Source organism: Diceros bicornis, chromosome 1 (genome assembly GCF_020826845.1).
Source record: "Diceros bicornis minor isolate mBicDic1 chromosome 1, mDicBic1.mat.cur, whole genome shotgun sequence".
Taxonomy (NCBI): Eukaryota; Metazoa; Chordata; class Mammalia; order Perissodactyla; family Rhinocerotidae; genus Diceros; species Diceros bicornis.
In genome coordinates, this window is record NC_080740.1 from 22,016,170 (window position 1) to 22,160,348 (window position 144,179).

General features: G+C 39.4%; 1 protein-coding gene across 2 annotated transcripts; it reads right to left on the minus strand.

The window, feature by feature from the left end:
- Positions 1-33,991: 33,991 nt before the first annotated feature.
- Positions 33,992-78,212, minus strand: PCSK1 (proprotein convertase subtilisin/kexin type 1). Of its 2 annotated transcripts, XM_058533733.1 has the most exons (14): positions 77,828-78,212; positions 74,556-74,660; positions 70,499-70,609; positions 69,427-69,573; positions 68,032-68,108; positions 62,378-62,466; positions 59,423-59,595; positions 58,216-58,428; positions 55,612-55,712; positions 45,219-45,452; positions 42,609-42,766; positions 41,027-41,160; positions 38,738-38,899; positions 33,992-37,052 (listed from the first exon to the last, which is right to left on the minus strand). In XM_058533733.1, exons 1-14 carry the CDS (start codon positions 78,005-78,007, stop codon positions 36,675-36,677), a joined length of 2,262 nt encoding a protein of 753 aa, XP_058389716.1. In that variant the 5' UTR covers positions 78,008-78,212; the 3' UTR covers positions 33,992-36,674. The 2 variants fall into 2 exon arrangements, with proteins under 2 accessions (XP_058389716.1, XP_058389810.1); XM_058533827.1 differs by lacking the exon at positions 58,216-58,428.
- Between the last annotated feature and the right edge of the window lie 65,967 nt (positions 78,213-144,179).

The following is a 144,179-nucleotide window of genomic DNA, read 5'->3' on the forward strand; positions in this document are numbered from 1 at the left end:
ATTTACATACCATATCCTCAAACCACCTCTACTGTAACTTTCTTAACGTTTTTCTTTAAAACAGTACATCTTTCACTTAAATAAACTTTCTTTAAAGGGAACTTTTAGATAATGACTTCAAATGGAAAACCAGTATCGCCTGCCACAATAGAAGGTAACCATAAAAAGAAATAATGGTGAAAACAAGAAAATATTATTGAATTCCAGCTAGAAATTGGCGCCTGCCAAGGCACTAAGCCTGAGGCTTTCTCTCTTTTCGTTCCTCTGTTTTTTTTTAGTAAAGTGTTAAAGATGTGTTAAGACACTAAATGAAGACTTTCTCTAGACATAATGAGGAGGGTAGGGAAATGGAAAAGGGAAGAACTTCCTCACAATGTGATTTAGTGGTATTAATAACATCCCCAACCCCAAACCATTTTCACCGTAGAAAAAAATACCTCAGTAAAACCAACTCAAATCCCCCAGGTTTAACAATTGGGGGTAGTGTACAACTCTCCAAGTGAGACCAAACTGAGCCTATGGCTCTTATTCTCCATGATTCTTCTTCCTCTTGGGGATTCTCACTGACTGCTGCTGCTGCCACCACGATGGCCTCAAAGCGTGCCCTCCTGGACATTCTGGCTCAAGCATGACACAGGCTTCCTTCCTTCCTTCCTTCCTCTGAGGGCACCTGAGAGGAGACAGGAAGTTTAAATAAGACTTTATAAGCAAATGGGATAATAAAAAGGAAATAAACAGAATAACTCAATGTGCCTTTTTCTCTTTGGTTTGGAGTTCCCCTGAGGCAGTGGTTCTCAGCTTGAGCTTGCAGGGAGAGCACCTGGAGGGCTTGTGAAAACGCTGGGTGCTGGGGCCACTCCCAAATTTTCTGATTCAGCAAATCTGGATTGCGGCGTGAGAAACTATATTTTGAACAAGTGCCCAGGTAAGGCTGAGGCTGCTGGTCTGGGCATCACACTTGGAGAACCACCGTCCAGAGGAGACCTTTTGTAGCCTGGCATCTACTGCCTGCCTGCCTTTAAGCCGGGCTCATATTTGAGGTATGTGGAGACACTCCTTAAGGGACAGATCATAATTCTAAAATGGAAAGACAGCTAGTCTCATGAATAAGATTGAATTTAATTTTTTCTCTCAAGTTAGAGTAGATCATCAGTTCTTCCCTCATGGCTGCCCACATATCTCCTTCTCATTGAGGTCACTCAACCATATTTTCTCAATTCACGTTTCCCACATTTTTACATCTCTGAAATTGGCATATGTTTCAGTCATCGTTGGTCATGCTACAAATTTGGTCGTCGTTGTTCAAGTTATCACTGCTTCACAAGTTATGTGTATTTTTGGTCCTGCAGGAGAGGATTTCATTGCCATTAAAAATGTCTCTATTATGATACTGTGATTGAGCATTCAAACAAGAAGTTAGTGTGTATGAACAAAGGCGTGGGAATAGGGCAATGGGGCTTACATTTGGTATTGAAGCAAATATTTTGTCACCGGAAGAATGATCGCAATTCCATATTTTAAAAAGAGCTATGATATAACAGTTTTGTTTTAAAATAGCGACATTTATTACACACTCATATATAATCTGTAGTTATTTAAATATGGTGAAAAATGTTACTCTCACCTTAAAAATAAAGCATACATAGATTAAAAAAAAATTTTTTAGAGGGATATGAGAGTAAAAAAATTTGAAGATCTCAGCTCTAGATTGCAATTTCCCAAATGGCCCTCACAGTACTGGCACCTGGCCAGAATAAATTCTTTAACCATCTATGGCAAAATGAGAAAGGGAGGACAATTTATTGATTTTGTTGTAAATGAAACTAAATGTTTTTAGTTTTAAGTTGTGTCCTATGTTCTGAAATTAGGTTCTTTCTACAGTTTTGGAGAAGAGGGGGTTAAAAGATGATGTTAATATATAATGGTTCACCCCCCCAGCCCCACCCGGACATTTCCTTTCAAAGCAACAGCCGTGTACTTGACAGGGCCTGTGCAAAGAGGCTACCCATCAGATGAAGCTGAGTTTCATTTTGCTACTGAGATACACACAAAAGTATGGCCTATAACTTGCCAAGCATTGCAGCTGAAAGCAGAAGAAATTGCCAAATCCCTGAGAATATATTAAATAAATTTCAAAGCCACAGGATGATCATTCTAGGCATTGCAGCACAGTTTGAGTGGCATTGTTTTTCTTAGTGGTCCAGAAAACAGTGGTGTGATATGCAAATGATGATGCTTTAGATTTGATCAAACGTTCGTCCCAGCACCTGGATACACCTGTGCTCAGTGCATGTGTTTTGAATGAAGTGATGACTGCAGGACTTGGATTGAAGCTCCTGTGTGGATATCACTTTACATTTATCCCTGTGGCCTTGATAGAACTAACAGCCCTGCCTTGATCAGGGTGGTAACTTTAGGGCAGACCCACATTTTGGGTGGATCGGGAGACCAGCCAAGGGACAATATTAAAGGACAGTACAACAAGCCCTACAGCAAAAAAGAAGATCCACAGAGACAGTTTCTGTTGGTTAGGCAGTCGTATAGAAGGGAAGGGAGTGTTGGGACAAGGAGGGCCTGGAGGGTTATTCTCTTACAGCTTGGCATATAGTCAGTACTTAAATGTGTTGATGAATGCATGAGCAAATGCAACATTTGAAAATTCCTCCCAATATGAATTTTTTCTCACGAACTAATAGTTACCTTTCTTGAATATTAATCTCATTACTCCTCTCAGGCCAATCAAGATATCAAGAAAATGGTGTGAGAAGCAGATCATGTATGAACTTAACCATGAACACAAGCAGTGGCTCATTTGCCATGAAAAGAATTCAGATTAGAATGAACAAGAATCAGGTAGCAGGCAGAGTAAAGTCTGTAACAATTGGACTATGACTCAATGACAAATTAAACATACTCTACTTTTCCTTTATGTCCTCATTTATTTTTGTTTGGGTTTGTGGGGGTATGCTAGCTTAATTAGCTTCTGACGATTGTGTTCTTCCTGGGAGAAAAGGAACAAGTGACTAACATCTAGGAAGCGGATGGCCAATAGGCTGAGGTGAATGGAGGCAGAGCCGACACCCATTTTCTGTGCCAAGCATAATTTCCTCAGCTTGTACTGGTTCTTTCATCATTACTTACACAGAGTTGAAAAACCAAATCAAGTGGTTACTGTGTCAAGCACAATTTCCTCAGCTTGTGCTGGTTCTTTCATCATTGCTTACACAGAGTTGAAAAACCAAATCAAGTGGTTAAGCACAGAATCAAATGATTTAATGTCTTACAGACGCAAGGGGTCAGCATTTCAACGCAGATGACTGTTGACGGCTTCCCTTTCTTGTTCAGGGCTACTGCTCTTTGCCGGCTTGAAGTGCTTCTGTGTATGAGGATAGAAAGGGAAATGAAATTCGATTTGTATTTTGCAAATCACTTTCTCTTCTAGTTTAGAATTTTGACATCTCTCTTTTAGATTTAATCAATCTGCTGTTGCCATGGGAAATGATATCTATTAGTGAATCTTCCCAGTCTCACTGGCCCACCTGGTTTCAGTAAGCTTCAGTGACCTCCTGATTTACATTAGTTTTCCTTTTCCCAGAAGAGGTTCTTAACCCACAGAGTCCTTAATATATGCTTGCTTAATAAATGTATCAGATGATTTCCTGGACTGCACTATTTTATTGATGCCAATTTGCCAGGAAAAGGGGCTATAGGGCTAGTGAGATTGTATGTTGATTCTGGGCTTCTTTTGGGGCTTTTGACAAAGCATTGGGTTCCATGATCGTTGCTCTATCTTTGGTCTGCCCTTTCACTTGCCATTCCTAACTCAGTGCAGGTGCATGCCACAGTATCTCTTGGGACATGCTATATTTTCCCCATATTTAAAAAAAGTTACATACAGTAAAATTCACTCCTTTTGGTGAACAGTTCTATGAGTTTTGACAAATGAATAGAGTTGTGTAGAACCACCACAATGAGATAAAATTCTATCACCCCAAAATATTCCTTTTTGCTGTACCTTTGTAGTCAACCTCTGTCCATCCAACCCTTGGCAACCCCTGATCTGTTCACTGTCTCCATGGTTTTGCCTTTTCCAGAACATTATATATATGGAATTATATAGGATGTAAGCTTTGAGTCTAGATTCCTTCACTTAGCATAATGCATTTGAGATGCGTCCATGTTGCATGTATGGATAATTTGTTGTTTTAATTGCTGCCTAGTATTCCATCATGTGGATGCACCACAGTCTGTTTATCCATGGACCAGTTTAAGGACATTTAGGTTGTTTCTGGGTTTTGATGATTATGAATAAAGCTACTATAAACATTTACATACAGGATTTTCTGTGAGCGTAAGTTTTTCATGTCTCTTAGGTGGAGGGGTGAGTTAAAATATCCTTTAGTTTCAAAATTATGTTTTTGATACATAACAGGCTTTTTTTTTTTCTTCTCCACATTTCCTTTCAAAGCAACAACTGTGTACTTTATAGGACCAGCACAAAGAAGCTACCCATAAGTGGTTGAAGCTGAGTTTCGTTTTTGCTGCTGAGATACACACAAAAGTGTGAACTATAACGTGCTAAGCATTGCAGTTGAAAGCACCTAGGAGTGGAGTTGCTAGGTTAAGGGCACTCTATATTTGCAATTGCTTCATCATTCTCTTCAAAAGCCTCCCAACTCTCATGAAAATTGAATACATGTATGGAATCTAGATTCCTGCACTCAGAGAATATTCATGCATTTACAGAGTTTAGACTGAAATACTAATAACATTTTTAAGCCACAAAAGATCTTATATGACATTTAGACCTTATTTTATAAATGAGCAATGTGAGGCCAAGAGAAAAGACGGGGTTTGCTCAAGGCCATGTAGCTAACCAGCCACACCTAGATCTCTGGCATTGATTCCAGGACTTTCAAATCTAATTTTGTTAGAGTAATTATTTACCAAATGGTAATAGCCCAAAATATTTGGGCTAGTAATTATATTAGCACAAAAATAGAAGTAACAAGACTAATTGTTAATCAACAGTTTATGCTTTTATAATGCTTTTAATCTATTAAAAGTGTTTTTACATTTGTCATAACCTGTCCCTCCCTAGTCTTTTCCATCTCAGTTAACAGCACCACCTAGTTACTCCCGCCAGAAACTTCATTATTATCTTTGATGTTCAGAGCTTAGAAAATTCCTTATCACAGAGCAGGCATTCAATAAACATTTGTTGAGAGAAAGAATACTCGCACAGATATATGCACTTCAATGTCTAAATCTGGTATAATTCACACTGCTTTCATATCATAGGTTGAAAAGGCTTCCACAGGAACAATCAGTCTCAAACATTTGGCCTGTAAAGCATTGGATGACTTTTGGTGTGCTTCCTAATTTTTCAGGTGACTTGAAATAATTGACCATATTTTATAATGCAATATGAAAGATTGTATTTTTATCATTTCATATTATCCATTTCTTCCCTTTGTTTTTTTTTTTAGGAAGACTGGCCCTATGCTAACATCTATGGCCAATCTTCCTCTTTTTTTTTTCTCCCGAAAGCCCCAGTACATAGTTGTGTGTCATAGTTGTGGAGTTATAGCTCTTCTATGTGGGACGCCATCTCAGCATGGCTTGATGAGCAGTGAGTGGGTCCGCACCGAGGATCTGAACCGGCGAACCCCAGGCTGCCAAAGCCGAACGTGTGAACTTAACCACTACGCCACCGGGCTGGCCCCCCTATTTCTTTCCTTTCTTCGTGAACTATTTATAAAGTTCTTTTCATGTGCTAGACATCGTGCTAGCACTGGTGATAAAGATGTGAACAAGAAAGTTATCTTCTCTGTAGTCAGAGAGTTTATAATTTGGCAGGAAATTCAAATAATGACAAATGTCCCTTGTCATGCTAGTGTGATGTGTTATGGGAGTGTATAGCAGGTGGGCTCAACGTAATCTGGGATGGGATCAGAAAAGTCTACTGAGGGAGGTGACATCTGAGGGGGGATCTAAAAGAAGGGTAGCAATGAGCAGATGAAGAGTGAGGGGCTACACATTCCAGGCAGAGGGAACAGTGTGTGTGAGGTAGGAAGGAACATGGTGCATTAAAAACAAACAAACAACGCTAACCAACAACCTGGACGAAGGCCTGTGGTGTTGGATCAGGGTGAGTGAGGGAAAGAGTAATATGAAATGAGACTCAAAAAGCAGGCAGAGGCCAGATCATGGGGCTTCAAAGGCTGGAGTAAGGATTTTAGACTTAATTTCGATAGCAGTAGGAGGCAATTTAAGAATTTGTATAGGACAATGACACAATCATATTTTCACTTTTAAAATAAGACTCTGCCTTTTGTGAGGAGATTGATTGGAGAAGGTAAGAATGAATGCACAAGTGGAGATGAGTTAGGAAGCTGTACAGGTGTACCTTGGAGACGTTGCGGGTTCGGTTCCAGACCACTGCAATAAAGCAAGTATCGCAATAAAGTGAGTCACATGAATTTTTTGGTTTCCCAGTGCATATAAAAGTTATCTTTAGACTATATTGTAGACCATTAAGTATGCAATAGCATTATGTCTAAAAAAACAATGTATATACATTAATTAAAAAATACTTTATTGCTCAAAAATGCTAACCATCATCTGAGCCTTCAGCGAGTCTTAATCTTTTTGCTGGTGGAGGGTTTTATAAAAAATGCAATATCTGTGAGGCTCAATAAAGCAAAGTGCAGTAAAACGAGGTATGCCTGTATTCGGAATCTGTTACTGCATCACGGATTTCTCCAAAACTTAGCAGCTTACAACAAACATTTACTATCTCATAGTTTGCGTGGGTTGGGAGTCTGTGCACAGCTTGGCTGGGTGCCACTGGCTCAGGGCCTCACAAGGCAGCAATCAAGCTGTCAGCCAGGGCTGCTGTCACATCTAGAGCTCAACTGAGGCAGGAGACCCATCCGTGCTCATTCATGTGGCTATTGGCAGGATTCAGTTCCTCATGTACTGTTGGCCTGAGGACTTCAGTTCCTTGCTGGCTGTTGCTGAAGGCTTCCCTCAGTGAATTGTCTTATGGGTCTCTCCACAGGGCAGCTCACAACATGGCAGCTGGCTTCCCTTAGACCAAGCAGGAGAGAGACTGAGAGCAAGATGAAAGCCAGAGTCTTTTTGAAACCATCTTGGAAGTGATATCTCATCGTTTTTTCCTGTATTCTATTTATTAGAAGGAAAAAGGATAGAGGATTATACAATGGTGTGAATACCAGAAGGTGGGGATCATGTTTAGAGGCTGCCACCATGCAGGCTATTACAATGGTCTAGTTGAGAAATGATGCAGTGTGAACTTGGGTGGTGGCAGTAGGATTAGAGAGAAGTGCTAATATTCTTCCTCTTGGAAAAGAGGAGTGATATTTAGAAGAAGAACTGGCAAAACTTGTTAGTTGATTGGATGTGGTGGATAAAGGAATGAGAGAGTTTAAAGAAGACTCCAGATTTCAGGCCTGAGCTCCTGTGTAGATGGCAGTACTATTCATTTATAACAATAGACTGCAGGAAGGGAGAGATAGTAAGTGCAGTTTGGGACATATTGGGTTTCAGACACCTATGAGGTTCCTAATTTGAATATCAGATAGGTGGTTGTATATTCGGATTTGCAGCTAATCAGAAAGTTATGGGTCAGATGATAGATTTGGCATTTGTCACCATAGAGATGGTAATTAAAGCCTGTCTTAGGTCTAATTCTCCAGAAGCACAAATTTCCCAAGTGACAAACGAGTTGCTAGGAATGAGATGAGTGGATTCTTTCTAACTGCACACGTTGGCTTCCAGATTCATATATTCTACCTATTGGAAACAGAGCAACACATAATAACCATTGGTATAAGGCATATGCTACATCTGAAAGCAACACCCCAACCTCATAGAGTGTCATCTCCAAGCTGGCACCTTAGATATCTCTTCAAGAGGCTGTTTCATTCTCTATCAGGACAGTAATGTCTGGATTAAGCAGTATGTGGGAGACCGGCAGCTGTCTATTTTTAGTTTGCACCAACATACTAAGCTGACCCACCTATGAACCAGGCCTGGGTTTTCTCTTCTTCCATCATTGGGTGGGTTCTCAGGTGTTATATAACAGAACCATTCTAGCATGCCTACATCTCTGGACATTTAGATCTTTTCCTCAGAACTCTGCTGAGGCTGTTCTGACATCTCCACTTCATTTAACGTGAACCAGCATTTTTTTCCTTCAAGATCCTAGGAGCTATCCCAAAAGTGCATTAGGACCAGCTCTAAAACCCCAAGGAAAGTTGCCTGGGGGGCTATTGAAAGCAAAAGCAGACCAAAACTAGGGGAAAGGCCCACAGACTGGTAAAGTTAATTTGAGGGAACCTGCAGACCACCAACAGTGTCTCCTACAAAGCCATAGAAGTAGATGATGTGGAGAGAGTATGAAGTGAGAAAAGCAAGGACTTCAGACAGAGCCCTCCCTACAAGACCCCAATATTCAGTGGTTCCTAAGAAGGGATTGCCAACAAATGAGACAGTAAGAGTTGCAAAAGAGATGATGCTCAGTGTTTTAAGTAAAAGGGATTAGTCTATTGAATTGGCAGGTGTTGAGTCATTAAGTAAGCTGAGAACTCAAAACCATTCAGTGGATGTAGTATCAAGGAAGACAGTGATGACCTTGGCAAGAGCAATGTCAGCGGGACAGTGGGCCCAGGAGCCAGATTTAGAATGAAGAGTGGGAGGGAAGAAAATAAAGCCAAATTAAAAAATTAACAGTGAAAGGAAGGAAATAAGATGATGGATGGGAGGGCAATATAGTTAAGTAGAGTTTTATTCTGTTTTTGTTTTTGTTTTTAAGTTTAGAGAGAAATGAGCATGCCTAAATGCTCATGGGAAGGAGCTAGTAGAGAGAGAGAGATATTCCACAGTGCATGATTCCTGAGAAGAAGAATCTAAAAGAGAAGAATCTAAGCCTAGATGGAGGGACTGCTTTTGATGGTAAGAGACAATCTCCCCATTGAAACAGGAGGGAGGAGAAAGGAGTAGTATAAGGAAAAGGTGGTGGTAAGTTGAGGTTCTGTAGTTCCAATCTGATGGCTTATTTTCCCTGAGTAGGAGTTAAGGTTTGATAAGAGTTAATGGGTCGGAGAAAGTAGGAGGTTTGAGGCTGGTGGACAATGTCTGAAGAAAACTCAGCTAGTGTGTAGAAGGCGGGCAGATGACAACAGCGATGAGAGGGCTAGAGAGTGGTAAGGCTAGATAACATGAGGCTTGGCAGACCCAGGTTTTGCAGAGGTGGGGAGAATATTTGTCTGGAACATGGACCAACTTTCAACCTGAGGTACTTGGGAAACTAGGCAGTATGCAACTTCTATTAGAAAGGGCTATAAGGGAAGTGATGTTCCCAGAGGAAGTTAGGTTTAGTTATGAGCAGAAAGCAGAAGAAAGATAAGTTTGAGAACACAGAATTATTTATCATAGAGCTGAGGTTTCTGAGAGTAAAAACGAAGATTTGGGGAGCAAGGATTACAGCAGGGATTGGGTCAGGGAGGAGAAAACACAGAGCATTACAAAAACAAAAACACTCTGTTGTGATTTTTTTTTTCTGATCTCCTCTTTTTTTTTTTTTAAGCCAATAAAGACACCATTCTTCTCTATTCATCAGTATAAAGTGTTTCTTACCCAAGGCAAGTGAGTTGGGATGATTTGCGAAATTGAATTAAAATAAACTTAACTGGAATTGAAGTTTATTGATTGCTTAAGTCTAAACTGAGCTATTGCTTTTAAGGATACATTCATGTTTGGGCATTAATATAGTTCACCATTTTGCTGTGATTATAACTAATATGATCATCTCCTCTCTCTTTCTTTGACCTCACTCTGACATGATAGCATGTTTTGCTGTAATTTTTAAGTGATCTACTTTTTGTTTTTAAATGCAACATATGTAACTATTCATCAAGAATTGGCTACAGATATTTTTGTTTTTCATTTCTATCAGGAGGCCTATTATCATGAGTCTTTCAAAGACCACTTGGGTCAGAGAGACATATAAACTTATGAAGAAGAGTAGACATACCTATATCTTTCAAAAATAAGGGCATATTTGCAGCTGAAAAATTTTCGCTATTGTCAATTGCATGCTTCATTAAATCAGAACTGGTGCGTTGAAAAATATAGACTGAAAAGCAGGTTGGCTTCAAGGTGGTGAGAGAATAGTGTATTTAGGGACTGGTCTTCATTCTGCAAGTGATAAGACGCTAGTGAACTCCTTTCTGATGGTGATTATCACTATTAGAACTGGGCTTTAGTGAGATAACTCGCTCTGCCGCATGGCAGTGGGAGTGGAAAGGGAGAGATTGGAGGCAAAAGAAAAGTAGGAAGCTGACAATAGTCTAGGCGAGAAATATCAGGAGTCTAATCTCCACTAATGACCAGGAATACAAAGACGGTAAAAGAAAAAACTCTTCTATTTTTCTTCTTCTTTCAACACTTTTGACACCAAATGTGTGGGGGTTTTCCCACACCAACCCACGTCCTACAATTCAGTTACGACGCTAACTACCTGAAGTTAGCTCAGACCCACAGGTTAAGAGATCAGTCCCACAAACTGTGCCTTCCCAACCTCAGATGTCAACCACAAGTCCAAGTTGTCACCTGTGCTTCTGACTGACTATCTATAAACTGGATGTTTCCATGACACCCGTCCCCAAGATTTGATAATTTGCTAGAACAGCTCACAGAACTCAAGAAAACAATTTAGTCACTTAGATTACCAGTTTACTATAAAAGGATGCAAGTCAGAAATAGCCAGATGGAAGAGATGCACAGGGCAAGGTATGGGAGAAGGAGCACAGAGCTTCCATGCCCTCCCAGCACCTCCGTGTGTTTACCAACCCAGAAGCTCTCCAAACCCCTTTGGTTAAGATTTTTATGGAGGCTTCATTACATAGACATGATTGATTAAATCATTGGTCACTGGTGATTAATTCAACCTCCAGTTCCTCTCCCCTCCCCGGTAGTCAGGAGGTGGGGATGGAAGTTCCAACCCTTTAATCTCATGGTTGCTTTCTCTGACAACCAGCCCCCATCCTCCAAGAGCCACCTCATTAGCATAAACTCAGGTAAGATTGAAAGGGGCTTATTATGAATAACAAAAGATGCTCCCCTCACCCCTATCACTCAAGAAATTCTAAGGGCTGTAGGAGCTCTGTGCCAGGAACCAGGGAGAAGATCAAAATATATATTTCTTATTATCTCACAATAACACAGATAGGGATGGAGTAAACTGTGGACATACAACCCCTACTTGATTGGTAAATGACTAAACTGCCTGATTTATCATATTATACTGGAAAGGTCATGATTCCTGACCTTATGTTTTTTTCACTACTCCCGCTCCAACATCATCCTTCCCCATATGCCCCAAATATCTTCCTGAGCCATGTAGGATTTGTGTTAAAAGGAACAGCACGTTTTCTGACATCCGTAACATTAGGAAGGAGGGATGAAAAACAGTTACATAATTACCGTTGCACAATCACAATTGGAACTGATTCTTCCAGCCTGAAATTGGCTCTTAGTTTCCCCTGGTGACATTTTCAGACCTTCATTATAAGTGAAGAGCCTTAGTAACCATGTCACACATTTTCCTGTGGTCTGAAACACATTCATTTGATGAGATGATGACCTTTATTTATCTACAAAATGTGATACCATTAGCTGTTAACCAAACATACAGAGTGAGGTTGAGACACTGACTTGGGACTTTGAATCTCAGAATTTAGACGTTTTCCTAAACAACATCTGGGCAAAATGTACAGAAATTTCCTCTATTGCTATGGATTTTGATGTAAGAGCAGACGCATTATAACTCTGTCATTGGATGTATTTAATAGACTGTATAATGGTTTACTAATATTCAGTGCCCTACTTGCAAAAAAATTATGCTTATATGACACTTTGAAGTTAGGTTTGGTCATATAACTTGCTTTGGCCAAAGAAATGTAACTGCAGTGACGTGGATGTCCCTGCCAGGTGGGAGTTTAAGAACCAGTGCATTTTTGCAGTGCTGCCTTTACCCTCTGCTTTGGCAGCTGGTGGTGTAGTCAGTGGCTGCCTTCTCAGGCTGGGTCCCTGGGTGAGGACAAAGTGACGTGGAACAGAGCCCTCAGCTGGCATGTGAGGGAAACGTATTATGTTCAAGAAATAAAGCTTTGTTGTTTTAAGCCACTGAGGTTTGGAGTTGTTACCACAACATAATCAACCTATCTTGACTGATAAGGGGTGTAAATTTCTACTGCACATTGGTATTATATATCTAGAGTCATTTTTAAAAGAAAGAAACATTGAGGGGAAAGGTAGTGTGGGTGTAACAAGAAAAAATTGGTAGAAAATAGTCTTTAAATTGTCACTAGAAATTGGTGAAAATAACCCACTTGTTCTTTGATGTTTAACTATAAACTGCTATAAAAATGATCAAATATTTTGTTTTAAGTGCACAGGGATACAGAAGGAGGTGAAGGAATTGGAACTTCAAAATAATAAATGTACAAAGAAATGGAAAGTTCTCCAGATTTTCTAGAAGGAGCAGAGAAGAGTGAGCTACCAGAGATGCCTCTAACCACAGAAACCAAAACAACGGTTGGCCAAGTGTTCTCCTGACTCCTTGCCTAAGACCAGCCTTTGCGTGCTGCGCCTTCTGCCAATTGTATCTTACGGGATCATTCCACATTTGGAATATTGGAGGTGTCTGTCAGATCTGCCCATCACCCACGAGGTGGGCAATGTGTGATAGCCAATGACTGGTTAGAACTCAAGAAAGAAGGTCCCCAAAGAGCCTGTCTCTAAGCTGCTTAAGACTTTATCAGATTGATGTATATTTTCTTGTTTAGAAAGGAAGGATTTCCTTTGTGTTTCCTGGAGTCTTCTTCAAAGAGAAAGAGGTATCGTGGATTAAAAAGTCTGATGAGATACATTTATACATTGCAATATGATTACCATTGTAGCATTAGCTAACACCTCTCACGTCACATAATTATTTTTTTTGTAGTGAGAACAGATGAGATCTAGTCTCTTAGCAATTTTGAAGTTTATAATACAGTATTGTTGACTATAATCATATATATACATATCAAATCAACACGTTGTACACCTTAAATTTACACAGTGTTATATGTCAATTATATCTCAATTAAAGAAGAAAGTCCAATGAGAGGTTAAAATCAGGGCCTGACTTTAGCGTTACTTTGAAGAAAGTAAGCACGGGTTGCTTCATCTGACTCGAATGTATTTGTCTTTGATTGCTTTGGGGTGTAATCAGCAATGCCCATGATTATATGATTATATGATGCAACAAATGCTGCCAGTTACACTGTGACACACCATGGGTTGAAAGACCTATCCTGGTTAAGGAGGTATTGAAATGTGAAAAAACAATGTGTCAGAATTGAAGAAATATGGTACTTTCATTTCTTTGAATAACATGCTTTGTTGTTGTTAGTGACATCAAGTCTCCTAGTAACCCCACGTACCGCAGAGCAGAACCCTGCCTGGTCTTTTTGTGTCATCCTCTCACTTTCTGGTGCTGCATCAGACAATGCTCCACTGCCATTCATAGGGTTTTCATGACCAATTTTTTCGGAAGTGGGTAGCTAGGTCCTTCTCTAGTATGTCTTAGTCTGGAAGCTCCACTGAAACCTCTCCACCGTTGGTGACCTTGCTGGTATTTGAAATACCAGTGGCACAGCTGTCAGCATCACAGCAACACACAGCCACCACAATATGACAACTGACAGGTGGTGTGGTTCCTTGCCCAGGAAACAAACCCGGGTCATGGGCATGAGAGCGCCAAATCTTAACCACTGGACCACCAGGGCTGGCTGAATAACATGCTTGTATATAAATATATATTTGTGTGTATGTATATTTACATATATACCTATATTCTTGATTCTTGGGTTTAGGCATTAAGCATTGACTTCCCACTACGGAAGGTGAAGGTCTATTATGCTTTTATACCCTCTCACCCTCTGTCCCTCTCATTCACATATAATGTAATTGAATTATATTAATATCTAACATTTTCATAGTATGACTATATAAACATTTTCACAGTTGGACCATATAATATTCTATAATTATTTATCCTTCCCTTCCCTTTCCTTTCTGTTTTTCCCTGGAGTTACTATTGTCTTTAAAAAAAAAAAAAATTTGCTTAAATTTCTATACAAGCATGCACCACATAATGACATTTCGATCAGTGACGGACCGGATATAGGACAGTGGTCTCATAAGATTAGTGCCATAGAGCCAAGGTGTGTAGTAGTCTGCACCATCTAGCTTTGTGTAAGTACACTCTATGATGTTGGCACAATGAGGAAATCACCTAATGATGCATTTCTCAGAATGTATCCCCATCATGAAGCAACGCATGACTGTATAATTATTGTCAAATTCACTCCCCTATATATAAATCTCAGAAACATTTAGTTCTTCTTCTCAGAGCCTTCTGACCCACTCCAGTCAGGAGTAGCTGATCGCTAAGCCTGCTGCAGAGGTGTGAGCTTGGCATTTCTTTTTACCATCTCCCTGGGATTCTTGTTCTCTCTCTCAACAAGCTTCTGCTCCTTGAATCCTATATATTCTTTCTTGATTTGCTCCCTTGTATAGAATGTCTTTTGTATTACTTTTCTGAGAATGTTTCCAAGTAATGCTTTGAAACCTTACATGTCTAAAAATAATTTTATTCTACCCCTACATTTAATTGCCTGGGTATAAAATTTCAAGCTGGAAAGAAATTCTCCTAGTATTTAGAAAATATTGCTCCATTTTTTTCCCTAAAGTCCAGTATTGCTGTTATGTGAAACCTATTTTCTCCCCTTTTTGAAAGTGCTCATTTCTTTGTGGCCAGGGTTCCAAAACTTCACAACGATTTGTCGATAATTCCTTGAATTATTTAATTGATGATTTCATCCTCCCCACCCCCCACAATATTCTCTTCTCTCTCCTTTTAGACTTTTATTATTTGGATGTAGACCTTGTGGATTATTATCTTTTTTACCTATATGTTTTATATATTTTTTCCTATTTCTGATTTTTTATATCTTTGCTTACTTTTCTACATTTTTTACTTCTTTCCTGGAAGATTATCATGCAACCTTCTTACTGAGTTTTTTCCTTTTTTTTCCAGCATGTTTTTTATTTCTTTGAATTGTTATATTCTCCAACTTTGTTTTTAAACATATAAGTGTCTATTTCTTCTCCTCTCTCTGAAGACATCAAAATTTTTTGACATTTTCTTCTCCTTGTGAAGTCTTGGTTTCCTCTAAATTATTGTTTTTCCTTGTTGGCTTTGTCTCCCAGCCTTGAGATTAGAGGCTTTCCTTGGACATCTGTTGGTCCTGGATGCCTCTTCATATTTAAGTAATAGACACCAAAAAACTCTGTGGAAGCTGTGTGGCTGGGCTTCCCCGTAACAGCATCTGGCTGAGCAACTTTGTTAGTGAACACCCAACTTTAGTATCTTTAGATCTTTTCTCTTGGGATAATCATTTTCTTCAGAGAAGGATTTCCTATTAATCTCCTTTCTGATATCTAATCACCCCATTGCCAGAAATCTGGGAGCCAACTAAGGGAAGATGGATGAGAGTCTTAATATTCAGTAGGTAAATTTCACTCAATGCCCCTCTTTTCAGTATGGTGCCCCTGCCCTTCAGTCAGTCAGTCTGTCTCTTGATCCTGTTTTATTTTCCTTCTTAGTACTCTTCATTGCATGACCCATTATATTTTTATCTGTTAATTTGGTGTTATTGGGGATACTGCTGTATCCCCAATACCTGACAATAATACCTTGTACATGGAGGTGCTCAATAAAAATTTATGTAATGAGTTAGGTTAATCATATGAAATTTTTGCTATTCAAATGTTTTTGACCAGCAAAATGCAACTTCATATGGTTCAAACTAAAAGAGGATCCAAATGGATGGATTATCACCATTTTCATACTAGTACAGAAGTGCTCATAGGAGGTATTGAATATCTTTTATAGTTTATTATATAAAAGTAATCTAATAAATAGTAAGTGAGGAAACTCAAGCCCAGGGAAGTTAAATGACTGGCCCAAGATCAGACTATATTAGGCAGTAGTAGAACCAGGACCAGAATTTTGTATGTACTGGGCACTATTAGAGGCTCCAGGGATAAACCATTGACTAAAATAGACATAGTCTCTCCTGGGTATTTCTGGAAATGAGAGAAATAAAAATCAAGCAAACAAGTATAATAGGGCATTGAACGGAATTGTTCTTATTATCTTGCAATTCCAATTAAAGGCGCCAAACTTGGGACAATGGGCAATATGAACCCTCATAAACTAAAGAGAGTAACGTGGAGCCGTAGAGCTGTCCCCCTCTGGGGACAGACGAGTCCTTCAACTCTCACTCCTACAATTGCACCCAGCCTATATACGCAGAACACTGAAATTCATAGGGAAAGGGGCACTAGTTCACGGTAAAGGGTAGGCCTAGGAATCAAGAGTACTGTTGCTTTATCTACGCCATCTCCATACTCAGGTTGGGGATATGGTAAAGAGTTTGGATTGTAAGTGCCCAACCTGACAGCTTCTACTACACGGTGCAACTATTACTCCAGAGAGATTTAATGTGGTGAAGTTACAAGTGTACATAAATAACAAATCTTCAAGCAAAATGACAGGCACATATCATTCCTATTTCTCCCATAGAAGAACAATGAGAAAGTTTGAGGTGCTGAGTTATAGATTCACTGGATCATGATGTAAATCAAATTGGAGGGCTCTCCAACCATGTAGGCCTAAGAGAACCAAAGTTCATGTCCATAATACACCCACTTACACTTCCAATTCCTGGTATCTATCTTCATATTTAAGGGAAATGAAAACCATTCATTGAGCAGATGGCAGTCTACATAAGGGCCCATGAAATACACCTGTGTCTCACAGGCCGCAGTTACAATGGAAACAGCTGTTGACCTGGACTGGTGTGTGTTAGTTTTCCATTAGCTCACAGTCTTCACCAGACCATCTGTAGCTCAGAGCTAAGTAAATGGAGTCATTTTTCCATGATTGGCTCATTTCCATAGGTTGTTATGTAGAAAAGCCGATAAAGCATGATTGCTGCACAGGAGGGGGAAAAACACCCCTCAGAGATTCTGGCAAAGTTTCCAGGAAGGTCATCATTAACAACGCTGTTCAATAAGCTCCCTACCACCGGTAGATACTTTACTAGTCCTGTCGCAGCCTGTGGGGGAGGGTAGGTCTACTTGGATTGCTGTCAAATATCCATGAGGTATGGGGCAAAGGCTTAGCATATTCACATTTATTTTATTTTCCAATGACACACTGTCTCCTCTCTCTCCCTTCCTTTCTTCCTTCATTCTTTCAGAAACATTTTTTCCAGTGATGTGGTGATGAAGTATTTTATAAGGTGGCTGGACTCTCAAGGTGCAAAATAGCACTTCCCTTCAATTATCTTGCAGTAGGAGGCTCTGTGTCTCTTTCACCTGTTGAACTACACATTCCAGGAAGGAAGGAACCATTCTGAGCACTGGGTCCTCATTGCGTCTCATAGCATCTAGCACATAGTAGGTGCTTAATAAACACTCATTGACTGAAAGTATGGATAAATTATATACATACATTGGGAGGAATTTTGGTCATGAGCCTAGATGGACAATCTATATTAGTCTTTAAATAGCACACCAGATATATAGGCTGAAAATAGGATAAAAAAAGGGAGACAAGCAGAAAAAGAAACCTTAAACACAACAGGGTTTATAATCAATATAGAGGTAAATGACACTTTTTAATCTAATACTAAGGCACTATACCTGGCTGCCTTTGTTATCACTAATATAAATTCCTCCAGCTCACTTGCTGATTTTTTTCCAACAAATTGCCCTTGATTAAGTTTCTTTTTTAAAACTAACATTCATTAAGTATAGATATTGTGCAGAGATGCTTAACATTGTTTTCTGCCATAAATTACAGGAAGCAGAGATCATCACTATTTTGGAGATGGAAAAATTGGGGCACTGAGAGTTTAAGTAATTTTCCCACAGGTAGTAGATGGAATGGCTAGGATTTGAACTGGGTTCATTTGACTTCTTCAACACACTGTCTATTAAACATCAGATGGCTCCTTTAGTACTCCCTGGACATACCTCATCCTCTTGAATTCTATTTAGGATAGAATTTCCTGAGAGCTTTGTTCTTTAATTCTTTATTTTATTCTTTTGCCCATGAATTTGATGACACTTAAGTTGTACTCATGACCTTCAGAATTTGACTAGACCTTGGCCGGAGTTAGCTCTTATTGCCAGTGAGTACTGTGGTAGCCATCCTCAGAAGCCATGAGAACTACAGGAGGAGGGCTTGGGGAAGATGAACCCCACTTGCTCAAGGACACAGCTGAACACTCGCGGAGAGACTAGAATCACCGGAGAGTGCTGCATTGGCCACAAATGTAGATATCATGAACTTGGGCAGAAGGTGAACACATCTGATGCCAGGGAGAAGGGTAACCAGGAGATCCTGGCTGTTTCTAGATTTAAATGTTGTCCCTGTCTCTACAAAAGCAACAAACCCTGCTGGGGCTTTCCTCACAGCTTCCTGGCTGAACTCTGCCAGATTTCTGCCTTTCTTCAGGCTTCACCTTGGGAACCACTCTCTTATTTATCTTCTGCAACCCTCTTTCCTCACTTTTTGGATGCCCTCAGCGGGAGGCCTCATCAATGTACAGCAAAGAGAGCTCCTTCTTCATCATCGTCATAGAAGATTAGCTCCTGGATGTCTTTTTCACCAATTTATACTCAACCCGATGAAACAGCTTCACAGATCTCCTGACAATCTGTGTCTCTGGGCAGTTTTGGGGCAACAAGTGTGGAGCCTCTGCCTGATGCTTCTTGTAAGTTCATGGTTATTCTCAATGCCTCACATCACTGAAACCTCAATTTCAGCCCGTCCTTCTCTTTGTTCTTTGTGATCAGACTCCCAAGCTGAACCACAGCCGTTCTTTCCTCAGTGGCTTTGGCATTTGTTTTGAATTTATTTAGTGCCTTGTCCAGGCACAGCTAGGAAAAGAAGTTGTTTACTAATTAGGACATGCATCCCTCTCTCTTTTGATCTGATCCTCCGTTTTCTTTGCTTCTTGCTCATGAAAGAATCCTTAGCATCTGCTTGAATCCAGGCGTGCATATCTTTCTGCTGTGATATTTTCTTTCCATTTGACAGGCAAGATTATCTTACAAGGAAGAGCTGAGCACTCTGACAGCTGATTACGCTACATGCCTTTTAAAATTTTGCTCCTCAAAGAGCACTTGGTGACAGTGATGATGACCTACAAAAAGCAATTAAGCCTTCAGGATCATTTCTACTTGTGAGCTGGGAATGAGATGGCAGAGAGCACCAAGGGACTGTTTATAATGGATAATAGGCTCTTTGGGTAAGATGCATGGTAAGACATGAAATATCTCAGGTTCTGTAACAACGTGTTATTTTTCTCTGCCAAAAGAGGCGACAAATGCAATAGAACTCTCTAATGCTGATAGATCAACTGAGTCTCTGCTTTTCCCAAAAATATTCTGCAGAGAGTGTAGCCATTTGTCTTTTTCAGGAACCGCAAGTTTTCTTCTTTTACTAAGGTGTATGGCTTTCAGAAAATTGCTTAATATTCTAGAATATTTGCAGCCCTGTGAACATTTCCATAGGGAATAAAAGTGGCTAAGCCCTTTGAGGACATGCTTGTAAATAACTTCACATCCAGTAATGGAATTGTAACATTTAAAGGCATGACATGAGCCGTTTTGTCATCTGTGAAGCTGGTTGTACTGGATATGGAGCATGTGATTTCATTTTGGTGGAATCTGACTTGTTGGAGCGGTGAGAAATCTTCTCATTGTTTGAATCATGGAGGAAGGACCTGGGCAGATTATTTTCCTAACTGTTTGACTAGCGGGAAGAAGCCTAACTGAGAAATATAAATCTACCAGAATTCCAGAAAACATTGGCCTTATGTGCTATCTTCTTGAGCTGATTGTTTTTGCTGAAAAGAGTTTATATTTTGCCTATTCTGAGTGTGGGCAGTAGGATTTGCTGTTCCATTTAGCATATGACGTTGACATAAAACACGTGTGAAAACATTAAGATTGGGCACCTTATGTAGAGAACCTGTTCCTCACTACTCAAAATTGGATAATTGCCAGGTATTCAAATACGCTTGGTGGAGAAGAGATGAGTTTCCATGGCACCAAAGCAATGTCTGCCTGAACCATATGTTTTCCAATCCAAATACAGGTTTTTTTGGATTCAGAATGTTCTCCTCCTTTCTTTATCTTATTTTTGCTTAGGAAAAGTAAGAAAACAGCAGGAAATATTTAGGACCGTATAACACAGACCCATTTCCAGGAAACAAGCCAGTCTTCTAGAAAAGGACATCCCAGAAAGAAACCTTTGAATATTTCATCTTTTCTGGAACTTTTGACGTAGAGAAGGTGTAATGGAAAGCATTGTGGGGACTGAAATGATTTCTGATTTCCACTCTTCAGGCTCAAGGTTAGGGAGGCAGGAATGCTACACAGTGAGGACGCTGACTGAGCTTTTTTTGCGGCTCACTGTATTATCTACCGCAATCTGAATAATCCATGTGCCAATGGGTACGATAGGCACCTATGATTGCTCAACATTTTTTGAAAACACTCTCTTATGTCTTGATGGTTTCCATGTTTTGAGCCCTGCCTTGTCAAGATGTGATGCAAAAGACTGCATCAGAATCTCTTGCTGCTTAAGGTACAAAAGCACCTGACCTAGATTTCCCCATTTGGATGCACCAGATAAGATACGGATGAGGAAGGCAGCAATGCTAGGGTGTGGTCCCATACAGATCCATTTCTTGGCAAGTGTGGTGGCAGAGGGGTTCTGGTTCTTCTAGGTTTGTGGTGGTGACACATCTGGTGCCCAGTCCCAGGTATGCTCAGTGCCGAGCAGTGAGGGATGGTAGCGGTGGTGTTTGCACTAGGACATTTCCCCACAGGTGGATGAGCGTTGTTCCTGTGTGCTTTGTTAGCTACTTAGCATTTTCTTCTGGATCTCCTTGAGATTGTGATGAAGTTTCTAATATGTTTTAATAAATCTTATTTTGCTTAAATTAGTTAGAAATTATCCTGTGATTTGCAACTAAAGACTCTTGACCGGGACAGTGGAAACAAAACAAAACATGGTAACAGAGAAGTAGTTTCACTTCAGCTACAATAGATAAGAATAAAGGCATTGGGAATGAAAGATTGAAGTGTCCATAGACTGAAAGAATCTGGTAGATCAGGGGTCTTCAAATTTGGAATTTCTTTTCTTGATTAAACATGGGATTTTTTCCCTTAATTTTCCCCATAGCTGTACAAGGAAAGGCAGTAGGGAAAAAAAATCTTGAGTATTTTCAAGAGTTTGTAAAGTAGCAGGAAGAAATAGAAATTGTCCCAAATTATCATCTGAGATAACTTATTATTAGCTTTTTCCCCCTTACACAATATAACATTGTGTAAACTTAACATTGTGTGATTATTTGATGTACATGTGTATTGTGAAATGACTATCACAATAAGGTTAGTTAAAACATTCATCAACTCACATAGTTGTGTGTGTGTGTGTGTCTGTGTATGTGTGTGGTGAGAACTTTTAAGATCTTCTCTCTTAGCAATTTTCAAGTATACAAATACAGTATTGTTAACTATAGTCACCATGTTATACATTGGGTCCTCAGAACTTGTTCATCTTGTAACTGGAAATTTGTACCCTTTGACCACCACCCATGTCTCCCTGCCACTGCTGGCCTCATGTCTCTGTCTGACTTATTTCACTTAGCATAATGCCCTCAAAGTTCATCCATATTGTCACAAATGGCAGAATTTCCTTCTTTTTATGACTGAACAATACTCTGTTGTATATGTATGCCACCTTTTCTTTATCCATTCACCTGTCAGTCGACACTTAGCTTGTTTCCATGTCTTGGTTATTATAAATAATACTGCAGTGAGTGTGAGGGTGCAGAAATTTCTTCAAGATAGTGATTTCATTTCCTTTGGATATACCCAGAAGTGGAATTGCTGGATCATACAATAGTTCTAGTTTTAATTTTTTGAAGGATGTCCATACTGCTTTCTATAGTGGTTATATCAATTTACATGCCCGCCAACAGTGCATAAGGGTTCCCTTCCCTCCAAAGCCTCACCAGCACTTGTTATTATCTTTCTGATAATAGCCATTTTAACAGGAGTGAGGTGATAGCTCATAGTGGTTTTGATTTGCATCTCTCTGATGACTACATGTACCTGTTGGCCATTTGTATGTTTTCTTTGGAAAAATGTCTATTCAGTTCCTTTGCCTATTTTTTAATTGGATCACAGTTGTGCATCACTTAACGATGGGGACGTGTTCTGAAAAATGTGTTGTTAGGTGATTTCACCCTTGTGGGAACATAGTAGAGTGTACTTACACAAACCTAGATGGTATAGCCTGCTACACACCTAAGCTATATGGTACTAATCTTATGGGACCACTGTCATATATGTGTCTGCTGTTGACTAAAATGTCATTATGTGGTGCATGACTGTATGGTGTGGTTTTTTTGTTTTTTTTTGCTATTGAGTTGTATGAATTGCTTATTTATTTTGGATATTAACCCCTTACCAGATACATGATTTGCAAATATTTTTTCCCATTCCGTAGGTTGCCTTTTCATTTTGTTGATTTTGTTTCTTTTACTGTGCAGAAGCTTTTTAGTTTGATGAAGACCCACTTGTTGATTTTTACTTTTGTTGCTTATGCTTTTGGTGTCATATCCAAAAAATTATTGCCAAGACTAGTGTTAAGGTACTTTTTCCCTATGTTTTCTTCTAGGAATTTTATGATTTCAGGTCTTACATTTGTCTTTAATCTATTTCAAGTTAATGTTTGTGAGTGACATAAGACAGGAGTCCAGTTTCATTCTTTTGTATATGAATATCTAGTTTTTTCAACATTATTTATTAAGAGACTGTCTTTTCCCCATCAAGTATTCTTGGTGCTTTTGTCAAATATTAGTTGACTGTATATGTGTGGGCTTATTTCTGGACTCTTGATTCTGTTCTATTGGTCTATGTATCTGTTTTTATGCCAGTACCATACTGTTTGATTACTGTAGCTTTGTAGTGTAGATTGAAATCGGAAAGTGTGATGCCTCCAGCTTTGTTTCTGCTGGTATTTCAGCAAAATACTAGCAAACCAAATTCAACAGTACATTAAAAGGATCATGCACTATGATCAAGTGGGATTCATCCCTGCTATGCAAGGATAGTAAACATACACAAATCAATAAATATGATACGTCACATTAATAGACTGAAAAATCAAAAGATCAAAATTATATAATCTTCTCAATAGATGCAGAAAAAGCGTTTGACAAAATTCAACATCCTTTCATGATAAAAACTCTCAACAAATTGGCTATAGAAGGACTGTACCTCAATATAGTAAAGACCATATATGATAAGCCCACAGCTAGCATCGTACTGAACGGTAAAAGATTGAAAGCTTTTCCTCTAGGATCAGGAACAAGACAAGAGTGCCCACTCTCACCACTCCTATTCAACATAGTACTGCAAGTCCTAGGAGTCCTCTCAAAAGTATGAGAGTATGGGAGTCCCCAAATTCCTGATACCATTTAAACGTGTGTGCAAAGCCAAAAGTATTTTCATAATAACCCTGACATTATTTGCCTTTTTCACTTTGTTGGCATTTTTACTGATGGTACAAAAGCAACGATGGTGCCTTAGCAAAAATCAAGGCTGTGACCCCAAACCATACTAGTAGTCATTGTGTGCTTCACCATCATGCACTCATAGTTAAACAAACAGCACTCAAGAATACCCTTGGTGAAGCACTAAAAATTAAATATTGACCCTTGAATGTGTACCTTTTTAATAATTTAAGTGACAAAATGGGAAATATATATATAGCACTTTGCTATATACCAAATTATCATGGTCGTCTTGAGGAAAAGCATTTATGCAATTGTTTTAGTTGCGGGTTGAACTGGCTGGGTTTTTTTTTCATGATATACCATTTTTACTTGAAAAAATGACTGACAGACAAACTATGGTTATTCTGACTTGGATATTTGGCACAAATTTTCTTGAAAATGAATAAAGTGAACCTGTCACTTCAGGGAAAACAACTGACAGTATTTGTTGCCAATGATAAAATTTGAGCTTTCAGGTAAGTTAAATAATTTGGAAAACTTGTATCTACCATCACGAGCTTGACAACTTCTTAATACTTAAAGACTTTTATGAGATTGGTGGTACTTTTAAAAAATATTGTCTGATGAAACATGTCAGCATTTAGAATATCTGCATAACTCATTGAATCAATATTTTCCAAATTATAATGTTACAAAATTATGTGTGGGTAAAAGTTCTATTCAAAGTTCAAGATAGACCAATGGATGTTAGTTTCAGAGAGTGCAAAAAGTTTATTGATATGATTTCAGGGTCTACATTGCATCTACTTTTTAAGAAACCACTTGTTGAGTCTTGGTGTAGTAAGAATATCCACAAGTATACTCCTTCTTTTTCAGCTATATGTCTGTGAGGCTACATTTTCTTCATATACTTCAACCAAAACATCATTTTATAGCAGGTTGAATGCTGAAGTGAAGATAAAGATGACAGAATCCAGCTTTCTTCTATTAAGCCGTACTTTAAAGAGATTTGCAAAAATATAAAACAATGCCATTCTTGCAACTAACTTTTTGTTTTAGAAATACTTACTTTTCATAAAAATATTTGTGTTAATGTGCAATGAGTTTATTATTGTAATTTTGGAATTCATAGATAGATATTTTTTTCAATTTTAATTTTTAACAAAAGTTCCAATAGATATAACCCACACCAACTAAAGTTCTTTGGAGTCCTCAATAATATTAAGAGTGTAAAAGGGACTTGATTCCAGAAAATTTAAGAACTGCCACCCTAATAAATTATTCTTGGGAAATTTCGCATGTGAATATCGTGAGGCTATACCAAGCAAGTTAATATGGTCAGCAATAGATTAGGATGACCTCCTGATTTGAATGTAAAAATTGAGTGTAATGAGCAATAACAGTCACATAAAGAATTGATTAAGAGAAATCAACAAGAAAAACAAAGCTTTAAAAGGCTTCTTTAATACTTCGATCATGTGCGCCGAAATCTGCTGAACTCGGTTACTGACGGGTGGCGGTGAATGTGGCTCTTGGTCTCCTAGGGAAGCTGTTTGCTTTGCCATGTTGTACACATGCTTTTTTGATCTCAGATACTAGTCTTCTGTCTGGCTTCCTTGTGTTTAATACATCTGACATATGGCTTATTTCTTTGTCAACCTTTTATTATGTTTTTTCATCAGAGTACTTTGAAATCAGTATGAGGAATAATCAGCAGACTACAACTCAGTTTTAAGTGCATTTCCTTATCAAAATACATAGAATTATATGGCCTTCTTAGGATTCAGTGCTTCGACTGATGACATATAATTTAAAGTTGAATAAAACTATACAGCCTGACAGTTACGTCTATTATTATCTGATATAGAACATAAAAACAGAAGAGGGAAAAAGGTGTATGAGATCTTCACAGATAACTAAGTGGCTGGAGGAAAACAGAGGAAGAAAAGAAAGACATTTTCCCGCTGCTTTTCTGATATTGATATTTCCCAATATTTCTCTTTCTGAGCTTTGAATTTCTCTCCTCATTTCCTCTCTCCTCTGGATTCTCAGCTAGAGTTTGACATAACTTAAGGCTGCTGTCAGCATAGTGAAGTTACCTGTGTTCAAATGCGTCTTCACCACTTACTAGCTACGTGAACTTCATCAAGCAACTTGCGGCTGTTTGTGCTCTATTTCTCTTTCTGTAAAATGGGGATAATAATACAGGGATCTACATCATTGAATGCAGGTTAAGTGAGACCATCCACGTACCATGCTCAGCATTCTGCCTGCCACCTGGTGAGTCCTCTGTGAACATTGGCCATGAGTCTTCGTCTCTGCTTTTACTTTCATCTCAACTGTACATTAAATGGGTGAGAAAATAAAGAATTATATTAGATAATTCAACAAATACATATTAAACTATTATATACCAGGCTTTGTGCTAGGGCCGGGGATACAGAGATGAATAAAAACAGTGTCCATGAGGGGCCGGCCCGGTGGTGCAGTGGTTAAGTGCACGTGCTCTGCTGCGGCAGCCCAAGGGTTTGCAGGTTCAGATCCCAGGGGCGCACCGACGCACCGCTTGACAAGCCACGCTGTGGCAGGGTCCCATATAAAGTAGAGGAAGATGGGCACAGATGTTAGCTCAAAGCCAGTCTTCCTCAGCGAAAAAGAGAAGGATTGGCATCAGATGTTAGCTCAGGGCCGATCTTCCTCACACACACACACACACAAAAACAGTGTCACGAGAGGGGAGGCGTTGTCCATGTAGCACACTTCTCTATTTCTGGCCTCTATCAGAAGGCCTGACATATAGCAGATGTTTAACAAATATGGCCAGTAAGCAAACAAGCTTTCTTCTGAGGTAAATATAATTACTCTCACCATTTTACAGATGAAGAAACTGAAACTTAGAAAGGAAGAGTAATTTATCTAGTATCATAAATTACTGGAAGTCACAGTATCAGAATTGAAACCACCTGAGCTTGACTCAGCTTAGCGCCAGTACCTATACTGCATCTCTAGGAAGGAAATGCTAACAAACACTAGCTATCCGTGCTGCTTGAGAAGTGTGAATGGGGCCCCCCAATTTCTAATTTCCAAAGCGTATCATTGCCCTGCAGATAAACCAAATGCCCAACAAAACATTCCCTAAGTATTTATTGAGTATCCACCTTCTTGTACAAGACACTGTTCTAACCTTTGAGGATATAGCAATTAACATGAGAAATGTTAGTGGGACTTACATTCCATCCAGGGGAACAGACGCTAAACAATTAATTATATATATGATCACTCTTGTGATGAATGCTATGTGGGAGCATATGTCAGAGGTTCTTGCTTAATCTGGCACAGTGGGTCAGACAGGCTTCGCTAAGGAAGGGATTTTTAAATTGAGCTCTGAAGGGCAAGGAGAAAGGAATTAACTAGAAAAGAAATGGAGCAAGAGCATTTCTTGCAGAATAGTGTGTCCCCAAGACTAACTTGGGGCATTGCAATAAAAGAAAAAAGGCCAGTGAGCTACACTCAGAGAGTGAGTAAGGCAGTAAGATGATAAGAAGCTGCAGAGACAGGTTAGGGCCAAAATTTCCAGAGCTTCCAAACCATTTTGGTCTTATCCTATGTACAATGGGTTTTAAAGAAGAGCGTGATGTGATAAGATATACAATTTAGAAACATCACAGTATGAAAGGAGACCAGTGAGAACTCTGTTGAAAGATGGCAGTGTGGACCAAGATCGTGGTGTTAGACATGGAGACAAGTGGGTAGACGTGAAAGACAGAATTCATAGACTTGTTGACTCAGATCAAGAAGATAAGCAGGAGGCAGATCTAGGTTTTATGGGACCTAAAGCTTATGGAATTGGCGAGCTCTTCCAGAAACGAATTTACTGTATAAAGGAAGATCCCAAGATGGCTGGCAAAGTCCTAGATATTGCATACAGACACAAAGGTCTGGGTGAATAAGAGAAGGGGCTTCCTTCTCTGTCTCTGTTTTTATAAAGGGGCAATGCTTTTCCCAGAATCCTTCCCAGTAGTTCTCTCCAGGGTAGCACATTGGGTAGAAAAATAGTTAACCCCTTCCAATTCTGAGACTCTCTGATTGTAGTGGGAAGAAAACAATTTAGACAAGTGCATTATCATCTGCAAGCCAGGAAGGCAATCCATACCTATGCTCTAGTAACAGGATGTAACTATTGTCCAATAAGATACTTTTGAAATGATAACTTATGGTTGGACAGCAGAGATAAACTGAGCTGTCCTCAACAAATTAGGACAATGACCACTCTATCTATTATGACTTGAGTGACTGAGCAGTTTCCCTCTTTTTTCCCCACATCTCGGTCATCTTCCCTTGTGAAGGTGAATTTCAGATCTCCCTTGTATCACTGTTGGTGGGCTCTGACTTATCTCCTCATTGACAACAGTTGGCACCTGTTTTCTGTCAGCTGACTGGCGCTGCAGCATTTTGTACTGAGGCGAGGGGAAGACATGAACTGTAAGCTTGCAGAAATAATCAGGCGTGTGGTGATCATAAGCCTTACTTCTGATAGAACCCAGAATCAAGCTGGGAAATTATTACCTGGAGATAGTGAGCTGGAAGATATTGTCTCTCCAAGTGAGCTGAGAGAGCACTGGGCCTGGAAGATGGTCCAGGAAAAAAACATTCTGTCTGGAGAAATGCATCCCCATCTTGAAGCGTCACGATGCACACTAGTATATTAAAAGGATTTCTGAGAACTACAATGAAGAAATATGAAAAACTCAGTTTTTATTCAATGTTTCACAAAAGTACATGACCAGGGGATCCTTGTTAACACACACACACGCGCGCGAGCGCACACACACACACACTGATTAATATGCTAAAGAACACACTTTGGGAAATTTAAAAAAAAACACACACATTAACATCAAGACAGGAAGACCAAGGAATGAGGAGAGAAATAAAATGACCCAAGATAGTAGAAAACTCCTAGAGTTGGTGCCTGGACTGTAATGTCGTGATTTTCAATATGTTTTGGCAGCCCTGAGTCTGCACTACACGTAAATTCACATGGGCTTGATTCTTGATCCCAAGGATGCCTGAGCTATGGGCCTATCACTCCCTTAAGAGAAGAGCTTTGGTTCATTTCGAGATAAATCAAGGAGTGATGACTGACAAGGACAACTGCCTATCTCACTTTTAAATTTATTGGAGTTTCCAAAATTGGAAGTAAAGAAGCAGTATAAAAATCTATCTAGTTGTTCCTGGAAGCATGAGATTGTCTATTAAGGCATCAGTTTGAAAAATTTTGAGGTAATGCTAAAAAGTGAAACAGACTGGAATAGTGAAAAGACGGGGTCAGATAGACCAGTTTGAAATCCTGGCTTAGCTGTGTGACCTTGGGCAAGTGACTAACCTCTCTGAATCTCAGTTTCCATATCTGTAAAAATGCTTCACTTGCAGAACAATGCAAGCATTAGAAATAATATAGCTCATTCTCATGAATTATTATGTCATTATTGTGAAAATATAGACTATATGTGCTTAACATGTAGTAAATATTCAAATAAAAACTATTGCTATTGGGGCCGGCCCGGTGGCGCAAGCGGTTAAGTGCGCACGCTCCGCTGCGGCGGCCCGGGGTTCGCTGGTTCGGATCCCGGGCGCGCACCGAAGTACTGCTTGGTAAGCCATGCTGTGGCGGCGTCCCATATAAAGTGGAGGAAGATAGGCACCGATGTTAGCCCAGGGCCGTCTTCCTCAGCAAAAAAAAAAAAAGAGGAGGATTGGCGGACGTTAGCTCAGGGCTGATCTCCTCACAAAAAAAAAAAAAAAAAAAACTATTGCTATTATTTCAAATAGCAGAAAAGAATTGATAGTATAAGACACACAGTACTCATTTGATTCCCATACTATAAATATCCTCTAAAATGTTATGCCACCTTTTTGTCTTGCTAACCTAAGTCATAGCCTGGGTTCTGGAATAACCGCCAGGTTAAAATCCCAACACTTCTCTTGCTATCTGTGTGACCTCAAACAAACCACATAACCACGTTACCTCTCACTGCCTCACCTTTCTAGTCTACAAAATAGAGACAATACTATTATTTATCTCCTGTTTGTTATACAATTTTTGTAAGAATTCAATTAAACAATGCACTATGCGGTGGATATAGTTAAGAACTCATTATTGTTTTTCACTGTTGTTAATATCAACACTTTTCAATGCTTTATAAAATGTATGTATTTGAAAACTGGTACTCTTAACTCATTACACAAAAGATGATTGGACATACGACAATATTAAACAAATGATTTCCATTTTTTCATTATCTCCTTTCTCTTCACTTGTTGCCTCTGGGTTTCCTTGGCCTTGGGTAACTGCTCTTTGAGTCTCAGCTGTCACTTTGAGCTCCCTTCTCATTGGAGTCTGTCTACGTTGGCTACAATTAAATGGTTTCCAATGTGGCCTTAGGAGAAGAAGGGTCACATTGGAATGACAATTCCCAAGGCAGCACCATCTTGACCAGTGACAGTTTACAGTATTTCCATCTTCTTCATTGATTCTAATATTTTCTCCTTTATTGAATTTGTAGATAAGAGCTACAAATTCAAATCTATTTGGCTCCAAAGTCTATTTTCTTTTCACAACACCACAATAATAAGAGCATCAGTCTTGCTAATAATGAAAACTAACATTTATTGAATATTTACTAGGTACAGAAACCACACTAAATTATTTATCTGCATTGTCTTATGTAATCCTAACAGCAAACCGATAAGCAGTAGACTTCATTGTTCTAGATGAGGAAGTAAGGCCCGGAGGTGAAGTAACTTGCTCAAGGACACACAGCTCCCAGATGATAGAGCCAGGATTGAGATTCACTTGTGGCTGACTCAAGAGCCCACACCTCTAGCCACTTTGTGTGGCTGTTATACTTTCAGACTTTTTTTGCCCTTTAATGATTAGAACAATATAATTTACGGCAAATAATTGATAAACCTAAAGCTTGTGGCTTTTTGGTTTCTGTAAGTAAAAATAGCATCATAACAAAGTGGCAGCAGATTCAGGGCCATTCATTCATGTTGTGAAAGCTCAGTAAATGCTGGTCAAGTATGACCAGAGGAAAGGCGTGGGTGTTCAAATAAACAGAGTGGGCTTGATCCACCGATGAGCGCTCTGTTGGTGTGGATAAGGTCTCACAGGTGGCTTTCGTCACTCTGGTTCTCTCTGACAAGAGAACTTGAAACAGCCCATACATTTCTCTTTCATTACAAATCCCTCTTATCTTTAAAATTTTTGGTTCAAAGTTTACACTATCCAAAAAGCGTTTCCTCATCCAAAACAGACTGGCTTCATGCACACTACTGTGGAACACTCAAGGGACACTCATTTCTGTGAATGTGACTGTCAACTGAAAATTGTGCATGAAGTAGGGAGAGCTCTGGACCCTCCCCAAGAATGAGTTTTGGGCTGGGCCCTGGCAGTGTCTGGAAGAGGAGAAATGATGCTGTAAGAAGTAACTGTAAAGTATTTAAGGCTGAACCAGGCCTAGAGGCTACTCTTCTCACAGCAAAACATCATCTAGATTTATAAATCACCTGCTACTGGGGCTCCTAGGGACAGGGATAAAGGAACTGACAGAGGAAGGGAGCAATCAGGATAACTCTGCAGGAACAAATCAGAGAATGTTTTCCCTACCCTCTTCTATGAACAAGAACTCTTTTTGAGCTTGTAACTCCCTTCCCAGATAAATACTCAATAAAGACACATACAATATGAGGTTATGTGGCGGTGGAGGGTATGTGGGTTTGGAGGAGAGTGAAAGTGCTTTGTGGCATTCCAAGCAAATTGTCTGGAAGTAGCACCCATGGTAGAGGCCCAGTATAGAAACCAGGAAAGTGATTTCTGCCTCTCTCACACATGCCTTGAGAATGGCGGACACAAAATGTCCATAGTCATCTCTTTGTCCGTATATTGATGATAGAGCAATGCTTATATATGTAGCAATATACAGGCAATATGAATTGTACAAATGTACAAATTGCAAGCCAAAACCCAAGTGAGCAAAAATTACTTCATTTTCAATAACAGAACTTCATTTCTGTTGAGTTCCCTTTCTAAGAAGTGGTGTCAACTTGATCTCAGCCAATCAAGTTTTATTCCCTTAATCTAGGGTTGCATCAAACTTCTGAGAGAGGCTAATGGAAATATCAAAGCATGGATGGGGTGGGGATAAGAGAGTGAGGGGAGCATAGATGTCTGTTCTGAGTTATCTTCTTCCAATGCCAGTATCAGCTGAAACATCCATTCTAGCCTTTGGGAAGCCCTGTGCAGTTACTGATGGCCACTGATCTGTACTACTGATCAACGTTTCTCCATGCTACTCTCTGGTACGTGTAAGTCACTTCTGCTCTCTGCTATTACCTCCTAAATAAACTACCTATACTCAAGTCATTAATTATCTGAGGCTCTGCTTTCAGGAGGAACTAAGCTAAAACAGACCTTTAAAAATGAAAATTTCAAAGCTTGGGCAGGGTCTTTGTTTAGCTATGGGATCAGCATTAAGAGGTGTATGGTTAAATACCAGCTCTTTTTTTGTACTCTAGGCTCAAGAAGGCACAATTTGAAAGGGGTGGTATTGGTAGTAGAATGAACAAATGGAACTTTTATTTTATTAGTCAGTTTTGTTGACACAGTAAGGCTGTGTAACAAACTACCCCAAGACTCAGTGGCTTACAACAAGCATTTATTCTCATTCTCATGAGTTGCCAAGGTAAGACGTTCAGCTTATTTAGGCTACACTCATCTGAACGGTTCTGTTTCATGCTGTGAGTTGGCTGGGTTTGGTTCTAGAATGTGAATCTGTGCCATACACATTTGTTCTGGAAACAGGCTGAAGGAGCCGTAGCTCCCTGGGGCATACTCTTCGCGTAGCATGGGATCACTGAAAAGCAAGAGCCAAGCCAAACTGTGCAAGCACATTTAAGGCCTGGCTTGTATCATGTCCATTAATGTTCCATTGACCAAAGCAGATCACATGGTCAAGCTCAACCTCGACGGCCAGGAAATACACTCTGTTCACAGGAGTGGAGGGGGTGGAGTGAGTAATAATCACCATCACGTGTGCTAGTGCTGTAGCCTCACAAAATGATGAGGCAGTTAAGGAAACATTGCTCTTCCTCCTGATAGGTTTAATTTGTATTTCGGAATTAATGGTTGCCCGGGGGCTGGCCCTGTGGTGTCGTGGTGAAGTTTGCACACTCCACTTCAGCAGCCTGGGGGTTTGCGGGTTCGGATCCCGAACCCTATGTACTGCTCGTCAAGACATGCTGTTGCTGAGTCCCACATACAAAATAGTGGAGGATTGCCATGGATGTTAGCTCAGGGACAGTCTTCCTCAGGCAAAAAGAGAAAGATTGGCAACAGATGTTAGCTCAGGGCCAATCATCTTCATCAAAAAAAGAAAACAAAAAGAATTAACGGCTGTCCTTGGGACACGTGTGTGCACTTCCGTTTGTGCTTGCAGCCTGCACGTGGCTAAGCCAATAGTTACCAAATGGGCATTCAAAAGAGAACAGAGACATATCTTCAACCCTCCTGGTGGGAAGACTTTGAAGATGGCTGGACGTGGAGGACAAAAGCTGGGTAGAACAGTCCTTCTGAAATTCTTGAAAAATTATTTTAGTTTGATTGAATAATTATGATTTAGAAGAAATGAATGGAGTCTGGGGGAAACCAACCCCCCTGGGTAGGAGGTGGTCAGATTCTGAAATGGTGAGTGGAAATTCCAGGGGTGGAGGTTTGATGCAGGCAAGAAAAGTGGGCCTAAGGACAGGAGGCCAAAGTTGGGAACTGGGGGCTTCTGACAAGGGGGCCTCTGGGAAGGATTTAATGCTTAGTTGCTGTAATCTGACCTGTAAAGACAGTCATGTTGAGTGAACTGTTGTAAGTCATTTCTCTCACATGTAGGAAGTCCTTTTAGTTTTTTTTTCCTCAACACTTCAGTTAAGGCTCATACAACCTTGTGTTGTCAAGAAAGTGAAATAACGGACTATAAAGAAAAATGAAATATATCTATTCAAGTAGATTCTTAAATTGCCTCCTAAAAAGCCCATTTTTCTAAAAATGAATTAACTTACTGTAAACTTTCAGCTTTTCTTTTTTACAGTCCATTTGGGAAACACAAAAAGTAAGAGAAAGAGATCCTGTTTTCGTTGGAAACATGAGCTTTTTTTCTTTTTGACTTAGTGAGAAACAATTTATTCTAATTTATAAGCATATTTTACATATTCTGGTTAATACATCAAGTGTATAATATAGGAGTTCCCTTAAGAGTACTGAGACTACACACGTAAAACTCAGCTACACATTGTATTAAGCTATAGACAAATGTCACTTTTAATATCACAACACATACATATTACACTTTTTTTCACTGACAGAGGAACATGCCTTTCAAAAAATATTTTATTGAATGAAACTTTCTTATTCTCAGGAAAATTTTGGTCCTTTAATATAATTTATTATGCCTTTTAAAATTCTGTTTGATAAAAGCATTGGTACATTATAAATACCTGTAAAGAAAATATAGTTCAAAATTCCGAGGGAAATATTATATAAGTTTCTTCTTTTATATTTTCACAAAAATCCACACAGGCACTAAGAAAGACTGACAAAAATATTTTATGTCCAAACAATATTCTCCACGTTGGAAACATTCAACCATGACTTTATTTAAACTTTAAAGCTTCTCTAGAGTGAACCTTTGGCTATAATCCAATGAGTTGGTTGGGGTTTTAAGCAGGAAAAGATACTGTTAGAAGGATGAAAAAGAAGGTTTCCTACAACTGGCACTCAATTAGGAATGGGGAAAGGGTGAGTTTTCATTTATTACTTTTTATTGGCTTTAGCTTTGTTTTTTAGTTGAAAATGTTCCTAATAACTCTCTGGTCCTTTTCAGCTTTCAAATTTTTTGACGTGCTATCATATTCAAAATTCTATCCAACACCTTATATCAAACAACATGTGAAACTTCCAAGGACAGAGTGGTACTGTAATTCTTTTAGGAGAACATCCTCTAAGCATCATGAGTATGCTCTGGAAAGCCCTTGTTCTGCACAAATTTAAACGGTAGAATAGGGGGTGAAAGTTTGTCTTACCAACCACACTTCAAACCAAAGCAAATGACAGACTCTAGTGTTCTCTTCCTGGTCTAGTTCATTGCAGTTCTCTTCTTGGTCTGGTTCATGTGTGGTCTTAGGAAGTTCAAACTTCATGGAAGAATTGCACACAGCAAACTCAACGGGAGAATGCCAGCATTGCAGGGGACTAGAGCCCTTGTGAGCATAGAGAGAATGGGAAGCTAGTGGGCTGGCAGCTAATGAATTAGTGTCAATGAGCATCCAAGTGAGGGGAGGTTAAACGAATATGTCAGGCTAGATTTTACAGGTACTTTCGGGGGTCTAAAATACCTTTTTATTTTTGCCTATAAATTAATTAGGTCATTGCAAATTCTTGTAATTATTGGTTACCATACAGATCCTGCCTGAAAGAAGTCAAGGATATTTTTTTCCTAATGCATTTACATGTTGTACATGTTCGTTTAGTGCAGGAGTGGGCAAAATCAAATGCCTACCGAGTGCTCGCCGGTAAGGTGGCCACTTTAAGCAGCATGGAGCAGAGTGCCATGGGGACCTGGCACTCAAGTCTAGCTGGGCAGCTGCTACTCAGCTCCAGCCAACTGTTGCCATGAGGGAAGATGGGTCTGAGAATCAGAAATGTGAGATCTCATATTTTCAATAATCACTCACATTTTAAAAACATTTTACATGCCAAACAAAATCTACCTGAGGGACAAATTTGGCCTGTGGGCTGCCAGCTTGAGTCCTCTGAGTCGAAGCTTAGATGCTATCAGCTGTAAGACTAGGGAAGAGCCTTTAGTGTCAAGGAATGAACACTCAGTTTCAAAGATCCAGAAAAACCTGTTCTAATGAATACAACTTAAAAAACAAACAAAACCTCCCATTGGCTCTCCCTACTATGAATATTTTCTTATCGTTACATTGGTTCTCCATGTTATGAGTGGTTTTCTATTATTATTGTTAAAAAAAATTATGACTAGGAATTTGCTAAGTCCCAAGTATAAGTTTGTTCTAAGAAAGTAGTATAAATTAGTTCTCTCGGTACTTAGTTTGCAGCTGAGAAAGAAGACAGGTAAGGAGAACCTTCAGAAGGGGAAATAGAGGAAGAACAGAGCACGCAGCATGAGCCACAGTGGCCTTTAGCTCCACAGAGGACTCTCCATGGCACACAGAGCAAAGAAGAATGCTCTAAAATTGCTCAAATCAGATAATGCAGATTTCAAGGTCTGTTTCTGGATCTAAATAACCCATCTTTTACCTAAAATGACCAGATGGTCTCTCCCTGAATGAGTAGTACTTTGGAGTAAAGAAGCCTAGAGAATGGGTCGAATTGTGAACTCTTTATTAGAGACTTTCCAGATCCTCCTTTGGCACCAAAATTAGAAGAACCACATGGCAAAGACAGGGGACAAGCTATAGGGACAGTTTTCTTTCTCTCTCATTCTTTGCAGATTACTTCTTCAAATTAATCTATTGCCCAGGTTATGCCTCTTCATTTGAGAAATGAAATGGGAGGGCCCAAGGAGGCGTTCTAATGTGGTGTGTGAACTGTGGCTCCAGAAAGAACAAAACATTTGACTCGTGCAGGCAGGGAAGATGTGTCGTGAAAGAGCTACGATTAATTCAGGAAGTTGGATTTACTGCTTGAGCTCATCACTTTCAAATGTCCAGTTTGGAGAGAAAAAGAAAAAGTACCACAAAGGATATTATAAGCATAAGAATCCATGACAAAAACAACCACATCAGACACAGGCAAAATCTAAAGAGAAGGAAGAAGCATGAATATTTCCAACTCAGGGCCACACCCTTATTTTAATTTTCCTCCCTCAGAATGTCCACCAGCGCTTGTAGCAGCCGGTCGTCTCTGTGCTTGTAAGGTTTCGTGTTATAGAAAACATCCACATAGTCGGTATACAGACTGTCCTCAGAGTCTTTAAGCTGGGAAGGTTTGTTCAGCTTTTCCAGGGCTTCGTAGAAATTTTCATAAGGGATGTTGAGCTTTGCACTTGGCGACTTCTTTGGTGATTGCTGTGGGGGTGAGTTTTTGCTGAAAGCACTTTGTAAGAGTCGCAGCATGGCCTCGGAATGGGCTCCGTCTGCCAGCTGATCCCTTCTGCCCCCCATGCTGCCGCCGCTGGGGCTTTTTGATGCCAGGGGCTTCTTGATCAGATTCTCTTGTGTGGGATGCTCCTAAAACACAGAGTGTCACCAACAAAGGTAAGAAGCCTCATTATTTGGGGCCAGGCAAGCCAGCTATGGCACATGCCCACTGCCTGCCCCTTGAGAGGCAGTTTGGGGAGCAGAGACAGCACGAGCCTTGCAGTCACACTAACTCGGGTTTCACTCCTCATTTTTCCACTTACTGATGTACCCTTGGCACCTTTTAAATCTCCTTGAACTTCATCTGTAAAATGGAAATGAGAACACCTCCATTTCTGGTGGTTTTGAAGACTGAATGAGATGATATTTCTATGTGCTCATACCTTACTGGTCTCCTTCACTTAGCCTGCTATAGTAGAATTCAAGTTAGGGAATTTAATAATTTTGAATTCATTAATTTTAATTTCTAAATCCTGGATACAAGAATAAATTTAAAAAATAATAAGGCTTCATCCTACGGAAAATATACTCCTACTCCTACTCCCTGTTTATCACTCCTACTCCCTTTCCTCCCCATTCATGTTTTGGGAAGGAGCTGATACTAAAATATTTAATAGGTCGTACAGAAGGCCCCAACGGTGCTGTCATGTGGAAGCAGCTTCCTGGAGGCCTCTTGCTTTATCAGGAGCTACCCTTTCAGCCGCTGAGTTTTAAGAAGAGGTCTTGGGAGAGACTGGGGTGGTGGTCCGGGTACAGGGGAACTGGAGATATCAGAGAAGAAGCTCTTTGTCAACTGTTGTGGAACGTATTTTAACACTTTAACAACCAAAGGGTCTTATTAATTCCCCTTAAGGAATCTCGGAGGGAGAAATACCCACAAGGTCAACCTGCCTGTGGGACTGTGAGGAGAAGGCCCCTGGGGGGGTCCCAGGGGAAGCTGCAGAATGTAACTGGGGCCAGAGTCTGAGCTGAGGACTTCACACAACTAGTTTATAAGTTTCTTGAATAAATACTGTGTCTTTGTATCTTCCAAAACACCCATCACAGAGCCAGTCTTCAGGGAAGGTCATTCTAGAAATTCTGGTAACCTACCTGCTACATCTGAGGCACTGTGCTAGATGCTGGGGGCTACAGAGATAAAGAAAATGTGGTGTCTGCCCGCCGTCTGATAAGAGACAAGCCGGCAGCCTCAGCAGGCTGAGATGCAGGAAGGTGAATGACTGACTTGAGCTCTCCTCTGAAATTTTCTGAGAGAAATTGTGATTCTGTAGCTCCCCTCAGAGTTGCCAAGAAGTGTGGGTTAAGGAATTAGTAAAGGGAAGCCTACAGGATTTGGTCACTTGAGCCTTGGTTTTCTTTCTGCAAAATAAACATACTAATGTCTATCCTTTCTAGGTTACAGGGATTATTGGTTAAACGAGACAATGTGAAAAATGCTTAAAAAGTAAGTATAATACAAATGGTAGGTATATGTGATCATACATAAAAACAGCTCACTTTACAATTTGATATTTGTCATAAATGGAGAAAGTTCATGGTACTGAATTTTATAATTTCGAATTCATTAATTTTAATCTCTAAATTCTGGATAAAAGAATAAATTAAAAAATGATAGCCTTTCATCCTATGGAAAATAGTTCACCACCCCTACTCCCTTTCCTCCCCACCCATGTTTGAGGCACACCCTGCCTGAAAGCTAGGTGCAGCTTCCCTCACTGCACTGTCTACTACAGTTCAAAAAAAGAGCATGCCGAGAAGAACAGAGCCACACAGACCTCCCCGGAGTCCGCTGTCTTCTCCACCCCTCTTCTGTCATTCTGAACCGTGTTGTAGGACGTGTACACACGAGGCTGTTTCGTGTGTTCCGGCTGAGAAGAGGTCCCATGCAGAATGAGCTTCCAGTTCACAATTCTTCCTTCATTTTCCAGTCTTCCAGACTAACGAATAAGCATACATAATTTTACTGTGTGTTCTGAGTAATAGCAAACAAACTGCTTCAAAGTATCTAAAAAGAATTTCATAGCTAAAATCTAATTTAAAAATTCTCTGCCTGTAGAGCTGTATGTACAAAGAGGTAAGTCACTGAATTCACCCTTGCTATGAAAATTGACAGTTTACAGGTTCAAGAACTTAAACACTGCTTAATTTCCTCATTTAATTAAGAAAGCAGAACTCTCTATATGAACCTCCTTTTCTAAATTGGGTGTGGGCTTGAAAAGTTGACTGTACCTTCTATAAATAGAATTATATTTACCAATTATCAACTTGTAGAAACATTCCATTGGGAAAAAGTCAGCCTTTATGAAGTATCATAAATAGCCTTCAGCATTAATCAGTCCTTAAAAACTATATATTTATGGGAAGAGTAAATTTCCAGAGGCTTAACAATTATGTTAAAAATAACGTGCTGAAATCTAAAACATCTAAAAGTGTAGAGTCAGATTTTGCAGACTTGATATAAAATAGTCCCATTTTAGTAAATAGATTTTCTTAGTTTCCTGAAGGTGAAATTGAGTTAAAGAATGGAAGCCAAGTTCAAGAACGGGACCACTTAGTAAGAACATTTTCTCGTTCTCCCTATGAGAGCAGGAATTTTTACAACTTCCAATTCTAAATCACAATTTTAGCAGTCTTTAGGAGAAAGCTATTCTTGGAGGAAAAAAGTAACAATGATTATAGGATTTGTATTAACGTAATTGACACTTTCAGGAATTTAAAATAATTTTTTTTTTAAAGTTATCTAAACATTGAAATCTGGTGCTGCTGGCACTATGACACTTCTATCTCAGGAGAACTCCGACCCGAAACTCTATTCATTTATATGCTAACCTATAAGAAGATGCTGGTGAGGGCCGGCCCCGTGGCTTAGCGGTTAAGTGCGTGAGCTCCGCTACTGGTGGCCCGGGTTCGCATCCCAGGCGCACACCGATGTACTGCTTCTCCGGCCATGCTGAGGCCGCGCCCCACAGCAACTAGAAGGATGTGCAGCTATGACATACAACTATCTACTGGGGCTTTGGGGAAAAAAAAAAGGAGGAGGATTGGCAATAGATGTTAGCTCAGAGCTGGTCTTCCTCAGCAAAAAGAGGAGGATTAGCATGGATGTTAGCTCAGGGCTGATCTTCCTCACAAAAAAAGAAACAAACAAAAAAAGAAAATGCTGGCAAAATGGTACAAAAATAAATAATTCAGCTGTATTTGGCTTTTTGCTTAGACACTCCTTGCTTTATTTTTGTGATTATGTGTCACAATTTTAGAAAGATATCAAAGAGTGTTTGTAAACAGAGTGAAAGAGAAATGAGAAATGCTTTTCAGTTTGTTTCATAACTGAAACAAAACAAGCCATGCTAAATAAGATATCTTGTCTAGCAAGTAAGCTACTTCTAAATAGCCACTACAGTAAATATTTGTCAGAGTGCCTTCATGTGACCCCAGCAGAGTGTCATAGCAAAGCCAGTCTAGGATCTAACTGTCTTTGTGAATACAGGTGATTCTGGTGGCTGAGGAGGTCATGTGGCTGGCTGCTGTCTGACATGGGAACACTTGCATTTGTCCCATAGTCTGTTACATTGTGTATCAGTGTATCAGTATATCCTTTTTTTTTTTTTTCTGAGGACTATCAGCCCTGAGCTAACATCTGATGCCAATCCTCCTCTTTTTTTGCTGAGGAAGATTGGCCCTGAGCTAACATCCTTGCCCATCTTCCTCTACTTTATATGGGACACTGCCACAGCACGGCTTGACAAGCAGTGCGTTGGTGCGCACCCGGGATCCGAACCTGCAAACCCCGGTCCGCCGAAGTGGAGCGCGTGCACTTAACCGCTAGTGCCACCGGGCCGGCTCCTATCATTTTTCTTTCTTATAGTATGGCTGGTGCTTAATCTTTTTGTTTCTAATCTATATAGCCAAGTGGGCAGGACTTGAAATACTATATCTTTTCCTTACTTTTCCTAAAGATGATTAAAATTCCTTAGGGCTTTGATTAATGATGATACCAATCTTAAAAGTGCTTCAGACTGTTTAAAAGTGAGCTTGTGTCTCTATATCCTTTCCTTCATACTTACCATGTCTGTAATTCGCAAAGTCCAGGTACCTATGGGATTCTCTCCCCATGTGTGAACAGACATGAAGTCCCAATTCTTAAAGCCATTAGGAGATGTATCCCGCTCTCTTTCAGCCAACAGTACAGTGCTGGTTCCTATTTTCATGCAACAAACACAGGTTAATGCATGTCCTAACAGCTCTGATAGTAGGATACACTCTAGCATCTAATAACTGAAAATGAAAACTTGGAGAGATTAGCCCTCCTAATTTTCCCTTTTAGTATAAGACTAGAATAGAGACATTCACAAGAAAAAAAAAGTTTTTATCCACTGTACTTAGCATATTGCCTGGCATATAATAAGTTCTCAATAAGTATTATAGAAAAATAGTAATGACGAATATATTGATTAAGGTTTATTTGAATAAGGAGAGCTCAGAGAAAACTACATTTATATGTTACATTAAAGAAGAGAGTTAAAGATCTGAAGTATATTTTTGTAGAACTATCATTTTGAAATTTAAGAGGAAATCTTGAAAATTTAATGGGTACCTGAATCTATAATCTAATGTAGACATAAAAAAATAAAGCTATATTAATTTAATATAAAACTATATATAGTTTTATATATATATAACTATGTGACTATATATATGACTATATATATATGACTATACATAGTCATATAAAAACTAGAAGTAGGAGTAACTCTAAATTTTCAAATTTAAGCTCTCTATAGATCAATAAATAATATTTCTTTCTAAGTGAAAGAGTCCAATAACTATAGGGCCATCAGCGAAAAAGCATTCCACCAATACTTCAGGTCAATTCTAAGACATCTAGAAAGCATAACTCCAAAATTAACGGAGCCTACTCCAATCCTCTAGGAAATTCATATCCTGGAAGGAGATTATAGAGATGATAGTTCATCCCTCCTCATATATCACCTATAGAAATTGAATTTAGTCAGTTGAATCCTACTGAAACATGAGAGAGTATTGGGACAGCTTCTCCTGGTTGGATTGTTGTTTATGGTTCACAAACTCTTTCCCATCCAGGATCTCTTCTGGATTAGTACCCTCTCAGGAAAGGGAAATGTGCATATATCATATCATATGGTCTTAATCATATCATCATGAAAAATTTGTTAGTCTTCTCAACCCTCGTTCGTGGATAAGAATTCTCAGTTTTTCAATTGATTTCATGGATGTGTCTGATGTATTTGTCAGCTTTATTAATTAATTGTCAGAGTAACTTTCACTAACGTGTTAGCTGAGAGAAATGAATGATAGATCAGTGATCTGGGAAGCTGAACACAGTTTGACAATATGTGACTCCAGGAAAGTTTATTGATTGGTGTTATATGAATAGGCTTCATTCTCTGCTTATCTAAGGACCAATGGGAATGAGTGGGACAGAGTTCTGATGCCAAGAAAAATGAATTAAAAATTAGCATATTTTTTAAGACTTGAAAATATCTATTGGAAGACTTAGTCCTATAAATAAACAAAAACAGTCATTGATTTGAAATCATTCAATTTACACTTAAAAATTTAAACAAATAGTTTAGAAGAAATTCTTGAAGTTTTTGTTTTTTAATTTACCGGCAGCAGAAGTGAGTGTGACATGAAGGTCTCCTCTGCGGGAATATTCAATTGTTGCTTCAAATTGCACATGTTCCAGGGACTTGATAGCATTTTCTTGTCCTTCACAAGCTCTTGTTGGAATTTCAATGATAACTTCTCCATTAGCTTTCAGGGCTCTAAATACATTAAAGAATCATCACTGAGTATAATGTATCTCTTCTCCCTTGCATTTTATGCAGCTATGTATGCATCACTCTTAACTACTCAGCTAGGCTTGTTTTCTCTCCCTGTTATGAGCAGAACCCAATTCAGGATTAGGTATAAATGAATTTTAATGCATAAGGCAATGGGTGAGGTTTGTACCAAAATTAAAAAAAACAACTCTACAATTTATATGGAGCCACGAAAGACCACAAATAGACAAATCGATCCTGGCAAGAAGAACAAATCTGGAGGCATCATATTTCCTGATTTCAAAATATATTACAAAGCTATAGTAATCAAAATAGTATGAAACTGGCATAAAGACAGATGTATAGACCAAAGGAACAGAATAGAGAGCCCAGAAATAAACCCATGCATGTGCGGTCAGCTGACCTTCTACAAAGGTGTCAAGAATGGGCAAATAGTGGGAAAGGTTAGTCTCTTCAACAAGTGGTGTTGGGAAACTGGATATTCACATGCAAAAGAATGAAATTGGACCCTTATCTAACACCATATGCAAAAATGGACTCAAAATAGGCTAAAGACTTAAACATTTGCCCTGAAACTGTAAACTCCTAGAAGAAAACAAAAAGAAAAAATGTTATGACATTGGTCTCGGCGTGATTTCATAGATATGACACCAAAAGCATAGGCAGCAAAAATGAAAATAAATAAGTGGGACTACATCAAACTAAAAAGCTTCTGCACAGCAAAGGCAACCTACAGAGTGGGAAACAATATCTGATAAGGGATTAATCTCCAAAATATATACGAACTCCTACAACTCAATAGCAAAAAAACTAATAACCCAATTCACAGATGAACTAAGGACCTGAATAGACATTTCTATTGACTAACATATGAAAAAATGCTCACCATCATTAATCATCAGGGAAATACAAATCAAAACTACAAATTAGAACACCTGTCAAGATGGCTGTTATCAAAAAAAACAAAAGACAACAAATGTTGGTGAGGATATGGAGAAACTGGAACCTTGCACAATTGGTGGGAATGCAAAATGGTGCAGCCACTATGGGAAATAGTATGGAGCTTCCTCAAAAAATTAGGACTAGAACTACCATTTGATCGACGAATCCCACTTCTGGATATTTATCCCAAAGAATTGAAATCAGAATCTCAAAGAGATATTAGCACTCCTATGTTCATTGCAACACTATTTACAATAGCCAAGATGTGGAAACAAGCTAAATATCCATCGACAGATGAATGGATAAAGAAAATGTGGTGTATACTTGCAATGGAATATTAGTCAGCTTTAAAAAAAGGAAGGAAATTCTGCACTATGTGACAATACAGATGAACCTTGAGGACATTATGCTAAGTAAAATAAGCCAGTCACAGGAAGATAAATACTCATGATTCCACTTATATGAGGTATCTAGATAGTCAAATTCAGAAAATCAAAGAGTGGAATGGTGGTTGCCTGGGGCTGGGGGTGGGGCAGGAAATGGAAAGTTACTAATCAATGGGCATAAAATTTCAGTTAAGCAAGATAAGTTCTAGAGATCAGCTGTACAACGTTGTACCTATAGTCAACAATAATGTACTGTACACTTAAAAATTTGTTAGGAGGGTAGATTTCATGTTAAGTTTCTTACCACAATAAAAAGAAAAGAAAGGAAAAGAAAAGAAAGTGGTAAGGAATCCAGATACTTGAATACAATGCTATTTGCTGTGGAATCGAATTTAGGCAGGTTTGCCTTATATCCTTCAAAAAGCGGTCCATTACTGCAACAGACCCTCTTAAGAAATGATTTTATCTACCTAATGCATGCCCCGTAAGCCTCCCACCCTGGTGTATTTTGTGTAAGTGAGTCTTCAGTATAATAATGGTTGCCTTGGTAGAATCAACAAAATAGTCACACCAGATTATGCTTCTGTAGCCAGATGTGGTGGGCCAGATTGGTCTATGTAAAAGCAGTATGATAAAGGATCTCTCATGGAAGAAAAGTTATGAATCACATAGCACTGTGGCACAAAGTGAGGTTCTTTGAGAAGGTTTTGGATAATACTGGTTGCCAAGTACTGCATTTCATCAATTCTAAGATGCATTTTTAAAAAACATTTTAATATCCTTGAATTTGCGATGACTCTTAAAACTGATGGTTCGTCATAGTTTAATTGGCAGTGATTTTTCTTAGTGGTATGTAAAACAGTGGTGCACCTTAAAATTATGCTATATAGTGGGTAGGCTATGAGAGGAAAATGCAAATACGCTAACATGATTTGCAGATCTTTGATTTCTCAGTGGTTCCCCAGGGACCCACAGGGAACACTGGCAAATGCCATCTCCATCTACTTTATAAGGGTAGGTGAGAAAAGAATTAGGCAGAGTGACAAACATCATAATTAAATAATGCCATGGACACACATTTGTTTAAAATTCTTAGTGACACTTACCTGGGCTCAAAGTCATTGTCCTTCACAACACACTCTTTCTTCTCAGGCACACTGCTCCAGGTCCTGGGATCAGCTAAATCCACCAGAGCTTTGGCATTTAGCAAACCAAATCCAAATCGACTATTCACCATCAAGCCTGCTCCATTCTTTTTCCATCCAGGGTTATTGGCCAGTGGGTCATACTCAGAGGTCCAGACAACCAAATGCTGCATATCTCGCCAGGTGAGATTTGGACTGGAGGGGAAGTGACCCAAAATATCTTTCAGGGACAAAATGAAGTTTCCTTGCAAATGCAAATGCTAAAAACAAGTATCTCCATTCAGAGATTATGAAGTGCCTTTTGCAACTGTACACATGTAATTCTAGTGTGTATGACTATTGTTATGTCTTTTCGTTCAGAATTCAAAATAGAGTACTGAAAACTTCTCCTTATATCATATAAGTTAAGCTCTTACTATGAGTAAAATTTGGTCTTGAGCATTGTAGAAATGTAGGACTTGGTCCCTGATTTCTAATTACTTAAATTTAACTAGAGCAAAAATTAAAAATGACAACACTTCCTTTGTGTTTTCTAGTCTTCTACTGTCCGTTAACAGCTTTAGCACTTGCAGCGTTATGAACCCACAGATGAGGTCTTGACTTCCATCTTAGGAAGACTCAGATTTTAAAGACACAGGCTGGCTACCTACTCTTAAATATTTTTTGCCTCTTGTCTTTATATAGCAAAAGTGACAAGAAACTCTTAGCTACTTGAGATCATTCTTGCAAGGCACTATACTGAATACTGTGGGGATATTCAAGGAGGTGGTTCTTGTCTTTAAGAAGCTTACAATCTAGTAAAAGAACTAAGTCTTTTATAACTATAAGATATCTGTTGAGTGCTCTATTCATGGCATAATGTATTGTAGAAGTCTAGAATAGAAAGAATTTTTTCAGGTTGGAAAGATCTAGGAAGGCTTTGCTGGGAGGAAATATTTGAGCTGAACTTCAAAGGGTGCATAGAATGTCAAGAAGTGGAGAGACAGTAGATACAGAGAAAGCGTTTGACAAGATTCAACATCCATTTATGATAAAAACTTTCAATAAAATGAGTATAGAAGGAAAGTACCTCAACATAATGAAGGCCATATATGACAAACCTACAGCCAACATCATACTCAGTGGTGAAAAACTGAAAGCTATTCCTCTAAGATTAGGAACAAGAGAAGGATGCCCACTCTCATCACTCTTATTCAACATAGTATTGGAAGTCCTAGCCAGAGCAATTAGGCAAGAAAAAGAAATAAAAGGGATGAAAACTGGAAAGGAAGAAGTAAAACCAACACTATTTGCAAATGACATGATTCTATATATAGAAAACCGTAAACAATCCACCAAAAAACTATTACAAATAATTAACAAATACAGTAAGGTTGCAGGGTATAAAATCAACATACAAAAGTCAGTTGCATTTCTATACACTAACAATGAACTGGCAGAAAGAGAAATCAAGACTACAATTCCATTTATAATGGCAACAAAAAGAATAAAATTCCTAGGAATAAATTTAACCAAGGAAGTGAAAGACTTAGACACTGAAAACTATAAGACATTATTGAAAGAAATCAAAGACGATGTAAAGAAATGGAAAGGTATTCCGTGCTCATTGATTGGAAGAATAAACATAGTTAAAAATGTCCATTTTACCTAAAGCAATCTACAGATTCAATGCAATCCCAGTCAGAATCCCAATGACATTCTTCACAGAAATAGAACACAGAATCCTAAAATTTATATGGAAAAACAAAGACCCCAAATAGCCAAAGCAATCTTGAGAAAAAACAACAAAGCTGGAGGTATCACACTCCCTGGTTTCAAAAAATACTATAAAGCTATAGTAATCAAAACAGCATGGTACTGGCAGAAAAACAGACACATAGATGAATGGAACAGAATTGAGAGCCCAGAAATAAACCCACACATCTATGGACAGCTAATCTTTGACAAAGGAGCCAAGAACATAGTGGAGAAAGGAAAGTCTCTTCAATAAATGATATTGGGAAAACTGGACAGCCACATGCAAAAGAATGAAAGTAGACCATTATCTCACACCAAACACAAAAATTAACTCAAGATTAATGGATTAAAGACTTCAATGTGAGACCTGAAACCCTAAAACTCCTAGAAGAAAACATAGGCAGTATGCTCTTTGGCATCGGTCTTAGCAGCATCTTTTTGAATACCATGACTACTCAGGCAAGGGAAACAAAAGAAAAAATCAACAAATGGGACTACATCAAACTAAAAAGCTTCTACATGGCAAAGAAAACCATCAACAAAACAAAAAGACAACCCACCAACTGGGAGAAAATATATGCAAATCGTATATCTGTTAAGGGGTTAATCTCCAAAATATATAAAGAACTCATACAGCTCAACAACAAAAAATGAACAACCTGATCAAAAAATAGGCAGGGGATATGAACAGACATTTTTCTAAAGAAGATATCCAGATGGCCAACAGGCACATGAAAAGATGTTCAACATCACTAATTATTAGGGAAATGCAAATCAAAACTACAATGAGATATCATCTCATACTCATCAGAATGGCTATTATTAAAAAGACAAGAAATAACAAGTGTTGGAGAGGATGTGGAGAAAAGGGAACTCTCATACACTGCTGGTGGGAATGTACATTGGTGCAGCCACTATGAGAAACAGTATGGAAATTTCTTAAAAGATTAAAAATAGAAATACCATATAATCCAGTTATTCTACTTCTGGGTATTTAGTCAATAACACATGAAAACACTAATTCTAAAAGATATATGCACCCCTATGTTCGTTGCAGCATTATTCCCAATAGCCAAGTCTTAGAAGCAACCTAAGTGAATGGATAACGAAGATGTAGTATATATATACAATGGAATACTACTCAGCCATAAAAAATGACAAAATCGTGCCATTTGCAACAATGTGGATAGCCCTTGAGGCTATTATGCTAAGCAAAATAAGTCAGAGGGAGAAAGACAATTACTGTATGACTTCACTCATATGTGGAAGATAAACAAACAAACAAACACATAGATAAGGAGAACAGATGGGTGATTACCGAGGGGAAAGGGGTGGGGGGGGGTTAAAGGGGTAAAGGGCCACATATAATGGTGATGAGTGGAAACTAGACATTTGGTGGTGAACACAATACAGTCTATACAGAAGTCGAAATATAATGATGTACACCTGAAATTTATATAATATAAACCAATGTGACCTCAATAAAATAAATTAAAAAAAAAAGAAAATTAACAACAACAAAATAATGAAATGGAGAGAGAGCAAAGGGGATGAGGCAATGGAACACACCCTCTGAGGGAGGAAAGTACAGGATGTGGCCAGAGTACAGTGAATAGTCTGGTCTGCTGGAGCAGGGAAGTGGCCATGGGGAGAACTGAGCCAGACGGTGAGGATCTTGAATGCCAGGAAAAGGAACTTATACTTTATCCTTTGAGCAACGGGCAATCATCAAGGATTTTTGAGCAAGAAAGTGGTATAATCAGAAGTCTTAGTAAAATTAATTTAGCAGCAATATAAAGATAAATCAGAGATGCATGGGATTGTTGAGTCTATTAAAAAGAAGATGACGCCTTCTCTGATCACCCTATACAAAATTTCAGTTATCCCCACATGCTACTGAGCTCTCTTATCCCACCATACTTTTCTTCTTTTATAGTACTTATCACCTTCTAACATACTGGGCAATTCATTTGTTTTGTGTATTATTATCTGTCTCTTCTGCTAGAATTAGCCATGAGAAGGGCTGAGATCTTTTCTATCTTCTTCTCTGATGTGTACCAAGCTCTCGGAAGAATGCCAGGCACAGGGTATATATATATATATATACACAGAGTAAATATTGGCTGGTTGGATGATTGAATGTGCCACAGTGTTAAATAGCCCCAAATATAATTTTAAAACATTGCTATTTGTCATTAGATTCTTTCAAGATCTCAAGCTTTTCCTTGGCTGTGAGACCTGCAATGTTTCTATCAAGCCAATCAAGCATTATTTAATAAATAAATGCCTAAGTGTTTAGTCCTCAAGGTTTCTATCTTGTCACTAGGTTGTGAAATAACCATCAGGAGAATCTGGCTCAATTTGCCATTTTCTCCCCAGAGCCCATAATGTCCTGGTTAAACAATCCCCTGGTGACAAGAAAGAAGCAACGTACATTCCTAAACTTTGAGGAGTCCGGCTCCTGGTTAAACACCCCATCCTCATCCTCACAGGCATTACAAAGGCTCTACCTGGCGGGCTTCACAGGGAAGCTGCCCTCCCCACACCAGCCTGTGTGCACAGCCCATGCCTCGAGGTCTCTGAAGGGATTTGCAGTCAAGGACTCAGGCTCCCCTCCCTGGTCAAGTTCTTTCCATATTTACATTCCTAGCCTCTGTGCCTTCATTCCTAGGTCTCCTTATCTGAGGTCTTGGGCAGAAGTCTTCTTTAGGCACCTCTGCCAAGGCCTCCTTATGGGGGGAGGCGGGGGAAACTTGAAGACACTTTACCCCACTCTGACTCAGTACCCAGTACTTCTCCACTCCTAGCCTTCCACCTCACCCCATGCCATCCCCAGAGTCCATAAACCTAAGAGAGCCTTTTGTTGGGGCTCCCTCAACAGTGAGATGACTCTCATGTCTGCGCTGCTCCACCTGGTCCTCTACTGGTGCACCTTTCCACGGGGGAAAATGGAACAGGGGGAGTGGGCGTTTTCTCTGGTTTTAGACTCTGGCTTATAGCACCACAGGAAGCCCTTAAAGGATTAACTCTTTCATTTTTCGCTTGCTGCTTTAATTGCCTACTCTGACACTGGCAGCTCAGTACACTCTCCCTCAGCTCAGCTGAACTCCTGACAAACACCACTTAACCCCAGAGAGTGACTGATGGAGGCCTTAGAAAGACTCCAGTTCTGTGATTCTCATGGGTTCCTGACCGCTTGCATCATAATTACCTGGTACCTTGTAAATAATGAAAATTCCTGAGTCCCACCCTACCCACTGAACCGAAACACTGAGAGTAGGACGTGATTTTGTATTTATATTTGAGAAAACTGTCTAGCCAGTTCTATGTTATAGCTAAAATAATAGGAGTTGGAAGAGAGAATGCAAACGTATAACTAAGACAATTAGAAGTCATTTCAAATCCTGGGGTCAGAATAGGAGCAACAGAAGGCACATTAAACTGTCTTCTACTACCACGGACCTGGGTGACCTTAAAGCAAGTCAATTCCTCTCCCTGGGCCTGAGCTGACTCATCTATAAGATGAGAGGGCTGAGTAGGACAGTCTCCAGAATTCCTTACTATTCAGACCTCCTATCTGCCCAATGACATAAATACTTCATTGTAGATCTTGTTTCCGTGTTGGCCCTCCCTCATTCAGCAATAATTAACTAGCTGAGCAGAAATGGTTATTTTCTCAATGTAGAAACCAATTCTGTCCTATAAAGCATTTTATTGAAATTCTTGCTTCCTTCCAATCTTTTAAAGGGAGTTTTAGGTAAAAGCCTCTTATCAAGGTGGCCAATAGGCAACATACCAACTTCCCATTTGGACCATCAGTGTGAGCAGGTATGTGGGTGGAGGTTGGGATGAAGAAGTGTACCAAGGAGGCATAAGGCAGAGTCTTGATAATGATAATCATGATAATCAAACACAAAGCATAGACTATCTACATATCTGTAGTAGAGCATTTTATATTTAGTTGCAAGTTTTATTGCTTTTTATTTTCTTTTACTTATTCTTTGCAAAATATTTAAGGAGGCTTCATTGTCGTGCAATTAGAAAAATTAAGCCAATTTTCCTAACAAAGTTATTCTTCATTTGTGTGATTGCATTTCATAAATGAAAAGGAGTTTCTAACAATAGTGCATCTCATTCCTGACAGCCTTCCTTTGTTAATTAGTGCTCAACAGCATCCACAATAATTAAATTTTTTAAAACTGCATTGGGTTGCTAATCAAGGATATGTTTACAGAAAATAAGGGTTATGGAATTAAACATTGAAATGAAGCATTGCTTCTAATTAGAAGAGTGTAGGTAAAGTAATCTGAAGACAAAATTCTAAAGTGAAAACATCTTAGAGGCTACCATAAGCCTAGACGTTGAAGATTTTCTAACCTGGAGACTTTCCAACATTTCACAACCCACTGAGTCAAGTGGGTTTCTTTGATGGGATTTATCCAAAGGTTTCATGCAGCATTGAAAGTCCATTTCCCTTTCTCCAGTCTTTAATGAAAACAGAAGATTGGTTCATGTTTGTTTAATGCCTCCAAAGGTGTGAAGGGATTCAATGTTTCACTTCAGAATTTTTGTTATTAAAAATTATTCTGATTCCTTTGCTCTCTCTTCAAAAGACAGGTTATTGTCTGCCAGCTTTCTTAGGTATATTCACTACATAATAATAATGGTGCCACAGGCATTTATCTAAGGAATTCCTGTCTCTCTTAGTGTGTATATCTCTCTCTCTCCCTCTCCAGGATATGCTTACTAAGTACCCTAATGGGCATTTTCCCAATCACAGCCAGATGAGGTTGTGGGAAAACACAGTTGTAAAGTAACTCTTTATAGCAACTGTTTCTCAAAATTTGGTTAAGGTAACTACCAGCATTAAAACTGCCTGGGATACTTGTTAAAAATGGGGATTACTAGGCCAAATACCAGAAACTTCTGGATCTGAGTTACTGGCAATAGGACCTGGGAATCTGCATACTAAACAAACTCCCAAGGTTTATACAGAATAAGGTGATTATTATGTGTGCTGGTGTTCGAGAAACACTCTTCTAGGGAAGGAAAGTATTCCTCCACACATATTTGAGCCAGAAACCCTTGTTTCTCCTTCTCTGTCCTCTTCCCATTCCCCAGTGCTCCAGCCATGTCATATTTAACATAGCATAGTAAGTAGTCTGCTTGTGACAGGAGCCTTTGATGAGGAACTCATAAACACATGACAGTTATGATGTGCCTTTATGAGTCTCCATCTTCTTAACCCCCCTTTCTTTGAGGGGATGATAGGCTGGCACTCAACATTTCCTCTACCTTACGGGGCTATGGGAGGGAGTACAGTGTTGTTACTGACAGCACAGGTTTTGGGGTCAGATAGACCAGATTTTGAATCTCTTTGTGGGATCTTGGTTACATTTCTTAACCTCTTCAATCTCAGTTTCTTCATTTATAAAATGCAACTAATAATTTCTATGTCACAAGGATGTTGTAAGGATTAGTATTGTTTATAAAGAGGTTAGCACAGTGTCTGGCCCATAGGAAGAACCTGATAAATACTGAATGTTATTATTCTTGATAAATTGAGCCTAGAGTTCTTCAGTCGCCATAGTTGTTCCTTGAGTGGCACATGGTTAAATGGTCTTCTAATCTTGACTATCTAGGGACACTTCTGGGAGTTCTGGCATTCAGATTTTCTGAAATAATTGCCTTGGTATAGACAATTGAATAGAGTTCAGAAAACTGTCCACGTGAAAACAGACATCTCGATAATCTCTGTGTACTATGGCAGAAAGTATATGAAGGTTAAGATAGATTGTGTTCATCTTACTGATGATTGAATCGAAACAAAAGGAATGAAATTCTTATTATATGCACCAGGGAGATCATAGACTCTTAATATCTCTTAAATCACAAACAGTGTGAGAATCTGATGGAACCTACAAACCACTCCTCAGGAAAATGCCATACACACACTCACAAAACATTCTGCATCTAGTTTCAAAGAAGTTCATGGACCCCTGGAAACTCATCCATATATTTCATAGCAATCCATGGAGCCCTCGCTTTATAAACAGTCCATTAGAAATTAACTGAGATTAATGAGGCTAGATCATTCTTAGATCATTTTCTTCTCGTACAGAAAAATGTTTGAAATTTTAAAAATCAGAGACTACAATTTTAAAATTTCAGTTCTTATGTGAAATTAACATTACATCTATTGAGCTAGATGGTGTTTCCACTACGCTGGTCACTAGACAAGGATGGGCTAGGCCTGACTAATTACATTTACACGCATCTGATAGGTTTTGAGTAGAGAAGACTTAAAATTTTAAGGATGGTTTTCCTTTAACAGCTCCGTGGAGCTAACAGTTTATATCCTGAAGTTATAACTATTATAAGCCTGTCTCACCACCTGTGTGCAACTGCTTGCCTTTATAGGACTTTATTTTCTTCCACTCTGGATCTCTCACCACCAACCTCAACAATTCATGTGGGATGATCTATATATGCTGACACCTTCCATTACAACTTGGAGAATCTTTTATAAAGGGAAGAGTTTTGAAATAAATGGTATGATCTGACCCCTTCATTTTATAGATGGTAAATCGAGCTCTCAACTGGGGATTAACTTGCCTAAGATCACATAGCTAGACTTATGCCTCAAGCCTGAAGCCAGGTGTTCCTTGTACTTTTCACTGCTTAGATATTTTTCATCAAATTTGGTTTGAATCTGCTGATGCCAGTCTTAGATTGTGTCCATAGACTTTGCCCTCTGTCCATCCTCTTCCTGTTACAAGTGAACTCAGATTCTGAACACAGCTCTTCTGTCGGGCCCAAGCGCTTCAAGTTTCCCTGTTTCTGACTGAGCTCTTGGATTAGCTCTTCCCTTATCAGACATCTTCCCAGCCCCTCCAAGTAGGTAGACTCTTGGTAAGAGCCTTGCTAGGCCTGTCTTGCTTAGCCATTGTGGCCATCTCATAGCTGAGATACCAGGGACTAAACCACAACTCCACAGGTGGTTGCAGGGCTCCTGGAGCTGTGCTGGACTCTCCTGGACAAAGACTCAGCAACTTCAGGGCTCTTCCAGCTGTGGCACAGGCCAAGGTGTTCTACTCTTCTGCCGTGTGAACCTCGTCTACTCGGTATGACACGAGAGGACTGCTTTGTCCTCTCTCTAGAGAACATGGATGTTCTTCTAGGATAACCTCCTTATTAGGAAAAATAATAGTAATGCACAAGTTTAATCACTTCCTCTATCATGCAACCATAGCTCCTGACTTGACATTTAATGATTTCTCACCACACAAAATCAGAAAGCAGAAATGAGGACAAATAAAAAGTTGTGAATATGGAGTGTGAGACAGATTTTTTCCTCTGTATTAAGTATTAGACTATTGGGTAACTATTATGAGGGGAAAAAATGTTGTTAAATCCCCTTTTAACATCATACACTAAAATAAATTCCAGGGAGATTTAGAACTTAAATATGGTAAAGGAACCATAATAAAAGACATATAAACAAATGTTTATCTAATTTTGGGTTGTAAAGATTTATCTAGGCCTAAAAGCAAAGGAAAAAGCCTTAAAGAAAGAGACTGACAAATATAACTGTATACATATTACCTTCATAACATTAAAAACTATATACAAATAAAATTAACAGTTAAATGTCAAACAAACCAAGCATTAATAGCTTTCCTAAACTAAGCCCATAAAACAAAATCAAGGTCATAACTAAGCAATCACAGATGATAAATGGTCAAAGAAGATAAAATATTGAGCTTCATTAATAATGAAATAAAAGCATATAAAGATGAGATACCATTTTCACCTATCAAAATAGCAAACATTTTAAAAGCTAATAAAAGTAGCTTTAGTACGGGTTTAGGAAACTGGCATGTTCACACAGAAGCTGCTGGTGGGAATATAAAATGGTACAGTCTCTCTAGACAGTAACTTGTCAATATGTATCAAAATCATTAAAACATGCATGCCCTTTGACCCAGAAATTCCAATTGTGAGTGTTTATCCTGAGAAAATTCTCAGAGATGACAACCAATATTTATGGACAAGGGTGTTTAAGCATGATTAGATGATTTTAATAAAATTTGCATTTATATAACAGATACTACAAAAAACCCAAAAATCCTGTTTTTAATTTTCACATCCCCTGACGTGTTATATCAGCTCTAGGACTGGGCTTATACAATCTGAAATAAAAGGATGTTTTATAAACTTGCTGTTCCTGACACTATCCACAGGAAATTATCTGGACAAAATCTTTCCTGGTGGGAATAAACAGAAGTGAGAAGGCCTTGTGGCTGAGTGGGAGGAGGATCGGGAGGAGAGAATGAGGTTTTACAGGTCAGGGAAGATTGATTTAGACATGAGAAAGTGCTCTTAAGATATTATAGAGTGGATTAAAACAATTACAAAATAATGTGTATATTAAGATCCCAATTTTATAAGATGTGTGTGTATTAAATCTACATTGAGATCTTAACAGAAAGAGAGCTTATTTTTATTAGTTTTTGTAGTTTTCTACTGTAACCATGTATTCAGAAAACAATACATGTCGTTAAAAAGAAGGAGAAGCAGCCTTAGTCAAGGTGATTAGACGCTTTCTGGGCCTTACTTTGTTTCCAGGGCCAGAGCGAAGATGCCAGCAGCCAGGGGTGCCGAGGCCGAGGTGCCCGTGTGGGTCTCTGTACAGTCATTGTGCAGGTCAGCGCTCGTCTGGGTGGCATCAGGGAGGAAAGAAACGCGGGAGAACATGTGAGGAGTGTGATCCTGTCCCCAGGGGTTAACGCCTGAGGGCTGCATCTGCTCTGATCAGGAAACTCAGCTGATTCGATTCCCTGCTTCCTCCTCTAAACCACAGGCGGATGTTTGCCATCTGCTGATATTTTAGTTCACTCTCCTCTATATGCAACTTGTCTATAATTCTGGCATCAGGATGCCTTTTCTGGGGATGAAGTCCTCCCACTATGAATATTTTCTCTTCTGAGATTCCCAAACAAAATGCTGTCTGTAAAAAGGGGACTGTTTCAAAATCACTGTGACTCATGCTGGCCCATTAATCATCAGGTCCATTGTGTTTGGTCTGGCATATTTAGAAATTCTGCCTCATGCAAAACTCCTTTTTGCCTTCAGATTGACATTTGACTGCCTCTTCAGCTCAAGGATGTAATGCCACTCTGATTTTGGCCACTTGAACTACTTGCACAAAATTGTTTAGTATGTAGTTTACACTCACTGTTGACATAATTTGATGCCTATGTGTTAGTGTCCACACTTGCACTTTGAGGAAAATGGTGAGTTTTTGAAATGGAAAATGTGCTAGACTTAGATCTGGGTTCAAATTCCAAAACTGCCACTCAGTAGGTGTGTGCCAGGGGCAAGTCACTTGGATTCTCCATCTGTAAAATGAGGTTGACATTTCCTGACTCGTATTCTGAGGCTGAAATGAGATCCTGTCTGTGAAAGCATTTTTGCACAATATTATTGAATGTAGGAATTACCCAGGCTAATTTTAACTTAATGAAGAGGTTTCCTAGATGAAAGGAAGAAACCAAAAAGACTTCCAATCGTCCGCTTTAAGGACCACAGCGCTGCTGGCTGAACAAGTAGTTGGGCCAAAGGATTACTAACAAGACACCCACCCAGGGCCCTGCACTACGGGTTTTAGCTAGAGACTTCAGTGTGTGGGAGGGAGGTGTAAAAAAATAATTTGTTCTATTATCACCTCCTTTGGCTTCCCACTTGGAGTCACTGAATTTCTCAAGTTATGATGGCTCCGCTCCTCAGAGGGCTGCGGAAGCAAGGTTGCCCTTTTTACCTGTTGACGTAAGTAAACCCCCAGAGATGACTGTGCTGAGGAAGAGGTTTGCGTAAAACAAAGGCTATGTTATTGCAACCGTCTCAAATAGAATCCACCAGCTGTCTCTCCTATGGCTGATTTACCTAAGGAGGGATCTTTACAAAAATGGAAACTCTTCCTCCTACTTCAGAACAGAGTAGCTCAGATGAGGGACAGTCTATGAAATGGTGACTCTGAAATGCATAACAGGCCATTTTCTGAAAAGCAACTCTGGCCACCCACAGGGACAACAACAGCCGGGAGCTCTGAACACAAGTGGGGCCCATGTCTGATATGCCCCTTTCAAAGGTTATAAAACACGCCTGCCAGAAAGGACCCCTGGGTAGAATGTCAGTGTCTATTATTTGAGTAATTGAAGATGTGGGCATGAGAGGTAAGCCAATGCTTTTAAGTGGAGACCACACTTTTATACTGTCTAAACTAGAGTAGGTTGCAGAAACAAGCAGAGTTCCAGAATAGTGATCCTGTGTGAAGAAGATAGTAGTTCTGACAATTTAATTGAGATGCAATTAATACGAATTTTACACACATTCCAGGGTCTAATTATTATGGGGCTCACCCACAGTCTAATTGGATCATGACCTGTTATTTCATCAAGATTAGGATCTACATATTTTAGCTAGTTGGTTCTTTTTGTGTCAGGAGTTAAATTTGGGGCCTTAAATTTTTAAATTAAAAGCACTTCTCTTTGTTCTCAAAGCCCCTGGTGGCCCGTCATCATTGTGCCCTTGAAGGGAAATCCAATAATTGCCCTTGGCAGTCTGACTCATGGAAGCGAAGACACAGCCAGGCGTGGGCTGGAGATGCTCTCTGAGAATATAACCTTCCTGAGATGCTTATTTGGATGCTGAGAAGTTCACCTCAGGGGAAATTTAGACCGTTATTTTCCTGCAGGTCGTCCGTTCTTAGGAGACATAGCTGGTGTATGCTCCGTATTTTTATCATCTGCTAAAGGGCAAGTCAGACCACATCCCTGATATTAAAGGATCAACAAGTACAAGGGTGATAAAGCCTCTACAACCCCGAAATCTCCTTTAAGGCTGTTTTCAGGAAGGCGTCACACAAGCCGGATAGACATTTGGAGTCTTGGCTGTGTGTAATGACAGGTTGGTGGTTTCTCAGGGCTGAGTTTAAAAATGACAGAGAGGCCACATCATCTTGGCAGAAGCGTCATTATCCCTGAGAGAGAAAACTTTCCAATATACGCCAGGCTTTCAAGCGAGGAAAGCGTGAGTCTCCCTAGCTGAGACATCAAGCTTAAGCAAATCAATTTTATCAAGGGTACTGACCGAAGGATCCTTCTGAACGCAAGCCGTGCTCTCCTACCTAAGCAGAGTGAGTTAGACAACAGCAACATACGATTCGCTGGTCGGTGTAATCGCCGCTGCTATAGGAGGTGGCCAGAGTGGAGGAGCACTTCTCGGCGTACCAAGGGGACAGGCCTTGCTGTGAGGCACTGCTGATGGAGATGGTGTAGATGCTGTCCGTGTACCCGTCACAGTCGCAGTTATCTCCCTGACGCCCCCCATTCCCAGAAGCCCAGACGAAGATGGAGCCCTTTCCTTGTCTCCCCTAAAGGACAAGCCAGAATAGTATATATCACATCTATTGTCATCTATTGGGGGTCACTGTCACACCCCAATAAAATCCCCAACAAATATATGCATGAAGTTCTCTGAGACAGTTATTTGGAGTCTGTTTCAACTCCAGGTTCTCCAGCATCAGTGTTGGAAATCTCATGAGACTGCATATTATAAGCTACTGGGCTCTGGCTCTGCCATCCTCCCTCATCTGGGCCATCTCTGGGATGGGGCTGAGCGAGTGCTTTTCTTTCTTTTTTACGCAGATTCATAGTCTGGCCTTTAGCACTTATATTTTTTCACTCTTCCCTTGGCTTATGTCACTACTCTTGAATCTTTGAACTTCCTCTCTTTCTTTCTGCTTGAATCTTCTGGCTGACTGATAGAATGACAAAATCAGGCATTATTCAGATCTGCTTTGCAGCTGCATTAAAAGGGACTCTTCAAGTGAATAGAACTCGTCAAGGCTACTCTTTCTATGGTTTTTCAATTTGTGCTCTCAGAAGTTTCTACTTTTGTTTTATCCTGTGCAGAACAAGGCCTTAGAATCCTGGCAAGAATACAGTAAACCCAAGTGACAGAGCAACACAACCAAGGCGCAATTCTCTAGGCGCATGCAGAGCGGGAAGTAGCACATTGCTGTATTTAAGGATGTATCTAAGGATGCATTTTCAGAGCATTTCAAAGAAGTCTGGGTAGTAATTTACCTAGTGAAAAAATCCAAAAGCAGTAGGAATATGAGAAAGGGCATATCCAGAGTATTTTTTAAATAAATACTCTGTTGAATGTCAGACCCAAATGGAGAAAACTCTCTTAACCCTTAACTTCCATCCCTCTGAAGAATGATTTGGCTCTCTAAATGTGTTTCAAATTGTAAGCAATGACAAGAAATCCACAACCATTTCTTTTCATATAAATTAATTCCCTTCTCCTCTTTTCCAAATGGTCAGGTTTCATTGTAGGTGGGTCTATGTTAAGCATCTCACCTGTTTGACACCATATTCAAAAGCCTTCTGAGCTAGTCGGCCAGGCCCCTCCACAGTTTTCCCATCATCATTTGGGCCCCAGCTCGCACTGTAAATATCCACGTGTCCGGGATTGAATCCAATTGAACTGGCTTCAATAGCATCGGTCACAATGCCATCCAACATTCTTATGCCTGAACAGCAAAACAAATGAACCAATACATAAGTTGATGTCAGCCTGTACATGTAAAATGGCACAATGCTTTTTATCATTTTTTTAAAGGACTCTCAAAAGAGTTGAAAACAGGGTAACCACTGGATGTCCTAAATGCCTGTAACTCAGTTGCTAACAGCACAGAAAGAAGATACAAGTCACTGCCTCCATAAGCTTTCTTATCTGCCCTTTAGAGATAACTATATGCACCGTGCAGTGGCCATGGTTGCTGTCGATTACAGAATGTCTCCCTTCCCTCCACTACTCCAATAACCTGAAAACAACAAGATAGCTTTCAGAAAGAGGTATCAAACAGCCATCCCTCGACACTTGGGCTCATGACTATGCCACGAACGGTTGTGGCCCAGCCTCTGCCACACAATGGACTCTGTACGGGAAACCAAGCAGCTTGAAAAGATCTACCCACAATAGAAAACTAAAAAATAAGGAAAGAACTCTTGTTTCTAAGCACGATTAAAAATAACCCAGAGGCCATTCTATTATGTATTTGCTAAGAAACATTTTCAAGGAACATGCTTCCTTTTCTTCTAAATAATCTCAAGGATGAAATCATTGCCATGGATTTCACTCCTGAGGGGGAATCATTTTTCATCTGGAGAAGGCAGATGTGGTAGCTCTTTGTGCTTTCCAACAGGCTGTCACCCATCATCAGACTCATGTATTGAAGAGCCAGGAAGGCAAAAGCAAGTTAGACAGATACAGGCAGCTACCTGGTTTTTCCCAGCTTCAGGCTGAAAATGCAATGGAGTGCACAGCCTGAGATTTTCACACCATTTTTTATTATGGAGCATAGGTAAAAGAAATGTAATTGACATGATTAGTGAAAGTCATATTTATAAAAAAAATTGTTTCAAAATGCATTTGGGAAAATAAAATCCCAGCTCTTCTACTGACTAGCTCTGTGATCTCGGGCAAGCCAGTTAACCTCTCTGTGCCTCAGTTTCTTCAACTGTAAAATGGGGATGATAACAGCTCACATGCATTGAGGATATACTATATGCAGCTACCATTCTGCAGGCCTTACACATATGAACTCATCTATCCTTACAATAACCATTTGAGGTGGGTGCTGTAATTCTTCCCATTTTACAGGTGGAGAGATTGAGGCCAGAGAGGAACAGTGACTTGCCCAAGGCCACACAGCTTGAAATTGGGGAGCTGGGACTTGAATTCCGTAAATCTGACATCCAAATCCATCCTGTTAACTTCCAGGATGCACATCCTATAATGTGTTGTTGGGTAAGTGATGGACATACAGTAGGTGCCTAATAAATGAAAAGTATTATTTAAAAAATGCATTTGGGGCTAGACCATCAAAGGGTGGAATAATAAAAAAAATCAGTAGACTTGGAATTAGAAGTCTTGTGACTTAGTGCTATCTTGCCACAAACTGTTACCTTGACAATCTTGCTTCTGATTCCTCCCCTAGACAAGGAGGGGATCAGATGATTCTCTCATAAACTATAGCTACTCAATTCATCTTGACTTAAAAAGTGATTTCTTTTCTAGGTAATTACATAATTTGTGCTTCTGCCTTCATTTTCTTTAAATTAACATGGCACTTTGACGAAGCTAGTATCAAAGGAATTAGGAATAACATTTAAAATCTAAGTGAGCTGTATTAGTAAGAGATACATTGTCTATGCCAGGATGTATATTTGTTTGATTTCTAAAAAGGAATACATAACCAAACTCAAGGTATACTTCTGTAGAGTTTAAAGGAGTTTTACTGTCATTGACACGTTCTACAATTGATCTTTCTTGTGGTTATAGTTTTTGAAAACAAACGAAACTCTAAGTTTATAGCATAACCGTGAAAGCCTGAGGTAGGGATAATGTAAAGAGGAGAGACAATTATTATATTGTCTGTGAATCCCTGCAGATCCGCTCTCCACCTTCTCACAGGAACATGGACTGTGCCAGTGGGTTCTCTTGCCTTTCCATTGGTTTCAGCCAACTGAAGACAGCAGCAGGAGGTTGGGGGATGAGAGAAAAGTGAGGTATTCATTCCCCTGGATCCTCCTTGCCTGGAAATAGCTCTGTTGTGGTACTCAGGCCATGGCTCCTATTCAGTGGTTCTCTCCAATGGCCACAGCTTTCTCTCTCTGGTTTCTACTGACCTCTCCTTCCCCCTGCTCCTTTAGGCCTAAAGGTGGTAACATCTGCCTACACTAGTTAGCCCCTGGTTGGTTTCCTTTAACTCTTGTAAAGGGTTCCATTATTAAATTGCCCTGATGGAACTTACATATGTTTCCCCATAAAGACGCTGACTGAAAGAACTAGAGATTCTGAATTCTTGCTATCAGAGACAATCTTTAGCTTCTTAATATAACAAATATGTTTTATTTTTAAAAACTATTCTTTGCTCTGAAATGAAGAACTACAGAATTGAGACGTAGAGAAGGTCTTTGCCTACATTTACCTCCTCCTTTTGTTCCCTTAGTAAGCACTCAATAGCAAATCTGTCTAAATGAGAACACAGAGAAAATTAGACTTGGTTCAAAAACTATTCAATGTTTCCACTTTTTTCCCCCACAAGACGTATAGGCTATATTCAGCTATCATTTTTCTAGGAATCCAGATCCATTGATTTGCTTGCAAATCACACTCAAGTCCTGTTGCAAATTTTACATGGAGTTCATTTCTTCCTCTGATTGTTGTAAGTCGCCCTCCCCACCTCATTTATACCAGGTGATGCAAGACTCAAAGTGAAAAACTACAGGAACAGCCCTCTGCTTTACCTCCGACTTTGGAATTGTATGCAACTCCAACCCCGCACTTGTGATTATTTGCTTGCATGGCAATTTCTCCTGCACATCTGGTCCCATGTCTGAGGATTAAAAAAATAGGAATTATAAAATATAAATGAGGACAAAAATTCGTTTTGCACATGAATCCATGGTACATGAATATATTAACTTTTTTTCAGCCTTGTTGTAGCTTTCTTCCCATCCGTGTTAGAGGAAGTACAGGTATCAGATGTAGGTCCTGGAGCCGGAGTATGTGAGTTCAAATTGTAGCTTCTGCCACCAACTAGTGGCGTGATCTTGGGGAACTTACTTGTCCTCAAAGGGTTGTGGCATCACATGAGATATTGTATGTAGAGCACTTAGAACAGTGGCCGGTACATAGTAAGAACCCAGAAGTGTTAGCTATGGATACTATTATGAGCAAATCTGACACTTTCAGCAACATTTTCAAAGAAATGGCTTCTGTATCATACTTTTTGGTGATGAAGTAGCTCCCCACTTCCCCCGCTAGTGACTTCCTTGGATTAGGTTATCCCGGGCCAGCCCTGGTAGGATATGATAGAACAGAGTCCCCTCTCAAGCCCTCCTCCCCTCTTCTAACCATACACCAAACTAAAACATCTGAGGGTTTTCTGGTACCAAGAGGAGTTTGAGATTTTAACAAGACACTACAGGCTAATTGGGAAACCAAGGTGCTCCTGCAACTCTGACTGGGGCCAGAGGCCTGAACAAGACTGGTTTTACAATCAGACAAAGGGAGTAATTTATGATTTCAGAGCATTTAGGAGAACAAATTCATCCCTAAAACATACCAAAGTCCACCATTAAAGCATGAATTCTGAAATTCTGGGGATAGTAATTGTCTTTTCCCGCCACCCCTCTGAACTCAGGAGGGCCAATAAGTCAAGAGAACTGTAATGTGAATTTATTTCACGACGTTATTCCATTGTGGAAGCACCTAGGGGCAGTGTGAAGGCTGTTGGTGCCTTGGAGGAGCCATTGGCCAGACAGGCTGACAGAGAGGAAAAGAGAGGAAGGGTTAGCTCTGAGCAGCTCTGTCAGCCAGTGACTTTTAGACACTGCCGCACTAGACATCTGTTAATTTAGCCCAGCATGGAACATAAAAATCCTAAGTTCACTGGGCCCTTCAAAATAATTCTGTTTTTCACTTATCTTTTTTTCCTAAAGTACCAAAGATGATTTCCTGGTTTTCTTCCACTAAATGATGTTTCTTCTTTTTCTTGTTAATACCGGATAGGAATCCTAGATCAGAACAGTATATAATTTTCTTTAATTCAAGGTCTTCACTAACACAGCAGACATCTGCTTCTTTCTTGTTTCCTACCATTTTCCCCTTTTGGGAAGTGGCCCTTCCTCACTCCTTGTGATTCTCTCTATCTCGAGGCTCCTCCTCCCAGACAGCTTTCAAGGATTTATACAGATTCTGGGGAATAGAATTACATTCTTTCTCCAAAATCTTGAGCTTTAAGTTCCATATGAGCCATGTGGATCTTTCTGCCAGGCAAGATTCTCTTGAGAATGAAGCTAAATGGAGGCAAGAAGCATTAGGAGATGGAGAGAATGGTGGTGCCCTGATGGCATATTATTTGAGTTCCTGGATCTTGCAATGCCTTAAGCTAAAGCATCCCGTAGGTGATTTTTTTTTTTTTAATCCCCATTTTACTTAATCTCTGAGTTAGGATCTCTCACTCACAACTGAAGCTATCCTGACCAACACACCCATTCTCTGAGAAATGTTTGCACGTTGAACACATAGAAAGGACTTTATGCTTCTTTGATGGATTACCCCTCTTTGCCTTTTTAGAAATTCAGTTGTCATCCTCTGGGAAATGTTCTCCCAAAAGTCACCACCACCTGTATTTCTTTATACAGGATGAGAAACAGGGCCCAGGATAGCTAAGTCTCCAGCAGAGCCAACAGAATCAACCCGTTGGCAAACATCCCCAGCTTGTACGTTTGTCCTAAAAATGATGCAATGTCACACCACCTATTATTTATCTCTATTACATACTGAGGACTATTGTCTTGGGAGGTGCGATGGGATCATGGTACAAAGAGGGGTTGATAGTTTTCCCTCCTCTTATCCTCACTTCCCACCTCCATACCTTGAGAAAAAGGGAAGACCTTATTGAAGTTGTTCTATGTCATTCTTTATAGACCTGCAGCTTTTTTTCTTTCCTTAAGTCAGGCGCTGAGGTAAAAGAACCCTCTATTAGCTTAGAACAATGGTAGTAAGTAGAGTTTAAACAAACTGATTTTTCAAAAATTATTGCACAAGATAGTTTAAAGACTACTATTATACTGGTTAAAATACCTTGTCACACATGTTATTTAACTAGAAAAATAATCTGTAATTGGTGTTGAAATATTAAATACAGATTCATGCCAGCTTAATAGTAAGAGTTACCTGCACTTTTAAGATTTTATTGTTTAGTGATTCCTCTTTTGATTTGCAGAGGAGATTCAAATGCAGCTTCTATTAATCTCATTTACATAGTAATAAAGAACAGCAGCAACACAGATAGTTTGGAGAGATAATCCCTTTGGACTTGGGAGATAGTAGTTCTCTAACTGCAATAAAGGCCAAGATAAAATGGGGCCATTCATTTTCCAAATCTAAGGGATTTATTTCTGACAACATGCTAAAAGGGTAACTGTATTTTTTGTGTGTGTGTATGTGAGGAAGATCAGCCCTGAGCTAACATCCATGCCAATCCTCCTCCTTTTGCTGAGGAAGACCGGCCCTGAGCTAACATCTATTGCCAATCCTCCCCCTTTTTCTCCCCTTTTCTCCCCAAAGCCTCAGTAGATAGCTGTATGTCATAGTTACACATCCTTCTAGTTGCTGTATGTGGGACGCAGCCTCAGCATGGCCGGACAAGCAGTGCCTCGGTGCAGGCCCGGGATCCGAACCCGGGCTGCCAGTAGCGGAGCGCGTGCACTTAATTGCCCAGCCACAGGGCCGGCCCCTGTATTTTTTATTATACCTTTTGATGAATAATAGGGATGCTACCTTTTTGGTTTACAGTTAAGAAGACCCTGAGAGATGTTGCTTATTGTGTAATTTTCAAATAGCAGATTCTGAATTGGCTTAGAAAACTGACTTGTCTCTGCTTCTGCTCCTATCAGATGATATTCTTGTCATGCTGATTTCTCACTGAAAGGAGGTCTACTTTAGTTGCTAAATGAGAAGCCTTGATCATCATCATTGTCATTAGTGTCATCATGGTCATCATCATCATCATAACAAACACAACTTTTTCTAGGTACCGGTCACTATCCAAGCCAATTACACATATAAACTCATTTAATCATAATAATCCAATGAAGTAGATACTATTATTATCCTTTTTTAATAGATGATAAAACTGAGGCACAAAGAAGTTAAATGAGTTGCTCAAGGTCACTCAACTATCGTGTGGCAGATCTAATGTTTGATCTAAATCTAGCTGCAAAGTCCGTACTCTTAACTGTTGGGCTATACCACACTAACTCTATGCTATGTGGAAGATACATGGCAGACTATGTTCTGGAAGCTCAAAGTTTTCAGATCCAAAATAAGTATCATTACATGGGCCGCTTCCTAGAGGCCTTTGGAGCTCCATGAGTTGGGGGAAATTTGGCTATTATAAATACTGTGATGTTAGATTCCCCTTTTTTGGGGAAAGAAAGAGGAAAATCTGAGTCCCCCTTATCATGAGTAGAGAAACTCTAGAGAATATTATTTCACCAAATATTCCCCTATCATGTAGCCACCACACAAATTATCACTCACATTGGATCCTGGGGCCAGACCCAGGGTATACTGCCTAGGAAGGAGGCTGACGTATCCAGCTAACAGTTTCCTCAGCTGCCCCATGTGGCTTGGAGCAGATTTCCCTCTTAGTCTTGACCAAGGGGGTGGAATGAGAGTTGTCTCTTTTACTTCATTCTAAGAAAGGTGCTCCTTTCTTCCAAGCACTTATTGCCCATTTTCTTAGGAAGTTCCTCTTACGAGTGTAGGGAGCAGGTGCCTTGTCACACATTTTAGGAGACAAAATAAAAAATAGAGGCAGAGAGAGGTAAGTGATTTCCTCAAGGTCACCATCTATACTGGTAATCTGCAAAACCATGACTACCAGCCAGGCTAACACTGCGGGGTCGTGCTCCAAAAGAGCAGATGGTCCTCCTGGTCCTGCACTGCCCTGACTCGGAAATATGGCTGAAAGTTTGTCTGGGGGCCCTGCTGTAAGTTTCTAAGACATCCCACTTTCTTCCAAGGGTGCCTCTTCATGGTTCCTGTTATAGTGTTACTAGAATGTTCTAATCTCTAGAGAGTGTTTGCGGTTAACCCCTTTAAGAAATAACCCTAGAAGAAGAGAATGGAAGAAATATAAACCCAGAAGTTGAGGCCAAATCCATGGGCCCCAGCCTTCCTTCCTGGAGTTTGTTGGCCTTCTGGGGGGGACCATCCAAAGAAACAACTTTAGGTCGATATTACTGCACAAGCCACATGGGACTTCTGAGAGAAAATAAGGGAGAAAGGGAGAGAGAAAGTGAGAGAGGGGGAAAAAGAGAGAGACAGAGAGAGAGAGAGAACTTGATTGACCCAAGTGGGGTAATAGTCCAAGAGAGAGAAAGCAATATGAAGGAAAAGGGAAGCACTTTATGTGGCATCCACACAGAGCTTTCATTGCTTGCTCTTTCCATCCCCACTTATAGCAGCAAACCCTAATTTTGCCTTGGCTTTGATCTATTTTGGTGTAAGTCTCTTCTGGGTGGAAAAAACGAAGAGAAGAAAGCATGAATGTCTCCCTGGAGTCTGTCAGAGAGACCATTATGCACAAAGATGAGTTCTCACATGGGCATGCACACTTGAGGCCACATGTGTAGAAGGCGAAGTTTCTCTGGGGCTAGGAAAGAAGATTAAAAAATCTCTTGCCTCTGGGTCTTTATTTGGCCTCTTGCTTCGGCAGGTCTCGCTCTTGGCCTTCCTCATCACCCTATAGCTGCTATGGAGAGTTAATTTAGGAGTTGGAAGATATTCTCTTTCTCTTCCCTTTAGCTTAAAATACCCAGCAAGAACTCTGGAGCAGGCTATGAACTAGTCCAATGCCCCAGAGACTGTGTTGGATGAGGGCCAGGCCTCAAGGTGCATTTCTCTTGTCTGGGGTCTGGCCATGCTCTTCTAAGGGAACTAGTGAGCATGGTTGTGGCCACCACAGGAAGTCCTGGGGATTTGTTATTTTGGTCATCTATATTTCTTTTCATGACTAATATCAAGCATGTTGCTAATAGTAAAAGATTCTTAGAGGAATTTCAGGCAGTGGGGATGGCCTCAAGGTTTTTACTTTTTGTGTCCCAAACATTCTTTCTAAAGCTGTAACTATTCAGTAACATTTGAGGGGAACATTTAATAATATAAGAAGAAAGTCTAATTGAACTATGGTTCTATAAGCCAAAAGGAAAATAAAAACAGAAGCTTTGGTTTCTGTTTTAAAAGCAACAAAATATTGTGGTATGGATGGTGTGCATAAACATTTTCTGAGAAATGAAATGTGGATCATATTTACAGTATAACTTTCTCAAATAAGATAAAAGCATTTTAAAGTACTTATTTCTCCCACAAATCCACATTTACTCACTTGTTCTCATTTGTGGGATCATATCTGGGAAATGGATCATGGTCATTATCGTTAAAATCATAGCTAGCCTCTGGATCCTAAAAAGAGAACAAAAATAATACTGTAGCATCATAAAAAAACAGCAGCACTTCCCAAGCCTTCAACCCCTATCCTATTCCCTTCCTGGCTGATAGCTCAAAAGTCTTCATTTCAGAGTTTCTGGCCCATTCACTGATCATTTATTATACCCGTAAACCAAGCAGAGATGAGGTACACAGAAAAGCGAGCCAGCATCCAATTCTCAGTAAATGTTACCAAACTTAGAGCTCATAGAGTCTCATAGGATATTAGAACCAGAAGGAATCAGAGTTTACTTAGTTCAATCACCTCATTTTTCAAATAAGAAAATTGAGGCCCAGAGAAGTTGAATGACCTAACCAAGCTACAGAGCTAGTTAGCGACACTTTGACATTCATCTCTCTTGTGAATATAGGTACAAAGAGGTGGCTGTGGGGTGGGGCTCAGGTCCACAATATCTCCTTCAGCCTCCCCAGTTACACTAAATAAACATGTAATTTAAAATTAAAGGGAGTACGCTTGAAATTTAAGACAAGCTTCCAGGTCCCACCCCCTTTTCCAACCAGACTGCTACACTTAAACATCTCCCACATAGGAATTCTATCACCAACACTGCTACTTTTCTATATTTTCCATATCTTTCAATATTTCTACTTTCTACTAACTTTTTTCATCTCTTTTTTTCCTTCTCTTTTCCTTTGCTCTTTAGCTGGGGAATGTTGGATGAGTGGAAAGGATGAGAGAAAGACAGGGACAATCTTAAAGATGAAACATTGATCTAAAGTCCTAAGGTATTATGGAGAGCTTCATAAACATTGAAGGAAATAGTTTTCATTTACTTATTTTCCATTTCTAGTAAACTTTTATTTCCTTTTCTTGTCATTTTTGCACTGTGTAATGTACACTTTGATTTTGCATGGAAGGAATCATATTCACATAATTTCACAATGTCAGAGATAATGACCCATAAGGGATGTGAGGAGGAAGTCTGCGAAAATGATCCCAGACATCAGGCTAGATTTGATTGTTTTAATGCCCCAAATATTGAGTGGCATAGAGTCTGAATGGCTTTTAGCAATTTAGTTGGTGTAGGTGCTTCCCCCACCCCCAAAACACATGGTTTTGTACAATCCTTGGCTCCACTGAATTCTTTCAAACCCACTGATACAAAAAAAAGTTCACATGGTCTGGCAGGAGACTGAGGGGAATGGCAAAACCTTGGCCCATCGTTCCTGGGGCTGACATCAGAGCAGCCTCCCACTTGAGGGAAGAAAAGCCCTAACTGTGTGTCTGTGTAGACAGCACCTAAGTTGCAGTCACGGGAGGGCCCAGACTCACATAATTGTCATAGATGTCTGTGTGATTCCACTCCAGGCCATCATCCAGTACAGTGATAACAACCCCTTTGCCTGTGATGCCTTTTTGCCAAACAGGTATCACATGGAGATCCAACTTGGGCAGGGCTGCGGTCATCCTAGTATCTTGCTGGTAAAGAAAAACAAAGAAGCATTGGTAAAATCATGATTTGCTTGCTGCGAAAAGAGAACTGAAGCTCCAGTCTGGAGAGCCATCTTTCTTTTTCCTGGGGTTACTCTACTCTTTAGAAGAAGGCAATTAGATGAAATGAAAAACAAAGTTGAGGGCCAAGTGAATCATCAGAGTGTGGCTCTTTCCCCAATTGTTCCAATGGAAAATCACACGAAAGGATGAATCACCCTGTGCCCCTTCTCTTTAAATCTTTTGGCTTCAAAGAAGAAGTTTGTCCAAGTTTCTTTCATTTATAATGATATGCTAAAGCTTCTCATCTACCAAAGCTTTATTTGATGTCCCATGTTCCCATCTCCCCAAAAATCCTGAACAATTTCTCCACTCAACACCCACATACCAATAAGGATTTAGTATTTTAAAGGTAGAATGGTCTGAAAGTCTAGATATCTGCAAATAGATATTTTTTGCCCTTCCTTGTGTTTCTTCCTTTAGCCTCACCTGTATTCTCACCTGTATTCATATAGGAATTGCCACTCAGGACTGTATATACTCAGTCATGTTCACTGTACTTTTTGGGTGATTTAAAGGGTTCTCAAGAGTAACTTTGACCAAACGTGATTTTTGCCATGAGTACTGTTTTGGAATGCCTAACTTGCAAGACATGATTCTTCTGCACTTACTCCAGACAAGCTTAAGAAGACAAAAAGGCAACAACCTCTCCTCTCATAGCAGCTAAAGATCTGTGTTTAGACACTCTCACCTAGTAAAACAGAAGATCCAGATCATGGAAGGTCCCATCAGTCCAGTCTCCAGGTAACATAGCCCTCTGCTGAATCGTCCATCATTAAAAAAAAAAAATCTATTGTGGAAATGCAACAAAATAAATAACCCAGGTCCTACAAGTCCTTGGGTTGGTGCTTACCAAGTACCACTGCTGATTCCACATTGGATCATTGAAGAGATTTAGTGCTGAGTCTCTTCGAACTGAACGTTTACTTCTCTCTTTTCCATACTGTTGTTCAGCCCATATCACCTACAAGGAGTTTTATAGCAAGAAAATCAACAGTCAAATAGCCACCTCTATGTAATCATCTTCCCTCTAACTAGCTCCAGAACCCTCCCCATCAGAGTTCAGGCAGCTCCACAATGTGCTCATTTGATTACAGATCAAACTGGTAGCTCAGTGAGAAGAAGGGATTACCCACTGGGGAGATAAACATTTCCCCTATTACAGTAAAGTGTACCTTTAGGGGGAGGAGAAGCAGTCAGTGAAGTGATGATCCCCTCAAATTATTTACACTGTGATTACCGCGGAAGTAAAAGTTCAGCCAGCTTTCACCAGCAAATGGACCATAATACCCATTTTTGTATTGAGGTTCCAGGGCTGTGTAGCTGAAAATTTGTCCATTTTTGTGAAATGAGTCAACAAGCTAACAGATCCCAGAGACTACTGTTGGATGCTTACAGCTTAATTTCCCTTTCTTTACACACAAAAGGTAAAAATAGCAAATGTTATACAAGACAAGAAAGGTGCTGTGTCTTTGCAAATCTGAAACTCTGGCTCCCCTGTGCTTCAGCCTCCTATTTAAGAGTATTTAATATGAGAAACAGATCCAGGGTGATGAATGAGTACTACTGACTATACACACTTACCATTAATTTAGTCTCATGTATTATGCAAAGAGATCTGACAATACAAAAATTACCTGCCCCACATTTATGGCATAATCCTATTATACTTGAGGTCCTGTGAGGGCGAGGGGCTGCCTTGTGGTTCTGTTTATTATGAGATAATTTGTTGTTGTTAGTACCGTTGAGTCGATTCCAATTCCTAGTGACCCTGTATACAGCAGAGCAGAACTCCGTCCAGTCTTTTTCCGCCATCCTCTCATCTTCCGGTGTTATGTCAGACAATGCTCCACTGCTATTCATAGGGTTTTCATGGCCAATTTTTCAGAAATGGGTCCTTCTTCCTAGTCTGTCTTAGTCTGGAAGCTCCGCTGAAACCTGTCCACCATGGGTGACCCTGCTGGTATTTGAAATACCAGTGGCGTAGCTTTCAGCATCACAGCAACACATAGCTGCCACAGTATGACAATCGATAGACAGTTGCTGTGGTTCCCTGACTGGGAAACAAACCCAGGCCATGGTGGTGAGAACACAGAATCTTAACCATTAGACCACCAGGGAAGTTCCTATGAGATAATACCATGCTCTTATTTTGCTGGGCAACATGACTGTTTCCTACCCAAAACATATGCTCTCTATTGTACACATGATGATAGTCCAGTGTGTGGTGGGATATTGTTAATGTGATAATACTCATGAGCCAAATCCAAAAATAAAAACTGAAAAATAATTTGCAACTAAAGGATAAAATCATCCACTAAGACTGTCCTGAATTTTCAATTAGAAAGTATACTGCAGACCTGTTATAAACATTGGGAGGGACTCGAGAGCTAGAAATTAGTCACTATAATTTATTTTTAAAGTGCCTGTATTTTTAAGTTAATTGTTTTGGCTTAAAATACCTCAATACTTGGAATATACTGCCTGTCATCTGAGTTGGTCTTTGGAGCTGGCTGCTAGGGAACAAGTACTAATCTTTGAGGGAAAGAGTCACTTACAGTTGGAGGCTTCATTAACGGACTTGTAAAGATAGCCTATTGCTGCATGTCAGAGGACTAATTTGAAAGAATATTATCCCCATCCAAAAAAAGAGCAATAAAATGAAAATCAAAAGCAATTTTTAAAAAATGAAATATAAGAAGAAGCACTCTGCCATCTGATCGGATAAACATCCAATTGTTGGAAACAGTGTTATGATTAATGCCATTAACCCAATCCCATATTAATCTCTATAAGAGCAGATCAAATGGAACAGAGCAAATTAGTAGTGTCTTTCTATTTTGTGTATAATAGGTATCATGTACTTAATTGTAAGTAATCCTTCTGATTTGGAAAGAACATTAAAGATGATCTAGTCCAACCTTCCACTGCAAGCTTCTATGATTTTTCCTAAAATAAAATTATTCTAAAGATCATTTTTTCATAGGATTATATAGACTCCTTTTTTTATGAAGTTATGTTGGAGAGTAAATTCTTAGCTCTTCTTCATTATGTCTTGAGATTTCTCCCTGAAATCAACTATTAAGGAAATAGCTAAAGAATAGAACTGGGCCATCTGTTCATTTTAGTGAGATACTTTGAGTAATAATAATAGCTAGGTATGGGGCCGGCCAGGTGGCGCAAGCAGTTAAGTGCGCGCACTCTGCTGCAGCGGCCAGGGGTTCGCGGGTTCGGATCTTGGGCGCGCACAGGCGCACCACTTGTTGAGCCATGCTGTGTCGGCGTCCCATATAAAGTAGAGGAAGATGGCCACGGATGTTAGCTCAGGACCAATATTCCTCAAGAAAAAAGGGGAGGATTGGCATCAGATGTTAGCTCAGGGCTAGTCCTCCTCACACACAAAAAATAATAATAATAATAGCTAGGTATGCTCCACTCTGTCCACTTTTCTCCTATGAAGATGAGAAGGGAATTCAGTTTAACTTCCTTGTGCATTAATGTCAAGAATGCAGTTAAGCAGATAAGGAAATCTCTCTCTTGCTTTACTTAAGGACTAAGCCTAGTCAGAGTGCTGGAAGTTGTCCTATCTTTCAGAGCCCACATACAATATGCCATCTGCCTTGGGATGGCGAAGGGAAGACTTCACTGGACAAGAAACTTTTAACGTAATGTTCACGGTCTCTGATTTGGTCTCCCACATCTAGCCATTAACCTGATTAAAAGCTAGCAGTGGGTGTGCATGGGCTGCGGGTCGCTGTCCGTGGTCCTGGCACAGCATTCTTTGTCTGGATGTGGCTGCTTCTTTTACATTTGAACACTGGTAACCCAGGCCCAGTCATTCCTTACTCTCATAATTTGCCCTCTCCTTCTCTTTTTTAAAAAAATTCTATCAGTTGCAGAACAAATAAAATGGCAAATTACTCCACAGGGTTCATGAATTCCACGTACTTTCAACAGTTCTATCACCTTTCTGTCACTTACACTTTTCTTTCTGGGAAGTTGAAAGGATGTGTTCTATCTCTCTCGAAGCTTCTATATTCTCTAGAGTGTCCTAGGCAACAGAAATCACGTATACAAATATCAGGCCAGCCAGGATAAATTTCCACCAGGATGGCACATTCTTGAGAAAAGAAATTTTGTATATAAATTGCAATACTCCCAATATAGTCAATATTTCTATTGATATGTTTGCTGACCTTGAAAACAACATACTTCAAAAATCAATAGCTCTATTAGATATACATTCAAATTGTCTCCACACTATTTACCTATATCCATTTCCTGCTGTTGCCTTATCATTGAATATGTATATAAACCAGGATAAAAAGAGATCCAACACTTTGGATTAAACAATACAATACTTATGAAAACATTTGCATCATGAAGACATGGAATTACAGCTCCTTGATAAACACTAGTTTCCTACATAACCAAACCAAATAGAAATGGCACAATGTTTTTTCAGTTATGCTGAAATGTCATTAAAAGCAAAGTTCATTGATTGTATTTCTTTGGCATGCCCACATTGGATATTAAAGTGCTTGGTACATAATAGGCATATAATAAAAGGCTGTTGATTGATTTTTATTGTCAAACATTTTCATTAGTGCTGCTACTTGATTTTCAATATTCACTTTTATGCTCTTAGACTGGACTTGTGAGCTAGTATTATATATATATTATGTATTTATATATATAATTTAGTTAACTCAACCAACCCAATCCAGTTCAATCCAGTTATTATTATGTGCAGTTATAAGCCTAAGGAAATAACAAGAAAACTATAGATAAATAATTATGAACAAAATAAAAAAGAATCATATTTACAAAGTGCTTTTGCTCTTGTTGGCAATTATAAAGAAAGCAGATAAGTCAGGTTACTGGTTTGAAGACAAATACACAACACTTACACGATCATCATCAGATAATCTCTTGGTGATGTGAAAGGCACTCCTTCGAGACCTTCGGGGATGGGTTTTATGTTTGAATAAGTAGTGGTTTTCAAGTGATCCAATCTATAAAAGAACAAAAATTAAAATCTGCTCTCCAAAATAAGTGTATATGGGTTAGATTGAGCCCCAACTAACTTAGAGACAGGCAACTTTTATTAAGCCCATTCCTTGTACTTGAAGTTAAATTTTTTCCTTATGAGGAAGACACTGATAGAAGCCTTCCTTTTCTTGTCAATGTGTTGAGTGAGATGAGCCTCACAATATTATCACGTGGGCTGGCAGTATACTTGGGGGCTAGTGATGCTCATGTTTCACATATTTCAAAGGAACTACATTTGTTTTTCTATGTGACAATATTGTGCAGGTGACATTTCTAAAAAAATATACCCATTTCATCAAATTTATCCTGTTAGAGAACAATAATCTGTGGAAATCAGGCAAACTGTACTATCAGTGCCACATTCAGCTCAAACAATTTGTTGTCGTTATAAAATATAGCCATTGAATCCAGAGTGAGTCTTATAAGCTACTAGACCATTTGACTTTCCACTAGTTCAAGGCTGTGGGAAAAAGCCAGCATGCCACACATTTATGACAGTGTTCCACCTTAGAGTGTGTAAACTTCTCTGGGTGACTATCAACACCTTTGGTCCATTTAGAACTATTTTCATTATTCTCTTAAGCTAGAGTTTTTTTATTCAAAATAGTGCTTAATTTGAAGCTAGCAAATTCTCTAGATGCCCTGTATTTTTTTTAATTGAGACAAACAATTGACAATGGGTTATTTCAGAAGAATGACATTCTTCAAATTAGTGGTTCTCATCACCTAGAGAATTTTTTAATAGAGTTGCTTAGGCCCTGTTCCAAGCCTGAACCTCAGTGAGTGAATCTGCTATAGTTATAGATGGAATTGGGGAGAGAGAACAGTAGCCATAAGAAAAGATCACCAATGCTTAGCTCTGTTTCTGCTATCAACTGGCTTTGCTTCTGGTCACCCCTCTAATCCTAGTTTTATCTTGAGGCCTTAAGCAATTCAGGATAGTGATGCTAAGTTAATAAGGGAGAAATAAGCAGAACCAGGAAAGCACTATCAGTCCTTTACAAAAAGTTATCATTTTTTAAATGTTTGTTAGTAACGACATTTTAACTGGAAACGGCTAGAGAAAATATAGCATATGCAAATCATATGTAAATATAGATGGTTTTTCTCACTATTTTTAAAGCTTCTTGTAACTATGCCATCCCTTCCTTGAAGATCCTACCAAGAATACTGATTTACTGTTATTTTTAGTTTTGGGATTTATGATTTTGAAAGGCAGTTTCCATAATGAATGGTCAGGTTTGGATGTATGTCTGGGGCTAATAGGTGAGAAAAGAAAGAGGGATTTACTTTCTGTTCTCTCCTCCAATCTCCTTCCACACAGTTACCAGTGCTATTTAGCTACCAGAAGGATATATGATTAAGGCCCCAGTCCCCTTACCTCACCATAGGAAGCACAAGATTTCCATGATGCCCACGGTATCCACCAGTACAAATTCATCCACTAGTCACTCTCTCTTTAGATCCCAACAATTCCTTGCAGCCTTTCCAGACTTACTACTAAGCCCCTTTCTTTGTATCTCCCTGGCTTCCCACAAGCTGTTTTCTATGTCTGGAGTGGCTTCTCCAATTTCATCCTGTTCTCCTGGAAACCTCTGACTCTTCTTCCTAAACCTTGTGCAAATGTTTCCTCCTTTGGGCTGCCTTCTTTCACCCCTCCCCAGTTCCTTTCCATCTTCAATCCTTCAATCAACAAATATTGAGACTCCAGGCACAACTTCTATTACTGTAGCAATTACATGCAACTGCAATTATTTGTTTCTAAACCAGTCTCCTCCAGATTTTTGATTCCTTGAAAGTTTCTTTTTCTCCTATTATTCCTCAGCCCCCAACACGGAGCCTAGCACAGAACAAGGTCTGGGCAAAAGCAAAAGTCTTGGTCTGCTACTGGGACACGGAGAAATCAATCTGTGTATTGACTTTCCTGCTGGGCATTTCAAAGACAGTTTGGCTCCTAAAATTGGAGAATGAAGCCTCTGGCAAAGGATGGAGTATTCCCCAGAGAATTCGATCTATGGAATCGCCAACGCCCACACCGATTACTCATCCATGACTTCAGCAGCGTCTCTACCACCACCTCCAGAAAAAACGCGCCAAAATGTTTTACAACTCCCTCCTCCCCCGCTTTGATGCACACCAACTTCCAAGGCAAGGGGCGAGGGCTTGATTCTGAGCCAAGGAAAAGAAAGCTTAGATTAGAACTCACACCCCCTGGGGTTCCCCGGAATCGCACAGCTAAGCAGCCTCCCTTGTAATGCCTTAACGCCCCCCTCCCCCAGCTATCTATTAACCCAGCCCTCACTTCGGCAGGCAACGGTTTCCATCACAAGCTGAAATCCCTGGGGAAGGTGTTACGCATTTGGCTGAGGAAGAAGAAAGAAAGAAATCCTTTCCTCATAGTCAATTCGGCAGCTTGTTCCTTCAGGGAGACTGACCTAGCAAAGTTGTGAAGCTTGGACTTGGTAAGTTCCCGGTGAAAACCTGGAGCTCCCGTTGGAGACGCGGAGAGTTGGTCCCATGGTTTTCACCCGCTTCTTCTCCCGCCGGCCACCCAGGCCGCTCCGTGGCCCCCCAGCCTCCGGGTTGCGAGTCCCGGCCGTTGGTGCTCTCCCAACGCCCTGGGCGTGCTCAAAAAGCCTGCCGGCGGACATCGCCAAGCCTGCTCGGCCCTTTGCATCAGGACTTGGAACTGATGCTGCCATATTGAAAAGAAGGAAACAGCCCGCTCCTGACGCAGACCTGCTGAGTACCAGGCGACGGAGCGCACTGCCTCTCCCGGGGACGCTTGGTTGGTAAGAGCCTGCGTGCATCTCAAGTTCCGTGAGCAAGCGTGGAGAGATTTTTCTTCCAAACCGCGCGGGAACGGATTTCAATTCCAGAGCGGACAACAGCAAGAATAAGCTCTACCCAGCTGCAGCAGCTTCGTTCTGCCTGGCTGCGCCCAGCCCAAACAATAAATAATGCAAGCCTTTTCTCTCCAAGCGCGCCAGGGGCGAGAGCTGGAGAAGCTCCTGCCCTTTGCCACTGAGCTCAGGAGAGTGCAACCTGGGGCTCCCACTTGGGATATCGCGTTTCAGTCCCGCCAGTCCCCTCGGGCCCCTGAAAGTTTCCTGAAAGTGCAAACTCTTACCTGACCCAAAAGGTCATAGCCCAGCTCCTCGGCTATGGCCGAGGCTGCCTCCGGTCCCCCGGGGATCTCCGCCGCCCATTCATTCACAAACTGCCTCTTTGCTTTTACACTGTTCAGTGCACACCAAGCGCAAAAGAGAGCGAAAGCAGTACACTGCAGAGTCCAGGCTCTTTGCTCCATGGCTCACACACTCGCTCGCACACTAGTGGGAAGGAGATTGGGGAAAGAGGCAAGATAGGAGAGAAGCCAGAAAGACTCGCCCTTTCCACCCTCGGGATCTGGACCACTTCTCACTCCCGGTTGTCCTGCTAAGAGATAGGCACTCGAGGAGAGGCTGGGCGGCGGCGAGCGCTCAGTGCAGCGCCTCGGTCTCCCGGCTGAGTGGAGCCCCAGCCCTTCGGAGCCGGAATGGAAATGAGTGTTTACACGTCAAATCGACGAAAGCCATCTCTTGACGTCAGATCTACCTGGACTAAGATCTGGATGGTATTCCCGGCGGGGTGGAGAAGCGGCTAAAATAAGCAGCGAGGGATTAAGAAAAGGAAGGAACCGTTTGCTGGGATCAGTTAAGTCTGCTCCCTGTCTGTAAATTCCGTAGCCGTGAGAAACACCTTCACTTCTCAAAGAGAAGTGTTCCCCAAAACTGGGAGTGCAGCACACTTTCCCTACCTTCTGTCCCTTTTCTTTATATTTATTTGATTATCTCGTGGTGGGGGGAGGAGGGAGGAGGATTCTTAGAATGGCCTTGTGGATATTAGCACCTGCTCTGAAGAACAGGGTTATCTTAAGTCTTTCAAATCGGACAGAGTCTGGGAGGGCAGAGAGGAGGGAGGCTTCTACTGCCCAGATTCTGACCTAAATTGCCTAAGAAAATGAGCATGTCTGGAAGATAATGTTAAAGCAAATAGTTTAAAAAATATATTTTAACAATTCAAACCACCTCAGTTAACAAGTTTACTTCCTTCTCTCCTCTGTTTCTCAACCTCAGTAAAACAATATCTAAAATTCTATTCCAGATATTGCAGAGCCTGGTATCACCTCTTTTACAGTGCTTATCATAAAAATGATTAATTACATGATTTTTTAAAACAGAAAATAAATTCTCTTTATTCATCAACAAGGGAGACTTGGGACCCAAATGCCATTTCATTGACTCAGGGAGAGAAAGAGCAGATTTCATTAACTCTGAACTCTCCATTTTTCGTTCAGTAGAGCACTTCACTTTGGTGTTGAACTGAAACTGTGCCATTACTTTCCCATAAAATGCACAATGTGTCTTTGTGGAAGAATGTTTTCCCATGGAAAGAGAATAAACAAACGTCTAAATGAACCTCCCCCCTTCCCCCGGAGGGAAATGAGTTCAGTTTGTGGTGACTGAGCCTATTCCTATCCTGAGGGGTTGAAATTGGCGGGAAATGCCCTGGTGTGTAGTATTCAGCACCGTGGAATGGACAGCGCCACATGCGCCCGTGGCCAGAGGTGCCAGCCCTTCTGAGCCCTCAGGGCTGCTGCCCTTCTGCAACTGGCCAGAACCAAGCTGTTTCTCTTTTGGCCTGTACCTTTCCCCTCCTTTAAATAGAAAAATAGGAAATTGACCACAGCGGGGTAAGTGTGGTTGGGTTCATGATCGTGACTACTTGCACTGAGCTCCAGGGAACGCATTGGACTCAGCCCAAAAGTAAAATTGCAAGGGATTAAAAATCTCGTCTGCGAAAGGTGTTTTCTTTTTTTAAGCTCCCAGCCGCCGGAGGGCGCAGCCTATTCTAGAGAAAGAGAGAAGAAAAGGGATAAGATAGAGAAGACATATGAGCCTGTGGAGAAAGTAAGCAAGAGATATTCTTTACAGGAAGCAAATGAGACTGGGGCTTGGTGGAGGATGAGGCTGAATAGTTCTGCTTCTTCATTTGCCTCCATGTTTGCAGAAATGTGGACTAGATGGATAATTTCTTTAAACATAAAGCTTCTTAACAAAAACAAATGCCAATGTTAATAAGCCATGTGATGCAGTTAAGGATATCACAGTAATGTGAGTAACGCTCACATGAGATGTTGTGGAATAGGCTCAGATTGATAGCTCTTCTGCCTGCTCTGTAAATTCACATGTGTATGTATTGATGGCTGAGTGAACTATCTTCTTTTCCCTTCATGCTTCAGCCTGAGTCGTGTCCTCAAGCTGTCTAGGGGGTTTCATTCTCACAGCAGACAGATGCTAACTATATGCTAGCAAGGCAAAAGAAACTCATGACAAATGTTTCATAATGGTAGGTATGGTTAGAGCAGGAACGCGTTTGCCCCTTTCTTATTATTGTTCAAGTAAATCAGTTTGGCGGAGTGTTGACAATGAAGTCAGTGTCTCATTAATGAGACATTTGTCTTAAATGGAGCACCTTACCAGCCTGGAACAAACATTTGGTTGGTATACTTAATAGGGCAAACTAAATTCTCACAGTAAAAAAATAATATCCCTGTCTAAAGTGTATATATATACTTAGTATTTTACTGATATATATATGTATCAGTAATTTATTCTGAAATTGTCTGAATTTTATCTGATGGACCTTATTTGCCACAAATTTCCAGGATGCAGAAGAAATGAATGTTTGCCAAGGCTAGGGGTGCAACTAGATGTGGAATCCATCTTAACTTTCTCATATCAAAAGCTAGCCCTATCCTGCTATGTGGATCATAGTAATAACCTCCAGGCCCATCAGTGTCATATTTTATATCATGAATTAGAAAAGCCAATTATCACCCTTAAGTTTTAATAGCATTTGATCCATCTGATTAATTTATATAGAAAACAGGATAATTCAGAAACCGAAGAGGACTGTGTTTCTATTATGAATTATCAAGTAAGTGTTGTGCCTTTCATGATTGCTCCCAACTGCCCAGTTAATGATGCAGTTAATCATTTATTAAGTTTTCCTGGAGAGTAATAAGAGCAAGGCTGATACGAGCAGGAAGTAAGAAGATGTTCAGAGATCTATAGATCACCATATCTCTTTAGTCTTAGAAAACAAATTTTTTAATCTTTTTGTTACTGTGAAATAAAATATGTACACTAACGTGCACAAAACAATGTGCTCAGTGATTTATCACAAAGTGAACACTGTGTAACCATTTAGGTCAATAAAAAAAAATTTCTAGCTCTCCAGCATAGTATTCCAAGATTTTCAAGAGGCATAGGAGAAGGAGTGAGGAAATAACTTAGGTTTAACACTTTCCAGTTGTTATGTAGACTTATCTCCTTCCTTTGGGTAACAGTAACTATATATTAAGACAAGTCTGTAATTAATTAGTCTGCAGTTAAACCAGAAGATATTTGGTAACAGAACATATTATAGAGGCAAATCTACCTATAGCAGTGGTTTCTCAACATAGAAAATAACGATATTTGTATGGCACACTGGGGCAAACTGGAGGAAATTTGGGGACATCTGTATGGGACTTGGTAAAGAGATTCATTACATTTTCTTTATATGACACAATTTTGAAAAAAAATATAATATTTGGGGGAATATATTAAAATCAAATTGATAACTTTAAATTGAGAAATATGAATCTACTTCCATCAATATAGCTTTTTATCTCAAGTTTTATGCTTGAAAGCCTATATATCATTTCTAATTAAAACATTTTAATCACAATCTTCAAATTAAGTGCGTGCCCTCCGCTGCGGTGGCCCGGGGTTTGCCGGTTTGGATCCCCAGCGTGCACCGACGCACCACTTGTTAAGCCATGCTATGGATCTTTTCCCAGAAGCCCAGGATCAAGCTACTTGCCTGGCCTCCCCAAAGGATGAGAAGACCAACTATCTTGAGGGGCATCTATAATTCCACCAGTTGGGAAGCTCTGATCTATAAAAATGGAGGTAAGAGAATGAAAAGCAAAGTCAAGTTAAACATCTCCAATCTTTTTAATGATTTTTGCATCCTGGTTACTCTTGTTTGGACAGGATCTTTTTAACATACTTTTAAATATATGTTTATATATAAACATGAATTTTTATGTTTATATATAACATATATATATATATACACAAACATGTTTATAATAAACACCCAGAATTAAATGTACGATAGTTGGCCAAACCCGTGCTGATTAGAGCAAGAATTTCATCTCTTTTTGCAAACAATCCTTCTGCCACTATAGCCTAAAATTGAGTTAGCTTTATTTTTTTCTTATTAAACTAATAGCCTGCTAGAAATTGATTTGTAGTCACATACGCTGCTATTAAGTCACATTTCCACCCTGACTTGTACAGTTTTTATGTTTTTGTTGTCTGTGTTTTTGGAGGCAGGGGGCTAAGTGTAAGACTAATTTTTTCCCTGCTGAATTTCAGCCTCTCGAGATGTTTGGAATCTTGATTTTATCATCTAATGATTTGTTCCTAGCTTCATGCTATGTACAAATGCAGTCAGCTGTCAATTGGTGTCTTCATTCAGGTGATTAATAAAAAGATTTACGAAGACAGACAGAAGATAGAGCCACCAGAAACTTCCCTATAAGCTAATTGATCTAATAATCATTATCTTTAGAAACGGTTACTAATTTACCTCACCAGTGCCTGTTCAAAAGGATCGCAGAAAGACCTTGTCACATGATATGCTAAAGTCCAGATATATAGTGGTTATAGGATTGACTCTTGCTGGCATTAGTACTACCCGCTCTATGTCATGCTGGGTGCTAGTGATCAATATTTATTTTGTGAGTAATACAAACCAAATTTTTAATAATGTGTTCTAAAATTAATGATAGTCCACTGATCTAGTCCATGGAGTTTATCTTCTTTTCATTCTTGAAACTGAGAATTTTTGACCGTCTCCTGTCTTTCAGCACTGATCCTTGTTCTGCTTTCTCGTATTCCTCAGTGATCTTTGACACTGGTTCAAGTGTCTCCCTTTGAGAATGAATTTATTCTTAAATGGAAATTTACCCATATTACCTGTCCCCTCCTCTTGAGTTAGCCCCAAGTAGTAGTGGTATAAACAGTATAATCTGATATATATAACACTTTCATCTATCAAAACAAAAGTCATCTTGGGTAAATCAAAATTATTTTGGTTTCAAAAGACAAAGAGCTGTATCCTAACTAAAACTAGATTAAGCAAGAAAAAGGAAATTTATTGGCTTATATAATTAAAGCATAAAAAAAGAAATATAGAGCTGGCCAAGGACACTGGACCTAGAGACTTAAATAGCATTAGCGAGCGTTCTCTCTTTCATTCTCTCTCTCTTTCTCCTCATTTCTCAGCTTCTACATCTTTGTAGCTCTCATTTCTCAGGGTCTTCCACAAGGTGAAGTACACGACTATCGGTACTTCTGGGATCACAGCTTTCCGGTTCATAATACAAGGAGAAAAAGAGGACCTCCTTTCCATGAAATATGAAAGCCCCAGAGAAGAACTCTAGGTGCTAGGCTTGGCCAATATGTTCACCCTGGACCAATCACTGTAGCCAGGAAAGTTTAGTATTGTGATTGGTCAGATGTAGGCCATGTGGCCAACCTTGTGTTTAAAAGTGGGAGGAGGGTATTAGCTTTACCATGACTTGCAGCCACATCATTATTTCAGTCTTTCCAATAAGGAAAGAGCAATTCCCCAAAGGAAGGATGGGGTGGAGGTCTGCATCTAAAGAGTATTTAGAAACATTAACAACAATCACCATGCCCTTCAGCAGGCAGAAAACAAGTAAAAGAATAGACGTTGACAATCTATATTGTCTCATTCTGAATATTATCTCTCCTGCAGTTGATGCATTTAAGCATCATTCAACATTTAAAAGCAAATATCAATGCTGAATTAGTTTAGACAAAAAGATATAAATACAGCATGTAATAGATTTAAATCCTTTAAAATTGTTTTAAGTAGACTTAGGGCTAGGGTTATAAAAAAAGATAATTTCTTTTACTAACTCTTTATTTTGAAATAAGTTTAGATTTACAAAAAGTTGCGAAAACAGTACACAGAGCTCTTGTATACTCTTCACTCAGCTTTCCCAAAGGTTTACATCTTATATATCTATAGTATAATTAGCTAAACCAGGATGTTAATATTGGTACAATACCATTAACTAATCTACAGACCTTCTTCAAGTTTTCTCATGATTAGATTAGAGGCATGCATTTTTAAGCAAGAAGCGATGTTATGCCATTTTTACTGCCTTGTATGAGGAGGTATGGATATCCGTATGTCTAATTACTAGTGATGCTATCTCTGATAACTTGGTTAAGGTGGCATTGGCCAGGTTATTCTCCACTATAAAGTTATTATTTGAGAAAGGATATTTCAATGCAAAAATAATGGTAGAAGTTATGATGAGAAGAACCACAGTATATTAATAATATCCAAATTTATATTTTTTGGAGAAAATGAAAATAATTTCACTTCCATGGACATTTGTGTTTATGACCCTCACTACTTATTATTCCACATGTCAGGAGATTGCTTTTCAGTTCTACTGATTGCATTTCTTTTTTTTTTGGTGAGGAAGATCAGCCCTGAGCTAACATCTGATGCCAATCCTCCTCTTTTTTCTGAGGAAGACTGGCCCTCAGCTAACATCCGTGCCCATCTTCCTCATTCGTCCATCATATGGGATGCCGCCACAGCACGGCTCGACAAGCGGTGCGTCGGTGCGAGCCCGGGATCCGAATCGGGGAACCCCAGCCGCCGCGGTGGAGCGAGCGCACTTAACTGCTTGCGCCACCAGGCCGGCCCCTGATTGCACTTCTTGCTTGTCATATCTGGGATCAAGGTTGGCCCACTCTTTTAACAGTGATTATAGACAATTGTTTGAGGCCTGCTTTTCCTTGGCTGTTTACCACAGCTTCAATGCAGTCCTTCAAGCATTACATTTATTTAAACAACAAGCAGATTAACTCCAGCATTCACTACAGGGAGATGAGAATAAAGGTAAAGTTAGCTTCGGCCCATTGTGTTTATCCCTCAGGGGTCCTGCTGGAAAGAAAGCCTGGAGATGACCAATCCAACAGCTGATGCTCGGGAGGGAGGACTTAAGCTGCTTCCCACCCCAGCACAGACAACTCAGTTCTCAGCTACCTATCTCTGGGCCTCTTTAGCCACCACCAACTGCAAGAGAAAACAAATCTATGACAGCAGAATCGGTCCACAGCACATTACTTTAAAAATTCTAAATTTGCTTCTGACACTTCAACTCGGGAGATGTCTAATAAAAATCTGGTTTTCTGGCTTTTAAAAACTGGGAAATATGGGTCTGAGTTCCCTTATAGCAACAGTTATTCCCACCATTCTCAGACACTGAAGCAAAGTATCAATTTCTGCAATTATGTTTACCCCCACTGTTTTTTTCTTACGGTAGAGTATAGGTATCCTTAGCTCTATCCAAAGTGGGAAAACAAAATATAGCAAAGGGAATCCTGTTTGGAGACTAGTTTCTCTTATGCCTGACTTACTCCATTCTGTTATGGTATCTGCCTATCTCCTCTGAGCACTTCTAGCTGCAACCCTTCCTCTAGAGCCTCCTGCAGACTCTTTCCTACACTGTTCAGACCTGGCCGCGCTGTAGCTACAGCTCTTTACTCACAGCAAGAAAGAGGCAAAGACCAGCGGGTCCAATACCTGAAGCAAACGTGTTTTGGCCAGGTCTGTGTTGTTACGTCCCAGGCAGAAACCAACAGTCAGCAAGAGTTCCTTCCCAGCCCGTGAGCTTGAGAAAGAGAGGGACTTGTGTGTGGGGAGTGGGAGGGATGTTAGGAAGTGAAGTGGTCAATTTAAGGCTACTCATGTTCTTCTGACTTTCCAGGCCAGATTAATCAGGAATCTAGCGTGGGGCCATGCCTCCATGTAGAGAAATGTGGGGATTTGGCATAGGGAAGGCTGGGAAAAAATGGGTGCGAGAAAGTATTTTGTGGGGGGCAGCGGCTGGTGATCCAGTTTCTCCTTTCCTGGTGCTCTGTTGCTGGAAAGCAGAGACAGTGGCCTCAATTTTATTTGAAAGGTTAGTCGAGAGTGGACTGGAAAACTGACACCATTTGACAAACTGGGCCCAAACTCTAGGTAGACCCTATTTGAAAAGCAGTAAGCACAGAGATAAGAGCAGATGTTGGAGCCAGAATGCCTAGGTTGAATCCCGTTTCTGCCACTTGTTAGCTGAGGATGTTTGCACGTATTTTTGACCCTTCTTTGCTTTAGTTTCCTCATTTGTAAAATGGGGCTATAATAGTAACTTACCTGATGCAATTATTATGTATAACATACCTACAACATTGCAAGTAAATGATAGTTATCTTTATTGAGAAAATGGCACCCTGGATACACCACAGTTTGTTGTAAAAGTGTTTTTCCAATGAGGAGGAGGTTGTGTTGTTGTGGATGCACGTTGGATGGGGAGATGACTTCAGAGCTTAAACCTGCCTAGCTCTGGTACCCGATTCTCATATCTCTCTCCTCTTTCCTACTCACTAGTTCCCTTCCTCTTTTATTTCTTTCTATCATAGTCTTGCATATTCTAGGTTGATTTTTCCCATAAGCCTGCTGAGAGAGCCGGACAGATTTGATTAGCTTCGGTTCACTGAAATGCAGAATAGTGAAGTAATTCACCCAGGGCTTGCACAGCTGACTTCACCCATTTGACTTTGGGTATTAGATCCTTCCTCTTTGAGCACTTGGCGTTTGATTTCATAGTGGAGGATAAACAGTAACTGAGTTAAAGGTAGTGAATAGACCTAGAGGGTTGCTCCTAAAATGGCACCTAAAATGGCACATTCTCCTAAAATGGCACCTTAGGAAAATAGGGTACTATGTTGACTTGATATTGTTAAGTATACTGGAACTGAATTGTGTGAAAGCATGAGTCAGTGTGTCCAGCAGTCAACATTGAGAGTGCTGGTCAGATCTTGAGTTACACAGAGAAAATAGTCAAATGGGGCACCTTTTTAAAAAACTTATTTACCCCTCCACCTTGTCCTCCTGATATTAGAACCAGCCTGTGATTCTACCTGTGTGATTGAATAGTAGCACAATTACTTCATTTCCGTTTTCTAACTTCATGTGGGAAGATTTAGATCTGGCCCACGTGTGCCATGATTATAGGAGTATAATGATAACTAGCATTTATATTGTACTTTGTACTTTTCACAAGGATTTCACATCTACTGGCTTCTCACTACAGCATTATTACCTTTCCCATTTCGCAGACAAATCACCTAAGTCACAGGCAGGTGAGGCCACCAGAGTTTGCATAATTCGTCTGACAGAGCTAAAACTAGAACTCAGGCATGCCGCACTTCTATCTTCATTTGCATGGAATAGTTTGATGTTTAAAGTTTGAGCGGTTGAGGGTGAGTCCTCTCTGCCCCTTACTAGCATAAATTAGCACAATTTATTTAACCTGAAGCTTTAGCTTCCTCATCTGTGAAGTAGGGGAAATAATACTGACTACTCTTTATGAGAGCTGAAGGTGACCAAATCATGTAAATCACTTAGAAGAGGGCTCGGCACACGATAAGCGCTCAGTAAAGGCTAGCTGTCATGACTATTGGTCTGTGTGCTCTTGTCACTTTCTTGGCTTTGCATCAAAGAGAACTGCCCACGGTTTGAGATTAATTCCAGAAGCACTATGTCCTTGGGTTTATATTATCTTAAGATATTATTACCCTTTCTTGCTTTGGTAAGACTGGAAGCTTGAAAAATAAATGAGTTAAATTGGCCAGCATCCTTGGCATCACTACCCAGCCTACTGTAGGCCAATAATTTTCAAACAGTTTATTATGCATAAAACTCACCTGGGGTGCTTGTTTGAAATGCAAATTCCAAAGCATCCCTCCTCCTGATTCTAATTCTGGGATAGTGTGGGCCTAGGAATCTGCAAACTTTAACAAGTACCCTTGGAAGTCATAAGAAACTGTGGAAGGCCCTTAACTAGCGTTGGCTCCTACCCTAGTGCTCCTCTCTCCTCTCCCCCACCTCCACCTCCTCCTCCTGGCCCTCTTCCTTCTTCTTTGTTGTTGTCATCATCATCAGCCTCCTCTTCATCCTCTTCTTCTCCTCTATCTTCTCATTTCTTTCTTCTTCTTCTTCTTCTTTTTTTTTTTTTTTAGCATTTCAAGTAGACTGCCTGAGGTTATTTTCCACTATTAGGCTAGCTCTATTATTATCTCTTTAGAGAAAATGCCACTGAACCTGGGGGAAAAATACAGAGTAATTACTCAAAGAAAAAATATATATGTAATTTCCCTGCAGCCAATTAGGAAGATAATCATTAGGTTAGGGTGATCATTTGCTCACACATTGCTGTAGGGCTCTGGCCCTCGCACAAAGAGTAAAATAACCCATGTTTGTTTCCGGAGCTTATTAATGTTATACCCAAATTTAATGCCTGACAGTAAGTTTTAAAGTCTTTCCTAGAAAGATACATAATGAGATATAGAATCATTATCCTTACAATCCAATAACAATCTTATATTGATCTTTTGCTTCATGTCAGCCGGGAACTCTAAGAAAGACGTTATCAATCCTCACTATCCACCCCAACCCCTAATTTATTGTACCTACGTGCTAGGAAACTAGAGAAGAGAGCCAAGTGCCAGAGAGGAAACCACTTAAACTTAAAAGGTGTTGTCATCTATTTGGGCACTGTATCTATAAGCTTCAAAGAAAGCAGATATTTTGCAATTACCAGCTTTTAAAGAAATATCAATAGCCCATCCAAAGCACAGGCTTCAAAGTGTTTTTTAGCCCAAATTATAGATTTGATTATCAGTGATTGTCAATTCTTGCTGCACATTAGAACCATGAGCAGCTTTTAAACAACGCTGGTGCCATGGCCCTACACCCTCCCAGAGATTAGGATTGAATTGGTGTGGCATAGAGCATGCTAGTGATTCTACTGAGTACCAAAGTTCTCAATTCCTGCCTATTTTAGGGAAAGTGAAATATTAGGTCTAGGATTTCTTCTTAATTGTGTCAGTTTTCTGTTGCATTTTGCTGGGGTATACTTGATCTTGTCAAAATACTCTCAGCGTTGAATAACGTATAGAACCTCAAGGACATTCCAAATAAGCTTAGCAACGTAAGGAATGAAGGTAGAAAGCAAGTTAAGTCTGCTGGTCAACAGTTTCTATTGGCTGAATCAGAGTCATAGAAGCAGGCACAGGAGTTGAGAGTTCATTCACCTGCCTACCCCTTTCTGGAGCTCTTCAAGACGAGCTGGAGAGATTGGCATAAAGAGGGTATTCTGTGCACTGGTGTGCATTTCTGGTTTAAGCCTTTTCAATTCTCATTGAAAATAGGTGCACTGAGATCATAATTTGCCAATAAACTTCATGTGACAGATTTTTCACTTTGTTGGTCCTAGGCATAAAGCTTGTTTAATTTAGAAAGATCACTAATAGAGTTCTAGTACTTGCTGTATGCTTAAATGTTCTAGCACTTAGGAATAAACTTTTCCTGTTTTCTATATTTTAAAGTTTAAAGATCTTTTAGAAATTGAATTCTTTTCTGATTTTATCTATGCTACAAAATCTGCTGGTCTATATAATTTAAAATCTCTTTCTTTCAAATATTTTCACCAAATTATTGCCTATAATAGTAAAAACTATCTTTTCTCTGTCATTTACAATCCTTTTTCTTTTTCCTGTGGTTTCTGGGCAATATTTATTGATTTATATTCCAGTCCTTCTACTGAGTTTTTCATTTTAATTTTTGCCATCATATTGTTAATTTCCAAGAGATCTTTTTTGTTTTGTGAATGTTCCTTTTTATTTGTCCCTGTTCTTCTCTCATGGCTGCAATATTTTCTCATGTCTTGGAGAATATTCATCCCAGTATTTTGCTTTTTTGAAGTCCCCCTCCGACCGTGTTCAGCCCACTGAGTTGTTTTTTCATGTTTGGTTTCAGCTGCCTCTGTGATGGCAGAGGCCTTCCTCAGATCTCTGGTGGTCTTTGGTTGCTAGATCTCATTTAAAAGTGAAGCAAGGAAAGGCTGATTTGGAAGTTTGGATCATTTCAGTGGGGACTGACAACTGCAAACTTTGCTATAGGATGATCTACCTGGATAGTCGAGTTGAGAAAACTCCAATACAGAGTCTCTAAGTCTTTCCTTTTGGGTTGGTCAGGTCCCACAGAGAAGACTCCCCAGCCTCCAATCTAGAGGGAGAGGGGCTGACTGCCAGAGGGGAAGTCAGCATCCGTGGTGCCTCACTTAGTTCCCTATGAAATCCCTACCTTGAACGGTGCCTGCGTCCCTGGTGAATCCCTGCTTTACTCTCTCAGGGGAAGAACCTCCCATCTTTGGCGAGGGTGGCAAACGAGTGGATGACCCGCAGTGGAGAGTGATGAGGGGATCCAGAGGAATGGCTGATTCTGAAACAGACTTTCAAGTCATCCTTTTTATTTTAGCATCTCTTTTCATCCCAGCTTCCAGAGCCATTTGGTGCACCAATTCCTAAGCTTTAGGGGAATTCTGAGACGTAGAAAGAGGTAGTTCTTAGCTTTCTTTCCCTGCTTCTGGCTTAAGATTCCATTTTCTTGGGTCTGCTAAATTATTTGCTTTTCGGCTTCCATAATTTTATTATTATTACTTCCACTCCTGTTCTCCTCATTCAATGTGTTTATGCCCTTAAAAAATTCCTTCACGGTAGTTTTTGAGGGGTTTTGGGAGGGAGTGAATGTAGACGCATATTTAATCAGCCTACTTTACCTGGAAGTATAATAGCCAAGCAAATAGACACAATCTAAATGACCCCCAATATCTGATTAGTTAAATAAACCACTCATACAATGGAAAACTATTCAGTCAATAAAAATTATGCCAAGGAATAGCCATTGACATGGAAATATGTCCATTTCCATGGGAAAATGACAGGTTAATAACATTAATAATAGTAGCTAACAAAGCACTTTCTCTGTCCTCACCCTTCTGCTAAGTATCCTAGTGGATTTTTTCATGTAATCTCACAAAAAAATTTTATAAAGAAGCTACTGTTACTATCCATTATATAGATGAGGAAACTAAGGCTTAGAGAGATTGAGCAATTTGCCCAAGGTCACAGTGTCTTTGGCCCAAATTTGAGAAGACTGTAAGCGGGTTCAAAAATGGCAGAAATAGAACTCACAGGCACCAATGAGCTCTGTTCACAAGCTGTATTGAACATCAACAGGGTATGAGAACAGTATTGACAAGGATGCCTCTGACCAAGCGTAGCCACTGGCATTCCTCTCCTTCTTCGCTCAGCTTGAGCAAGTGAGAAATCTGACAAGTCTGAGAGGCCCAGGGCAAGGTGTGGTCAGGCTTGTTTTCTTTTCTGCTTTCTAGGCTGTTCATTGCTCAGAAACAACTTATTTTACCATGTAAGGTAATAATTCTACAGCTCAGCAATCCCGACATCTAGCTTTGTCCAGATTCTGGGTCCAGAAATGCTTATTGTGACACACTTATGTGATTTACTTTATTCTACACGTGAATTGTGGGACTCTTCCATTTATGTTTTTTTAGTGGCTCTCCATAAGAAAGTTTGGGCACAGCCTATTTTATAGAATTAACAAGAAAAGTTTATAATACATGATTCGATTTCTGTAAAATAAAAAGAGACATGTATCCATCACCTATACAAAATTCTCTTTTTTGAGCCAGCCCTGATGGCCTAGTTCAGCACGCTCTGCTTCGGCGGCCTGGGTTCTGTTCCTGGGCACAGAACCAAACCACTCGTCTGTCAGTAGCCATGCTATGGCAGTGGTCCACATAGAAGAACTAGAAGGACCTACAACTACAATATAAAACCATGTACTGGGGTTTTGGGGAGGAAAAAAAAAAGAGGAAGATTGGCAACAGATGTTAGCTTAGCCTGACTCTTTCCCGGCAAAAAAAAAAAAAAAAAAGAAAAGAAAAGAAATTCTCTTTTTTGAAGTCTGAAGGAGTATGCCTCTAGCTCTCCCAGGAGGTTGCACTGGGGTACTAGACAGTGTTATCAGTTTCCCCATTCTTCTGGATAGACCTGAGCTCCACAATGAAGACATTTACCAATGTCCATGGAAGAAGGAAACTCTTCCCTTCCCCCTTAAAGAACCATTTTGGCCACTGGTTCCTAGACTGAGCATACATACAGATATTTGGTGGTAAATTCAAAATATGCAGTGTGAGGTTGGTGAGGATTGAAAAACAAAGGCTTTGCATAGCTCTCTTACCTGCTTGCCTTGCAGAAGAGAACTGGCCTCTGCCCAGACACGCAATGGGTCCCTTTTGAATTCTCACTAGACTTCCAAGGGCTGTCACTTCGAATTGCTTCTGTTTCTTCAACCTTACCTTTCCTCTCTACTTCTTAGAGTCCAGTCCTCTTTTAAACTCCATCTCTTCACCCAAAATTCCACTCTTCTCTCTATTTTGGGAACATTCGTCTTCATACTCTGTAATCCTCAAGTTCCCATTTCAGTCTTTGTCTTATAAATTTCCTCAGCCTCCTGCATTTTTTTTACAGATCTCAGGCATTATGTTTTCTGCCTTTTTTTGATGCTGGGTTCTGAGGAAGATGAGCTCAGGTCCCATTGGTGTATATGAAGCCAGGGTTGGGGTGAGGGGTGTTAAGATTCTATTTGGAATTGCAAAATAGTTTTAAGTGTATAAAGAATATCAAAGTACTCCTAGGATTACCTCCCTGCCAAAACCCCTCATTGGGTCTACATAAGAAACCCGTCTTCCCATTGTTAACCCGACTTCATTATGGTACAAGAATTGTTTTCTCATGACCCTAGGTTACATTACAAACTGCTCTACCATTAACAGACTTTGAAGGATGCCATGGCCAGTTGCTTCTCTGTAATTTCTGGGCTTTCTTCTGTGTTTGAAAAAAGGAAGGACTGGACAGGCCCATCACTCTTATGGGTGTGGCAGGATGAAATTCTGAGATATTAGCCCCCAGTGTTCCCCAACCTCCTCTCCTATTCACTCAGCAGCAGGCATTGCTTCAGAGAGGATGTGGGGGTTTTATGCCAAGAACACAAAAAGAAAATAAGCAGACTAATTTTTGAATCTCTAAAAATAAAATTTAAACCTCACTGCAGAGAAGGTAATTTATAAAGACAAGGGTATTGGTATTCAAGATCCAGTTTCTTTTGAGCTGTAAGAGGCCAAGCCCTGAAAGAAATCAAACATAAAGTTTGTGCCATATACAATAAAGTGGAAAGAGAATAGATGAAGAGTCACAGTGCTCTATCCTGGAGACTCGTTAAAGTTTGCCTAGGCTAACGAGAAAAAGAGTTATCTTGAAGAAAAATCAACATTGGAATATGGGCGGGGGACTTCAGCTCCTGTCCCTATCAGACCAATGTCTAGGAGAGGGAAGGGGTGACCGAGCTTTCCATCTTCTTGGGGATTGGAGAGTAGAGTCACCATTCTAAGTGTTTAACAACCAAAATAGCACAAGGATTGGCCAATTAGAAGAGATGTCCAATCAATCCAAATGATCATTCTGGTGCATGTTGGCTAAATAATAGACCTGGAGAGAGAGGAATAATGCCTGATTCCCATTTGAGAATTCAGGGTGGCAGCAGCCTTGCATATGTGTTTCACAAGACAGTGGCAAGTGAGGAATAAAATAAAACGAGCTAAGACATGAGAAAGCAGGAGATACCCCTTTGAGTTTCTCTCAGTCTTCGAGTAATATGGTGACAGCTATAAGTGTGCAGCCCCAAGGGAGCTTGGAAGTGGCTGAGAACACCAGTGGACTCGCAGAGGCTTGAGCACATGTTAGGACCTCAGTCAGTAGCAGAAGTAGTGAGCATAAGGATCAATTTCCAAAGGGTAGGCCAGACAATTTAAATAACAACTAATGCCAGCAGAGAACAAAGAATGCCAACTGACCGTATACACAACACACACACACACACATACACATGCACAAGCCCTCTTTGGAATTTAAATGTCATTCAGGGGAGAAAATAGAGAAGGGCAGGACCTTCAAATTGCCTGAGTTTGAGATTAAAATAAGCAAGCACTAATTTTACTGAGTTTACTCGGGAAAATTTGATCAAGTTTTCTGGTTTTAGAAAGAAATGTGGATTTATGATAGAAATTACATTTATTTACAGAAAAATAAAGATATATTTTATCCACTGGTGCCTGCTCGGGGTGGGGGGGGCGGGGTATGTTCGCACGTGCGTGCACACACATGGCACATATATATAAAACCCAGATGTCAGCTGAGGGCCCCTGTCCTTTGAGATTCTAATCGAATTGGCTCAAATGCTGCCCATTGTGTGGTGAGACCCCATATCCTTTCCAATCTCTCCAGAAAATATGCAACAGGAAATGGAACACTGCTCTGCTAGAACAGCACATTCCCACATCAGCGGTTGTCAAACATTTTAAGTGGTAGAGATGTCGTTTTGGATGGAACTCTCGTATGCAAAGAAAGATCAAACCAGGGCCATTCTGGCTGAGCAGAGATGAGGGACCAGGAACCAGGTCAGGGCATCTGTCTCGAGCATTTTTGTGGAATTGGAGTGCCCTTATAAAGAAAGCCGATTTGAGAACCATTTCTCTACTCATTGCCAAGCTGGATGTCTTACAGAAAGTGTATTTACAGGTGTGTGGGCTATAAATCTTAAAGACCTAGGTTTAACTCTAAATGGAAAAGGAAATTTGTGCATAAAATGTTTCTAATTATGTCCCTTGGGCTGTTGACTTTGTTTCTGTTCTTGCCTGGCTGGATTTAAAGGAGAAGTGAAAGCAAGTAACCGAATGTTTTACTCTGGCATAGGCAGACCAGCCTGTCAGCAGTCTATTAAGCAACTTGCTATATTTCATTCATTCATTCATTCAACAAATGCTTACTACGCTTTTACCAAATTCCAAATACAGTTTCTCTGCCCTCTCTTGACTGTTATATCTTTATATGAATTCTTGGAACTATGTAGATGCTTCTGCTGCTTGCTGCCTTTTCAGATCAGAACAAGCTGTGAATGTCTGGATGTGTTTCTGTCAGTGCTTAAACTCTCGAAGTTCTTGGTGGGTTTAATCCCTTTTGGGAAGATCAACCCAGAAACTCTAAATATCTAGAGCTCACCCAGGTTGTCATAGTCACATGAGGGAGGACTCTGGTCTAAGACACTGGGACACAAAGCTCATACCACTGATCAATAAGGTAGACCAACAGAGACCTTCAAAGTCATTTCTGTTCACTGCTTAATTGGATCATATGCCGTTTAAACAATGCAACCCCTAGACCTAGACTCCCTGATAAATTGTGAAGAAAAATAGCACCTTTAAAAATAACTGGTATTTTATTTGTATCAAATTATCCATATAGTTAGATCAGCTACTTCTCCTAGGTTTGCTATGAAAAACAACAATGTTCTGCACTCCTCAGTCTATCCCATTTCTAGCTCCTCCAAGACAACCCTTTCTGCTGCCTTAGCTTTCAGTATTTTACCTTCATTTTATTTCCATATCTCTAAATAACATTATTTTACTTTTTCTTGACGCTTTTCAGTTTTAGGCATTATCTAGCTTAAAAGTATCTGGCTCTCTTTAACCACCGTTGCACTCCAGCTATGCACAATAACTTCTGTCTTGTATAGTTATATCACAATCCTATTTAAACACGTTATTGGGTGTTTACATGATTAGACTGTGTAAAGTCTATTCACCCCCGAGGCACATTGTTTGCTATGATTACTTTCACTTCTTATACACTTTGTCGTGTGTGTTCTTTGCTTAGTTTTCTATATGTTTATCACCAATTCATCTCTAAATTCTCACCCATTTGTCTAAATCTCCTCTTGTTTTGTTCAGATGCATCAACTAATCCATCAATCTCATCTTCCTGGGCACATTCTCCCAGTACCTTCTGGCCTGGCCTGTCTGGGCCGGTTTCTCTCCACGCCTGGTGCACCTTTGTGCTCCTTCATCATTATCTAGGATTCTCTTTACCACCCTCTTGAGTTGGAGCCAATTTCCTGGATCCTCTATCTTCTGCCCTTTTGATATTTTCCCTTGTTTTTATAGAGCATTTCTTTTAATAGAATCCTGAAAAACAGTACACATCTGAAAATGCCGTAAATGTGCCCTCACATTTAACTAAGAATTTAGTTGGATGTATAATTCCATGTTGGAAAAATAATTTTCCTTGGAATATTGTAAACATTGCTTCAATATCCTACTGCTGCCAATTTTCTTGAGAAGTTCAAAGTCATTATGATTTCTGTTTTCTTTACTTTCTTTCTGGGAGTCTTAAATTTTCTTTTTTAAATTATCCCCAGTGTTATAAAATTTCACAGTGACGCACCTTCATGTGAGTCTATTTTCATCCACTGTGCTGGAAATTTAGTGTATCTTTCAATCTGGAAACTCATGTCCTTCAGGAAATCTGAAGGACAATATGAAAACTCATTTCTTTGCCATCAATATTCCTTGTTCTGTCTTCCTAGGACTTCTATTATTTGGATGCTGGACCTCCTGGACTGGTCATTCTTATGGACAGGGATTATTTCATATTCATATTTTTATCTCTGGTAAAATAAATACAGGTGTCAAGTATCTTATTCTCAGCAGTTGCTCAGTAATTGATGGTTGAATCAGACTGAATTAAATGAGTTCATATTAAGAAAATTCTCTCTGGCTAGGATTCCTTCCTTCTACACCATCTTCATTTACTGACATTCTGCTCATCCTCCAAGATCTGACCTGTGTCCTCTCCTCTGATTCTTCTACTCTCTCCCTGAAGCACTCTAGTGCATCTATCATTTACTTCTGTGGTATATATTTAATTGCTTGCATGAATTCTATATAATCTTAGATTGTACACCCCTTGAAGGCAGGGACCTAGTCTTATACATCTTTGTGTACCACCTACCATCCACATATTACCTCCAAGAATCTAACCCTGTGCTTACCACTACCTAGTTCTTAATAAATGTCTGTTGAATGAAAGAATAAATGGAAGAAAGTGAGGAAGTTGATGCCTTTTTAAAAATCCTGTCACAGAAATTCCAAGTAGCTAAGGAATGACTTCAACCAATGAACAAACATAACCCTCAACAATTATAAGGGAAAAGAACTGTTTATTTCACTTAAAGAAGAATGAATACAGAAAAATAAGCCTGCAAAGAATGATGAAAGGTCCTCAAAGTCATTGTTTCTGAATCTCAAACGCAGCAAAAACAGCTATTTAAAAATGTCAGTTGACGCTGGTGGCAGTGTAAATTGGTGCAGCCACTATGAAAAACAGTATGGAGAGTCCTCAAAAAATTAAAAATAGAAATACCATATGATCCAGCTATCCCACTTCCAGGTATTTATACAAAGAACATGAAAACAGTAATTTGAAAAGATATATGCATCCCTGTGTTCATTACAGTATTATTCACAATAGCCAAGACTTGGAAACAACCTAAGTGCCCATTGATGGATGAATGGATAAAGAAGATGTGGTATATATACACAATGTGGTATATATACACAATTAGTCATAAAAAAAGATGAAATCTTGCCATTTGCAACAACATGGATCGACCTTGAGGGTGTTATGCTAAGCAAAATAAGTCAGAGAAAGACAAATAACATATGATTTCACTCATATGTGGAAGATAAACAAACACATAGATACCAGAGAACAGATTGGTGGTTACTAGAGGGAAAACGGGGTGGGAGGAGGGCAAAAAGGGTAAAGGGGCACATGTGTACAGTGACAGATGGCAACTAGACTTTTGGTGGTAAACATGGTGTAGTCTATACAGAAGTCAAAATATAGTGATGTACACTTGAAACTTATATAATGTTACCAATGTTACCTCAATAAAAAATAATAAAATATATATTAAAAAGTGCCAGTTGAATACTTGTTTTTCTTTTCATTTTCACCACAATGTGTATACAGAAATTCAATTTTGAATCCTATTGGCATTGACTCAGGCAGAGTTATTAATTGTATTTAAGGAAAATATATAAGCAATAAGATTTATATTGGTCTACAAAATTATTTTCCAGATTAACTTTATTTTACCACTACCTATGTGTGGTAAAGTTTAACAGAATGCTCGTAGAGAGGACTGTAAGTAAAGGAAACTGAATTTTAATTCTGTTTAAGGGAATAGAATTTCTTTATGAAATCAAGAGTGGAACAATGTAAAAAGGAAAATGACAATCTCAAGTATATCACAATAATGCGTGAATGTAGCTACAGGAGGTATTTGGGGCATCACCATAAAGCACTGTTGGAGGAGATCCAAGTGTGGTTTTTCTATTGACCATGACAGTCTGAGCTGCTCCCAGTGGACAATGTTTAGCTGAGGTCTGCACGTGTAATTGTTTCCAAAGTGTATGTGGGGTATGATTCGTTGACCTTTCAGGTAACTAGACTCAGTCAAAAATTTTGGTATATTGATCTAATCAGAAGAAATGCTTTGGCATCAAGTAAAAACCTTAAATCTAAAAATAATCCTTCAATGTGCAGAAGCATCCTTGAAACAAGATGGGCAAAGTGGTGCGTCTGTTGCTGACACTAGAGCTGTATCCACGCTGCAAAAGAGAGAAGAATTTAGGAAATCATCCAGATGAATCAAGACAAAAACAAACCAATGCATGCTAGCCTTGTTAGTTCTACTGAACAGGATTTTTGATTTAGAATGCTTGCATAATTTCCTCACGATTTCTCTCTAATTTGTATTCATTGAAATGATTTTTTGACTTTGCCTCATTCTCCAAATGTAATTTTTTCTGTCTCAACTGTAATATAAGATAAGGCCTTAGAATGATTGTAGCCTATCTATGTGTTATCCTCAAAAAGAGCTCCAAATTATTGAGTCCCTACTATGTGACAGGCATATTATATATGTTACCTCATTAATCCTGATAACATCCCAGTGAGAAAGGTATTATCAGACCCATATTCCAGACAAGGAAACCAAAGCCAGAGAGATGGAATAACCTGGCCCAGGTCTGAAACTAGTGAGTTTCTAAGCTTGGATTTGAACCTAGGTCCAAAGTTAACTCCACTTTAAAAATGCTACATTACTACTTTTACGTCATTATAACGTAAAACAGATGTTGGTGATTCACTGTCAATAGTCTTTGCACTATGATTTTATTGCCAGGAGTTCAGCCATCTCACCACTCCCTAATTCTTGTAACCAAAGAAGCAATTTTGTGGATGTCTGGCAGAGGCAGGGGTGCAGTCGTGGTTGTAGACATCAAGCTGGCAATTACCAGGTGTCTATTCTGCACCCAGCTCTACGAGGAGCCTAACGGACACACAAACCACTGGAAGATCCAGTCGCCTTCCTTGGTAAACAAAACAAACATTGTTTCTTTGAAAAATTCCCCTATTTCCCAAGCGTTTCACCAATGGCAACTGAAACTATTTTAGGTGCTTCACCATCCCCTGAATTAAGTAGTACTGAATCTCAAAGAGAGGTGTATTCCGTTTTCTACCCTTCTGATAACCATCAAGAAGAATGGCTCAGTTTGGTGCTAGTATGCTTTTAAAAATCCTGTTAATCTCTTTTGCCAACAAAGTGAAAGCAAGCATTTGGCTCAGAGGTTTTGGCAAGCAACAGAGCATGTATTTTATTGGTATCCTCTATTTATGACAATTGATGCTAATTTTCTATTTGTGATCGTGATATAGATTGTCCTTTCTAAGTAAATTTAGGCTAAAAAGTGAGTAGATTGAAATAAAGATATTAAAAAAATAACAATACAAGCATATGGCCATAATACATGTTAACTAATAACACAAGGATATGGCAAGAGAGCCAACCCTAGAGCCTGAACAACTGAAATACAACCAGAAGAGAACAGGCGGGGTCTCAGGCAGCCCATCCTGCAGTGCGTCCTGGACGCGGCTCTGGCCCGGCTCAACTGCAGGGAAAAGCTGTCTCCAACTTCTTCTGTAAAGGATGAACAGAAGTGGAAAATTCTTTCTTATAGAAGAGAAATTTTAGATGAAAAAATTACTCATGTAATCCTCATTCTCAGTAATTATGTGCCACTATAAATAAAGAGAATGACCAATAGGTGACTTTCATTCTAGGCAAACTATAAATACATTCTGGAAATAAGATCGAGTTGTTTATAAGAAGATACAAATAATAAACCTTGACATCATGGTTCTAGTAATTTAAAAAGTTTCACTTGAAGAGATCAAACCAGAATAAGCAGATAATACATATGCTACTTAGTTGTAACAACTGAGGAGTGTCTTGCCTGTGGTACTACTCTTTAAGGTGCAAATACGGGCAACTTAATGGTGGCCTCCCTGACCAACATCAGCCAGTGATGTGATTACATACACTCCACAGAAAGCGAGCATGCCAGATCCAGAGCTGGGCGATTTCATCCCATCATCTGGCTCTAAACACCTTCTATGTACTGACACTCGTATGTCAGCTCTGTGAGGGTAGGATTTTTGCCTCTCTGCTACTCGAACTTGTGGTAAGCTGTCCTGAATATTTGTTGATTGAGTTAACAAAGCCTGCCACTTAAGCTCCTGATTTTATATAATCGTTCCAGAAAGAAATTCTTCTACAATATTTTTCACTTTTCCCCAGTTTCTAAAACAGACTGTCTATAGCATGACTCAACATTACCTCCATGTGTCAGGGTTGTCACTATGAAAATTAAATCAATAAAGCACAGCTATACAAACACTGACCTCCTCAGGCGCTAGTGAGATTCCTGAAGCTGCTTCCCGAAGCTGCTTCCCCAGAACAAATGGGCCCAGGCTGATAAATCTTCAAAACTCTTGCCACCACTTTTTACGTTTTCTGTTCTCTACTGTTGTTGCAAGACTGTCATTATTGTTCACTGTTAAAGTTCCTGATTTTAGTAGCTTCCTGTAAATATATATATATGTATATATATACACACACACATACATACACATATATATTTATAAATATAAATATATATATATATTTTCTGATTGGAATCAAATGCTCTGCAGAGGCAGGGGGGAGATTTTCTATGACATAATTAGTGGAGTGCTGCATAAGATTAGTACACGGGCTTTGTGACATCTTCTTTAGCTACTGAGAACCATTTTCCTTACTTCATGGTTACCAGCTGTGATCAGTCTAGTCAAAGTTGAGTAAGTGGGGTACTGGTGTAAATAATAAATAAATACAGCCTAATAATATTTTAAAGCTCATTAATTTTTCACAATTTGAATTTAATTCTGTGCCAAATTATTTTCCAAGGTAGAACCTGTTTTACTCAAATATGTCATTTCAAAGATAATGGGGTCTTCGTGTTCCAATCTCCATGAGTTCTGCTGATTCATTTCATTTTGCCGTAGGTAATTTATTCTTTTAATTAAAAGTTTTGGTACCTATTAAAATAAAAACCCACTTCTACTGAGAGAGGTAACATATTAACTCCCACCAGTGACTTTAGTTTAACATGAAAACATTCCAAATCCTTTCTTGAAAGCAAGTTTTGATGGTGATTATTGACCTATTACATGTCAGATGGGTCTTCACATGGCACTGAAAATAAAACAAAGACTCTTCCCATAGCCCACAACGTCCTACGGAATATGACTTGCCTGCCTCCCTTCTAATCTTCTTATACTATCTCCACTGGCTCAGCATCTCCTGGCCCCTTTGGCCTCCTTTTGTTAGTGCCTCAAAAATGCCAAGCTTCTGTGCACCTCAGGACATCCATCGTGCTGTTCTCTTAGCTCACAACTCTCTCCTCCCTGGATTTTCACACAGCTGAACTGTCACTTCCTCAGAGAGCCCTCCTTTGAAAACTTATTTAAATGATATCTTCTCTCCATATTATTCTCTTTTGTTGAAAATTGCCTTTTTCTCCATAGCTTTTACCATGCTTGTAATTATTTATTTGTTGATTTGTTCTTTTTTTCTGTCTCTTCCTTTATACTTTAAGGTCTGTGATGGCAAACTCTCTGTGTATTTAGAGGCCTTTCACATCTTCATCATCTGGCACAGTAGGCCTTAAACAAATGTTGATAAAAGGAGGAAGGATGAGGCCACTGGGCTCCTGAAGGCTGAGGAAAGGGAGGCTATGTGGGAAAACGCATTGAACATAGAGAAAGAGCTCACTGGAGATACAGTTGACAACAAAAATTCCCTCTGAGTCCAAAACAGAAAACATAAACTGGCATGAGATGACAGAAGGGAACCTGCCCTCATTCTCAGTGTTTGGAGGATGCCAGGGAGTCGAGGGGAATCAGAGACCTGGAAGAAGGGTGACTCAGTCCCACAGTCCCACTAAAGACAGTGGAGGGGACTTCGCTCATCCAATATTTGCCATGAAGGAATAAGACACCAATATCATCAGACCTCCATTTTTTCAGGAGAAGCTAGAAATGTAAATTTTTACGTGAATTCTACTGATTTTAATGCTGGCAACTAAATTGAAAATTTTAAAACTTTGCAGGGGCCAATATTGAGTGAGCCAAACATACCTAACTGGACTTCCATTTTGGGATCTGTGCTCTCATGAACATCTTTATTCCCTTTACAGGTTTTCCTAGAGGCAAAACCTCTTAAAAGATGAGTGATATGTATAACTCCCTAGCACTCGCTCCCATCCCTTGGAAATCTTGATGGTTTAACACTCAACTTTTCCAAGACAATCAAGACTACTTTGCTGAGTTCTGTCTTCCAAATTCATCTTGATTCCAAAATCTCTCTTGATTATACCTAACTTATTTCATTCACCAATTTACTCAAAAAGTTAAGTGCCTACTCTGCACTAGGCACTAGGGATAAAATCGTAAGCAACAGATTTGTTCTTGCCTCCCTTGAGCTTCTGTCTTATGAAGGATTTAGAGAGGTAGACAGCAGTTACAATGCCACCACCCAGAGCTTATCAGTGCCCACCTTGATTTCTCCTTCTCCATTATTCTTCACACCAAATCGATCCTCACGTCTGATTAATTCTCTTAGATCTCTCAAATCTCTCCACTCCTCTTTGCTTCACAGCCACTGCTACTGCTCTAGCCCAAGTCAACATAATTTTTATTTAAACTACCAAAACAACATTCTAATTTATCTCCCTCCTTCTATCCTTTGACCACCTGCCACAGTCTGCCCTCCACACAACGGCCAGCACATTCCTCTTAAAAAATAAGTTGGATCACATTACTCCTCTAATTCAAAACTCTCCCATAACTTTCCACGTCATTTAGAGTAAAGCTGGAATTCTTACATTGACCCAGGGGCCTAGATCTGGCCACGTTCCTCCTCATCTCCTACCATCTTCTGTCTTACCTGTGTTGCCCCAGTCACCCTGGCCCCCTCAAACACTCCAAACACACTCCTACCTCAGGCCCTTTGCCTTTGTTCTTCTTTCTACCTGGCTGGTCTTCTCCCCAGTGTCCACATGACTTGCTCCCTTACCTTCTTCTACTTGCTTCCCTTACATTTCTACTTTCTGCTCAAATGCCACTTTATCAGTGAGGCTTGTCCTAAACATTTTACAGAAGTAGCACTCAGCCTCTTATCCTGCCCTAGTTTTCTCCGTAACACTCGTCACTATCCTATATACTATTTATTTACTTGTTTATTAACTTAATGTCAGTCTCTCTCCATTAGAATTTATGCTCCAAGAGGACTGGGACTTAATTTTGTACACTTTTGTGTTCCCAGCACCCAGAACAGTGCTTGGCACTGTAGGCAGTCAATAAATGTTTGTGAATGGATGAATGACAGGAAGATACAGGATGCTATGGAAAGAGCTGACCCAGACTTGGCACATCATGGTAGGCTTCTAAGAAGAGGGCACATTTAATTAGCCCTGAGGATAAGTAGGAGATGTTAGGCTGTAGTAGGATGATGAATGTGTGTGTGTGTGTGTGTGTGTGTGTGTGTGTGTGTGTGTGTATGAATGTATGTGTAAAGGCCTGGAGGCAAATGAGAGCATGATGGCTTCAAGAGAGCAGTTTCTATATGGCTATAGCAAAACAGATGAAATAAGACAGAAATAAATCAATAAGGAGAATTTGGAACTGTGGAAAACTGAGATAATCATTCTTTTAAGGTCAGAGAAATGTTGGGCTAGTGTTGCCAGATTTTCTGATTTTCAAAAGAAACTGGATTTTGAAAGATTGGCTCAAATATATAAAAATGCTATACAAACCAAACAAAATATCTGTAGATTAGTGTAGTACCTGACAATTCCCTTTGAACCTCTGACCTCCACAATAAGATACAAACTTTTAGCCCTCCTTAAGCTCTCCTCTAACTATTTTTGCAACTTTATCTTTAATTATTCCTGTGCCTAAATCCAATGCATTGTCTTTCAAACTCAACATGGGTATTCCTACCTGCATAACTTCACATGAGTCCCTTGGAATTCCTGATTCTTTTCCCTTGCTATCTGAATCACATTTCCCTTAAGGGACCAGATGATCCCTTGTCTCCCTGAACTCAGTATGGATCAGTCACTGTTCTCCACTTGGAAGCCACCCCTCCTAGCAAAGGGATTGTGTTGGGACATGCACCTGACAAGGGCTACTGAGGCAGGCAGCTGTAGTTTTCTCTGTGCTGGGTTTATAACTCATTTGTGCAGCTTATGGTTGAACTTTAAAAAAATGCATTTCATCCTTTTTATGTTTCTGATTTTGCTTTGGAAAATTGATTAAAGATGATATATATTTACATGAAAGAAAACTGTCAGGATAAGTCTTGTTGTTTCCTGTTTTCGCGGGTCAACAGCTGTCTAATCTGTTATCATCTAGAGCAAGGATCAGCAAACTATGGCCCAAGGACCAATCTGCCTAGTCACCTATTTTTGTACAGACTGGGAGCTAAGAATGGTTATTACATTTTTAAATACTTGAAACATTAAAAGAATAATATTTTGTGACACATGAAATTTTTATGAGATTTAAATTTCAGTGTCCATAAATAAAATTTTATTGGAATGCAGCCATGCGCATGTGTTTATGTGTTGGCTATGACTGCTTTTTGCACTACAGTAGCAGAGTTGAGTCATTGCAGAAGATACTGTATGACCTACAAAGCCTAAAATATTACTATCCAACCCTCTCAGAAATTTAGATCTAGAGAAGTAATTACTAGACTTTGGGATTTCATGGATCAGTAAAATTGAAGAGTTGGAGAGGAAACAAACACAGAGCTGTTGTCTTTTACTTTATTTCCAAGTAATGACACTTACGCAAATGTTACTGCATCACCAGAATTTAATAAAAGAAAGTATATTATAGCACAAAGAAATAATGGACATATTCTCAGAAAAAGAGAACATTGTGCCTTTAAGAACATACAGCCTTAGAGTTAAACCTAACTGGTTTGAGTCCTGGGTCCAGTTTTCTCTGTCTATGGGAAATTGCCCTCATTACTTAATCTTTTTAATCTTTCATTTCCTTGATTTAAGGGATGTCATGAACATGTTCAGAATTAATCCTTTTTTAGTATTATTTCAATAAGCTGACAAGTTTCTAGGTTATCCTATTTTCCCATGTTATCTCCCAGATCTCACACTACTAAAAATGCCTGTAACATGGGAATGTATCCCTTTCTTTGGCATTTGTCACCTTTATTTAGGTATCCTAATACCAAATTAGTTTTAATATCCTTGAAGGTAGAAACTTCAATTTGTAATTTTTTTTTCACCTTTTTAGTGCCTAATGTGATACCGAGAATATAGTTAGTGCTCCTATAACTATATATAATTCATCCCCTTGATTGAGCACTCACCTGGCTCTCAACACTGTCCCTTCTGCTTTATCCATAGAAAATACTGAGGTTGAGAAACAAATAAAATCATCAGTCTTTTCCACTTACCGGAAATAAATGGCTGCTTTCCAGGTCTGATTAGAGTGGTCCAGTGTTGGCAATACAAACATGGCAGAATGCCTCCTTATATTTCCTTTTATACAATTAATTCTTCTTATGGTCATATAATATAGATCACAAGTTTAGGAACATTTTGCATATGAACCGTGTGGCACAAAGTCAAGTAAGGTCCGTATCAAAATGGGTAACTGTGTTCATAAAGCCTGTGATCATCCGGAAATACAATCAAGAGGAAAATTAATACAGTAGTTGAAATCTATAATTTGCTGGCTTAAGAAAAATGGGCCATCATGGCTCTTTTAAAAAAAATGTATTTAAATAATTACAGGATTCAGCTGTTACAGGATTATGGGATTAATTAATTAATTACAAGATTAAGTTTTAATTCAGCAGAGGACCAAAGAGCCCTCAGAACTCCAGTGGAGTTTTCTCTCTCCCTCTCTGCTGGAGCTACCCTTCAAAGTAATTAAGAACTAATTTCAGAGTAGCCACACATGTAGGCAATCAGACCCAATAGAGGAGACACCTGTTTTCACTTCGATTCCGGCCTGCCTACTAATAGGGCATATTTGTCTTGGGACATTGTGTTTGCTTGTGTAATTGTGCATAGCACATTTTCAGATTTTACCGCAGATGGATCCTGAAAGCAGTTCTGAGTGAATGTGTCTGGATAAGCAAGACACAAAAAGCCCTCGTCATCTTCTGTACAAGCAGACGTAAGCAGAATGAGGCCTTGCCCTACGCTCCGCCCACACCATGCAGGGCAAGCAGGAAGCAGTCTGTGAACAGCCTTGGTCTTGCCAGGCTTAGCAACCAGGTTTCTTTTGTTTGGTTAACAATTCCAGACCCATCCAACCCAAAGGGGTGGAAAACATGCAGGTCAACAGCTAGATAATGAAAGCGCTGACAAGTAGTCCTGATGTCACAGAAGTGAAAGAGGGAGGCTCTGGTCCAGTGGGCAGATATGCTTCAAGTGGGGAGTTTCAGTACCATGCATATTAGCTGCATTTTGACAAGTGTTTTCATGACCTAGCCCAGAGAAGGATGTTCTCAGAGTCACAAAATTGCGAGAAGAATTGCTTGAGTACATGGAGAACATAAAGACGGAGAGAAGAATGGCAAGGAGAACATAATTAGAGGAGAAATAAAACTCAAGGGCAAAGAAACAGGTCAGAATGAAAAACAGCATTCAATAGCTTTGTTTATTTATACGAATGGAAATGAAGTGGAGAAGAGAGGAAATGGAATGGAAAAAGTCTTGCTTACATAGAGTGTCTGCATATTTATGATAAAAGTACTTTTAGGCTTGCATTATCTCACATTTTCCCCAATTTTATATTTTGTTTTGAGTGGACAGAAATATATAAAAATATTAACTATATTTATGACTTCTGTATAAACTGTATGTCCTTAGACATAGTTTTTTTAGATAGTTTTATTGAGGTATAACTCACATACTGTAAAATTCACCGTTTTAAAGTATACAATTTGGTGGGGCACTTTTCATATATTCCCAGAGTTGTGCAACTATCACCACTACCTAGTTTTAGAACATTTCATCACAGCCCCCCCCCCAAAAACGCACACCTGTTAGTAGTCACTCTCCATTTCTCCCCTCCCCCAGCCTCCTCAACCGCTAATCTGCTTTCTGTCTCTATGGATTTGCCTATTGTGGACATTTCATATAAATGGAATCGTACTATATGTGGCCTTTTGTGTCTAGCCTCTTTCACTCAGTATGATGTTTTCAAGATTCCTCCATGCTGTAGCATATATCATTGCTTTATTCCTTTTTATGCCTGAATAATATTCCATTGTATAGATATCTCATATTTTGTGTATTCGTTCATAGGTTGATAGACATTTGGATTGTTTCCATTTTTTGGCTACTACAAATAATGCTACTGTGAACATTTGTGGGCAAGTTTTTGTGTGGACACACATTTTCAATTGTCTTGGGTCCATAAGGCTGGATTCATGTGGTAACTGTATGTTTAACTTTTTGAACAACTACCCAGAATTGTTTTCCAAAGTGACTGCCCCATTTTCCATTCCCTCCAGGAAGGAATGAGGGTTCCCATTTCTCCACATCCTTTCCAACACTTGTTATTGTCCATATTTTGGATTATAGCCATCCTAATGAAGTGGTTAGATACAATGATTCTGAGCGCCCTCCAGAACAGCCTAGCATAGGTGATACAGGTCTGGGTCTTTCATCTGGTTTTACCATCTGATCCATATTATTTTTGGATTGCAGATTAAATTAATTAAAACTAAGAATATCCATTTTTATCCTAGTACAGGTCTGGTTTTACCCTCTCAACAATCAGTCAGTGGATATTACTTAATGTGGGCCATGTTTTAATAATTATAGTGGGCATAGTACATGCATGCTTTTATTTGCAAAGTCAAGTTTTGTGTCAAGTGCTCATGTACACCAAGTGATTAAGCTGATACTGGCTTGAAGTAGAAGCAAGTAGAAGTTGCTGGGACACGACTAACACTGACTGTAACTGCTTACTAACCAAACGGAGCAGCACAGGTAGACAACTTTAGCAATGGCTGATTAGGCCTCTTGCTAACGGAGGTACAAAGAAGCAGTACAGCATGAGGTATTGAAAAGAGCCCTGGCCTGGGAATCAGGGGATCTGGATTCCAGTTCTGCGAATGAACTGTACCCAGTCCTGTTCCCCAGCACTGACTCTGTCCTACGACGTTAGATATGTCTGCTATTTGCTTACCAGAGTCTCCCTGTACTTACCTGAAGAGTGCACCTAAAAGGTTTACATTTTTGCTTCTTTAGTTGACTGCCCTAGATTGTAAGCTTTATGAGGTCAGGGAATCCTTTCTGTTTTGTCTACCACTTCATTTTTAGCACATTAGCCCAGTACTTGACATAAAGTAGCTGGTTATTAAAATATTGTAGAGATCTTGTACAAGTCACTGAATGGCAACTTCAACTTGACATTAATATGGAGTGTTATCGTTTACCTAAATAGTACCTCCCTCTACAGATAAGGCTCTTTATCTGTAAAATGGGAAATGGGGATATTAGTAGTACCTACCTCATTGTGTTGTCATAAGAACTAAATAAAATATAAGTTAAGAAACTTAAATTGGTGGCACACAGTAAACAATTAATAAGTATTCGTCATTATCATTATTTTGCTTCTCACTGCCAGGTATCAGTTTCTCAATAAAAATTAAAAAGTGTTGAATGAGAGTCTCCCTAACATGCCTCCCAGTGCCAGTATTCTGATAAAATGTGTGTTAGTGTAATAATCCATATCCGTGAATATGTGTTTATGAATATTCTGCTTTGGGGGCAGGTAGTATGGTGTCCTGGGTTGACATCTGTATGTAGGAGCTTCATAACAATGGAAGTGCCCAATTTCATTCGTGGAGACAAAATTACATTTGATAGCCTCTATTTTTCTCTAAGTCATTTGTGATTTGAAACTCAGCTTTATTTTTCTCTTGTATATTGATGGTGCACAATGAAATATTAAGGGGGATTTAGAAAAGTTTCAGAAAATGTCAAGTGTCCTTTTCAGTGAAATCAAATCCCGCGGGTTGGTTGCTTTTTGATTTAGGGCCATCACCATGGACCGTTTCAAATTCCCAGAGTAATGTTCAAAGCACACTACTTCTTGGGGGAACCATATCACAGGAAAACACCGGTCCTTTCTGGTTGTCTAACTATGCTCTTAAACTCCAAACTTGACTTCCTGATCTTATCCGGGTGGGAAACACAATATTAATTCCTGCTCTTCTAGAAGTATTTTCTTAAAAATAATAAAACAGCAATAAAATGGCTGTTGCTCAGATTCACTCCAGTCGTACTAATATTGATTTGTGTTCAAGGACTATCTAAAAGGCTTTGTCAGTCATGTTTGATTAAGGCAGCATAGATGATAGTACCCCAACTAAACACCATGGGTAAATTTTACTCCCCTCAATCCATCTTTGTGTCTCTCCTTCCTCTTCCACTTTCCCTGCCCGAGACTAAACTTCCCATGTCTCTTCTCCTTTATCTTTCTTTGTTTTACCTTCTCAGATAACTTGACTTTTGTTCCATCTCCATCTCTTATTCTTTTTCTGAACCTCTTGCCTCTTTCATCTTTCTATTTTAACATGAGGACTCAGAAAGTGATAAGGAGGATAGGGAGGAAAAAGTAGAAAATGAGAAGAAAAATCTGGAGGAGGATGTAGAAGCAAAGATAATTGTGACTGAGGAGGATAAAATGGAAGAGAGGACAGACTACCAAAATACTTTGAGAAACACAAGTGATACATTTTCTGGGAAGAGTAGGGCTAAACAGTTTAAAGAAAAAGTGCCCAGGCTAGACATCAGCACACTTTTACTGACAGTGAAAAAGGACTGCAGAAAATGTTCTAGTAAAAGCAACATGCTATCTGGCTTTTTAATAAACTTACTTCCTCTTTGAAATAGACTATTATAGATAAAGTATTTCTAGGTTGTTTCCCTCCCACTGTTACTTAGAGCTCTTTCGTTCAGCCAAAAATGACAGTATTTACTGTCTCTAACATATTTGAATAGGGTTTCAGGTAAAGAGTAGTTGTTTAATTGAATTCAAGGACCAGGAGTAATACATATATATAAAAGATATCTTAGTAAAAGTGCTAGGTTTTACACAGTCCATTCTTACATGATAATGTCACTATTCTTGAGATTTCCATAGCTAATTCCACTCAGGTCAAGGAGCATTTAGCCGAAATACCACTGAGCAAATCACCTATTACATAACTTTGAGCCATTTGCAGTTCAAATACTTAATATCCGGGAATAAATCTTGGTTGGAATGACAGAATAACAGAAAGAGGGAACCTTTTTTTAAAAAATTTTCTTGTTAAAATATCCCTTTTATTGTGAAATGTAACACAATAGAAATCGTCTATTTCAAAATAAAGTAAATAACCTTAATGTATATTGTAAACTCCTGTCTAGTCATTACATAGGTCAAGAAACATAGCATTGTCAGCTATAGATTTATAGGGATCTCAATATCTGCTATGGTCGGAATGTTTGTGTTCTCCCCAAATTTATATCCTAACCCCAAAAGGTGGTGGTATTAGTAGGCGGGGCCTTTGGGAGGTGATTAATTCATGAGAGTGGAGCCCTCATGGATAGATTAATATTATTATAGAAAGATCCCACAGAGCTCCCTAGCCCCCTTCCTCCATGTAATGATACAACGAGAAGTCTGTAACCTGGAAGAGGGCCCTCGACCAACCCTGCTGGCACCCTGATCTCGGACTTCCAGCCTCCAGAACTGTGAGAAATAGATTTCTGTTGTTCATCAGCTCTCCTGTCTGTGGTATTTTGCTATAGCAGTCTGAATGGACTAAGACAACATCCAGTAGAGCAAGCCCTCCCAACTTGTTCTTCAGGAGTGGCTTAGTTCTCCACCATTTGTTGTTCCATCTACATTTTAGAAATAGGTTTTCAAGTTTTAACAAAAATCTTGCTGGGATTTTGATTGGGATTGCCTTGGATTTATAGATCGATATGGAGAACATAGTATATTTATCAATTATTTATTTAGGTCTTTATTTTTTTCATAAAGTTTTATAACGATCTCTGTAGAAGTCTGGCATATGCTTTGGCAGATTTATTTCTAGGTATTTGATTTTATAAAGATTATCTCAAAACACTTTATATGTGCCAAAGTCTTGGACATACTTTGATAGATTTTTTTTCCCCAGGTAGTTGATATTTTATAACATTGTAAATACTCTCTCTATTTAAATTTTACTTTTTTAATATTTTGTCAGTCAGAATGAAATCTGATTTTTGTCTATTGATTTTCTATCCTGCAAACTTGCCTAGCTGTCTTTTTAATTGTAATAATGTAACTGTAGATTCCTTTAGATTTTTTAATGTACAAAACCACACATCTATAAATAGTAATTTTTCTCTTTTTTTTTAATTCTTATACATTTCTTTTCTTTTCTTACCTTACAACACCAATTAGGATTTTTAGTGCAATATGAAATAGAAATGTTGATGGCAGATGACTTGTCTTGAAAGAGAAACTTTCAATATTTTTACCATTAAGAAAATGTATGTTACAGGTGCTTATAGATAATCTTTGTCCAATTAAGGATTTTTTGTTTGCTTGTTTGCTATGGGATTTTGTTTTTTAATCATGATGGATATTGAATTTTGTTAAGATCTGGGTGCTAAGGTGCTTATTGTTACTGGATTCTCATTGCTTCTAGACCTTTTTAGTGAACAGAGCTAGGAAATACAGGTGTGAATACACTCACACATACACATAAATCTGTATCTATCTCTATATCCATCTGTGTGTGTGTGTGTGTGTGTGTGTGTGTGTACCCATGAGTTTATAACTGATACCTCTAATTCCAATCCAACACTACATGGCTCATTTTAGCCTTTCTTCTTTGCTTATTTGTAATTCCTTTCTTCAGTAAGAGAAACCAGATCTCGTTATCCAGAATATATTTATTTATTTTCTCAGTCCTAGAATACCCATAGAGTAGTTTTAGAATTTCTAACCCACAACCCTGTGAAAAACAAATTTACTAACTAGAGTACTATGTTTGTATGTAGTTCCTTTTGTCCTTAGCCTTAGAGCTGCTGCGAAAATATTGTTTTACAAAGTTACTTAGGTTCCCTCGTCCCTTTTTCCCCCCACCCCCTTCAGTGTGATTATGTTGTTGATTTGTATTACAGCAAGGTACATTTCTTACTGTTTATATTCCATTTAGGGTTGCTTTCACGTCATAGATGAATTTTTTTTTATTTTGAAATTAAATTATATTAAATTAATGGTCATGAAATATTACTATGGTTCTAAGAGTCAGAACTATACGAAAGGGTGCACTCAGAGCAGTATCACTGATCATCCCTCTTTTCTGCTTCAATTCTCCCATTCTTTCCATCCCATTCCCACTACCCTTCGTAGGTAACCTACCTCATTATTTTCTGTTTTATCTGTCATGTGTCTTTTTGCATAGATGAGCAGATGGATATATTTTATCTCATATTCCATTTCTCTTACAAGATAGCTTACCATAGGTACTCTTGCATTTGGCTTCTTTATGTTTAATGATATGTCCTGGAAATCACTCCATATCAGTTCATAAATATCTTCCTCTTCCTTTTTGTTACTGCTGCACAATACTCCAGAATTTATTTAACCACTCTCCTTTTTATGGAGATTTATAATGTCTCCAATATTTTGCAATGGAAATAAAGCAACAATGAATAACCTTGTACACGTGTGTTTTTGTATTGTTGGAGGTGTAAATTCCTAGAAGTGGCATCACTTGGTCAAAAGGTAAATGCATACGAAGCTTCATTAGAAATTGCCAAATTCTCCTAGAATGGTTGTACCAGTTTGCACTTGCATCAGCAGTATATGAGACTGTTTCCCCATAGCTTTGCCAAAAGAGTGTGTTGTCATGCATTTTAATAGTTGCTGATCTGATAGCAAAGAAATGTTATAACAGTATTTTAATTTTTATTTATCTAATTAGTAATTTTGAACATCTTTTCATTTGCTTAAGGGCTATTTTATATCATTTTTTCCTGTAAACTGTCTTTCATGTCTTTTTCCCATTTCTCCATTGGTTTTTCACCCCTTGTCCCTCAAGTCTTACGAGTTCTTTGTATATTAGGGATGTTAGTCCTTGCTCTGTAATATATATTGAAAATATTTTCTCTCAGTGTATCAATTCTCTTTTGACTTTGATTATGGTGTGTTTTTTTGCCATGCACAAATATTTGTTGTTGTTACAATTATATTAACCATTTCTGGATTTTAAGACATAGTTAGAAAGACTTCTCCTATGATGAGATTAAAGAGACATTCACCTATGTTTTACTTCTAGTATTTGTATGATTTTATTTTTTACGTTTAGGATCTAATCTTCTTGGAGTTCATTCTTGTGTGTGGATCTAATTTTATATTTTTCCAAATGGCTACTCAGTTTTCTTAGCACCATTTATTTATAAGCCTATCTTTCTCAATGCAGTGTGGTACCCTGGATTGGATCCTGGAACAGAAAAGGACATTAGTGTCCGAGGCTCTGTTTCCACTTTGGTAAAACGTGGCTAATATCTCTTTCAAAATACTGGTGTGCAACTTAAATGAGGTACCCTATACACTATGGTGGGCACTTAATAAATACTAGTTTCCTTCCTATTAAACGATTACTATCTGTTGGCTTAGTCTAGATAAAATAAGTATCTGTCTAGAAAGTGGTTCTCAAATAGTAATGTTCATAAAAATCACCTGGGATGCTGGCTAAAATGCAGATTACTTGGCCCTGTCCTTTAGATACTCTAACTCAGTGGGTCTGGTGTAGCTCAGGAATCTGCATTATATCTAGGCCTATGTGTGATTTTGAGACCAAACTCCAATAAGCATTAGCCTAAGGGGTGTGCCTATCTCATACAACCCCATGGTAATGACTACAAATATGCAAAAATTACAACCCAGCTAGGGTCATAACTCACTATTCATAAAACTACTTTAAATTAGTGACAGAGCAATATGTCTATGATAAAAATACTGAAGATTTCAAAAGTAAAGAGTGATTAGAGTTGATTTTAGTTTATTTGAAATAGGTAATTTTTGAGACAGATCATGAAGAAAATTAGGAAGGAGAATGAAAGGGAGCAGTTGTGTTCGTGTGGTTAGTGACTCTTGGGTATGTTAGTATTCTGCCCACACTGAAACATCCTCCCCTAGAATCTGACAACATGGAGGAGAAAGATAGAAAGATGCATCTTTTTATTGGCATTTCCAAGGCTACTTAGAGAAAATAAAAGATAAAGGGGATCTCTTCCAGAACAGGTATCTTTTTGAGTTCCAATTGAGCTAAAAATAATATGTGCTTGACTTACCCATGAATTTAAATTTTATGCCAGAAAATTTCTCACCAGCTACTGACTTCAATAAATAGATTGATGCTAAGAGCACATTTACTATTTAGAACCCATTACAGAAGAATGCTGTCTCTATGTCTCTTACTCCAATACTGATATAGGCAGCAGGTGACTGGGAGACCATAGCTATGATTCATTCAGGAGTATTGTGTCTAAAAGTAATTTTTGTGGCAGCTCAACCACTGAGTGATTTCAAATTTCTAAATAGACGGTAAAGTACATCAGCGTGATTAAATGCACTCCCACAAGAACAAGTGTTTGCTCTCAACATCATCATGTAGCCTGTACAACTCTAATTTGAGAGTCTAGATGTTCAAAAACACCTGTCACAATACGTTGAACATGATTATGTTTTGTGTGGTGGGATAGTGTGTGACAAGATCAAGCTCTTGACTGGAAAGTATAATAGGAAGTGACCTCTTTCCTCCAGTAAGGATTCAGCTGCCATGGTGATGTGTTTTTTTATTATCTAGAAATTTTTGAAGATTAGAGACCAACTTAGCCTATTTAGAAAACTTGGTCATTTTATTCCAGTTGAATGATTTCTCAGGACTTTGAGGAGTCAAATACATATTAAGATGAGAACTCCCTTTGTCTCATTTGAATGGGGAAAAAAGAATGTATTGAAAATAACTATCAAGATACACTACAAATAATATATTTATCTATATACATATATACATATGAGTTACATCAGACACTACTTTCTAGGCTGGTGATGATATCTGGTCTTTTAAAAAATACCTCTGTAAAGGAGCACCCCTCACACACTGGAAGCAGAGAAGAAGGGAAATAGATATGTGTATTTTATGTTTATAGAAATTTTCTAGGAAAGATAAATGCTTAAGGGACTTTAAAATTACTATAAAAATGGTATGAATTAAAATGTAAAGCATGAGTATCAATTTTTTATGTATCAATGTTATGTCTACCTTGTTCTATTTCATTACATCCAAGTCTATATCATTATATCTCAGACTTCTTCAGGGTGGCCTTCTTCAGCAGGATTCAAGATCCCGCGCCATGCCCACCACTCCACCCATTTCCCACCACCCAAAGGAAGAAAGAACTAGGTGAAGACAAGAAAGTATCACTATACAAGCAAATACACACACACACACACACACACACACACACACAGAGAGAGAGAGAGAGAGAGAAAGAGGAGGCACTCTGATTTTAGAAATGGTAGAATGGATGATTCACACTGAAACCACATAACATAGACACATAAAATCTAGTCATTACTGAAATTATGGCTCGTGGGCCAAAAATACTGTTGATGCACATATGCATCACCATGTACTGTAGCATTAACCAAACTACCACAGTAAATAAACAGATAATAATGTAGCTAAAATAATAATAAACTAGAATTAAAGGCAAGTAGAACAGCATCTGAAAATGACATCTATTTTAAGAGAACACTGGTGCTATATCAATACCAGGTTTCTGGCATTCAAATTGTGTGTTTGCATGAAATACTTGAACTCTACCACGTTGCATAGCATAGTGTGTCAGCTGGTCTTCATAGTAGAATAATGAATTTAAGTCCTCAGTATGCTCTGTTAATGTGCTAATTTGTTTTGCAAATATCAAATTTAAGTAACTCTAATAGTTTACTCATTAATTTAGTCATAAGTAGCCTTAAGTCTGATGTGAAAATAAAAGTATATGGATTTACATATCCCTTACATGTAAGAACTGATAAGGGGCTTGCATTTTGAGAGTTGAGAAGTATATTAACAGCCTGCTAATGGCCTTGGACCTTACTTTAAGAGTCATTTGTTATATGGCCAAAGAGAAAGAGCACAATTCTTTAAAAATAGCCACAGATTAGTGTATGCAGATGTGGCACATTGTTTGACTGGATAATTTCACACCGTCGGGAGCATAATTCAGTTCTCAGTGTCACTGGTTAGGCTGAACTCGGGGCCTTTTTGCACAAAAACACATTACAGAGTTGAGAAGAGCTTTGAGGTCACAGAAAGACAACTTTCCTTCCAATAACCCTGCAGCCAGATTAGACGGAATTAGAAGTCTTTGTAATTGTGTTAGGACCTGAGGGTTACAGTATCTCTAAGTGGTTTGACTGAAGACCAGTCAAATGTGCGCAGCTGTAATTTCTAAACATTGAATCTATAACTCCCTGGGTCATATTCCTCAGATGCCAGCTGACACAGAATGGAATATTTGCCAGAAAATTCACGCTGAAGCCATAACTCACCCAAGTGTCCCCCTAAGACTATCGTAATATCCCCAGATTTCCTCAGTCTCCAGCCAAAGTTATGCTCCATTTCTTCTTTTCACAATCAAATTACAATGAAAAAATGATTTTGCTTGAAATAGCTGAAAAAAGATCTCAGGTATGGCCTGAGGAGATGATATAACATGAATTGAGTTGTCTGGCATGTTGATATAAAAATGTCTGCTCTCCACAGACTGGAGAATTTAGGATTGTTACAGACGCTGAAAATTGTATTAATCTGGAAAACAGATTTGTTACGCAGCATCTGTTTCCAGTAGATTCCTGACCCTCCCCAAATTTTAGAGCCGGCTTTATTGAGGTCAAGGGAATATCTCAAGTAACACACATAAAATTGTTCAAGACATTGATCTTATTTCAGATAAAAATAAGATCTCAATTATCCTGTCTTTTGCCTAACTCTTTTATTACTTTTTAATGAATATAAAGTTATCCTTTCAAACTGCATGTATGTGTATGTGTGTGTGTGTTGCATCTTCATATTGGACTGGTTACATCTTTAAATTTAGCTTACATGTTTTCTACTATTTCTCAGAAGCTCAGCTAAAAACACGTTCAATCCTGTAACTGCCTTATTCTAGACAACTATCCGCAGCAATTATTTTAACGTTATCTGCAACATCTTCCAACCTCTGGCTTTTACTTTTAATGGAAAATGAAATTCTTTGCTTCACTGATGTGCACGTTGAATTTCTTGAGATTCTGATTCAAGCAGGAAAATGTACTTAACTCCTCCTCTAGGTTTTAGCAGTCTCTTTGGTCTAGCAATGAAACACCCAGACCCTCTCCTCAAACTGGGGTCCCCCACTCCCATGCTCTTTTAGCATCGAAATAAGAAAGAGCTGCCAGCAGACATGAGTGGAGCAAGTTGTTTATATGAGTTCCAAAGAGGAGAGACACACAATTATGGAGCTGCTGGAATGTCCAATGCTCTGACAAGATCCAGTCTGGAGAGAGAGCAAATATATGATAAACTGCCTCAATTCTTGCCTCCCATGTTTGCAGAAAACATCTTTAATCTATCACAGCACTCTTTCCAATGTCAGCTCTATGGAGAGAGGGATTGATTGATTGGTTAGTTGATTTCACTCTTCTATGTGTTGTGAATTCCCCGGAACCAGAACAGTACCTGACCTGTTCCCACAGTAGGCATTCTATAAAGAATTATTGAATAAATGGAATAAGTGACTCAAATGCAGCTTCAGAATCCTTTGCAACACAATACCCTAGGTAATCACGATGGAATTTGCTTGCCGTCCTTGGATTCTGGGTTCTTGCAGGCTGACTTCATTGTGAGGATGTCAGGACACAGAATATGAAAGCAGCAAATTGTTAGCTTGCAAAGCAGGCCTAGTATCTTTTCTGGCTCTGATCTATCCCACATTATGGCTCTAGGGCTGATCTGCTCTAAGGGAAATACTAAGGTTGATGACTCTAACATAAGACGGCATGGTGCAAGTCTAAACAATGCAGGCACAGTCACCTATGTTAGATTCCTAGAGCTGCTATAACAAATTACCGCGAACTGGATATGGCTTAAAATAATAGAAATTTATACTGCCCCATTTTTGGAGGCTAGAAATGTAAAATCAAGGTTTCTGCAGTACCACACTCCCTCTGAAGGCTTTAGGGGGAGCCTTGCCTCTTCCTGCTTCTGGAGGCCCCAGGTGTTCCTTGGCTTTTGGCAGCACAACTCCAATCTCTGCCTCCAGCATCACGTGGCCTTCTCCCCTGTATATTTCTGTGCGTCCAAGTCTCCCTCTCCTTTCTCTTATACAAACACCAGTCATTGGACTTAGGGCCCACCCTAATCCAGTAGGACTTTCATCTTAACTTGATTACATCTACAAAGACCCTATTTCCAAATAAGGTCACATTCACAGGTACCAGGGGTTAGGATTAGGACATACCTTTTTGAGGAACACAGTTCAACCCACTCCAGTCACTGTCTTCATGGATCTTACAATTGAGAATGAAGATTTAGATAAGTAAACAGAAAATTACAACCAGGTGATAACGTGCTTTCATAGGGGAAGTAAAGGATGCTGTGAGAACAGTTGGGAGGAGCATCTAGCCAGATTGACTAAGGGGCTCAGGATAGCACTCAATAGGACGTAACAGAAATCTGACAACAATGGCCTAACTAAATAGAGATTTATTCATATTACATAACAAGAAGTTGGAGTCAAGCAGTTCACATCTGGTACAACTGTTCCAAGCAGTCACTGAGAACCCAGGCTCCCTCTGATTGCCTTCTCTTCCAGTGTGGCTCTTGTTCTCATGGCCACAAAATGTCTGCTTCAATGCCAGACGTCAAGTCTCCATTACAGATAAGAAGGAAAGACGGGAAAAAGGCACATTTGGCCTAGGTCTGGTGCTTTACATCCTGGAGGCCCCACCTGGTAGACTTCTACTTACAACTCACTGGCCAGGACTGAGTCACATGGCCATTCATATTTTCGGAGAGACCAAGGAGGTGAGCATTACTAACTGGACATACATCAGTCTGTACAGAATTGGAGTTCTATTAGTGATGTAGAAAGGAAGAAGGGAATTAGGTTGGTAACCAGCATATTTGGCCACAGAAACCATCCCAATGATAATGATGCCAAAACTGAGATTCAGAGATTGAGAGTCCTCCCAGTGCAGAAGGCAAGGAGGAGTTTTCCAGACAGAGGGCAGAGTAGTTATACAAATCCAGAGGTAAGAAAGAGCCAGGCAAGAAAAGATGAGAGACTTTAACTATGTCTGAATTGCAGTGTGAGGTGGGAAGTCACATGAAGAGATAAAGCTGGGAAGGAAAGTAGCAGTGGTCGAATCATAAAAGTCCCCATAAGCTGTATGTATCAGTTAGGACTTTTGGATTAGAAACCAACTTTAGGTGTTTTAAGCAGAAAATAAAAGTATTAAAACGTTTTTGGGCAGCTCACAGAATTTTCTAGGGCTAAAGAATGACATCAGGCTGCACTGTTAGGAAGAAGGTCCAAATTATGATGCAGAACTGATCAGTGGGGCTGCCACTGCCGGCACTGTTGAGCATTGACCCCACTGGACACTGGATACTGTTGCTAAAATCCCAGCCTCTGGGAGCCTAGGAACTCTCCCCTCCTGAAACTTCCTTACTATCCACAACTTGCGTCACCTCCCAACTCAGTGTGTGCAAGAGGTCTTGCTGGGCAAGACCCCTATCATGTGCCTAAATTCTAGCTCACAGGGAAGTCTGAATATGTGGCATTTTTTACTTCTGACATGAGCAGTGGCTCTTCCTCTCATCAAGAAACTTCCCCAAGCATAAAAAGAAGCTTCAGATGCTGGGCATCCAGAGACAGTGACAATAGGCCACCTTTTTGAGCAGTAGGGTATCAAGGAAGGACTGTAAGTAGGGGAGGGACCAGAAAAGATGGCATTTTAGTAAGATCCCTCTGGCTTCAAGGTGAAAAGTGGGTACAGAGGAGGAAAGTGGAACAGCCAACGGCCTCTATGAAATAGCAGAGAGAAAGTACAGGGAGTACCTGAGAGGAAGGACAAAGACCATGGTCAGGAAGGGAGACGTTTGAATTTAAGAGTAGGGACCGTCCTGAGAGAGGGAGAGGGTCTTGCTATCAGGGAATGCCTCTGAATAAGGAGATGGTGTCAACATTGGGGCCAGAAACTGGGTCTTCTGGATTATGCCAGACTGCCTTGACCAATGAGACAAATCACTATGACACTGAGCCTTCCTATGCCTGGTTTAAAAAAAAAAAAACGAGAAAAATTATGTTGTTGGGTGAGATGAAGATAAGGGGAGGCAGAGCCTCACCTGTTCTCTTGCCCTCTGGCTGGTGCTGCTGGGCCAAAAGCAGCAGACGTTTCCTCCCCATGGCAGGGCAGGGGCCTAGGACCCCACCTCATCTTGTCCCTGCCCCAGAGTCAGCCATAAATACAGTGAAGGGTCAGAGTGGACCCTCATCCCAGCCTGGGAGGAATAAAGCACCAGGACTGAGTGAGTAGCTGGGGACATAACCTGAGATCCCGCCTGGCCAGCTTTCCCTCTCATGGTGGCATCTTCATCTCAAACGAATTCATACGGATTTATTGCCATGGTACTTTCCTCCCTCCACACCTGAGGAAGCGAAGTCTCTAAATCCCACTAAGATTAAGCCCCAGCTCCAGTTGCAAGAAAACATAAATAATGAAAATTTCTGGATATTCTCCTTTCCATCTTACACCAAATCACAAGAAATAACCTGGATATTGCCTTTTTAGCAGCTTTGGGGCCCAGCAGCTTTTCCTGTGAAATAGTAATGGAATGCTGCAAAGCAGGCCCAGGGCTCAGCGCCCGGGGTGCAGGAGTACCTGCAGCAACACTCAGGGGGCCGCCCACAGGCGGCTTTGGCAAATTCACTTGGCCCACGTATGACAAGCAGGGGGCTTGGGGGTTCCCACACCCTCCAGGGAAGGGATGAAATAAGGGCCTGCTGCAAAAAAGCCTATGAACAATGGGCATGTGGCTGGAACTATGACCCCAAGAGAGGTGGCAACTCACCTTTCTGAATGTCTAGACAAAACCGGTTGCAGTTCAAAGGTCATCAGTGCAGGGAGAGAGCAGAACAGGCATGCCACAGCAGAGAGAAGTGAGGGTCGCGGGCCACTCAGTGGATGTAAGACTCCGGCTACCCCCACCACAGGGACACAATTAGTTCCCCTTCATGTACCAGGACCCCATTGCTACATCTTGGACAGGAAAAGGGAGTCATCCGAAAGACATCATTTAAACCCTTCCTGATTAGCCATTGAACATTAAGAAAAGAGACCATTTAAACTAGAAGAAACTGAAACACCATTGACTGGCAAGTCTTTTCCCTGCTGGTGGGGACCTCATAAGGAAAGTCAGTTCAGCAGTAGAAAATAAAAAACTGCTTTTTGGGTGCACATTTGAGGTTAGAGAGAGTAGATTTAAAATACAACTGCATTTTGCAGTCACATTTGTTTCTGTTGATTTTTTTCACGCCTAGGGCTTTTTTTTTTTTTGGATGGCACCAAATTTATTTTTCCCCATGTTTATGTTTGTTTGTGTGACTTGATTATTTTTTGGCAACAATAACTTGAAAAAGTGTCATGGGTATACGGTGCCAAGTTGATCACTTCTCATCACTCCCAGCAGCGCTTCTAAAGTGATGCTAGGAATTATCCAGAAAGATATTTTAGCCAGAGCCATGGTCAGGAATTCCTAAAGCCAGGACAGAACAGTATCACTCTTTGCCTCCTCATTTTTTGCTCTTTCCCATTGTACCCGAACACTTGAAACATTTTAAAATGTAAGCTCCAAGAAAATTATAAACACATTTCAAACACATCATTTCCCTGGCTAGCCCCTTCTCTATACTTAGCCTGAAAGACTAGCCATATGGGTATCCCCTGAGATAGTCCTCATATTTATGGCAAAGTAGTCCAATTTCCAATAGACAGGAAGATAATTATGCAATATGAAATCTTTCTTTCCTCTCTCGTTCTCTTAAACACACACACATGCACACGCATATACACTCTTTCTCTACTAACACATCCTCCTGCATATACACTTCACAGTTGTATCAAAATAAGAACAGTTCTTGTCTTAGTGTGGCAAGAAACACCTTCAATGACAGTCATGATGTGGGTGGCTAAAAAAAAAGGTCTATTCTCAGAGCCTTTGGACGTTAATCAAGTCTGAAGATCTCAGCTAGATATCAATTCTCTACTTCCTTCTCAGTTGTTGATCTAGTAACTGGTAGATCAATGTGTCAAAAAACCAGAAGTTTTCAAAGTCTTAGCAAACTCAAAAGACTATTTTTTAGGTCTGTTGATAATTTGCGGGACTTCTTTAATCTAGGTAGGATAGTTATTTTATCAGTTGAATGAAATTTCTGCAGTTTACATCAGGCAATATATAGAGAAGTATATGAGTAGGCAGAGATAAAGATAGAGGTATATGCACCCGCACACACAATTTGAGGGTCTCTAGACTCTGCTCTGTGTATGTGTGGCCCATTCATTTCTTCTTTTTACTTTCCTAATTGATCTATCAACCAAGGTTAAGCAGGGCCTTTGTGAAGCCTTCTTACAAAATAGTTACTACTTGGCATAATTCAGCAACCACCTCACAATTTGCTTTCACAGGCATTATCAGCAGCAATTACTCCTATAATAGTCGCCATTATATCTTGACCCGTAGTGTTCAATATCCAGTGATGGTGTCCAGCATTCCTAGATTGGTTGTATAGGCTGTATAAGCTCTTAGTGCAACTCCTGGGCTATTTTAAGAGATGTTAACACAAAAATCTGCATGTCCTTTTCTCCTAGTTTTAATTATCCCATCATTTCTTTTGCAGGCGAGAATATTCATTTTCTCTCACCAATTTGATTCAATTATTCGGGTTACAAGTGCCAGATTGGAACATATAACCAAGAGTTCTAAAACGAGGATAAAGGGCATCAGAGAGGATGAAAGAGTGGAGGGTAGAAACACTGTTGATTTTCCTCATCAAGCAAACCTTGTAAGAGTCACCTTCAGACACAGAGGCTGGGGATGAGAACTAGGCTAGAAGATGGTGGGATCCAAAGAACTCATACTACTGGGAGGCACAGACCAAATGCTCAAACAACCATTTTCATGCTCCTGATTCACACTGCTAATTTAAGCATTTGTTTTTGTTTTTTTTTTTTTTTGGTGAGGAAGATTAGCCCTGAGCTAACATCTGTTGCCAATCCTCCTCTTTTTGCTGAGGAAGATTGGCCCTGGGCTAACATCCATGCCCATCTTCCTCTACTTTATATGTGGGACACCTGCCACAGCATGGCTTGATAAGCCGTGCATATGTCCACGCCCAGGATCTGAACCTGCGAACCCCAGGCCACCGAAGCGGAGCATGTGAACTTAACCACTACACCACCGGGCCAGCCTCCAAGCATTTCTTTTAAAGAGTGATGTAAGAGTATTTTCCAGATAATTGATTACGTTAGGCAGTCAAATATCTCACTTTTCCTCTTAATAAGGTTAAATCATTAGTATTTTCTAAAAGTGCACCATTGTTATGACTTATTGCAATTTGCTTTATCAAAATAAAGCATTAATCCCCCTCTCATGCCCTTATCTCTAAATAAATGAGTATATATCTATCCTAAAAAGGTCCCAGTAGGAACCAATAGTATTTGCAATAATAGAAACATTTAATTCTTTGCTGTGAAAAACTAATAGAATAAAAAAGTGCATTTTATGCCTCATTTTACCTCACATCAAATTTATGCATCTTAAATGTTACACATCAATTGAAATGAAGCACATTTGATACAAAATGCACATTAGCAAAATTATAGGATTTAGATATACAGTAAAAATTGTCCAATTATTTGTTTCCAGTCTTCTTGTCACACTCAGTTCTTGATTGTTGCTGTCATCATTTTTCTGGAAGCTCATTGGTCCTTATTACTGGTCAAGGTAAACCTTCATACTCTTTTACTCTGTGCTGTTTCAGCTGGTTAATTATTTGAGTGTGGTTACAGATTTTGCTTAATATACCTACACAGAGTCACTATGAAACTACATTAAAATGGATTAACATAAAGTAGAAAAAAATATTCTCTCTTGTGTCCAACATCTTAATTTATTTACCAATATTTATCCAATAAGAAGGTACTCACTAGCGACTAGAAGGATGTACAACTATGACATACAACTATCTCCTAGGGCTTTGGGGAGAAAAAGGAAAAAAGGAGGAAGATTGGCAACAGATGTTAGCTCAGGGCCACTCTTCCTAAAAAAACAAAAACCCAACTTGGCCACTGAAGAGCTATATGATCATAGGCAAGGTTCGGTTTCTTCCCTATTAAATAGAGGGAGTAATGGCTACTTCCCAGGATTGCTGATAGAACCAGTTGAACACGTGAAGTGCTACATAAGGCATGATTGGTGATGATAATAAAGGAAGTGAGAAGTGAAATGAAGTGCTAATTGGATGTAACTGAGGGAACAGAGCAGTAATAGAAATCAAAGAAGTAAAAAGTGAGCACTGGGGAGAACCCGCACAGAGCAGGATATCTCTCTACAAAACCCAAGCCAGGTCCTCAGGTCATCTGGGCGGAGACTGCATTTAGAAGCCTGTATGCTGACATCTGCCTATTGCAGTCTCTTCCTGGGTGAGTTGGAGACCTCATCTCTATAGTGGATTGAAAGCTCATAGGTCATTGTTGACAGAAGAACTCATATCATTGGTGGCTGCTTCTGGATTGATTGTCTATTTAATTAAATGACCAGACAATCAACTTAGCAACACTAGTTCAGCAGAACTCCTGGAAAGTAAGTGTGCAAAGTGAGGAGATGTTGGGAGAAAGTTGCTGTGAAGTTAGCCTTTGAGATTTACTCAATCGTTGCAAGAAGATTTAGTGAGTAACTACCATTTGCCAGACATCCTTACATATTGTGGAAAGGGAGGGAAATTACAATAAATTATAAGAGAGAAGATACAGCTGAGGCCTAAAGGAAGAGTAACAGCTCACCGGGCCAGGAGGGAGGCAAATACACTCCAGGCAGCAGGAGCAGCACATACAGCTCCTCCAAGGTGAGGGAAAGCAGAGGTCTGTGGAAGAACTGCAGGGAGAGGGGCCGCTGGGTTTATCAGGAGAAGACGCTGGGGAACTAAGAAGTCACCAGAACAAGCAGGCAACTGTAAGTCATGTTACAGAGTTTGCATTTTATCCTAGGAGCTTTAGAAAGACATTAATGGTTTTAAGTGGGGAAAATAACATGATCAGATTTACAGGAAAGAAAGTTGACTCTGGCTGCAGGGTAGAGCATGGGTTGCAGAGAATTAAGGCAGGAGTTAAAACAATTAGGAAACTCATTTGAGAGTTGAGGCAGAGAACTTTGGTGGCCCTGACTGAGGTAAGTGCAATGGAAATGGGAAGAAAGGATTTGAATATAGGAATAAGGTGTAGAGGAGTGCAGATTGAATCCTAGTAAACTACTTTAAATCATTATAGATAAGGAACACAGGGAGAGTCTGTCTGGAGTGGTTGGAGTTGGAAGAGAGAGGATGGATTCAATTCTGGAGAGGTTGCCTTTTTAGTGCCTGCACTATATCTTATTGATATGTCTTGTAGGCCATGGTATCAATGGATCTGGTACTCCAGCAACTAGGCTGAGCTGGAGATAGAGATATGGGAATAACTGATATTTAATAGGAATTGAAGTTGTGTGGATGGCTGAGACCACCTCGGGGAAAGTGAGAGGGTAGCCTGGGAATGAACTCTGAACAACAATTCCGTGGAATAAATGAGCAGAGGACAAGAACTTCATGAAGAAGACAAAGAAGGAATGGTTAAAGAGGGCGGAAGAAAACCAGGTATTGTGGTGCCACAGAAACCAAGAGAAGAGGGTGTTTTAGAAAGGACCCTTTATGGAAGGGTAATCTATTCTGTCAAGTTTCACAGAGAAGTCAGTGACCTTTTGAAAGCAGTTTCAGTGAAATGGACAGCCATAAGCCCAATTAGAAGAGAGTAGATTAGAGAGGGTGGTGAGCAAATGGAGATAGTGGGAATACCTCTTTCAAGAATTTTGGCCATGAAAGGAAAGAAAGAATTAGGGTGGTAGTTAGAAAGGGACAGCCAGATTTTAGGCCACAAGTAGCTACCCAAAGAAGCAGCTTGTCACTGGAGCTGAGTTCATTGGAGCTAATGGATACCTTTCACAGTCTTTTCAGAAGGGAGGCCTACAGCTAAATTGGCATGTGGAGAGAGAGAGCTCTCAACCAGAAAAAAGAAATGTATATGGAAGAAGCAGGGAAGGGATGTTGGGATCATTTACATCATTTTTTATAAGCAGAAAAAGGCAAATGGACTTACATTTTTTATTAGTTCTCTCTCTCTCTCCCTCTTTCTCTCTCTTCCATCGCTCTTTCTATTCCTCGCCTATATATTTCATTTAAGAAGACTCTTTAGTCTAGCAAAAAAGGAACTCTTCATCAGAAGAAATAATCACTAACAGCCACCACGCATGGCACTGTCCTGTTTTCATACAGTCTTGATATTCAGTTCTCCTTTATCACATTCTGCACAACTACTTCTCTTTTTGCTTAATAAATCAAATTTATTGCGAATCTACAAAAACTAAAGAGCCAAATGACAGGTAGTTCTAACTGAGACAAGAGCCTTCTTTTAGATCCTTTAAAAGCGGTTTTGAGAATATTTTCCAGCATTTTAAATAAATATGTTGATATCTAATTTGTAACCCAAGAATGCCAATTTAAAAATTCTTTATTGCCCACTGAGTCTAAAAGGCAGGTTAAGCAGAATTATCTCTGGAGCTGGGTTATTGCTTGCTTGGGGTCCAATAAGAAATAGGTGTATCATAAATGAGAAGGTGTGTATTCATTTACAAAGCAGCAATATTTCAACCTCATCATAGCCATAACACTTCAGGAAGAGTCTTTAACATTCTCTCTCTCTTGGAACAAAGCATCTGTTCTTATGAGGAAGTATGTGTAAGATATTTGGTTTCAAAATGGACTCAAACAATTTTATCATCTGGAGAATACGTGAAAAGGTAAATAAAAGTGGAAAAATACTTTTGAAAACTTCCCGTGGAGATATAGCTCTTCTGGAAGTCATGGAAAGGATTTACATTGGTGGTATCAAATAACTAATGATGAGATTCTATTGGTTAAAAATTGCCTACTCATGTCTGAAGGGGAAGTAATAAAATATCATACCAATAAAAAGTAATAATCACAATCACTGTGGATCTACAAAACCTTATTAAATATCCCTTGACAACAATTTTGAAAAAACTCTAAGTAATTATCAAGCCTCATTTTAAATTAAAACCTGGCCCTGGTGCCCACGTCACTCCTATGCTCGCATGGTAACGAAAGAGACTTATGATGGCTTTGTGTATATTGCTGCAGAGTTAGCTGGCTGGCCACCCTAATGATATAATCTTCTTCCACTGCAATTTAATTAAAACAGTGAAAGATCTGACCTTTGCTGGAGATTTTCTTATCCATAGCACTAAAAATATCCCCTGGAAGCAATCTGTCAATATGATCTTTCAAAATCCTGCTAGTACTGGAGAAGAAGAGAAAGGAAATGAGAAAAACCAGAACCCATAAGAGTTAGCACGGGATAGTACATGGTTAGTTGTCATGAAATCAGAAGCAAAAAGTTGTCTATGAGGAGGATAAAAAATAGATTTAAGCCACCTAATTACATGAAGCAACGAATGAAAGTCCCCCATCTAAAGTCTGCATATAATAAGGGCACAATCAATGAGACTTGCCTCCCATTCCCCCACCCCTCTTCCAAGAATTGTCTTTGTGTCTACTTTGGTTTGGATAACACTTAGAGGCTTCAGAGCCTTGATTTATAGATATTCATGAGAGGCCTTCCTGTCCTATAACCCCCCGAGTTTCCTGCATTCTGTAGCAAAAGATTTTGCAATGAAGAAAGAGTTTGTCTTGATTGATGGTAACAGGAGTTCACTATCCACTCTGTCCTGATGATTGAGACGTTCCTGCCTGGTCACAGGATAAATGTCATTTATCTTCATAGCTGTGGTGAGAGAGAAAATTTTTTCCTTTTCACCGTGTGAATGCAGGCTTCCAGTTTGCGGTATAATCTAGTGGATGAGGAATGGAAATACTGGAGAGAAGTCGGGTACTGCTCAAGGAGAAATGGACGCCATGATGGGGAAGAAGTCCTGCTAATCATGCTAGTCATTCGACAAGAGAACGGTAAAAAGGTCCAGGTCTGCGGTCAGGCAGACCTGGAGTCAACCCCTTCACCACTTCCTAGTCCCCACTCTTTAGGAAATACACCAATCACTTCAGCCCCTGGCTCAGCCTATAAAATGGGAACAGTATTATTGATTTTACAGACTTGTCAAGATAATAGGGATAACTTTAGTATTCATCTGGTACATATTTGATATTTAATAATAAGTAGAAGCTATTATCAACAGTCAGGAAAATAAAAACATCACTAAAGAAACTGTGGGTCAAGATAGGAAGCCACAGATTGTCCAATAAAATGTAAACTTAAGTTAGATTCTAATGGCCAAAATCCTGTTGTCAACCAAATGAGTCAGGCGGTCAGTACACTTTAGTTAATAAACCTAACTAGTGCTTGAACTGTCTGTGCTTTAACTAGGGCCCCACACCAGCTGTGCATTTGGAAAACTGAGATGAATCTAAGGCGCGGGCAAAGGCTAAGAGAAACTGTATTTTATTCATATTTCTATCCAGAGCTGAACTTCAAAATCTTTAACAATCAGTATGAAACAAGCATCAACCAACAAGAGTAGGTGCTGTCTGCAGACAAGTGTACTAGCTGTGACAGTGTATACTGCATGAACATCAGTCTTGCTCTTCTCTATAACGCCGAGCATTGAACTTTGTACATAGTAAGTGTCCAATTAATATTTATTGCATCGAATTCACACTACATTAACCTGGTCACTTCACAAAAGTGAAGTTAATTAGTAAAAAAAGTTGAATTAACGATGATCAACTTGAGGCCTTTTTTCTGATTTTTTTCTCCATGAAGATTTTTCGGTTTTTGTGGGTCAGCTTGGGTGTATGTTGTCTGACTTAAATTTGATCTTTCATTTTTTTTCTTTTGATAAAATAAAATTTTAGATGCTTTAAATAATACACTTACTTTTATTGATTGATTGTTAAAATTCATTTGTATCTTGACTCATTCCAAAGGGATATGAAACAGCTCTATCTTGATTTATAGTTTATAAGGAGCTTTGTCAGAATTCTTGTGACAACTCTTGAAAAATGAGGAGACAAATCCAAAGAGGTTAAGTGACTTGCCAAAATCAGACAACTGGTGAAGTGCAGAGGCAAGACTCACATGCAGATCATGTGATTTCAAGTCCAGTGCTATGTTCTCTCTGTACCACGCAGCTGGGGCCTACTTGAAGTCAAAACCAGGCTTCGTTTTGGGTAGACACAAGTCTTACTGACAAGTAATTCTCTTAGTACTGTGTCCATCTGCTTGTGCTGCAAGCCTCAGCAGCTAGGACACACCTGCATACACTCATGCTTAATAGTCAGTACATGTGATTGAGAGGACACTTGCTGGTCTTTTTACATTACCAGGACTCTCTGGTTCTCATGAGAGGCTGGAATTGCTCCAAGTTTATTCCTCTCTTATGCCTGTGGTTACCATTGCCAATGGCTGTGTTCACCATCACAGATGTTAAGTTTCCCCAACACACACCAGTTGTCACTCTTAAATACACCTACAGCCCAGCTAATGATTTCCTATGAATAGATTGGAGTTGTCAGAAAAGTGAAAGCCAGCACAATTTCGGTTGTGATGAAACATATATACTTTGCCCTTCTACATCTGTTTTTAAATCAAGTACAAACTTTAATAATTATGCTCAGCAGAGACATCTGGAAGATGTGTTGATACTTGTTGGCAGCAGACACCAGATGGGTTATTAAGTCTGGAACAGATGGTGAATTGATATTAAATAATGATAAGCCTGGACTTTCCCACCATTTATGATTCTCATTTTCTATTGATAAGTTTACCATTTTGGTTTAACTCAGTTTTCTAAATTTCTCTTTCTAACCCATATGGTTTTAAGAGGAAAAGAGGAGAAATTTTCTCTTTGATCAGAGACTATCTCAAGCCCTCAAGACACTCTGGGGTTGAAAAATGAATTCCAATGAGTTCACGACATTATGGTAGAGCTAGGAGGCTTATCATTGTTTTCATGGCCACAGATCTAGGATTTTTCTGTTCCTATTCTGCTAATTATGCTACCCTCTTCCCACAATTCTCCTCCTCCAATTCAGTACTGTCAATGAAATTTCCTGGGGAAACTCTATGTAAAGGAAAACAGCCAAATGGGAGTAAAGTACGCTTTTATTAATATCTGCATAAATATCCAATATTCAAATGTAGCTCTCTCCGGAAGGCAGGGGCTGAAGTAAACAAGTTAGAGTTAAGTCCTGAATGGGACTTCCACCACTTCTTAAATTGAAATCTTGGCCTAGAAGCATGGAATAAGGAAATTGAGGGGAGAAAGGAGTAAGTTTTCTGGCTCTATGGAGCTTCTGCCTCATCTTGAGAGAGATGGTCACAGGGTCACAGAGGATAGACATGGGTCCGCTTAGTTTCATGGATGGAAGAGTGAGAACTGGATGGGTGACATGCAGAAACAACACAAACACTCAATGCTGCCCAAGTTGACCAAGTTGGAGCAGCGGAAGACTTAGCATAGAAAGAAAAGATAATAAGTCCCCATGGGGAGTGATATCCAGAGTTCAAGAAAGTTACTACTGTATCCTTGATTCTTACATAACTCCCTAATGCCTGGAATTCTACCTAATATAATCAGTTCAGAATTTTATTTTAAATATTTTATAGCTAATAAACTATAGCTAAAAAATTATCAGAGAGCTGATTTGGTGGCCTAAAGAAGAGAGTAAGGAGGCAATGGGCACAAAAAGTGGGAGTCCAGGGAGAGTAAGGGAGAAGAGGCACTCAAATCTGAACAGTTCAAAACTAGGGCCATTGAAGAAAAATGTGTTTTGTCTTGGGCTGGCCTTAGAAGTCAGATCAGGTAAAGCAGAATCTTCTTAGTAATTGCTTTACTAGCTGTTTAACTTCTTTGTTGACTACCCCAAGTGGAGTGAAACATCAGTGAACTTGTTCCATGGAGGCAAGGAGAGAGCCCAGAGACAGTGCATCTTCTCGTAGTTCCACCTCAGTCAAAGGCTTTCCTTTCTATACTTAAAATAGACCCTCAGGATTGACGGAAGACTCCTCATTTATGAACTATCTATCCAACCAATGGGGATATACAAAGAGCACACTACAACTGAAAGTTAAGATTCCCTTTTGATCTCTTGGATTTTGTTGCATTTTTTTCATCTAATTTTACCTAAAGACTACTACAGAAGTTAGATAGGATTAAACAACAAGATGAAAATATACTAGGTCAAGGCAGAGATATAAAAAGCCACCTTAAAGATAAACAATACCTCCAAAGATAAGAGAGAGCTAGCTAAAGATACTGCCATATCTTCTGCCAAATTCAGAAGGAGGGATGGAAGTTGAGCACCAGTGGGAGTTTAGGGCTTTACAATGGCAATGTACAGTCCCACAAGCACAGTCCCAGGAAGGGAAGAGCACTCCTTTTCAATACAGGAGTAACTCATGCCTCTGAGAAAACGGTAGCCAAGTCTGTGAAGTTCCAGTTCCAAGAACAATTGTTATCTGCCATTGCAGACTCCTGTGAGCACACTCCGGACAAAGACACATGATATTACAAGGTAGGGTTTTGCCTGAAAGTCACATGTGATTGTCTACCTTAATGAGCAGGACCAAACTATGCATGGGCCTAGACAACCAGAATTTTTCAAATTGTATCCCTCAGAACCCTAGCATTTCATACAATTATCTCATGGGCTGCCTCAGGGAGTGCCAAGGAAGTTGAGCAGGTAGAGCTTCCCCCTCTACCCCATCACAATTTCTACCAGAAAGGCTTACGTTCATCTGTATATTATACTGGAGTTCTGGGTAGGATCTCTTGGGGACAGATTCTACCACTAAAAAATGTTACAAAAACTCACTGGCATTGATAAAGTTGACACTTAGAGTCTGCTTTTTAGATTCTTCCCCCTGGGTTCTACCTTGGTCCCCAGGTGGCCTCCAATGGAAGTCTCTTGGTATCTTATCATAGCTGTGAAATTGACCTCTAAGAGATTCTCTAAGGAAAGAAAAGCACAAGGCCATGTAATCTCAGAAAGAAGCCAATCAAAAAGTGGGCATACTGTGCAGAAGGTAGAGGTTTTGAACTTCTTGACCCATTCAATCAAAGGCCAACCTGTGAATCTCAACTAGGAGTGGAATCTTCCCTCCAATGGGGCATTGGAAAGTATGTGAGACTGCTTTTGGCCGGTTATAATGATTGGGGAATATCATTGTAATCTGTTGTAGGGGCCAGGAATGCTAAACATCTGTAATCTGCGGGACAATTCTGTGTAATGAGATTGGACCTCCCCACCAGAATGCCAACACCATATTTGTTGAAAAATACTGCAGAACCATGGTCTATTCTCCAACACAGTAAAATCATGGGGAATCCTCCTGGAATTCTCCCTGGAGGTTAGAGAATGCAGATATTTGTATTGTATATAAATGGGTGCATCATACTGTCATAGCACAATAACATTAAACAATTAAAATTAATTAATTACAATTAAATAACTATTTCCTAATTCCATACTTTCTGAGTATCATTTGGAAGCCCATAAGGATATGCTGATGACTGTTCCATTCCCCACATCAGTTATAGTCTCATTGTAAATAATACATTAACCATCTGGTTCTTAGACATTGGTATTTCATGAGCTTGGTCCGTGAGTTGGTCCCTGAGACAGATCTATTCTCAGACACAAATTGAATCAGGCTTCAGAGCTTGTAGAACTAAGGACTCCTAGATCAAGGATAACTCACAAAGTTTAAGCCATTTTAGGGGGCTCTGGATAGCCTGCTGGCCTCTCCTTGTAACATCCCTGCCTTAACTTGAACCTTCTTCCAATCTATAACATAAACATCCTTCTTGAAGAAAGTACACAGATAAGAGCAGATTCAAAATTTAATTCTGGAATATGACTTTTGAAAGCATGTGAATGAAACCCAATTTATATTCTGTCATTGCTGTGAATCAAGATGGCGTCAGGAAATGCCACCAAACACATAATGTTAGGCAGAGGATTGAGGTGTATGACGTTATATATTACGCACAAAAAACCCAAACACTTTTATGTAAGATTTTTCTCTAGCATTCCACTAACCATTAATAACCTCCTCCTTTTTGCTTTTATGTAACTTTCCTTATGAGAATTTTATACAATATGACTAAGTCATAAAATTTTAATAGAATTGGACACATGGCTAAAAATATCACCTGTTACTGCAATTATTAAACAACTTTATGCTTCAGAGCAGAACCAAGTGGGGTTAAGAAAAACAATCCCTTTGAGAAAAGTTATTTGTTTGCTAATTCAATGTGTTATAGGGAGAACTGTCCTTAATTCAATAGTTTGACCCAGGGTCGAAGAGAGTATAAAAGACGTAGAGGATTTCAATCCATTTTCCTGGGAATTCAGTGTTCTCTGACAAATAGAGCTTAGCTATCTCCTCCTGAATGGTAAGCAGTCATCACCAGCATTTAGTGATATCCAAAATAAAAAAGCAACTGTCAAAAAACTGACTATTTGCCAAATGTACATTGCTGAGCCATCACTTCTACCACTTTCCTATTTTTGTTACATCCTACAATATATTTGCGATGTGAAAAAAATGCAAGACCCAAAAATAATAATAGCCTAATAGTAACGATCATTCTTTGAATGCTGAATGTGAACAAGGCACTTTGCCAAATGCTTTACATATTGCAGAGTGCCTAGTAAAATGTAACATTTCTTTTAGTCCAGAAAAGCTTCCAGATAGTTGTTTCTGGATGGAAGTAGCAGGTCTCTTAGAGTAGATCTTTGTTGGAGAAGGCTCCGATTCCTAGATTTTTGAATTTATCCAAATACACAGGGAGTAAGTGGTAACGATTATCTTGGAGGAAGGATGTAGCAGAACTTCTATGACCTGACAAAGGCTTCTCTTCCAGCGTCCCTGGTCCTAGGAAAAGTCTAGTAAATTTACTCAGAGAATAATGTTCCTTTGGGGAGAAATAACAATAACACCCTAAACTCTCCCCTTTTGAGATTCCACCCTATTCAAACTTCTGCAACGAATAAACTTGGCACAAACTGAGATTTTTAGACCCCCAAGGGGAAACTCAGCTTGAAGGAAGGGGGCAGAGACATGCAACCTGGATCCACTACTAAACCTGGACACCTTTGTACAGACTTGACCTCAGAAGAACTTAACTGTGCCCAATAATTGGATTCACAAAAGTCCTGGAAAACCCCTTACTTTATATGGCACATGCTCATCTATCCAAAGGTCTTTGGATGGATTGAGTAAGGAAATGAGGGGTTTTGATAGGATAATACAAACACTTGTCCTTCCTTTCCAGATATAGATCTAGGTTTCAACAGAGACCCATAAACACAACAATTTCTGTCCTGCTTTTTAAGCCAGATTGAGGAAGACCTAAGGGTGACTAGGGAATGACTTGGGTTAGGTTTTTCTGAGGTCAAGCCTCTCATCTTCCATGGATAAAGAAACTCATGATGGCACCAGGGTTACCACTTACAAATGTGCAGATAGCGTAGTGTACAACTACAGAGAATAACATCCTCATTGATTACAGAGAGAGGTTCTCCTGGTGATACAGATTGTGTATAATTCACTACATTTCCAAAGTTGTATAATATTATGTATATGTATACACACACACACAATACACAAATCCATAATAAAAGAGAGGGCATCCTGGCTCTCCTGGATGCACCACGTGTTAGAACAGCATGATCATGTATGAGTCATGGCTGGTAGTGGATGTCAGACAGAAGATTCAATTTGAATGCTTCCCTCCTTCCTGCCTTTCCCAGCCTGACCCCCTCCCCCATCCCAAGACTATCAACAACGACAATGTCCTCCTGTTTGCCGACAGGCTGTGATACCACTTGGATAATAGGCCCCAACAGCCTCTAGGAGTTTCCCTCCTCTCTTCACATAGCTGGGCTTTGAGGTGGCATTCCTGTCACATAGAGACAGAGGCAATTAAACTGACCGTGGCTTATTAGTACCACTTAGTGCAGGAACAATGAATTTGAGGCTCTGAATAAGAAAGAATCTACTTCTCTGAAATGGACTTGATGATCTCTAGAGGTCACATCTATGTCACTTTAGACAGTAATGAAGAGGAAAATGTGGCCGTAGATCAGACTTCGTAAGAGATGACATCTGGACATATGTGTTCTCTGGGTGCTTTAGACATCCACAAAGCAGAACTGTATCCTCACAGAGCCTACTGCTGGCGAGGGCCTGATAAGTATCACCAATGATTATTAACTCCCCCTGCAATGGCCTTTCATTGCTCTTGAAACAAAGCTCAAAATACCTGACATGGTCTATTATGCCCTGCCTTATCCAGGCCCACTTACCCTTTCCAGCCTCCGCTCTTTCCACTCTCCCACCTGCTATACATAAAGAACGTAATGAGCCGCTACCCAAACGGTGCAACTATTCAATAAATCTCAACCAAAATTTCAGCAGAGGTGTGTGCGTGCGTGTGTGTGTGTGTAAATTGACACATTGACATGCTGATCCAAAATGCATGTGAAATGCAAAGGACCAGGAATAGCAAGTCAGAGTCAGTCTTGAGGAAGAACAACAAAGCTAAAGGAGGTTTCTACCCACTATCAAGGCGTTTTATAAAGCGATAGTAACAGTGTGGTATTGGCATAATCATATACAAATAGGCTAATGGAATAGAAATAGACTCACACATATATGGATACAAATGATGACGAAAATCATGCTGCAGTGCAGTAGGCAAAAGATGGTCATCGCACAAATGTTGCTTATCCATATATGAAAAAAATGAACCTGAATCCCTATCTCATACCACACACAAAAATCAACTCCAGATGAATTGTAGATCTAAATATAAAGTGAAAAACAATAAAACTTTTAGAGGAAAACATGGGAGCTTATTTTGGGGCAAACAAAAATTTATTAAATAGGATACAAAAAGAACCAGATATTAAAAAACAAAAACACCTCTATTCATCAAAGAACACCATTAAGATAGTGCAAAGGTAAGCTACTCAAGAGAAAACACTTGCAATACAAATCTCTGACAAAAGACTCATCTTTATCAAGAATATCACTCCCATAATTCAATAAGAAAAAGATACACAAACCAATAGAAAAATGGGTAAGAGATTCAAAGAGACACTATACAAAAGAGAGAATGGAAACATGGAAAGGTAATCAACCTTGTTAGTCATCAGAGATATGCAAATTAAAATTGCAGTGTGATATCTATGCACATTCACCAGAATGACTAAAATTAAAAAGACTGACAATACCAAATCCTGGTGAGGATGTGGTACAATTGCAGGTGGGAATGTAAATAGAAATAACCAAGTTGAAAACTGTTTGGCAATATTCATTTAAACTGATTATATGCAAAACCCGTGACACAGTAATTCCATTCCTAGGTATGTACCCGAATCCTTACATAGGAAATGTACATAGGAATATTCATACAAGCAGCATTTTTAAGAACTCCAAATTGAAAACAACCCAAATGTCTACCAACAGTAGAATGGATAAATAAATTGTGGTGTATTCATACAACGGAACACTATATTCAAGGAAGATGAACAAACTAAAACTACACAAAACAAAGTGCATGAACCTCACAATGTTAAGAGTAAGAAACCAGACACAAAATAGTACATACTATACAATTCAGTCATTTGCATAAAGTTTTAAAACAGGCAAAACTAACATATTGGGACAGAGTCCATGTAATACTCACCTCCAGAGTGGCTAGTAACTCGAAGGAGGCATGGGGGCTTCTGGGATGCTGTAATATTCTGTTTCTTGACCTAGGTGTTGGTTACGCAGGCATGCCCAGTTTATAAAAAATAATTCAGCTATATATTTGATTTGTCCGCTTCTCTTTAGGTATGTAATGTTTGAATAAAATAATTCACTTTTTATTTTTTATTTTTATTTTTCCCCCCCAAAGCCCCAGTAGATAGTTGTACTTCATAGTTGCACATCCTTCTAGTTGCTGTATGTGGGACGCGGCCTCAGCATGGCTGAAGAAGCAGTGCGTCGGTGCGCACCCGGGATCCGAACCCGGGCCGCCCGTAGCAGAGCATGTGCACTTAACCGCTAAGCCACAGGGCCGGCCCAATAACTCACTTTTTAAAAAAGCATTCTGGGAAGAGAGCTTCAAAGCTGCCACTTACTCTTGTTTGAGAGAGGTCCTGACTCTCTAAAAGTTCAGCCAGGAGAAGCTGTAGGGAAGCCCAGTTTAAAAGAAAAAAATAAAGAAATCCCTGGAAAATGATAATTGTTTAATTTGGGTCATTATATTATTCTCTGTAATTTTGTATATGTTTTTTATTTTCCATAATAAAAGCATTTTTTTCTAAAAATCTATGGAATATAAAACCTGATTTGCACCCAACTCAAATCAGCAGCCACAACAGTCTCTCTCTACTCTGTCTTGTATCTTAGCCCCCTCAGGGAACATTGTCACTGAACCTTTTTGCTCATGTAGGAAAGCTCTCCCCCTGGTTACTTGAATCTTTGGAGAGTTTTTTCTTGTGTGTTCTGGTTTTCTGTCCTTGGAAATAAATATGTTCACTGTTCCCTCTTGCTCAAGACTCCCACCAGCCAATTACATTCTCTTCCGTCTCAGTGTCAGCGCACAATGAACCAATGAATGATGAATATAAACTTCAATGGAGAATGCGTAGGAAAGTACATAAAACTACAGAATATGAGCCAAAAAGAGGTGACTAGATGTCAGGCTAATGAGAGGCCCCATGCCAAATCAACCAAAAAGGAAATGATTAATTATGGACGTGTAGCAATAGAGACACACCCAAGCATTTCAATGAAGTGGAATGACACAGGTTAGAGTCCAAAACGACAGGCCAACTCATTTGGGAAAGGGGAAAATATTTTTTTTTTTAATTTGTATGTCACACACAGATGGCCCTATTTTTACCAAAAAAAAAAAAAAAGTCAAGATATGCTTTAAAAGATCAATAAAGTAAAGTTACAGATAAAAGCTACAGATAATTTTATTTTCTATGTGCCAAAATATTCTTCCTAAAGTTAGCGGATGAAAACTGGTTTATAAAACTGATTTATTTTTAAAAACCATGGAGAAAATAGTTGCCATTCAAGAAGTCACACACTCCTATATGTAAAAATACCTAACTCTGATTTAGTTTTACTTTGAAATTACCATTTTTATATACCTTTTTATATTTTTATACCATTTTCACTTCTTTTCAAGGTTGAACTTTTATTTATTTTTTCTCCTCTTCAGCCTGGAGGAGGTACCCCACCCTCCTCGGTATGAAGTAAAGTTTTCCTTAGTCCTACAATCTAATTCTACCCCCAACTTGCCTCTTCACATGAGAGAGAAGAAGGGGAAGTGGGCACAATTTCCTCACTAACTAAATTACAACTCCCTGGTTGGAAGTTGGGCAAGCTGCAAAAATAAACCCTCAAATGTAGCTCAGTCCCTTGGAAATTGTAAACCAGTATGTACCCTTACCAACCCCAAGCCTCGTGCTGTGCATGCTATGAGACTTTGGATCTGAAACACGGCGGGGAGGAGGTTTAATGATGTTATACAGGAAGTAGCAGAGTCCATGTTTCTTTGCAATGAGGAAATCCATTGAAATTAACCAAGAAGAGTCCAAATATAAAACATGACTTCTCTTCCTTTTCGGCAGTGTCTGGACTTCTGCTCATCACTCATGGCACAGAGGTAGAGATCAGGGCAGGATCAGGGGCAGTCCAAGGATAGCAAGGCCAACACACAGAAGCTGAACCATTGCCAAGAAAATAAGGAAGGAGCCTCAGGTTTTCTTCGACGAAACTGAACTCCCTTGTAGCAGAACAATACAAGGGTGACAGTGACTTGTGTTTTCATGATGTTTTGAAGACTCATTCTTATCCATACTTAGAAAATATCCAGAATTTAAAATGAAATGCAAATAATCACATGAGTTGGGGCTGAGATTTATCTTTTTCTGCAAACAGTAGTAAGACTCCTAATATTAGGACATACTGGCAAGGAGAGTGAAGAACAGCAAACAAACAGAATCAAACCAGAAACAGTGCTCTTAACCACCCCCGCTAAACCTTTTTAACCAACTCCTTAGTGTGGAAGAATTGGGTGAAATTATTATCAAAATGAACATTTATAGATATGATGTTTTCTTTATATAATTACTTTGTTAACTGTATAATAATGTGTTTACAAATAGTTTCAATCTATAGTGATTGCTTACACATTCTAAACTACTTTGTGTTAGGGCAGTAGGTAGAAGAATACTTGTCTATATGTGGCAGAAACAACCGGATCTGGATGTAGCTGGTTGCCGGACGGATGTCATCAATAATCCAGACAATTCTCACCTTTCTGCTCCCATCCTCAGCATATTGACTTTTATTGTCAAGCTTGTCCTCTTTCAGTCACGGGATGGTGACCTCAGTTTTAGGCATCACTTCTATATGCAATTACATTCCAAAACAGAAAGGCCAATTTCTCCTCGTGTGTCTCTTTTTCTTAGAAATTTTTCTAAGAATCTTTCAGCAACCCTGTCATCTCATTGGTCAGAACAAAGTCATATGCCTAAGTATAAAACTGATTACCAGTGAGGAGAATGGGATTACAATTTCTGGTCCAGACTAATCATGATTTGTCCCCTGGTGCTGAGCCACCTTCCTTACGTGCCACACCTCTAATATCTAGGCAAAACTGGGGTTCTGTTAACGTGAGAGAAGGGAAGATAAGCTGTTGAAATGGCAACAAATTTCATCTGCCACAAGTACCTTCACAAAGTTCTGAATTAAGAAACCCACCAGGTATTGTTACAAGTAAATATTGGGACTAAGTGTATAAATATTTCCTACGGCAATGACAGTGCCGTTTTCCACAGTATAACAACCAATATGGTAGTGTGTAAGTAAATCTTTTCTGAGTAGCTACTATGTTCCTGTCACCTGTGTAGTGATAAGCTACAATGAAGACATCAGTGTCAATCCTCAGGGAATTCACAGTCTAATAGCATCTTGAGGTATAGTCAAGATTTGGGTCAGCAAGACATCAAGGTGGTAAAACAAGGCAAATAAAAAAAATGCACAAGATAGAATTCCCTATGATGAGGAAGCTTACAGTCTAGGTGGGGGATAGGACCAATGCTAGCAAATCAATTAGAGAATAATTAGATAAAGCTGAAATAGTAGTTTAGAATGCTTTGGAATGCTACACTGAGGACAGATTTAACTTGTTTGGAGAGCCGTTGGAAGTTTCTGAGTGCAATAATGACGTGACCAGATCCCTCTGATAGAGCATAAACATGATTGTAGGGACATGGGGAGAAAAATACTATAGTAGCTGTTAAATGTATAATTATGAAGCACTAAGAACCTAAACTTGGGTTGTGATAGTGGTTATGGAAATAGAGGATGGAAGAGAGAGAGATTTTAAAGGAACAATGGTCAATTTGTTGACTGCAAAAGCAGAAATGAAGATGAATCCAAAAGCTAGGGCCCAGATGACAAGATGTGCCTAACAGCTCCTCCCAGAGAAGCAGTGGCCCCAGGTACTGGATCTGACCTGGTCCCAGGGCAACGTGGAAGTGGGTAGAGTGGGCTGCAGAGGGTGGTAGCAAGTGTAAATAAAAAGAAAGTTAACAAAGTCATAACTAAAAAAGTGAGCTAGAGTGTCTGACTGAGGGGTCAATCTGAAAATTTAGACAGAGAGGCTAGATCCAGATAAAAAGTATAGGTCAGACACCAGAGACACCAGACAGGAAAAGATGTTATTGAATGTAAAGACCAGGGGCAAATAAACAGTACAAAATGATATGGTAGAAAACAAACTTAAATATGTCAGTAAACACAATAAATGTACATGGACAAAAATCTTCACTTAAAAGACAAGGATAAGAAGTATAAATTTTTAAAAAATTTTATCCATAAACAGTTAACCAGAGACAAACCTAAAAGATGAGTATGACAAGGCAGAAACTTATCATACCAGTTAAATACCAATCAAAAGAACACTTGAGTAACAACTTCAATATCTGACAAAATTTATTTCAAGGCAAAAAGCATTACTAGGAATAAAAACAGTAATTACATAATCATAATAGGTTTAATTCACCAGGAAGATGTAAAAATACTGAATTTACAATAGCCATAAAAATTTAAAAATTTGCCACAAGAAAATTTGTTTTGTTTCTATGCATATCAAATGAATACCTAAATTTTTTAAAATGTATAAGGGGTAAAGATCAACAAAACAATGAACTGGCCCCAGTATCCACCACCCAGTTTAAATAATGTTCAAAAAGACGTGAACAAATCCATCATCAGGGTAGGAAATATTAATACACCCCTTTCATGAATTTTTTAAGACAAAACCATCAGTCAGCATTTGCAAGATTTGGAAAAACATAATTAGCAAGATTGATCTAATAATCTCAGCATGTGTATCTAACCTTTTCTTTCCCACAGTACCCATAACACAAATTCTGTACTTCAAATCCCTGACTCTGTTCCTGCCCCCACCAAGAAAAACAACACATAATTCCACTCTCTGCCCTGGGCCCACATTGCTGTTTAGCCTCCAAAGGGACAGAATATCTTGACTTATACTGTCATGTACTTTTCTCTGGTTGTTTTCTCTTCATTCATGTTATTTGGACTAGGTTTTAAGCTGACTGATGGCAGAAATATGATTCTAAATTTAGCAGTAACTCAGCACAGGGCTGAATTCACAGCAGTATTTTTTTTAATTAAAGACATTTAATTATAAGAATTTCTTTCTTTAATTTTAATTAAATTATTTAATTTATGTAAATTAAACATTAAAGAGATTTTTTGTTTCAATTAAAAAATAATGCATGTTTGTTGTTACAAGTGAACAACCCTAAGATGTATAAAGAAAAAGTTAATATTTTTCCTACTCTTCCCCTTTCTTGAGGTAGTCAAGACTACCTAGTGATATATATCCATCTATATATCTATCTATCCATTTGTCTGTCTATCTATCCAAACTTATTTACTCATTTAGTTTTTTTGTGGGGTGAAGGATTGGGAGTTTATATTTTTTTTTTTACTAAATATTAGATCTACTGCATACACTACTTAGAAACTTTTACACACTCAACAAGCCTTGGAAATTTTTTCCGGATTAATAAATATGGCTCCAACTCATTGCTTTTAATATCTACATGACACTTTATAATATAGATACCCCGTAATTCTTCATCCCTCCTTGATTGATGGTTTGGGTTATTTCCAGTTTTTCTGCCACCTGTCATGCTGGTATTTTTCATTTCTGCAGGGTAAGTTACTATGAGGGAGATTTGAGGGTGTTTTTTCTTTCAACTTTAAAAGTTAGTTCTTTGTTTTCTTACCAAAAGGCTGTTGTAATTTACGTGCCCACAAGCCATATATTGAAGGGCCTGCTCCTGCCTTCCAGGTGCTACCATACCTTTTAATTTTTGTCAGTCTGAAGTGTGAAAACTGGTATCTCGTTGTTGCTTTGGTTTGCATTTTCCTAGTTACCAGGGGTGCTGAGCCTTCTCATATATTAACTGTAATTTATATATCCTTATCTGTGAGTTGCCTGCTTATATTTTTTGCCCACTTTTCTATTTTTTGACTCAAAAATACTTATTCACAATATATTCTTCTACGTGAGATGGAAGTGAAGAGGGGTGGCCAGCACAAATCCTCTTTGGCCTGAATTATTAGAACTTTGCCTCAAACCTTCCTTTTCACTCTGGCTGTGAAGACATGGTTTCATCTCTCTGAGAAGCTGAATGCTTCCATTAAAAAAAAAAAGAAAAAAGAAGAAAGGGGGAGAAAAGCACTTCCCCACTCACATAATCCTCTTTGCTATCCTTGAAGCCTGCTGCTGCTCCACAATGCATGTGGGATTTGTACTCCAGCAACCAAAGAGCACGGCATAAAACCCACCTGCAGAGACCCCGCAGTCTGGAATGCCGATGTTCAGGAACCATCCGCTTAATGTCGTGCTGCTCTATTGAAAAACGTGGACTCCTTCCGATAGTCTCACTTGAGGGAATAGAAGCCCCAAGGGTGGCAGCCAGATGACAGGGCTCAAGCCCTCCCCTGCACCCAGCTTTCGTCCCACCTTTGCCAACACTTCCAGAACATGTGTCTTTTCTTCCCCCGCCCTGCACCCCACTTTTCATATTTCACAAGACAGCCTCACTCACGTTCCTAACATTAATGAGCTTCAAGCTGGTTTTTTAAAAAGTAGGAAAAAAAAAAACCCTCATATTGCCAGACAATATGCCTCTAGCAGGCTTTCCCACAGAGAGAGGAGAGTGAGTCTCGAGGCTGCAGGGAGGCTGACATGCAGGAGGAGGCAGCTGTCTGCTTTTATTAGAATGCCACCTTGACCAGAGTCTGAGTTCTTTGAGGGCCAGTTGACTATCGTTCAAATGCAGGACCCATGACACGTGCTCTGTTGCTTTTGTCCATAAGCCCTCTCGTCAGGCCAGTTGTAGGGAGGAGATTAAAACGGTGCTACCAGCCCCCAGCCCATCACTTTCCCTCCTCTCCCCCACTCCGTCTGGCACTATCAGCTTCTCTAAAAGGGCTTCACCAGCACTTGCAGTTCAACACAGTTATTGT

What these genes read in the sequence shown, in the direction of transcription:
- PCSK1 (XM_058533733.1), bottom strand. Translation starts at nt 78,007, where the DNA reads ATGGAGCAAAGAGCCTGGACTCTGCAGTGTACTGCTTTCGCTCTCTTT. An exon ending in GATTATCTGATGATGATCGT is followed by an intron (nt 70,610 to 74,555) that starts GTAAGTGTTGTG and finishes AACTCCTTGTAG; the next exon opens with GTGATATGGGCTGAACAACA. An exon ending in TTGAATATGGTGTCAAACAG is followed by an intron (nt 58,429 to 59,422) that starts GTGAGATGCTTA and finishes CTTGTCCTTTAG; the next exon opens with GGGAGACAAGGAAAGGGCTC.